The 144,179-nt window shown below is 43.5% G+C and overlaps 1 protein-coding gene across 2 annotated transcripts; it reads right to left on the reverse strand.

Moving 5' to 3' along the window:
* Window positions 1–21,297: 21,297 nt before the first annotated feature.
* Window positions 21,298–107,948, reverse strand: LOC148016528 (uncharacterized). Of its 2 annotated transcripts, none has more exons than XM_087663640.1 (6): window positions 107,573–107,948; window positions 61,527–61,572; window positions 61,276–61,436; window positions 22,679–22,853; window positions 22,443–22,575; window positions 21,298–22,365 (listed from the first exon to the last, which is right to left on the reverse strand). In XM_087663640.1, the coding sequence occupies exons 1-6, from the start codon at window positions 107,897–107,899 to the stop codon at window positions 22,176–22,178; spliced, it is 1,032 nt and encodes a 343-aa protein (XP_087519766.1). In that variant the 5' UTR covers window positions 107,900–107,948; the 3' UTR covers window positions 21,298–22,175. The 2 variants fall into 2 exon arrangements, with proteins under 2 accessions (XP_087519766.1, XP_087519765.1); XM_087663639.1 differs by having other exon boundaries at window positions 21,303–22,365; window positions 61,276–61,451.
* Window positions 107,949–144,179: the final 36,231 nt, after the last annotated feature.

Raw genomic sequence — 144,179 nt, forward strand, 5'->3', positions numbered from 1 at the left:
ATGCGTCGAGAACAGAAATCCAATCGTAGGACCTGTGATCGACCCCCCCCCCCCAGTGAATAGCAAGAAGCAGCGCAAACCGTAGAATCCGCTAGAACGGCCAAGACTGGAGCAACGAAGCGTATCAGGCCCGAGACGAGACAAGAGGACGTAAGCATATAGAGATTGATTGCCGCACTCACATTGAATTTCGCACTTGAAGTATACATAAGAAAGCTGAAAGCTTGATTGACCACAAGTGCACGAGAACCAACACACACACTGAGTGATCATAAATTGAGGACTGTATTCAATAAGTCAAGGAACTCACTCAGATAAAACCACTCAAGGAACCCACCAGCAAGAGAGAACCAAGACATAGACAACCCATCAAAGCGCAGAATAGGACCAAGCAAGGAGAGACAATGACGAGGATCTGTCAAGTCTATTCAACCTGACCAACAGCGTAGTGGAGCGCGAGAACTCGACCATGATGGAAGAGAGCTCAGACCATCGGTCTAATGAGGAGCTCGATTTGAACGTATTTCCAGATGCTATTCAGCAGCAGCTGGCGAGCAGTTACGACACGCTCGCCCGGTATGAGCACCGCGGCAGGACGGCGGACGCAATTATTGCAGATCTAGAGGAGGAGAGAAGGCTAGCCCGCAAGGCATTGCAGGGCATAGCCGAGTACAATAGGGATCAATAGGCTAGGAGCCAAAGGCAAAGCATGGAGCTACACAAGGTACAGCGAGTGCTGAACTTGGTTGGCCGAAACTGAATGGACCATGAGAGAGTACTAGAGGGAGACTTGACGTTGAGCGAGCTTCTCATGAAATGGCTGCTCGATAATACAGCAGTAGAGCAGAGTGCCACCACATTAGCAACGTCACTACTCGCAGGATTAGGGGCAAACCAAGGCTCAAAAAGCCAGGCCAAAATACCGATTGTTGCCAAGCAACTCGATAAGTACCAACCTCATGACAACCCATACAGCTTTGTTGAGCAGTTTGAGCAAGTCTGCGAAGCCAATGGCCTCAACGACCAAACTCAACGCTTGCAAGCATTCAGACTTTGCCTAGGCGACAAGGGTAGGACGTGGTATACGAGCCTAGAAGCTGCAGAGTGAGCCAACTTCAATGACCTCAAGGATCTCTTCGTCAAGAGATTCGCCGAGCTCGAATACTCCGATAACCTGCTAGTACGCTTGATAAACATCAAGCAGAAAGAAAAGGATGACATCCGTGACTACATGACCCATGTGAGGAGTCTCTTTAAGAGAATCCCTCTAGGCGAGCGACCGATTGACAGAGCAGTTTCGGCTGTATTCATCAGCGGAATCCGAGACGAGGAGTTATATAAGGCTTTGGCAGGCAATTCAAGCTTGCAGTGGGATGCAGTGGCTAGCAAAGCTCAGAGAGAACGTCAGCCTCTAGTGAGCGGTCAATCCCATCATCCCAAGATAAGGGGAAGGCCACCGAGACAAACCAGGGCTTGGCTGAGGTCAAAATGGAATTAGCCAAGTTGCAAGACATGTTGAGATGACCAACGCGCCCGCACGTCCAATTCGTGTACTGCGGCGGAAACCACTTGCCAGCCGATTGTCAAGACCCTAGGTCAAGACCTTCTGCTAACTGCGGTAGGTTCGGCCATGATGTCACGCATTGTAGATTACCAAGAAGACTTCCATACTCGCAACCCTACGGCCAGCCTTATCTAGTGAACAGGCCGCATTCATTCTTCGGAAGGGGAGCCCCATTGGCTCTTCCCGCGCCTAAAGATATGAAACCAGCCGTCCCTAGAATGGACATAAATCCTACAGGCATTCCTAGACTGCCTGGTCCTTACGTGACCCACCCACCGAGCGACGCTCTAATACACTACGTGGAGGAGCCGAATGATGAAGAGACCTACATATACCCTTACGTCTCGCACGACGACGAGGGCAACATGGTCCTCATGGATTATCGACATGTGCCAGTGATGGCATTAGGAAGGGAACGAGGTAGGGGCCTAGGAGGGCAGACGCAGGATCCAGTCACCTGTTGGACTTGCGGTCACCCTTGCCATGTCTCATCACGCTGCCCTGAAAGAGAGTAGCAAAACAGAGATAAGGCTGACCAAAAGTGTGCAGAGTGCGGAATCACCCATCTTTTTGTAGATTGCCCAAAGTGAAAGTCATCCTCTAGCTCAGCCAACTTGCCATCTGTCCCATTGGGGCTGTTTGATGTCGAAAACCTCGATGGGGAGGCCACACCTATTCCATTGCGGGTCATGACCCGAGCCCAAACGAAGCAGGCCAGCATCTCTCTGCCAGGACCTAACAACATTGATGCAGCCTCGATAGGGAAGAAAAGCCGCAGACGGAAGAAGAAGAGATCGGAAGCTAAAGTCGCACTAAAAACCGAGAGTGCTATGACTCTGCCTGCTGGAAAGAAGGTTTCAGACGCAGAGACAGAGACTTCAGTCCCTAAAACGGCCGAAAAGGAAAGCACTAAGGTAGGGGAATACCCGCATCCGAAGCGACAATTAGAGGCCATAGAAAAGGTGAAGGAATGGGTGAAGGAGGCTCAAGAGCATCTCAAAGATGCTGAGCCCATCATAGAGGACGAGATCGATGATCTCTCCAGTGTAAGCACGCCAATATCACCGCCTCAACCTAAGTCGATAGAAGCAACTACACCACAACCATTGCCGCTAAGACCAAGCCTTGACACGACAGAGCCTCAGATCAGCCGCGCCCATTGGCTCGAACAATCTAGGTTAGGGGAGGGAAGAGTATCCAACGATCTCCTGACCACGCTGGTGACTACCCCTGTAACACTTAGCCTGGGAGATCTGCTTAAGCAGCATCCTATCCTATGGCAAGATCTTAAGCAGTGGGTTGAAGGGTCACAAGAGCAGGTCACGGCAGACCCTCAAGACCATGATGCGAAAACGCAATTACCAAGTTTGACACTGCACTCCGTGCCTAAATCCTTACAAGTCAATGCCTTTTGGGAAGGCTCTGAGATGCACGCGGTCTTACCGGTCCTAGCCCTAGGTGTCACAACAAGAAAGGGAATCGTAGACACGTGAGCTAGGGTTAGTGTGCTTACCCATGCAGTGCTCCAGACTTGGGAAAACCCACCTGTCGAAACTGCTAGGTTTAATGTCACGTTAGCAAATGGTATGAGAGTGAAGCCATTCGGGGTACTTAAGAATTGGCCAGTGAGGATTGCAGGTGTCCAGTTCTCTGTTGACTTTATAGTCATGAAGGGAGTGGATTACGATATCCTATTAGGCCGACCCTGGATGCGCAACGCTAGAGTCATCGAAGATTGGCGTAACAGCTTGATCTTCCTTGGCAATAGAATGGATGCCGTAAGAATAGAGATGAACACTTGGAAGACCTCACCAGTCGACCTAGATGCCATCTCTGCTATGCTCAAGGGGAACACTCAGGCCAAGAAGCCCTATGGGCCCTTGACCAAGTATATCCCATGCCCAGAGGATGAGCGGGATTGGATGCACATTCTTGCTACAATCGACCTGCCATTCTCAGATCATGAGGTGAATGAGCAAGCCATCAAAACGATCGGCAAGTCTAATGAAGCACTCTTTGCACCTATCTGCATGATGGCAGGAAGCCTCCGTGGAAAGCCTAAGCCTGTCACATTCCACGTACCATCTAACAAAAGGGAACTCCAAGGGATACTAGAATACCTGATGGACCAGCTAGCTGGAAATCCAGCTGCAAATTTCAAACCACTCTAGGATCTCTTAGAGGAATCCAAGTGGCAATGAACTAGGGTGCACGATTTAAACCTCATGTATAACTAGGCCCTAGTCCCTGACCAATGGCACGAGACATACCAAACCCTAGAAGACGGCGAGCAGTCGGACGACAAAGATTCTAGCGATGAATACGAAGACTGCCAATCCTTCAGTGATGAGAGCGAGGGTGAAGTAGATACCATAGAATACGACACTGAAGGATGAGAAATTGAGCAGATACGAGCAGACGCTAAGCCGCAGAAAAGGCAGACCCTTAGAGTACAGCCAGGAGTCATGCGCATGGAATGTGATCGCGCTTGGTTGGAACGCATAGGAGCCATAGACCTTGAGCAAGCAGGCCTAGCCCAGCCAGGAACGACATCAATACTTACGACTAAATCACCATCTGAACTGCGGCCACCAGGGGAGACCACCTCTTCTAACGAAGATGGAGGGTTTGACTCTGAATCGGAAGTTAGTACGGATAGTGATCTAGAGATTCCTAGGCTGCCCACGACCAGGCGTACCAAGGGGAACCTACTCGTCCACCTGAGGCGCAAACGGTTAAGCCAGGAAAAGGCGCAACAACCCAGGGATACACGAACAGAAGAATAGTGAAAGCCGCAGGACCTCCCTAAACGCTTCACAAAATTCAAAAAAGGGGATAGAGTAGTAGTTCTGTTAGGTACCAAACGTCAAGGGCAGGCGAGCAAACCAATCGAGGGACCAGCCAAAGTCAAGAAGGTAGACTTGGCCCAGGAAGGGGGAAACACCCCGACCAGTGTTCATTGCCGACGAGACTTGACTGGTAAAGAAGAAACGAGTCTTGTCGCTCTCTTGCGAGAGTATATAGACGTGTTTGCCTGGTCCTTAGAAGAGCTACAGGGGGTAGATCTGAGTGCTGTGACTCACAACATATCCATGATGTCGAATGCAATGCCAATCAAGCAGCGACCGTACCCTATGAATCCAAAACACGCTCATGCTATCAAGGAGGAAATTGACAAGCTGATGAGAGCTGGATTCATTTACGAAATTGAGCACATAGATTGGGTATCACCCATAGTCATTGTGATGAAGAAGAACAGAAAAATCCGAGTGCATCAATTACAAGAAGGTGAACGCTGCTACGAAGAGAGACAACTATCCATTGCCGTACACCGAGCACATGTTCGAGAGGGTGCTAGGCAAGGAAGCCTACAGTTTTCTAGACAGCTTCTCAGGGTACAACCAGGTGCAAGTGCATCCTACGGACAGGCACAAGACCGCCTTTGCCACTGAGTGGGGCGTCTTTGCATACATAGTCATGCCCTTCAGGTTGACCAATGCCCCTGCCACTTTCTAATGTCTCATGTGCACCATCTTTAAGGACATGCTTCACAAGGAGTTAGAGGTTTTTATCGACGACCTGTGTGTCCATTCGACCTGGATCGAACACTTAGACAAACTCCGCGCAGTCTTTGAACGGTGTCACATATATCGCCTCTCCTTGAACCCCTTGAAGTGCCAGCTTTGGGTAAAGTACGGATGCATCTTAGGACACGTGGTGTCGAAGAACGGCATTGCCACTGACTTCTCGAAGGTCAGGGTTATTGTTGACCTTCCACCCCTAATTAATTACAAGGGAGTTCAATACTTCTTAGGCCATACAGGATACTATCGGCGGTTTGTACTAAACTATGTGCTGATCGCCAGACCATTGTACAAGCTGCTGATTGTCTTCGAGTGGACCAAGGCATGCCAATGAGCGTACGAAGAATTGAAAAAGGCTCTAACAACAGCACCAATTCTACGAGCCCCAGATTGGACCATTACCTTCCACGTGCACATCGATGCTTCTAAGTTTGCCGTGGGGGCAGTGTTGTGCCAACCTGGTGAGCACAACTTAGATTATCCAGTGAGCTTTGCTAGCAGACAACTCACTGAGACGGAGATGAACTACTCGACACAACAGAAAGAGAGGGATTGGTCATGGTGTTCGCTGTGAAGAAATTCTGGCATTATCTATTGGCCACATCCTTCATCTTTTTTGTGGACCATCCTGCCCTGCTCTATTTAGTAAACAAATCTTGTGCTACAGGGTGCATAGCGCGATGGCTCCTCCTGCTTCTAGAGTTCGACTTCTCCGTGGTAGTACGGAAGGGAAAGCAGCATTACATGGCTGATCACATGTCACGCATCCCCACGGGAGAAGCCACTGGACAGGGCATCGTTGATGAGTTACCCGACGCCACCTATTCCACCTATCCAGCGAGAGAGATTTATTTAAGGCTGATCTAATGCCATATTGGGTAGACGACATAGTCTAAAGTGCTCGAGCACGGACTACTTGAGCGACCAATAGAAAAAGGTCGACTTAGGTGCTTGATCCTGAAAATCCAGCCCTACCAGCTGATTGTAGGCCAACTCTATAGGCTGGGGCAAGACGGATTGCTGCGTAGATGCGTGTGTGAGCATGAGATGCACGATGTGCTCTCAGAGGCGCACAACGACATCGCGGGAGGACACTTTAGTGGAGACATGACAGCACGGAAGGTGCTGCAATCTCAACTATGGTGGCCCATACTTTTCCGCGATGCCAAGCGATTCGTCAAGCATTGTGATGAGTGCCAACAGACAAAAGTCCCGATTCATAAAGATCAAATGGAGTTGACCCCAATTATTGCTTGCCAACCCTTTGAAAAATGGGGAATCGACTTCATAGGGCCCATCAGTCCTACGGCGCAGTACTCACAAGCCAAGTACATTGTTGTGGCCATCGATTACCTCACAAAATGGGTAGAGGCAAGAGCCACACGAAAAAACAATGCGAGGACGACTGCTAAGTTCTTATGGGAGCAAGTGATCTCGCGCTTCGGCTGCCCCATCGAACTGGTTAGTGACCAAGGCACACACTTCGTCAACGAAGTGATAGCACATCTCCTATCCACCTTTCTCATTATCCATCGCAAATCCTCACCATACTACCCTCAGGAAAATGGCCAGGAAGAATCAACTAACAAGATTCTTATCAGTGTCCTGACTAAAGTAGTCTCAGCCTCACGCAGTGACTAGGACAACAAGCTGATGGCAACCTTGTGGGCCTACCGCACAGCTTATAAAACGGCTGTCGGCCAAACCCCTTTAGGCTGACCTATGGAACTGAGGCAATTCTACCCTTAGAATTCTTCGTTCCTAGCTTGAGAAGCACTTCAAGAATGATGGGAAGGGAAGGAGGCATGGACGCAACGCCTGGTTGAGCTTGAACACCTATCAGAGACTCGTCTTCTAGCCACCCACGCGCTTATCTATGAGAAAGCCCGACGCAAGAGTTGGTTTGACAAGCATGTGAAGCAGTGCGAGTTTGAACAGGGTGACTTAGTGCTCCTTTACTCAGTTAAGGGGCATAAGCAAAAAATGAAATTCAGAGGTCTCGGACCATTCAAGGTTCGTGCAATCAGCCGAACCGGCAACGTCGAGCTTGAGACACTAGACGGTGAGGGAATAGGCTTCTTCAATGGCAGTCGTGTCAAGAAGTACTACCCTCCCACACATCCCTTGCATGAGCCACCATTGTTAGAACCGCCGGTCAAAGTACGAGTAGCTACAGTCACTGAAATCAAAGAAGAGAATGAGGAAGCCGTAGAACCCGCTTACCTCCGTATCACGGTCACTGCCAAGCAAACATGCGCTTTCAACACCTTGATCAACGAGGGAGCAGATTTCAATGTCTTAGCCCACAGTCATTGGATCCAACTTGGCAAACCATTACTTCAACCCACAACTGCCAAACTAAACCCATATGGGGCCCACTCATACGCACTTCTCAGCAAGTGCAGAGTCGCCGTTTCTATCGAGTCTGAGTTTCTTCCAATGCTTTTTTACGTATTGCCAAATGCTACAGACGCAGGCACGGAGTCACTGCTAGGGCGAATCTTCAAAAAGCAGACTCACTGCAATGTCGATTATGAGTCGCAGTGCATCCACCTAACAATAGGCAACGTGCGCATTGTCACAGCCTTCAGCAAGGGCTGCGCGACACCATCACCGTCCACAAAACCACTGGTAGAAACATCCGTAGGCAAGACTAAGGAGGGGGGGTAGTGCGCAGCTGCCACTCCCCGACGTCCATAAACCGCAACCCGCAGCAGCCAAAGCTAAGGCCCAACAGCCTCGCTTCCAATGGATGCCTAAACAGTCGCAACAACCGCTTAGGAGTCGACGCTCCTATCCTCATAAGACCCAGAACTCTAAACCTAGGAGGCCAAGACGCAATCACAGGAAGCGCCGTGTGATTAAGTAAAGATGGGTCCCTAAAGCCCTCTTGCATGCGCAAGGCTACTATGAGGAAAATACCTGGCTGTGGATCCCTAAGGCCCCCATGGCCAGAGGCACTATTCTTTCTCCACCCTCAAGCTTGATCAGCCCATGTTCCATAACACCTCAAAACCATAAGCCGCAGTGCTCTCTAGAGCCCCAGCCATCCGACTCATCTACGCTTCGGCCTAAGAGAGTCGCACAGGCCTATCGGCCCAAGCAATAGCCACCATCATAGGAGGCATCATCCGACCAAGTCAATCCGGCTCCCCAAAGCAAACCTGAATGCAGTAGTTCATCTGTTGTGGCTGACCCTAATCCACCCATATTCCAAACAGCCCAACTGCAGGCTCAAGAAAACTCCCAGCCGCAACTCTGTATTGTCAAGGCCTCTAGTTCTAGCAAACCTCGACCACCCGGCCGTCGGTCTCACGCCCTCCTATGAACGAAAATCCTTTTTAGCGCTAGCTGTTGACCTCGCTGAGGACATCGGAGATGACGTGGTGGAATGCATTAAACGACTCGATGCCACCTTCATGTTGCTAGCCCTCAGCTATGACTGCTTGGACTTAGGTCTATTAGAAGAACCCTTTGTAATGGAAGTGCACAATATTCCTTGCTCTTGGGAGACTTTTGAGTTCGCATTTGCAAAAGCTTCTCGCTCTGCTGAGTCGCTCAACAGCGAGATCTCCAAAGAGCAAGTCATTAAACAACGTCTCATCACATCCTATGATCAGCGAACCACTTCTGCTATCACTGATCAGGAAATCACTGAGTTATCCAAGCTCGCTGATACTGACTCCTCGTTTTTGAAGCATTGGTACACTCTTAGGCTGCAATGGGAAGTTGAGGGGTGCCGCATAATGACCAACGCTGAGCAGCGCCGCGCAATCAAAACAGCAGAGTACGACCCCACCTATGTTGTGCCCACCTCGTATCGAATATTAACCACTCTTCGTGGCCGACCAATGGAAGAGCACATCAAGGGGCATCCCTACCTTCACCGCCTCTTAACAGAGGAAGAACTCCACATTGCAAGTCGAGTCGACTCTAGCGATCTTCTAACCAATGTTCTGACATACATCACGCACGTGGGCATCCGTCCATTCGAATTAGACTGTGAAGCTCAGCTAGAGTACAACCCCAACTTCTATGCTTGGCTCCTGCACAAATAGACCGAAACTCTTTATACAGTACACCCTTATCCTCTCAACCTCCAATCCTGGGACGGATTCTTCTCGTTCCAAAGGGGGAGGGGGTAAGGTGGAGTTTTTATAAAAAAAGTGAACCAAGTAGGAAATGTCAATAAAATTTAAAATGCAAGGGTAAAATGTAATGGTAAAAGTCTGAAAAGAAAAGTCAAGGCTATACTCAAAATATTTCAGATCAATAAAATCTGCTACGCTTTTCTTCTTCCAACAAGTTACTTGTAAAAAAGCACTAATGGTGGGAATGGCTGAATTTGCAGGCATCAATCATGGCAAACCAGGATAAGGCTGGCAAGCTCCCCTTCTCGGAGGAGGAGCAAGCGAACTACGGCCTCATGATGGAGACTAGAGCCTTTAACCAGTTGAAGTTCCGTCACATCTTCAACCTTGAAGACGTGGCCATCGAAGAGCCAGCAGTGCGCCAAATCATAGACTAGTGCCATCTGCAGAAATACCTAGATGCAGTGGACTAGAGGGTGGACTACACCCAGTGCGCCCACTTTTTGCGCACCTTTAACAGAAACAGAGGCACCATCACGGTGCGCGAGAATGAAGCCACCTGGAAAGTACAGATCGAGCTGACCCCAGAGTTGGTGGAAAGGGCACTGGGGCTACCAAATAAGGTGGAAAGAAAGCCGAAGAGGGACGTCTACGCCATGTTGGGAATGGACAAGATGAAGGTCCATACCAACGATGGGATTAGCTTGGCAGACATCCCAAACCCAGACATTGAGCTGCAAGCAAAAATGGTGCACGCTTTGTTCTCAAGCCAGAGGTACAACAGCATAATGAGCTAGATCAACGTGCCTCTGCTCGACAGCATTGCGACATAATCACTGGAGGAGGTAAACCTGAATGGGTTTGTGAGGAGAACCATAGAGGCTTCAGCTAAGACCCTAGCAATAGAAGAAAGAGCCGTTGGAGGAGAATCCCCATCATCCCGATCAACACACAAGGCATCATCCTCCAAAGCCTCAACCATAGGGTTTGGAGGTGTCCTTACTGCCATAATCCAAGAAGCACTAGCACAAGGACGGGAAGAAGAAGATAAGAAGGGAGGCGAAGAAGGAAGTGACGAGTCACCGTCACAATCCCCACCTCACACAAAAGAGCAGCGTAGGTCTTCAGATGAAACAGAGACTAACGAAGACGAAGAGGGAGAGTCCCAAGGCAGCCCACAAAGGCACGCAGAACAAAGAATGAAAGCCCTGCATGGAAAGAGGGAAGAGAAGTGCAAGAAAAAAGAAAAGGAAGATCTGGAGAGGGCTCGAAGGGAGTCGCTCGGGGATGAGGAGGAGAGAAAAAAGAAGACTGAAGAGGAGTTGAAAAGAAAGGAAGAGGAAGAAATAGCGCTGGCCACCCGTCGCTCCATTGAGGAGCAGCACAAAAGAGACGAGGAAGGCGCAAAGAGCCCGCACGGAACAGAAGCAACTGGTTCCAGCACCAGTGTGCCGGAAATCGTACCCCCGCCCCCAGCAGAAGGAAAAGGCAAAGAACCGATGACGCCAACTCCCCCTCTCTTCGTACCTTCTACGCCAGCCACTCTCATCATGACAACGCCCACTGCCACTGCCACCGCCACCCAAGGCTCCACTCCAAAAGTCGATGAGAGCAACATGGTCACTTGGCTGTAGTTTTTGGTGGAAAGGGAGTTGGCAAGAGAAGCGGGCGTGGCCACCCCGGCATCAGGAGTGAAGAGGGCAGCCACGGCTGATATGGAGCCAAGGCCAGAGCTTAAAAGACAGAAAATAGGAGCCGTTGTCACCACCGCCACCATGTCCCATCCCCCACCTCCAGCAGGCCAATACGATAAATACGTTAAGGAGCTGGTCTCGCAGCTAGAAAAGGCCAAGGAAGAAAAGAGAACAGCCATGGAGGAGCTGGCAACAGAAGGAGAATCACGAGCCACTCTCCAGCTGGAGAAAACAAAGCAGATAGCAGAATACCAAAGGGAGATTGCTGTGCTAAAGGAAGAAGCCAACAATAAAGATGCAGAAGAATCAAAAGCCCTGAAGGAACGTGATGCTGCTTGGGAAGGAAGAAGAAAAATCTTAATGGATCACCTCAACGGAGAGAGGGAGACCAATGCTCACCTGCGGCACAAGAATGACCAGCTCTCTGCAGTCAACCTTGAGGCACAAAACCAGCTTGAGAAGATCAGACATGAGGCTGCAGAACTGGACTAGCTAAGAGGAGAGCAGGTGCGAAGGATGCAGGTGAAGCTGGACCAGCTCAACCCACAGATCGCCAATGAACACCAGAAGCAGTCCCGCCTACACCGCGAGCTCGAGGATCAGCAGAGCAACAACTCATGGCTATGACCCTCCATCAGAGGGAGAGCCTGGAAGATATGGAAAAGAGAGCAAAAGAATGGGCTGACCACAACGAGAGGAGAGTACGAGACCTAGCACGCCGGCTGGCCAAAGCAAGAGATAGAGTGTTGGCTGAGAATCAGGCAGAGGCGGCCTAGCTCTCCATGATAGCCCAACAACACACCTTCCTCAACACGCTGCTCCACTCCACCAAACCGGAAGAAAATGAAGCCAATGATCAGCTACTACAGAAGAAGCTAGCCATCGCATGCAAAGCCCTAACAGCAAGCCTGCACGTACTGCTGCAGCTAGGAGGCCCGCCACAGAGCTTGGAGGAGCAAAGAAGATATCTTGCACAGGTAGGCCTGACGGTGCAGGAAATCGACGAACTCGGCTTCACAAAATAGAAGGCGCAAGAAGATGGGCAAGGAGAAGGGGGTGAACCAGAGTTTGATCTGGGACCTCAGGAGGAGCACTACGTCCCACCATCCCCTCCTCCACAACAAGATGAAGTGTAACCCCCTGACACATCTGCTGAGAGGAAAGCAACCCTAGCTAAGCGTCGGAGAGAAATTGTAGAGAAGGCAAGGAAAAAGCTGAATGTTAGACCTGTTCCAAGACAACCTGCCCCTCTACCACCACGCCCTGAGAATCTCCCCGCTGAATTCCATGCAGAGTTGATTATCTCGGAATAGCAGGAATGTGCCCGCGATCCCTTTGACTTGAGCTTTGAGCTTCCCGCTACACTAAGCAGAGTAATGCCCATTAAACTTGTAAACGACATAATCGCTATGGGTGCAAGGCTCAGGGACAAGTGGCTAGTGGAGCGAGAGGCCAACCCAACTGCTTGGGGAGCCGAGGACCGCGAATTTTGGCAAGATAAAGTCCTCCAGGTGCCTAGATCGGTGGAAGGCTATAATTGCCAACCCACCTGGAGAAGACACATTTTTTATGTCAACCTTGACGCTTGGATGGCGTTTTGTAACACCCTCCCTTCTGAGAGGAACGACCCCATTTTCATGCCGTATCCTCGAAGGGTAGGAGTGGATTTTAATCCGTCCATCCACGGCAGGTTTGACTTCCCCATCATCTATAACGCCAATAGCACCTCCTATAAGGATGCCCTTGTATTTACCCTCCCTGATTTGTACAGCTCTATAGATAGATTCCTTAGTGAGTTCACCTCCTGTCCTGACCCCGCCTTCATAACAACTTGTAATTACCTCAGACTAATTAGGGTCCTAGTCCACCAAGAGTCTGCCCCTCAAGAACGCCACCTCCCATCCCTTTTCTTCGACCCCAACACCATAGACAGCAGCACCATGACTCGTCTCATGATGCGCGCTACTCTTTTTTGCCATCCTTCTGTGTTGCACTGCTTGAGGATATAAGCGATAGAGCAAATTCACACAGTTCAACCACCCCTTCCTTTCCACCACCGCTCTCAAAACCCACCTCAATCTCAAGGGCTACTTGTTGAGTCGTAGATTCCTTAACAAGGCCCCCCGCCCTCCATAATCCCCTACCCGCCATCCGGATGACGAGGATTAAACTCCTGTCATTCCCTTGTATCACATGCATCTATGTATAAGCCTCTTTATATTATTTATTTTTTTTAAAGAAAGAAAAGAAAAAAGTCACAAGGCAACAACAAAAAAGGGTGAACTGGAAAGAAAAGATAACAGCACAGCATAGCAAGGCCAAGGGATGAATCTACTATCAAGCAAGGATAAGAGAGAGACCTTCGCACGATCCGCTTGCAACTCCGCCTCGTTGTACACCACAGTCACTGCACCTAGGGTTCTCCCTAGCCCCTTTCCCACTTCACGCTTAGGGCACATCAAGGGCAGGACTTTCAAGACCTGTCACCCTAAGACTCGCACCGCACCTCCAACAACACACGAACTGGGTCCTCAAGTGTGGACATTACCAAGGGCTTGCCCAAGGTTAAACCCATCTCCCAGTTCCACTCCCACGGGCACCACGCACTACACGGAGAGGCAGACACACCCCTTAGGGAGTGCACAACTTTTCTTGCAGGTTATGTTTGAGTTTCAAAAACTGGCTACTCAGCTGAGGAAGATCACCATTGGTATCCTTGAATGACCAAAATCTGTTCCATATGCCGGACATGACACCATTGCTACTGTTTCAGGAGCTTTTCTGCATTGGAGCACACGGACCAACGTGCTTCATGCCACCAACCATCTACCTGCTGATGGCTACCATGATTGAACTAAATCAAGTAAAAGGAGTACTCAGTAATCGACTTGCCATTGGCATAGATCTTGGAACCTCATCTTCCAAACGTGCATGCCCAACGCCTCAAGATCTACGAATCGCTTATTGATTCCACAAGCTTGAAGAATTTCAATGCAAGGTTGAAGATCTTCAATGCAGCACTGAAAACCTTCAACTCAAAGACAAACATCTTCAAATCAAAGACACAGATTTTCAATGTGAAGACAAACCATATCATTGTCAAGGCAGAATTCGGGGGGGGCTTCTCTAGGATAAATCTCTCCAATACCATCCTCCTAAGGGATTGCTTATTGCTTCAAGCGTTTCTGATGCTCAAGGGACGACCGGCTACATAATGGACGCCACAACTGTGTGAAAGATGTCGAGCATCTTCATGAAGCCTAAAGCACGTCGGATCTCTCCTGGTCATCGTCATTAAACCCCATCACCTCTCATTCACACAACCACCTTGTAAGCAATGTCATCCACCTACTAGTTCCGCCTAACAACAGACATAACTAGCCACTACTTCCCACCGCAATGCCATGGGACTGGCACTTGGCTAGGAGGGAGGTAATGTTACCATGTTTCCCGCAGCACAGAGAAGCGGAAAATGGAAAAAAGAAAATAGCAAAAAAGACGCAAGATAAAAGCAAAAAAAGGCGCCTTGACCGGTAACCAGACCCTGAAAAATTTAAATGTTCGGGCACGACCCTCAGAAATTCTCAGTGTCGCTCCGAGACAACAAAAAAGTAAAAGGCGCACCATTAAAATGTGGAAGCGCTCCCGAATCCTTGTAAAAGAGCGCCAGGCTCGCTCCTGTGCAAAGTGTACGAATTAGTTGGGAATAGGATAAATTAGAATGGTGGGAAATGGGAAAAAGGGCCTAGGCTACGGCTGGCCATGTAAAAAAGGGAAAAGGGGATGACCGCCCAAAAAGGATTTAGGGATTTGTATATAAAGTGAAAAGTGAATGAGAAGCTCATTCTTTTGGTGTGTGGCAAAAGAAGTCTTCTTCTTCCTCTCTTTTTCTCTCCTTCTTGCTTGTGTGTGCTCTTGAGAGAGGGAGTGTGAGAGTGTGAGGGAGTGAGTGTGTGGGAGTGAGGAATCAAGTGGGTGGAGGATGGAGCTTGGAGATGGAGGAGGATTGAGGATGCTTGAGCTAGCATCAAGAATCGTGGAGCTACCGGAGTGCAAGAGAGAGGAGGGTACTCGATCAAGCATCAAGGTAAGCTCACTACACTCGTAGGATCGACGGCTCGTCGGCTAGGTGAGAGATAGCCATTAGAGCTCGCTTGGAACGCTTGAAGTAATAAGCGGTCCGTGGGTCTTGGCGGTTGAGCGAAAGCTCCCACAGTGGACAGGGCCATCTTTGTATCAATTAGTTTTAAATTAAAGAAGTCTTTGTTCTTCTCATATTTGCTATCTATTCTCTACTCTGTGCTCACATTCTGTCCACTATGCCATGTAATTTCTACATGGTATTAGAGCCCAGGGGGCTTTAAGGAGTGAAGAGTCCGCAACATGCAAGGGCTTCAATAGCGAAGAGGAGAAATGTTGTATGTTGCATCAAGTAGCAGTGCTACCATATCAGGTAAAAGTTTAAAATCACAACTATCCTTGATTCTCATGAGCTTCTAGAGACAGTACTAGGGATTGATCCAAAACAACAACCCACCCCCGACCCATCAAATTTGAGTGTTATGATTCCTTCAAATGTAAATCTTCTATAATCTTGGAAATGAAGGAATGCAGATGCAATGTGTGCCTTAGTTATAAGCTATTCTGATAGTGGTTTGACCTTGATTCAATACACAACCAAAGCATCCGAGTCTTGGAACACACCAAGGAGTCAGTATGAAACATGAAATCAAACAAAGATTTAGAACTTTGAGAATTAACTAGAAACAGAGAAGTTTGCTAAAGGAGAGACAGTTCAAGGATTCATCACTCGGATCAAGAATCTACACGACTAAATGGCTGGCGCTAGGATACAAAAGTCTAGTGAGGAGCTAGCTCGAAAGCGTCTTCGAATTTTTCCACCAAAGTTTGATGGATTGGTAATTTTCCTAAACACTTAGGTGAGACCACAGGCTTTGACATTTGAGAAATTTTGTGCACTACTAATGGAGAAGGAGTTAAGGGTTAAAGCCCAAGAAAATAGCAACAATGGAGATGATGTATTTTCCGCCAATGCGAAAGGAAAAGGCGGTTCCTCTACCAACGGTGACAAAAAGAAAAAAGGCGGTAAGAAAAAGTTTCAAGGAGAGTACTTCTACTGCAAGAAGAAATGACATACAATTGTAGATTGTCGTGTCAAGAAGGAAGATGAAAAGAATAGCACCATAAAGACTAAAGGAACGAAGGTAACCAATACAACTGAAGCAAAGTTGGAGTTATTCATGGTGACCATTGAAAAAGTGTATTCGTTGGTACAAGAAATATCTAACATTGACTCATAGGTATTGGATAGTGGCGCCTCTCATTACATGACCAACAAGAAAGGTCTATATAATTCTATGAAGCCTCTATAAGAATCCATCACTATGATAGTTGGAAAAGATGTAAAATGCCCTAGTGAGAGCATATACTATTTTCTTTGCTACTGCAAATTGTGAACTCAAGAATCTTTCAAATGTGTTGTATATTCTAGATATTAAGAGAAAATCACTATCTGTTGCTTCTATAATTGATCTTGGTCATGAGTTGAGGCTCACTAAGACAAGTGTAGAAATTATCATCAATGCTGGCAAAGTTGTCAGCAAAGGAGAAAGGAGGAACAACCTGTATGAGTTAAGTGCTCTTGCAGCTAGTGTTGGTGTGGGCATAAGTAAACTTTGGCATGAAAGATTTGGTCACGTTGGCTTTGCAATATTGAAGAAGATACATAAGCAAGGTATGGTTGCTCACCTACCTGTAGTAACTGAAATGAAGGAACCATATGAAGCTTGTAATATGGATAAGCAATAGAGAAAGGCATCTCCACAAGAAAGTAAAAACAGAGCGAAGCCTCCTCTAAAATTGGTGCATGTTGACTTGTGCAATAAAATGCCTACAAAAGCTTTGGGAGAATCTTCTTATTTTATGTTGATTGTTGATGACCACAATAGGAAGATGTGGGCATACTTCCTTCATGATAAGGCTCAAGATTTTGGTAAGTTTAAAGAGTGGCTAAAACTTGTCGAGAATGAAACATGGCAAAGTGTGAACAAGCTTAGAAAAAATGGTGGTGGTGAGTTTGACTCAAAGGAGTTTGAAGACTTTTACAAGAGCCAAGGGATTAAGCATCAATTGACGATGTCTCATACACCTCAACAAAATGGCATAGTTGAACGCCGAAATCACACCATTGTGGAAGTGGCAAGGTGCATGCTTAAGGGCTAACCAATTTTAGGGAGAAGGTGTTAATATTGTAGTCTACATTCTCAAGCAAAATTACACAAAGGCTCTTAAGGTAAAAACTCCTCATGAGGCCTATTCTAGTAAGAAACCATCTATCTCACATTTTAGAACTTTTGGATGTTGACCAAGAGGCAAAGAAGATCATAGCGAGCCATGATGTGGTGTTCAAGGAGCAGCCATATACAGTGGATGAGAATATAGATTCTTCCACTTTATCATCCAGCGAAGTAGTCCACTATGAACCTATCCCAAGAGCTATCCCTACTCTTGAGAAGGAGAAAGCATTGTCTTCAAATAATGAGGACAAAGTTCACCAACTTGCAATTACATCATCGAAAAAGCCATTGTTATGATGGGCGAATCAGCTTTATGATCACATTAATCATATGTCTACCACAATTGAGGAAAAGGTATGGATCAAGGAGGTCATTGAGAATAGAGGAGCAAAGAAAGGCTTCTGCTCACATAGTCAATATGACTGAGATTATGAGAGAAGTAAAGGAGTGAGCAAACTCGGAAGAAGCACTCGTTGATTCATCATGGAGAGCACCCATGCAAGTTGAGTATGACAATATCATGAAGAATGACACTTGGAAGCTAGTGGATCAATCATAAAAGAGAAAGATTATTGGCACAAATTGGATCTAGAAGGTAAAATACAAGGCTAATAGTAGCTTAAAAAAGTACAAATCCAGATTTATTGCACATGGATTTTCACAAGTTGAAGGATTTGATTTTCAAGAATCATTTGCTCCAACTGCTACAATGACGACTATTCGCACATTACTTACAATGGCTGCTCATAAGAAGTGGCCACTTTACCAAATGGATGTCAAATTAACGTTCTTGAATAGTGATCTCAAGGAGGAGGTGTATGTGGCTCACCCACCAAGGTTTGAAGCCCCCCATTCTAAGAACAAAGTTTGTAAGCTAAAGAAGGCATTGCATGTGAAGTTATCCATTGAGGATATATCAACACTAGAGCAAACATTGGAAGGTACAAGAGGTTGCTTGGCAGCCTCATCTACATGTGTAACACCAGGTCAGATATCAATTTTGATGTTGGTGTTTGAAGCAAGTTCTAAAATAAACCAATTGGAAAATTGAGATGCAAGTGTTGTGATACTTGAAGGGAACTCTTGACTATGATATCACATGCAATTCTAGAAGTGCTCTTATAGGAAATTGTGACTCAAATTGGACAGCTGGCAGTGACTCTAGAAAATTAGTTTCTGAATATTGTTTCTCTTAGCAACTCAAGGCACAATGCATCAAGTTGTAGGATGTAGGAGTTATTAGGGACTTCTATTTTGGGATCGAGGGGCCTTTTCAAGAAACTATCATTTCTTATTATATAAAAATTCTTATACTTTTGCGCAATCAACTCAATGATGAAGTATAGCGCAAAAGCAACCCCTAGCTGGGGGATCTCAAGGGAGCCATCGTGATGGTAAAGGGAGTATTTCCTAGAATATTCCTTGGATGACTAGAAAATATTCATAATATGGCCAGACGTGCCGACCAAACTACCTTCCCGCACTACAAAAGGAAGACTCCTCTAAAGCCATTGTCAATCTATCTTTCACCTCATTAGAACTACCTTAAGCTCTTTGCATATCATCTATCTGGATCACCATCTAAGCTTCACAATGTAAATGCACATGTAGACAGAGCCATCTTTGTATCAATGCATTTGAAATTAAAGCAATCTCTATTCTTTTTACATTTGCTATGTGTTCTCTATTCCTACTCAAATTCTGCCCATCTGTCGTGTAATTTCTACAAGTATGCGATTGAGAACTAATTTAAATCCTTACAAGGCTTGTTTGGCCTTAAAATTTTCCTTAATGATGGAGAAAAAAATCAAGCTATTGAAGATCTTCCATGTATATCAAACTATGACAAAAGTTTTGGAGAGAGAGAGAGAGAGAGAGAGAGAGAGAGAGTGTGTGTGTGTGTGTGTGTGTGTGTGTGTGTGTGTGCGTGCGCGCGTGCATGTAGCTTCCTGTAAGATGGCTCAAAGGTGAATACAATAAAGACACACATCAAGAATTTAGTTACAACCCACTTTGCATTGCCATAAGCATAAAAATCAATACTAAATACTTTCACCATAAAATAGAAAACCAATTGCAAAAACCAATTGCAAAAGCCATTTATAATTGCTAGATATATCATGACCTGAAAGTAACTAAATGCTTAAGCTTTCTAAACTTGATGGCTTTGCCATCTCAATAGACTACCCATTTACTCTCTTCATTTGGTCATGTTTTCCTTCAACTCAATGTTTAGGATTTTTGAACTTCTCTATGATGGCTTTGCCACCTTGATAATTGTCCTCATCTAATCAGTCTCATCTTACTATCACTTGGCCATGCTTCCCTAAAGCAACTCAACATTTAGGCTTTCTAAACTTCTCTAACTTTTTCAACTCAATAATGTACCCATTTGCCATTTTTTCTAGATACTTTCATCTTGGCAAATTCACTTAGTTATGCTTTGGATTGTGCTCGTATGAGTTCATATTTGATCCACAATTTTGGATTCCTTAATACCTCAATTTTATCTTCCATGTTTTCGAACTCCAAAAAACATGAAAATATATACCAAAGAAAAAGTCACTAGACTGTTTTTGCACACCAATTTTAATGTCCAATCTTGACCATAATGCAAATACCATGTCATCTTACATATCATTGGATAGGCATTGTAGAAAATATAGTAGATATTGAATAACTCCTACAAAATATGACTTTTTTACAAGAGTTTTATTGTACGTCCATTTTTCATAAAACAACTTACCAAGCTTTTTTCTACACTATTTTCACTTATCACGTCCGCATGTGTGCATGTCTATGCATGTATTCAACTCTACAAAGTCTTGTGTCAAAACAAGAATTCAAATTAAAACAAAGCAACACAAGGATAGCTAGATTACCACACTTATATACCTCCTTCCAACAACTTATGTGACAACAAACTAAGAATTGACTATACAAATATTTTTCTAATTTACTTCTAAAACAATACTACTTAGTAGGCTAAGTTATTCAAAGAATCCAAAAAACCAACACAATAATAAAAACCCAACAATTGCATGTATGTCTTATGAGATTATGCTTCAAGCTAGCAGCTTTGTATTTGCAATGAAAATCTTGAATATGAGAAAGCTATAGCTTTGATCAATGTCAACAAATTTTAGAAGATTGTGTGGAAAATATTGTCTAATGAAGCAACTTTCAATTGTAATGAACACGAATATGCTTGTGTGTCTTATGCATGGAAATGTACATGAACTCCATTTAATACACAAAATGTTTTCATAGTTATCTCATTTAGAACTTAATCATGTACTATAGTAAAGAGTACTGTCATGTACCGAAATTGTAATGAACATGAATATGCTTGTGTCTTGTGCATGCAAATGTACGTGAATATGATTTAATTCACAAAACCTTTTCACACTTATCTCATTTAGAAGTTAATCATGTACTCTAATGAAGAGTATCATCATATACCTGAATCTTGAATCATCATTAGTATGCTCAATTTCAAGTTTTTCTACTCTCCAATCTCCGTATAGTCACAATTCTATGAGCCACTTGCATGGATTTTGGGCATTTATATTATATATAGATTTCACTACTAACTCAAGAATAATGGAGTTCTAAAAGTTAATTCAATGTGGTTAACGAAAGTACATCACTATAAATAATTTCATGCTGGAGTATACATATAAATTGCTTAACAATGACCCTCCTATCTACCTTCCACATAAGCATTGTGTATGAATAATGTTATATTACCAATCCCCCTTATTTAGAGGTACTAGTACTTTAAACCTTTGAAAGAGGATCAGACAATGTTTCAGAAAGGACAGGTTCACTTCGTCCTAGAGCCAACTCAAGTTTCAAATAAGCCTTTCAAAAAATTACATAAGGAAACAAATCTTCCCAAAAATACATAGTTTTACTTCTATTTTCTCAAAGCTATGAAGAAACACTGATTCAAATTTCAAGTCCTCTTCAATGTGCAACAAGAAAGACTTAAGTATGGTTCAACAAAGAATGTTTCCCAAACCCATAGAACCACCACCACTTGTACTGCACTCTCCATCCTAGTGTACTTCATTGTACTAACCCTCACCTTGTATACCCTCTAATGCACTATCCCTAGAGCATTAAGCATATGTGTATTGTGCACAACCTTATGCACTTTGCACACACTTGTGCACTACTCTATTAGCATATTTGATGCTTATGGAAACAAGGTCTAAGAGATGTGGATGGATGAGGTCGCAATCAAAGATGAAGTACACAAATGGATGGAATGTATCCCATAAGAAAAGAGAAGGGAAGGTGTGCAAGCTGAAAAGCTATAAATTCATGTACTTGCTTTAGTATTAATCAATATTCTTTTTTTAAAATCGTATATTGCTAATATTATAAATGGCTCTCTCTCATACCCTCCATAGTTTATTCATGTGGTATCATAGCCACAAGGTCCTATTGTACATCCTCACACCTTGTCCAATATCTTTATCTCTCTAATCCATAGTGCTAGCATATCTCAACTTCCACCATCTCCCTTCTTCCCAAAGTTCAAATAAAAACAACCGCCATTAAAGCTTCCTCTCCTTCAGAGTCCAGTATAGATTTTGGCCTCCTCATCATGAGACACACACACTCGCATCTCTGCATGTGGTATCATCGTATCCCCCTTCCCAAGCCTATCTATGCCGAGATGGTTTTCAAACCTATCAGCTCTCTGATGGGCGTCAAGCAATGGCATCAGATGCAAAGACTAACACGTGGCATCTCAAGTATTAGGTTTACTGCAGACCAAAATCCCATTTATGTTGCTGAGTTGCCAAATTTCAAAAGATTGTGTACAGAACCCACAGAATTATAAGGAAGAGGGTTTGCATTATAAGTCCCATGCTTATCACTCAGCTGACCTTGGAGAAGGGCTGTGACCTGTCCTATGCAACCTCGGCCAGATGTTTCTCTGATTGGTACAATGCTGCCAAGTCCAGCCTTTCAAAGGGAACCACAAAGTTCATTTGCCCCCATAAGAAGGCTATACTGCCACTCTGACTTACAAGAAAAAAACCAGGTAGCCATAAAGGATCCTCGAAATTATGGTTTGCAATACGCCCAAAGCCCTTATACCTGCCCCAACACAATATGACAGGTGATTAACTCAAATACACCATGATCACTATAAGAGCATCATCATCAAGACTTACAACTTCAGAATCCTGAACTCCCTATTTCTCAGTTGCAGATTCACTTCCTGTTGCAAAGAATGAGGAACCTCTATAGACTCGGAGGAAATATCTGCTTTAAAAGTGACTTCACCACAAGGAACATTTGGATCACCTGCACCACACCGAAAAATCAGACAATTGGCACATCACATTAACCAAACAAAGACAGCATCATGACCAAGGGTCTACTCGATAGCTTTCCTTAAGCTTCATACCTAATACCTTTGTCCCAATTATCTCTCCATCATTCTGAGTGACATTGACTATCTCAACACCATGGAGACCATAAAGCCCTTTCCACAGACCAAGCAGTTCCTTCCCTGGTTTTGGTCCTGTCACGCTAAGTCTGCTAAAGAAGAATCTCGAAACAGGACCATTCCTCATGCTGTTCTGCCAAATAGATGCTCTAAACAAACAAGTTTAGGAAATGCTCTCTTTTTCGTGAAAGGTAATGCGCTCTCTCTCTCTCTCTCTCTCTCTCTCTCTCTCTCTCTCTCTCTGTGGGATATGGTCCAGCAGCAACACGAAAGCAAAACATTAAAGGAGGAGCTGAAGGGAACAAGGAAGTAAGTTCAGGAATTGGAAGAGCACGTCAGCTAGATCAAGAAATGCGAAGACAAGACTACCAAGCAGGTACAACAATCTGAACCACAGAAAGTGATTCTAGAGAAGTCATAACACAGATTGAAGAACAATTTAAAACTTGGTTTGCCAAGGAAATTAGGGTAGGAGGCTTGGATGACAGTTGGGATAAGGTCAAAGTCTTAGAAGATGGAACACGAAAGCATACAAAGAAGTTGTTGAGCTAAACAATCATTAGCCTTCATTAAACAGCCCCAAAATTCAATTTAACTAATAAATTTGACCTTATTTAAAAAGAAGCGCCGTCCTAGAGAGTTTCAATGTTCCACATGCAAACCCTAATTTGGGAGGCCCCAAACTTTCTATAAATAGACAGGCTTGTTGAGATGTCGAGCTCTACATAAGCTACCATGCACTAGCTACCTTGATGATGTGGCACGATATTATTCATTGGCGTGTTAGGTGATTGACATAAGGATACGCAAGTGATTCTGCAGCTGGACTACCCCCACGTAGTCCATCCTTGGTTATGGCACATTTATTTGCCACCTCTTCTTTTCTAGTGGGTTCACACTTAGTGACCGCGTGTACATATGTTGTGGTACTTTCATATTAGTATTTTATCATGTTGTAGACTTAGTTCCTATGTGAAAAAGAAGAAAGAAGAAGATTTCAGCCCTATGTCTCTGTGTTCTCAAGTCTCAATTGCTATTTTGTGTGTGTGTGTGTGTGTGTGCGCGCGCGTGCATGCGCGCATGCTCTTGAGTGCTTCACCTCTCTCCCCCCTCGTTTGTTTTCATGATTGAAGACTGAGGTGATGGCATGAACATGGAAGCAACCAAGCGAGCAACCGGTAAGAAGCTCTTCCACCTTGCTCGATTTATCTTAGGTTACAGCTACAAAAGGTTTTTGAGGTTGGCAAGGTTGCAGTCTCCGATTGCAACGAAACTTGGTGAGTAGGAAGAACAGTGTATATACTACAAATTAGCCCTTATCTGCTGTGATTTTTGGCATCTGAGGTCGTTTTGGCCTCTGTTCTAGACCTACTATTGGTCTCGAAAATAGTGTTTCGGTATACTATAATTTCGCATATGTCCGCCATTTACAGATATATAGGTTATAAATTTTGAATCTGTGACATTTCAGGTGTTTCCTAGGTTGCAAACACAAAAGGCATTTGCATACAGATTGCAGATTGCAGTTATTGTTGTGCAATCGGTGAAAAAGACTATGTGTCTAGTTGTAGTGCACCTGATATCAGCTTACTTGTAGATTGCAGGTTTTTGCAAGGTTTTCTATTTTGTCAAAATGTCTAACAACTTCAGCCAGATTGTCAACAAGATGCTTGATAAGAACAATTATCCTACATGGAAGTTCAAGATGACAAATTTCTTGAAAGGCAAAGGTATTTGGAATTACATTGAAGGAGACATGATAGTAGCACTTGAAGTTCCTGTACGAAATGCTGCTACAGAATAGTTAAAGGCTAAGAAAGATTGAGAGAAAACACAAAGTAAAGTTATGCATTAGTTGTTTATCAATGTCACAAATAGCATGATGGGCTATTTGAAATAATCTAAAACCCCCGCTATTGCATGGAAGAATTTAGCAAGGCTGTTTGACGTAAATACAAAGGCCAAAAAGTTGCAACTCAAGTCAGAGTTGAATCAAATAAAAAGAAAAAACCTATCCATTAATAATTGTGCCTTGAAGATCAAGAGTATTATGAAAGCTCTTGGATCTATCAATGTGGTAGTTGATGATAATAATGTTGTGCGTGCATGTTCAGATGGACATGGAGATGAATACAAGAGCTTCAGGTCATCTATGAATACAATGAATGATATTCTTGACTTTGCACACTTAATTTCTATGTTAATACTTGAGGACAAGAACCTTGGCTTTGACTTCTCTTCTTCTCAAAGCAAAAACAAGTCTGAATAAATGTTTTACTCTACTAGCAAAGTTAGAGGTCATGGTAGAGACTAAGGTAGTAATCATGGTCAAGATTATGATGCATAGCAAAATAGAGGACAGTCTTGAGGAAGGGGGAGCCGAAGAGGACAAGTTGCAGATTCTAATAGGCAACAGAATTTGGGTGATAACAAAGAGTGGTGGCATTGTGGTTAGAAAGGCCACATTTCTAAAATTGCTTCAAAAAGAAGGCTGAAATTAGAAAAAGAAAAAGTTAATAAGATAACTATGCATTCAGGAGTAGAAACAATGATGATAGAAGTGAACGGTTGTTTGTTATGCAATACTTTATGAATACTATGAACATTGATGGTTTATCAAAGAATAATGTATGATATGTAGACTTAGGTGCCTCTAACCACATGACTTCTTGCAGAGAGTGGTTTAGAGAGAAGCACAATCCAAAGTCTTCGGGCTATGTGAAGACAGGGGATGACACACCTCACCCCATTACTCATGTTGAGAATGCTCATTTGAGTATGCAAGATGGTAAAACTAAGTACTCAGTTGATGTGCTGCATATACCAAATATTATAGAAAATTTGGGTTCTATTGGTCAGATGACAGAATAGGGATTGTAAGTTCAATTTACATCTGATGATTGTTATGTCGAAGATCCTAAAAATGATTGCAAGTTAATTGCAAAAGAGAAACGTGCTAGCAGATTGTTTACACTTGATGTAAGTGCAATGGATGTTACCATATTTACACAAGGTTCAGGTGTTAGGGCTAATATTGAAATTTGACATAAGAGAATTGGTCATGTGGATGTGTAGCGGCTAAAAGACGTGCAATTAAAACAAATTGTAGATGGCTTGCCTAAGTTTAGAGTTGATGGGATGCACAAAGTATCTGAAGCATGTCAATTTAAAAAGCAAGTAAGATATGCATTTTCACGTGAAAAGCACGTATGCAAGAAGCCACTTGAATTGATACATTGTAATGTGTGAGATCCTACAAAGATTGCAACTTTGAGTGGTTGCACGTATTATGTTTCTTTTATTGATGATCATACTCGCAAAGTATGGGTTTTCTTTATATGTGAGAAAAATGAGGTATTCACTCACTTTAAAAGATTTAAGGCTTTGGTTGAGAAGGAGACAGGGTTGAATATTAAATGCCTAAGATGTTATAAGTGGAGAAGGTAGAGGGAGAAATGGGGCTGGAAATGGACTTCTCAAGCCTCATACAGGGGCAAAAGGATATAAAAGAGCAATTTGAACAACTAAAGAACCTTGGAGAGGAGCTCACAGAGGAGGTGAAAAGGGTGAAGACACAGGCTCATGTGGAGTTCCATAATAAGGAGAGACAGCAAAAGGAATGGCTACTAAAAGAATTGCAAGAGGCTAGGCCATGGAAAGACGAGGAGTCACTAGAGACGGAAAACCAACTCCTTGGGACCCTCCACGAGTAGGAACGACTGAAAGAAGAGCTAAATCGTCACAAACAAGACCAGGAGAAGGTGTTGGTAATTTAGAGAGACAACAAAAGAAACAACTACTGAAGGAATTGCAAGAGGCTAGGGCATAGAAAGATGAGGAGTCGCTAGAGGCAGAAAACCAACTTCTTGGGACCCTCCACGAGCAAGAACGACTGAAAGAAGAGCTGAATTGTCACAAACATAACAAGGAGAAGATGTTGGCAATCTAGAGAGAACAAGAGGAAGTGGTGACAACTCTCTCCAATGAGTTTTCTGATTTTTGTAGAAAAATGATATACAAAGACAATATTCATGTAGATATACTCCGCAACAAAATGGAGTTGTTGAGTGGAAAAACAGACATATCGCAGAGCTGGCTCGTGCATTGATGCCAGAAAGAAACTTGCCTCATTACTATTGGGTTGAAGCAGTTGCTATTGCCACTTGGTTGAATCTGATGAGACATGTAGTTAGCTCTCAAGACCTATGGGATCTTGTGTTGGGATTGAAACCCCAACCCAATCCCGCACTTATTATGTACGAGGTTGTCCATTCATAGAAGGCTACGAATGCCTCCGCCATTGTCACGTTGATGCAAGATCTTCTCCTTGAGTTTCATTTGCAACTATAGCACTTTGACCTAGCATCCAAGCGATGGGCACACTTGACTGACTGCTATTAGGCTCGAGATAGGACCTGTCATATCACACTTACCATGAACTTCAAAACTTCAAAATCATTGAGTGCAATGACCTTAAGGTCAAGTTGGCTAAGTATCGACGACTTCTTGTCGAGTTCTTTACAACAAGGGCTCCTAAGTCCTATAATGATCAAGTCACGTTGTTCTGAATAAGCTGCCAAGGAGGCTACCATGCCTACCGTCTATGAAATTGAGTAACATATTAAGTTACACTTGGCTGTTCAATCAATTTCGTAGCCCTACATCATTAGAGGAGAGCCTCACTGCCACTTCTTAGAAGGTGCAACAACTTCAATTTAAAATAAAAATCAAGCTAGTGAGTCATAAGGAACCTCTCAGTTATCTCTTAAACCCAAGTGGCAAAATGTACCTAAAAAGAATAGGTATTGTCAACATTGTCAAAAGGCTAGCCATTTTGATTACGAGTGTCAATCAAGGGCAAGAGACATAGCCAAAATCAAAGGCTCAAACCCGTGCCCCTCAATTGAGAAACCCCCAGCAAGGAAGATAGGGTGGTGGCAACCAAAATTAGGGATAGTGACATGGTCACCCACACTGCCACCGGTTAGCTATCATAGTCTATTTCATTCTCAATGCTAGAGAACTTGTCTAACTAGTCTAGTAGGGCTCACCTCATCTCTTTATAGACATCCAAGGATTTGAGTCTCATTCATATATGCAAGTTATCTCTTGACAAGGTGACTACTAAGGCCCACTCTTCACAGCTGAGCACTTCTTTCCCTATTTGGATTGTGAACAAAGAAAGCTATATATCACATGACCCCCATCGAGGACATTTTTCTCACCCAAGCCCCTGTAGCCAAGGTGTATCCAGGTTGGGAATAACTCCTTGATCAAGATTCAGGCTCCACGTCATCACATCAATTTTGCTACTAACCAAGGTCCTAGACAATTTCTATCATGTTTCTTAGCTTGGGGCGAACTTATTATTTATTCAACAACTTTGGCGGTTGGGGCGAGAAGTCTTTTTTACAATGACCGCGGTCGAGATCCTTGACTCTCAGACTAGTTTAGTGATTGCTTGCAATGAGGCTTTCAGATTTGGCTACCAATCGAGATCCTACAAACAATAAGTCTCTTTGGTATTATCACTTGGGGCATCTCGAATACAAATCTCTTTATGAGCAATCTCACCTACAGATGGTTGAGGGCCTTCCACATCCGAAACTATCTAGAGATATCTCTACAGCCTATCAACTACCAAAATTGCATTGTGTTTCATTCCTTCAACAACAGCCTACACATAGAGCTAAAGCGCCGCTTAGATTGATCCATGTTGATTTTTAAAGAACGACATCCATTGCTGCTTTGAACGGCGTATTGTACTTTTTTTAATAGTGGATGAGTTCTCTAGGCATATGTGAGTGTATTTATTAAAGCATAAATCTAACACAGTCACCTACTTCTCTGCATGGATACGGGTATTGTTGGTGCATAATCAGACTCGTCATCATGTCGGTTGCATGAGGAGTGATAATGGTAGTGAGTTTATCTCCCACGAGTTCATCGAGTTTCTACATGAGTGTGGCATCTCTCATCAACTCACCTCCACTAACTCCCCTTCTCAAAATGGAGTCATAGAGTGTAGGAAGAAACTAAACAATCATAAACATGGCACACTCTATGTTGTTCGAAGCAAAGCTTTCTGAGAGCTTTTGGGTCAAGCCTGTTCGTAATTCCGTGTACATCCTCAACCAGTGTCCCATTGCAACAATCTCTAAAATGACTCCATATCAAGCATTCTTTAGCTCTCGGCCTATAGTTTCCCACTTTAGAGTCTTCGAGCGTTGTTCCTACATGCACATTTCTAATGATAGAATAGAAAGCTCTCTTCCCAAGCTGATCTCTTGATTTTTGTAGGATACTCCTTTGAGGCAAAAGCCTATCCTTTGTTCAATCCTCCAACAACCCAGGTGATCGTATGGAGAGATGTAGTGTTTTATGATAGGAACGTTGTGCCATCTGCTACACTAGACTCCCAACCAATTCTTTTTGACACACCATCGAAGATAGTACCTTCTGAGTCGGGTCTACTACCCGCTCTTGATCTTCCTGTAAATTCTTCAACTCCCAAGCCCCCTCTGCGAGACGCGTTACCTTACTCATTCAAAATAGCCTTCATTCTCGGATAGGGTGGTAAATATCCTAATTTAATACTAATTATAGCAAGTATAAAATTCACATAAACTGAAAATGCAAATATTACTACTTTAATCTTGGACATTGGACACCCTGTTGGTCCCTTAATTGGCACTCCTTGTGGTATTTCTTTATTTTATTGTGCAAATGGAAGAACTACTACTGAGATCCTCTGATCTCCTTCGCTAATCCAAGTGCCTCTTGCTATCAAAACTGACTAGCAAGCCTCCAAACCAATTTTCCCCTTTGTTCGCTTAGGGATTGGCCTTCACCATGCCCTTTGAAAGACAAATTCAGCCCCAAATTCCTCAATTACAATCGTTAAAATTCAAGTCCTAGGCCCTCAATTCTGAGCACCATTCTGAGGCGATTGTCAAAACCCTAATTTTTGCTGTAAATTAGGCTTTACAGTAGAGATTGAATGCAATCTCTTCCTCTCATGGTTCAAACTACTGAAAAATCCTAAGATAACTTGAGAGATGGCTAGGGGATGAGAGAGAATGCTCTAGAGAGAAATTTCAGAGTTTCATCGCAAGAAATGCTGAAAAGCTACTACAGCCGTGCTCAAACAGCCATGAAAGTTGCTATCTATAGCTTAGAACCACAAAAAGATTGTTGGCCCCCTCTTCTATGTTGTCATCTGTACCAAAAGAACCTTGGGCTGCTGTCACCTCTTCCCAAAGGACTCCAAACTCTTGATCCCTAGTGGCTACAAATCATATCAGTAGTCTCTCTTTGCTCTCTAACAACCTTCTCCTCTCTCACAATGGCTAGAATAGACTTCCACTAATCCTTAAAAACGTTTTTTCCACTTGCATGGGCAAGTTTTGCCAAGTGACAGCCTTCTAATTCCATTTTCTAGCATTATCTAACTTATTTAATTAATTTTTAGAATAATAATTCTGAAAATTAATTTAAAAATTATTCTAGTGCTCAAAATATTAATTTCACCAACCAACAATTAAATTGGCTAGGTGAGTTTATATTCCAAGTATCCTTGGAAAGTTATTGACCCTTAGACAAGCATTAATTAATTAACTAATGCTTAGTCTCTCATATCACCATTGACATTAGTAACCAATAAATTGGTCTAAGCCCACATCCAACACCAGGTACCACTTAGTACTTGCCATGCATAAATATTACAACTTTTGCCTTTGACACTCATTGCATCCTCGGGGTTCTTGGCCTGTTACCATGAAATAACTGCCATGTGCATCACATGTGATAAATAACCTTGCATATTTGATTAATAATTTAATTGAATGTTATTAGCAAGATTAAAGCATCTTAAAATTTCATGTCCCCGTTACAAACCTCCCCCTTGAAATCCCTACAATTGTCCTCGATTGTACTACATTGTGCCAAAGGAAAAGCATACTGCACTTGAAGTTCCGTAAGGTATCATAGTCACAACATTAGCTACTATTATCCAACCATGCCACATGCCCCAAACCTTGCTGAAAATTTCCAACCAGCATAAACATCAAATAATACTAAGAATTAGCCTAGAACTCTTACTAGAAATCCATTGGATGCATCCATAACTTATGTTTCTCAACTGTTCTAACTTCACAACAACAATAAAGCATATTCTCAACATAAACCATACCTGAAACTATCAATGGCATTTACTAACATGCTAGGCATCCCCTAAGGCTAGTTGTGAGTCCCTTTTCCAAGGGGGATTAGCTTGCCACCTCGAAGAGTTTGAATTGACTCCAATGGGGAGAGGTTGACCCCAATAGGGAGAGGTTATTCCATAGGGAGATCCTTGGATACGAAGAGTTAAGGGTGCCAAGGGGGCTTTGGCCAGTAAACTCTTAGACTCCTAGGAATTATCCAAACCCCTACGTAACTTAGGATGGACTTTTTGAGACCTCGATACTAGTTAGAGGCGAAAATATTGGCAAAATAAATGCCTCCGTAGTACTGTTCTTTCGTATGGGTGGAAGGTGAGCACTTATATGAGAATCTTGTTTCTCAAATATTTGTTTCATGGAACCAGTTGTAAACCATTGAAAACTGAGCATAAACTGATCATTTGCTGATTTGAGAACTAATCATAAACTACCGCAAATGTGACCCCAAACTGATCATAAACTCATTGCAAAAACTGATCAGTAATTGATACAAAAACTGATGCAAAACCAATCCCAAAAGTGACCATAAACGGTTCTCAAACTAATCAAAGACTGAGCTGAAACTCATCAAATTTTTTTTCTCAAAATTGAGGCAAAAACTCATGCCAAACTAATCATAAACTAATGCAAATGTATAGTTTCATTGCTCGGGTGAAACTCATACTCATCTCATACATCTCACAGTCACTGATACACTGAGTAGTTACCTCATGACAAACATACTATCAGCACACTACCTTGAATGCATGGTGAATAGATCCGAGATCCACTACATACGAGAGCTGTCCACAACTGGTGGAGTGGAAGTGCTATTCCCCCTTGAGGATTAGGCAATACTCCAGACCCCTGCTCTAGTAAACCTAGCTGAGCCTGAACAAAACTCGGTTCTAACTAAAAGGCATCTAGGTAAAGCTGCAACAACTCAAGATGGTCTGCCAAGTCATTCTCTTCCACCCACTTTGCATCTATTGGTGAAACAATGCTAAAGCTTCACCAAGAAGCATATGAAAACTTTACCTCTAACTTTGCTTGCCTTGAAGCATCCACTAGGTTGTCGCCTTTCTTCCCCTTAAGCATTGCCATGCTCTATATACTTTCACATTGTTGTGATTCCAACTTAACTAATATGCAACATTGCATCCAATTGACTAGCCCCTCACGTGTGCTTGACATGTTAGGAGCACTAGATGCATAAGAAAACATTTTCTTTTGCATGCTTTGGACCATTGCAATGTGACTATGCATGGGAATTTGTATACTACCAGCTATACCAAAATATATTTTCCCATACATTGCATTTTCCTCATGACCAACATTATACGAAGCATTTGCATAACTAGCATCAATACTACGAGTCCCAAACACAATGGGCTGCATATATGTGTTGCCAAACTTGCCACTTTGTGTCCTTTCACATTGTTGTGATTCCAACTTAACTAATATGCAACATTGCATCCAATTGACTAGCCCCTCACGTGTACTTGACATGTTAGGAGCACTAGATGCATAAGAAAACATTTTCTTTTGCATGCTTTGGATCATTGCAATGTGACTGTGCATGGGAATTTGTATACTACCAGCTATAACAAGATATATTTTCCCATACATTGCATTTTCCTCATGACCAACATTATACGAAGCATTTGCATAGCTAGCATCAATACTACGAGTCCCAAACACAATGGGCTGCATATATGTGTTGCCAAACTTGCCACTTTGTGTCCCAATATCATGTTAACATTGCTATACATGGGGTCATGTATATTACCAACCATACCTGGATACATTGGGCCTTGCACACTACGCATTAGTTGCTGCATACCATAAGGAGCTATACCATACATCTCCATATGAAGTCCCTAACCCACCATAGCATGGAAACTAGTGCCACCATCGAGGTAACCTGGCTGCCCCATAATTGCATGCATGCCCTCCTATCCAAAAAACATTGGATTGGCACTTCCAAGTTGGCCTTGCCTATGCATCAATTGCCCCACTAGCATCATTTGCTTGTGCTCAGTACCTATATTTGGAACATCACGCTACTGTACTGGCTCTTCCTTGGGTGCATCTTATTGTCTCGAAGCTCCTGAAGAAGAGCTCCTCTTCTTGCCTTTGCTCCCCTCCTTTAAGGGGTTTAAAAAGTGCATGAGTTGAGGATAACTTGCCAATTGCACAATCATTTTAGTTGCTGTCATCAGCTGATATTTAAAATGATAATCAAATTCTTCTTGCTCTTGCTGGTCATTAGATTATGAAGACCTAGAAGGACCCACGTTTTGATCTAAAACAACATTATCAGCTTATTGTCCATGTGTCGTATCTTGTCCAAGATCAGGCGTTGCATTTTGCCCAACACTGTGAATTTTCAGATTGAGAGACATCATCCCTACTTGATTCCATCTCACTATCTGAAAACATTCTTGCTGTAATGCTCAGCTGAATACAATTTGAGCACTAGAGCAAAGCTTCTGACCTTCACTCAAGTGCCTCAGGTCCACCAATTCAAGGGATTGAGTGGTATCCCAGCAACTGAACTATGAAACTAGCCTTCCTTCTCGGATAGGGTGGTAAATAACTTGATTTAACACTAATTACAGCAAGCATAAAATTCCCATAAACTGAAAATGCAAATATTTCCATTTTAATCTTGGACAGTGGACACCCTATTGGCACCCCTTGCGGTATTTCTTTATCTTATATTGCAAATGGAAGGACTACTAATGTAGCATCTATGCCTGGTAACCTTGTATCCGAAGCTCAGCACCGTCACATCATATGGCTCTACCCCCCTGCTCCGCCTAATCATGCCCGCCCCCCAGTTTGGATCACGCCTCTCGCTCCGCCTATTCGCATCCCCCCAAATCGCAGGCCGTTTTCTCCCCCCCATCTTTCCGCCCCGCCCGTTCGCGTTCCCCCCCCCCCTGCGGCGTGCTTTCCCCGTCCGCAACCTCGGACCCGTCTGCGGTGTATCAAAAACAACAATGTCCCCCCCCCCCCCCCCCCCCTGCCATTGATCCCCCCCACCCTCCAGTTGCTCCCTCTATCTACAGCAACTCCCCCCTCCCCCCCCTCAGGTAGCACTGCGATGTGATTGGTAGTTCTCTCAGAAGCGAGACGCAATGGAAACCTCTGGTCAGACGCCAGCGCACTCAACGAGTTCCCCCTACTCAAACACCTTGCGCGTAGTCCTCTCTGAGGAGCAACTCTTAGCCATCGGAGCTAATGGAAACAACGATTTATGGTCAGGTAGTAGGACATTTCCCAGCCAGGGCCCAGCTTTGGGACTAGCTTCACTCCATGCTGCGCATTGGCAGAGCGCAGATCGTGGAGACGGTCCTATTGGGCCAAGGGATCTTCATGGTCCGGCTCAACTCGGCGGACGCAGCTCGCGAGTTACTCGCCAGTTCACCATATGTATCCATGAAGGGGATCATATACATGGTCCCTTGGTACAGTGGCTTTACTGTGGAGGCATTTGCACTCCACAACAGGTTTCTTCGGCACCCGATCACCCTTCTTTTCCCCAGCCTGGCGATTGAGTATTGCCAGTTGGTGGAAGACTTTGGACGGCTCTTCGGCGCTGTCCTTTCCACGTCTTTCGCGGATGCAGTGACAGCAGCAGGAGTCCCGAAGGTACGGGTGCAGTGAAAGAGGTTAAGAATATCCCAAGTTCCTAGAGATTGAGGCAGGCTAGGACTCCTTTAGGCAGCAGGTCATTGTGACTGGGCAACCAGGGTAGTGTCTGCGCTGCCACGATTTTGGGCATCATGCAGTAGTTTATACGCGTTTCGGAGCCAAGGCGGCTCCGCCGACAGACTTGCAGGTGGACGCTGAAGGCTTCACACGGGTCCAGAGACGACAGAGAGGGAGATGGCAGGGGGTGGGGGCGCAGCCAGCTCATCAAACCCAGCCTCATCAGCAGGGTACAGGTGGGCGAGTGACGCCCCCTCAGCAGAGCACTCCACAACCCCCCCTGTCCGTCCCACCCGGCAGGACCACAGCTCCCCACATCCTCCACCCGTGCCACAGACTACCTCGCATGAGTTCCCACAATCCCCTCATCCACCCCCCCACCCCCCAACATCGCATGCCCTCCCACCATCCCCCCTACCGAGCACCCTCCCTAATCCGCACCCGGTTCAAGTGATCCTCCCTAGATCCACCCCCCCTCCTCCCACAGGAGGTGATGAGCCATACACACCTACCTCCTCCGTGCACCAGCAGTCTTTCCCCTCCCACACAACCACCAGCTCATCCGCCCCTGCCACCCACCACACATTCCCGAGACAGGCACAGTTGTTGCCACAGGAGTTCTTCCGCAGTGGCCCATGGTCCTACCTGAGAGTTGTGGAGCGCGGAGAGTTCCCACTACCTCTAGAGGTGGGGATCTTTGTGGTTCGTAAGTCAAGGAGGGGCAAGGTCCATCTACTAGCACCACCATATGGACCAAACTACGCCTTTTTTCTTCAGTCCTCTTACTCAAGGGAGTATACGACTACACAGATTGAGGAGTTGAAGAGTCAAGTGGCGGATCACATCTCCCAATGGATGGGAGATGAAGGATTAGCATTGTTTGCACAACAATGGCCTGGTTGCATGATGGACATTAACTGGTGGGCTGGTGCCGAGGTCCCACACTTGAGCATTATCTTTCGAGCGCCCCCCACAGTGGAGAGCTCCGAGGGACGTGATCGAGTGGCCCCCGGCACAGGCGGCTTGTTTCTACCAGTGTACAGAGTCGCAACTCTCAGCATGGTTGATAGATGCATTGATAGTACCACTTGGAGCATCTATCACCCCTATGGTCCGGCCAAGGGCCACCATGGGGGACTGGAGTTCACCCTCCAGACCGGTGGCAAAGCGCACTTGCATGCCTCGGCCCCCGGCACAGGCGGCCTGTTTCTACCAGTGTACAGAGTCGCGACTCTCAGCATGGATGATAGATGCATTGATAGTACCACTTGGAGCATCTATCACCCCTATGGTCCGACCAAGGGCCACCATGGGGGACTGGAGTTCACCCTCCAAACCGGTGGCAAAGCGCACTTGCATGCCTCACAGTTTCTCCTCCTCATCAGCAGCATCCACACCAAATAGATGCCTATTTGTCACAGGTTTCCCCATGAGCTTACGCCTTGCATCCTGGAATGTGGATAGTCTCCACTACAGTGGGGCACGTGGTTCCAGGAAGTTGATTGTTCGGCAAGAGTTGCAACCTGCCCTTGCCGGACGGATCGACATCTTGCTTCTGCAAGAGCACAAGCTCACCTCCACCCAGACGCACCGGGTTGGGAAGGTACTTTCGGGCAGCTCGCACACTTACTGGGAGCACGCCATAGGCGCCCACGGCAAGAGTGGAGGCGTATGCACCTCTATTGGCCCGAGTCTCACTGCTTGTGTACGAGACCAGGGGCCGATAGTGGCAAGAAGGGTTCTATGGATCACATTGGATATTGGGGACTCGTGCATTGCAGTCCTCAATGTCTATGCCCCTATGGAGGTTAGGCCACACAGCAGGTTCTGGGTGGAGATCGCAAATGGACTCCCAGAGGTGGACTCCTGGATCGTTGGAGGAGATTTCAACAACCTGGCGGCTTTGGAGGACTAGCAAGGCAAAGGCAAAAACTACCAGGGCATGGCTGAGGAGGAGCAGGAGCCATGGGAGGTCTTTTTGCTTGTAGTCGGAGAACGTGATGCTTGGAGAGACCCTGCCTTCCACAGGAGGGAGAGGTTGTTGGACTTCTATTGGGGATACAGGCGGCTAGGTGGAGTCCTACTGGAGCGGTTGGACAGGTTTTATGTGGGAGAGTGGGGAGGCTCTCGTGGAGGCCAGATTGAGCAATTGGCAGGCACCACATTGTCTGATCGTTGCCCGGTTCTCTTGACGCTTGACCCCCCAGCATCTGCCCTAGACACACGATCCTGTCGGATCCCTGACTCGATCTATAGGAGGGAGGAGGTGACGAGATAGACAGAGCAGATTTTGACCAGAGAGTGGGACAGGAGGGACCAGATATAGCAGAGGAGGTTGCAAAGGTTCTAGCCGAGTCGAACAGAATCTGGCAAGAGGCAACCATACAGACCAGGCAGCAGTGCTAGAAGGAGGAGAGAGCACTCCGACGGGACCTTGCAGCCACGCAGAGATTATTGCAAGAGGCACCAAGGGATCCCACCCTCCACACACGAGAGGTACACGCACGAGCAGCCATTGTTGGCCTAGAGGACAAGCGCTCGGAGTTCTCTTTCTGAACCTTAGCAGCCTTCTCGACGCGGAAGGGGGACACGATGTGCAGGGAGTTCTTTCAGGTGCACCAGCCCCGCACCACAGGAGAGCAGATACGCAACCTTCGGGATCAGTATGGGAGGACCCGCCAGACGAGGTGATGGAGATTGCCACCGACTATTACACGCGCCTTCAGCTTCAGCTAGAGAACAAAGATGTAGACAGCAGGTATGGGATGACATCCCGTACCTCGTCACAGAGATGGGATGGTCCCTCCTAGCCCCCTTCACAAAGAAGGAACTAGAGGAGGCTTTCCATACACAAGATGGGTAGAAATGCCCAGGGGAGGATGGCCTCTCTAAGGCCTTCTTCACTACCTACTGGGAAGTAGTGAAGGACCCCATATTGATGGCCTTCCAGGAGATTTTCACTTCAAGTGAAATGCCAAGGAGTCTCTCGACAGGCCTTATCAATCTTCTCCCCAAAGGAGGAGACCGGTTGGAGCTTTCCCAGTGGAGACTGATCACCTTATTGTCAATGGCCTATAAGGCACTCGCAAAGATGATTGGTAGGCGACTACGCCCCGTCCTTCCAGATATCATCCATGACACACAGACAGGCTTTGTCTACGATAGGAGCATCCTAGACAATGTATTTACTTTCTTTGAGGTGACAGAGTGGGCTCAGCACACTGGGTAGAAACTGGCTGTACTACTCTTGGATTTCGAGAAAGCTTATGACAAGGTGGACTGGGATTTCCTAGAGGGCACCATGGTGAGGTTGGAATTCCCCCAGGCTTGGATTCGTGGGGTCTCCGCCTTGTACAGATCGGCCACCAACAGGGTTCTCATAGGCAGAAGGCGAGAGAAGGAGTTTCGGCTGGAGAGATCGGTTCGACAGGGCTGCCCCTTGGCCCCATACCTGTTTCTACTCTTCGCAGAGGCGATGTCTCACTTCCTCAGGTCACGTGTGAGTGGATTACGCGGCCTTCGACTTCTAGTGAGAGAGGAGACTGAGTTGCTAGACTTAGAATATGCAGATGATACGGCCCTCTACATAGAGAACGATGAGTTGACGCTGGAGAGAGTGAGGCTGGCTATTGACGTGTTTTGCTTTGCAGCGGGAGCGAAAATCAACTGGCGAAAGTCGGTTGGTTTCCTCACAGACCTGGACTCCAGCACGGAGTGGAGCGTCCACCTGGCATTTAGATGGGTGAGCAGAGGGCAGACCGTCCGATACCTAGGGTTCCAGGTGGGACTCGACATCACTCCTGCCCAACAGTTTCTTCCTGTCCTTGATTCTATTCGAAGGAAACTGACCTACCCGAGCACGGTTCGCCTCTCACTAGCCGGACGAGCCCTCGTGGTTAACCAGGTCCTCCTAGAGACGGCCTAGAATATTGCCTCATGTGGTGCTTCTCCTCATCGCACGTAGTGCAGCTTCGCCACCTACTGCGGAATTTCCTTTGGTCAGGGTCTAATGATTCCAGGGATTCCAGGGTTAAGGTGGCGTGGGCAACTATCATACGACATAGGTCAGAGGGAGGGCTTGGGATCATAGACCCTGAGTATCAGAGTATGGCCCTCTTGGGCAAGCTAGTTGTCCACGGTCACACAGCAAGCAGGTAGAACTAGAAGGTCTTATTGCAGGAGGGCCTTCAGGACTGTAGACTGAGGCTTGGCGGTGAATGGAGACCGTTCCTGAGATGGATCTTCACGTCTGCCCAGATCACCCCTCCCAGATCACCTTTCCTTTGCAGCTTACTCCCTGTGTGACAGGGCCTCCATAAGGCCCTAATCCAGAGCCCCCTAGGCTACCAAGAGCAAATAGACCGTCAGCCGGTAATCTGGAACCCCTAGGTCAAAGATTGGGAAGGGGCACAGATAGCTAAATGCCCCCACGTCCAGTGGGCTGGGTGGGAGGCTGGCCCGGCTCGTACCATCAAAACATGGCGGGAGGTGTACACGAGGGGGGAAGAGGAGGTGTTGCAATGAGTATCAGGCTGCCAGAGAGGAGTGGAGTTGAGGAGAAGGGAGATAGATGGAGCAATACCTCCAGAGTGGCTTGCTTTCCCGATACGAGAGCCGATAGAGCACGAGGAGGTATGGATAGCTAGGTTTTCACCAGCAGGCATCCCCCTTCAGGTGACAGGTAGAGTGGGTGGCACCCCGTGGGGAACTTTCTTCGTCGTTCAGGAGGGGGGACGTCTAGCCCTTGACAAAGGGCAGCAAGATGAGGGGATTGCCGCCCTTTCGTGGAGGAGGATTCGGGTGGTGGGCCTTCAGGGGAAGACATGGCAACTAGACCCCTATGTTTTCTGGAAGGAGCTCAAGCAGTGGCGCCTTTGGATCTGCTAGGGCAAACCACTTGATGAGCTGGAGTGGGACCCAGGAGAGTGGCTATGGCCGGCCTCTGCGGTCGCCAACAAGCCACCCAGGTTCCTAGAGTACACTGCCATGATTGGCAGACATGTACTGATACAAGAGCATATGGACTAAGTGCCGTCACGTAACAGGCACTGGGCGGAGCACAACATCACGAAGCCCTTCCGACGGACCTTCTGGCGCCACCTATGGAATAGCTAGAGGCCGAGGAGAGTGTCGTATTTCTTATGGCTGGTGGCACATGGAGGCTTGGCAATGGGAAGTTGGCTTGCCTAGATATAGAAGGAGGGAGGTTGTAAGCGTTGCACACAGCAGCCTCTGGAAACCCCAAAGCACTGCCTTTGGTTATGTGAGGAGGCGCAGCTCGTGTGGAGAGGAGCATGCCCCATCCTTCGCCGTATAGCACCCAACCTTGGGTGTATCTCATGGGGAGCTTTCTGTTGGCAGGCAGTCAGCCAAGGCCGTCACCTTTTGTATGAGACTGGGATGTAGGACACGATATTCATTATCGAGACAGGGTCGTGCGTAGTGGTCGATTTGGAGGCTATACTCATCCGCAAGGTACTGGAGCCCACAACAGACCGCTCGCAGGTATGGAAGATCATAGGAAGTCTTACTGGATGGCATATCTGGAAGGCGCAGTGTCAGGCGGCTTTCGGCGGAGAGAGACTTTCAGCACATGCGACCTTAGCAGAGCTCTGGACCTCCATCATCCACTCCCTCCGCGGCCAATAAGATCAGGTGCAGGGCAAGTCTAGGGCTCATCAGGAGCTTCGAGGTCACTTCATGAATACTTGGGGCGGCCAGGGTATATTCATTGTGATGCAGGCAGGCGGCCCCAGTTGGCAATATATCCCCCCCCAATAGCTTCTTGCCCCTATCCCCCCCAGACCGCCTTGAGAGGCTTGTATACATAATGTATTGGTGACTTTGCATCAGCTCCAGCTAGTCTATTGAGTATGAGCACTCTGTTGTAATTAGTTTTTTTGAGTAATATAATTAACCACATTTTACTTGCAAAAAAATGAAAGGACTACTATTGAGATCCCCTGATCTCCTTCGCTAATCCAAGTGCCTCTTGCTATCAAAACTAACCACCAAGCCTCCAAACCAATTTACCCCTCGGTTTGCTTAGGGATTGGTCCTCACCATGCTCCTTGAAAGACAAATTCAGCCCCAAATTTGATATTGATTAGCTAGCCTTTTGAATCTCCCTAAATTCCTCAATTTTAACTATTGGAATTCAAGTCTTAGGCCCTTAATTTTAAGCACGCATCTCGAGGTGACTGTCAAAACCCTAATTTCTGCTGTAAATAAGGCTCTACAACCAAGATTGACTAAAATTTCTTTCTTTGATGGCTCAAATTGCTGTAAAATATTGAGATAACTTAGGAGATGGCTAGGGGATGAGAGAGAATGCTATATAGAGAGAGAAATTTGAGTTTCATTGCAAGACATGCTGAAAGGTACTATAACCGTGCTCAAATAGCCATGAAAGCTGTCATCTACAACTTAGAACCACCAGAAAGACTGTTGGCCCCCTTCTGTATACTGTCATCTGCACCAAAAGAACCTTGGGCTACTATCACCTCCTCCCAGAGGGTTCCAAACTGCTGTCACATGCTGTAGAGCTAATCCTTGGTGGATGCAAATCATATCAACCTCTCCTTGCTCTCTAATAGCCTCCTTCTCTCTCACAATGGCTGGAATAGACTTCTACTAGCCCCTAAAAACGTTTTTTCTATTAATTCTAAAAATAAATTTAACGATTGGCTCAAAAAATTAATTTCACATGTCAATTTATCTTTCAAGTATCCTTAAGTAATTATTGGCTCTTAGATGAGCCTAGTCTCTAATGCTATCATTGACATTAGCGGCCAACAAATTAATCTAGGCCTTTGAGACCAGTTGCATCCTCAGGATCCTTGGCCTATTACCATGAAATAACTGCCATGTGCATTACATGTGCTAAATAACCTTGCACATTTTATAATAATTTAATCAAATGTTATCAACAAGATTAAAGCATCTCAAAATTTCATGTCCCCATGACACTGGTATCAACCAACCATGCACAATTCAAGGATCCTTTCATCGGATTCCACTGCAAGGGCCCTCGAAGACCTGTCTGACTTAAAGTTAACATAAAGTTAACGGGAGAATTTTAAGCACCCCCAATGGCAAGAGGTCATGGAAAAGGAGCTAGAGAGTATTACCAGAATGAGACTTGGATCTTAGTGGATCATCCAAGTGATAAGAAAGTCATCGCAACCAAGTGGACTTTTGGGATGAAGCTAAATGCTAATGGGATTTTAGACAAGTACAAGGCTCGTCTTGTAGTACAAGGATTTCAACAAAAGCAAGGTCTTATTAAAAGATTTTTACTTCTGTTGCACAGTTAACATCGTTCTGTCTAGTAGTTACACCCACTCCTCACTACAGTTGGCATTTCTATCAGATAAATGTCAAAAGTGCCTTTTTGAACTATTGTCTAAAGGAAGTCTATGCAGAGCAACCACCTGGATTTCTTTTACTGACTAAAAAGATAAAAGTCTTTTGTTCGCAGAAAGCTCTTTATGGGCTGAAGCAAACACCCCGATCTTAGTTCCAATGGATTGATAAGCTCCTTCAGACTCATGAATACTATTCTCATGGCACTCTTCCAATATAAATGGAGCTTCGTCAGGCATCACACATCGACGATAGATATCATCAACACCCTGCCGATATAGTGTTCCTACGATCAAGGAAAATTTCAATGCTTGCTGTTTAATTTTCCTCTTCCCCAATTTTGATAAAGTAGCTCCAGTTCTCCCGTAGAAAGATAGTGCATTATAGCAACATACCAGGAGGGAATAGATGCCGTATCAATCTTGAACAAAATTTCCATATCACTTTACCCCTTATGACCCGAACTTACATGTTTGTATCACTTCAGAGGTGGTCAACTATATCTTGTTGTATATAGACGACTTACTTCTCATTAGCTCAGATTCTACTGCCATAGCAAAAATTAAGGCCCAATTGAGTAGCTAGTTTCACATTTGAGATTACTAACCTCAATCAATTGTAATTTTTGGGAATGGACGTTGCTCGTATGGGTCGTATTTCTGTATCCTAGTAAAAGTACACTCTTTAATTGGTGGGCCAATATTGCACTAGTTAGACACAACCTATGGCCATGTCTCTCCATCCTACTGTTCACTTATCTAAGGATACTCTCGGTCAGTCTTTCGATGAGCATCTATATGTCTATAGTAGAAAAGCTTCTTTGATTGATTCATATTTGCCCTGATTAGCATACTTAGTTAGTTTGCTTAGTCAGTACTTCAATGTACCTAGGATATCACATTGGACTACATGATAGCATGTTTTGAGATATCTTAGATGGACCTATTCTTATGGCTTGACATTTGGTCATGATTTATACTTGCAAGGATATAGAGATTTTGACCAAGGGCAAGTATCCAATGTTCACATGACGGCTATCTCTTTTTCTTGGACAGGAGATCCTGACTTCTGACGTTCCCACGGTGGCTATCTCTTTTCCTCAGGTACTGTTGGGTTTGACTCATGCCTAGCCTCACAGAGGAGTGCCAGTGATCCGCGGTAGGACACTAGGGCACTTCTTGTTCTCCTTATGAGAGGTTTTTCCACCAGTTACATTACCTTCTATTTTATGTGCTTGTGTTGCACAGTTTGGTCACTTATCATGTTTTACAACTTTCAAGTATCGACGCACATTAACAACCCTAAGGTTCAAGGGTTGTATTTTGTACTTTCATAACACTCTTGGTGATTGCATTGGGAGTCATATTGTGTTTTCACTCTCACTCACTCTCTACTATCAACTCTGTACTCTCAGTTGAGAGCTTCCGTCTCTATCCCTCACATTTAGTATCAAAGTTGTGGACACACAATCCATCTTAGCCTCACGGAGATCTCCGTCAACTCAAGCCACTAGCCATTGCTGCTCCCGCCATTAGTGCTAGCTTTGTTCGTTGGTTGCAGCACCAGTTGCCTGGTCCAATCCTCCACCACCAACCGCCTCATCCAATGCACCAACCCCACCAGTCTTCAGCAGCACCGTCTCCTAGACTACCATAAACGCTAGTTGCTGGCACCCCTAGTAGTTGCCAGCACCGCCTCCGCCTGCAGCAGCTCCTACCCTAGTCTACCAGCCGCTAGCTGCAACTCCCTTGCCTCCTGGCCCATTAGCCACTAGCGCAACAAACACCTACACCAGCTCCGCCTGCAAGCCCGCCACTTGCAACACCGCCATCTGTACGACCATCTTGTCTCCTCTAGCTGCTCGCCTTTGATAATCCCTCCGCCAGATCCTCTTCCATAGTTGTATTAGAGCTCCACCAGGCCTAAGGCAATCAACATTAGAGGTAAAGGAGACATTTATTCATTTTTTATCTAAAAATCTGAATCACAGCAAAGGGCTTTTGCCTGAGTAATCCATTTCTGTCTTGGACGTGTCTTGGACACACTTATTGCAGAAATTTCTTGGGAAGCGGGTCAGAAAATTTGGGCCTTTTGGATATTGAGCAGACATTGGCACATGTACTACAGCTTCAATCTGCAACAGACTAAATTGTGCATTTTGGACAGCAAAATTTTCGGGCTTTTGCATTGGTTGTGTTGCTGAGCACTGTTTGTGCATTGGACAACATGCAAGCTTGGTGCATGCTGTAATTTTTGGAAATTTCCAAATTTCCAGGTCGTTCCAGCTTTGGCTCTTGCTTTTGTGTTCTTTGGAATAGTGACATTTACCATGGCCAATCAGGGACAGAATGATGTATTCACATATGTATCCAAGGAAGATAGATCGGACGGCGATATTTATTCTCTGCAATCTTCTCATGATGAAGAATGTGCTGATTGCAAAAAATCTTTGGAACTATGTTAGTAGTGAGGAAGTCCGTCCTAGAGTTGTGGCTCCTGCAACACCTCCCACAAGAGGACGTGGTCAAAGGCCCGCTCCAACTCAGCCACTTTCCCAAAGATTAGCACGTTTTTTATTTTTGAGTAGAAGAGGCTGCTATAAAAATGGTGCAAATAGTTCAAACATATTCTCTTGCATCGCGTGATGAATATGGGCTGAAGATGAAGCACATAGGTACTATATAGTTTGCTCTAATCCTCAGTAGGTCACATGAAGAGTAAAATTCATGGGAAAGAGGTAGAAGAAGATATCTCCATGAAAGCTCTCACAGGGAAGCTTGGAAAGAGGAAAGAGAAGCCTATTTAAAAAAGTAATCATAGTTTAACTCTTCCAAATCCTGTTTAGACTCAAGTTAAGTTTAAGAACCTTCAAAATGGCCCCAAATTGACCAAGAGCCACTAAAATGACCTTGAACCCACCATTATTCCTTCAGACCTTCTTCAACATTCTCAAATTTAGTCTTGACTTGCTCAAAGAACCTTAACTAGTCACAGTTTTAACTGTGTCAAGTCCTCTGTGACTAATTCTTGTCCTCTAATTACCCTATGCCTAGTCTTGTAACTAGATCCACCATGAAAATGACCTGCCCATTGGATCAAAGATTTGCTCTGATACCAATGTAAAGAACCTAATTTTCATAGCAAATCATAAAATTGGAAATACAAGAAAATAGATTAAATTGCCAAGAAACCATAGCCAAGGTGGCTAGATTGAAATCAATTTACCATTAATAGCTATATTCTCTACCCCGGAACTTGAGACATGGGAGTTCAAGGATCAATATTCCTTCACTGCATAGAGTGTCTACTGTATTCAGATTCATTTAGTTTCTTATTCACTATGTTCATTGTCTTTGAGTTACCCTAACCCTAACTGTGTTTTTTAATCGATTTGTGCTATCATCATACAATTGTGTTTGAGTTGTTGCTCTTGCTTTTAGGCACAATATTTCAAATGAGAGTTGGTGGGTTGAGGCAAAGACATTGGTGAAAGGTCTCACTCCTATTTATATTGTATTGCACATCACTGATATGGAGACGAGTACTTTGGGCCTTCTATATGAGTATATGGATAAAATTGGTGAGGCCTTGCTTCACAATAGCTTTTGGCCCCAAGACAAGTTCGTTCTTGTTTAACTTTTACACATGTAATTATTGAGTATGAACAACTCCTTGATGATTGATCATTATTCTAGCTTCTAAGTTTTTAACTTATTTTACCTATAATCCAGCATCATTTGCTCTCAAGGGTTGATGAGATTCGTGCAATGTGGAATACACGATGGGATTGGTTCCATAAATCAATCCATGTTGTCGTACATATCTTGCATTCCCTTTGGTGCAGCAAGGAGCAATACACTAGCGAGGAGTTAGAGAAGGACTTCATGGAGTACATGAAGCACCTCATAGGCGATGATATAGATATGATGAGGAGAGTAGAGAATGATTTACTAGCATTCCGCAATCATTCTCTTCATTTTGGCCGACCCACAACTAGGCTTTGAGAGTCACAACGTCAACCTATTTCTTGGTGGGAGAAATACAGCAATTGTGCTACTACTTTGATATGTGATTGGTGACTTTTATATTTTGAATCTTGATAATCTAATGCATTATGCAACCTAGGTAATAGGTTCTGTAATGTATTGCCCACTTAAATGTTGATTTTACAGCTTATCTCTTCAATTTGAATAGAAACACATTGCCATTCGTGTCCTCTCGCAAGATTGTAGTTCAGGGCATATTGGGAGAAATTGGAGCACATGGGCACTCTTTCACACCAAAAAGAGAAACAAGCTCACAATTGCCCAGCTGGAGCATTTAGTGTTTTTCCATTGCAATCTCCAGCTTCTTGAGAGGACCGCTCCGTCCCCTGAGCCTTCACAAGTAAATTGGTAATGATTAGTATTATGTATAATTAACTTTTTAACCTTGACACTTGATATTGCTTGAAAGTTGGATTGTAAATTATGATATGTATGAACATTGAACATGTTGAATCTTCTCTCATATCTTTGTCTCGTTCACCTTCACAAGTGAATGTTGACAAGATTAATATAGAGAAGGTGCATGACATCCAGGAGATACCACAGGAGCAGCGGGATATCTACTCCAAGCTCTATGAGAAGCTATCAATACTAATGCATAAGACTCATGTACAGAGGAGAGCGAGGGTCACACGTAGTCGTGCATCACAAGCAAAGTCAGAGTCAAAGTTCGAGGCTGCAGTTGAGATTGCTTCATTAGCTTCTCGATCAGGGTCCTCGGAGTCAGAGAAGGAGATGGTGCACGAATTCTTGGAGTCCAAATGAGTCATGACTCATGATATAAAGAGTTAGTTTAGCATTGCAAACTGCAGTCACCAGTGTCAGCAGATATGTCAGCTCATGTGTGAGTTTGAGCTGCAAAGGCTTGGGCACATTATTTAGGTTATTTAGGCATTTTTTATTGTGTCATTTTATGGTCATATTTGGCATTTATTGCTGGCCGACCTAACATATTTTATGGCATTATTTGCGCCTATTTATTCTGGCCTCCTCCTCCACAATTGGTCAGTTCACCACTTGGAGTTCCCGTGGAGAGAGGAGCCAGTGCCAATGCCCACGCAGCCAATGACTCACTGTTGTATGCGACAGTCTCGTGTCTAATATATAGATTCCATTTTCCAAGCATACATCTAAGTTCTCATCTGTATTGTGTTCTTTCTTTCCCTTTCTCTTTTGTCTTGTGTTTCAACAGTTTATTACAGCTTATGTTTACGCTTCCATTGCCACACCACTTCTGACATGGTATTATTTCAGGATTTATGCTCCTGCTGTGTTTTCTTGCTGATTTCAGGACTGTTTTCACCCTTGCTGATTGCTGCTCCATACAGGCGACCTGTTTTACATGCGTTTTCTACAAATTTGCAATCACCTGCTATCTACAGCCCCTCTGCTGCCTGCGTTTTCAGTTTTCAGACTGCTGCACCAGTTTTCCAGCCTGTTTGTGGCAGTAATCTGTGTTTTGGTGTTGCTGACTCCTTGCTGTTTTGGGCAATTTTTGACTGATTTGTTGATTTTTTGCAGCAGACTTTGTCTTCTTTTGGTCAGATTTTGGGTTATACTGTATGTGAACTCTTGTTTTTTGCAATCTGTGCTCGTGTTTTGGCTGTGTTCCCTCTCCAAATACCTTCTTTTCCCTACTTCTCTTCTACATCCTCTACAGATGGCTCCTCCGTGCACATCCACTGATGACAACTCCATGGACCTAATTATTACACGTGGAGTGCGGTGATGAAGGCCTAGTTTATCCAGAAGCGGTTATGGTACGTGGTTGGCGGAGCTATGGCACATCCTCGTCAACGTTCTCCTATTCCATCTGATTTTGATGAAGATAACCATAAGGAGGCAGTGCTTAAATGGGATTCAGATGATACCTGTGCTTATTCGGCTTTACTTCGGTGTACCTCCTACAGGACAGCTTGAGACATATGGTCAAAGTTGCAATTGATGTACAAGGCTCCTTTAACCACGAGGGCCGTTACTCTCTATGGCCAGCTCCAGCCTGAAGTTTGAACCCAAAGATACAATCCAATCATTCCTACTTCGCGTTACCGAACTCCAGGACCAGCTTCACACTATGCAGTCTGCCCTATCAAAGGCACATCTTGTTGGTGCGGTACTCTACAAGCTTCCTCGGGAGTTTGATGGAGTGGCAAATGCTTTACGAGCACAGACATCTACAACTCCTGTCAATTTTCTTCATATGTCCTTGATGCTCCTTGAGCATGAGGCAACTTTGCGACTACAGGGGTAGCTTCCGTCACATTATGGAGGTTCAGGTGAGGCTTTTACAGCTTCAGAGAGGGATTCAAGTCGAAGGCCCAATGTTACCGCTATGTTTAGAAGGGCCATTTACGGAAGGACTGCAAAGAGTTAGCAGCTTCCGGGAAGAAAAAGGAGCAGAAGGCAAAGCGGGATGCGGACTCCTCCGACGAGTCACCATCTTCCTGAGATTCCGACTCAGATCCTCCAGCCAAGGCGAAGTCCAAGGCACAGAAGAGATCCTCTTCTTCAGATCGTGGGAAGGGCTTGGTGGCCCCTTCCTCAGCTGCTTTCTAGTGGTCGTGATGAGGTCATCCCTCACGACTCTCTAGTACCAGAGAGGGAGTGTGAGAGGGTGGTAAGATGGGGCAGCCATACCTCATCTATATTTCTATACAGATGCATAGGATCCAGAGAGGGATGTCCCTGACACATCGGACCAAAATCTGGCAGATACAAATCCTAGAGCTAGGATTGACATCCACGTTCATGATGGGCTGGTTCTTTGACAAAGAGCGGGTGGCTTTCGTCTGGAGCTCACACGAGAGGACACTTTGGCGGTTTTGGCCAAAGGAGGGGATCCATGGTCATTTATGCACTGCCGCATTGGTGATAGGATGGTCACGTGTGCTACATCAACAGCATTGTTGACAGACATTGAGAGCTAGTATGATCTTCTCTATTTTCCAGAGCTGGTACAATCGACATCGACATAGGTTCTCTCTGAGGCATCTTGGTGGTGACTTGATCACCCACTGCTTGGGTATCCATAGTTCTACTTGGTGGTTCTATGTTATATGGTTTATGATTCATTCTCATTGTGCCATTGTATTGTATCAAATCACCCATAATCTGAGAGAGAGTTTTAGCAGATATATGAGCTCATGTGTGAGTCTAAACTGCAGAGGCTTGGGCATATTATTTAAGTTATTTAGGTATTTTTTATTATGTCATTTTATGGTCATATTGGGCATTTATTGCTGGCTGACCAGCATTAAATGCTGACTGACCTGACATATTTTATGGCATTATTTGTGCCTATTTATTCCGGGCTCCTCCTCCACAGTTGGTCAGTTCACCACTTGGAGTTCCCATGAAAAGAGGAGCCGATGCAGGTGCCTACACAGTCATGACATGTGTAATGAATCATGATTTCAATCATATGATATGAAGACTCAAAGTTTTGTATGAAATTTGGGTATGTGTTGTTGTAGGCATTGATATACTTACATACCCACATAATACCGTATTTATTTTAGAATACAATCCAAAACATTGTTTCCTCGTTTCCAAAATTTGGCCAAAACTCCGAAACTCCAATTTTTCCCATTTCCGTTTCCCCCATTTCCGAAACTCGTCCGTATTATACTCCATACCCATCCCTTTCATTAATATTGGGAATCCTTCAATCATGGTCAAAGGAAAATATCGAGTTCTAAGATACTCAACCATGCAAGAAAAAATAGAAGTAATCATGCAAACTAACACGAGGATGTGAAATTTTATTGCTCCAAGTTTTACAGCAATCCAACCATTAGAGGTGGAGATTTTGGTGAATCTCTGGTATAGACCCTAATTTACACCAAAAATTGGGCTTGATAACCATCTCAAGGAGCATGCCCAAATTTGAAGGCTTCAAACTTGAATTTTCAAAGCTAAAATTAACGTATTTCAAGAAGATTCAAAAGGCCAACCAACCAACGTTGAATCTGGGGCTAATTTATTTCCCAGGTACCATGAATAAAGGCCAATCTCCTACCAAATCAAGAAGCAAAGTTAATTTGAAGGCTTGCTGGTCATTTATGATAACAAGAAGCACTTAGATTAGTGGAGGAGGTTGAAGAATCTCAATTGTACTCCATCCATCTACAATGCAAGTAAAGAAATGCCACAAGGGGCGCCAAGTTTTGGGGCCAACAAGCTGTCTAATGTCAAAGATTAAGTGGTAAGATTTGCATTTTCAATTTATGTGAATTTTATACTTGTTGTAATTAGTGTCAAATCAGGTTTGCACCACCCTATTCAAGGAGGAAAGCTGGTTTCGCAAGCTAGATCATTGTAAGGTACTAAGATATAAATGGCACATGAGCTCACACCCACCCAGTTCAAGAATGGAAAGCAAGAATTGGCAAAAGTTCACAAAGCCCGAAGATGGGGAAAAAGAACAGTCTACAGATGCGGTATAGCCATCATTGCGAATTTCCAAACAGCCAAGGCAAAAGGGAAGTGACCATGGAAAATTATTTAGGTGGACCTTTTGATATATTATACCCCTATCTTATAATGATAGGTTGACCTTTGAGCTTACTTTTATTTTTATTTTTATTTTGGGTTAATTATGCTTTTTTGGCACCCAAAGTGGAATGTATAAACAATGATTAATGTACCTACCTCTCTCTCTCTCTCTCTCTCTCTCTCTCTCTCTCTCTATTTCGTGAAGATAATTGAATTTAGTAAATATTTTACATCAGACCATCAGGTCAACTTTAGAAATATTAGAAAATAACTGACATGAAGAAAAGTCTACACAGACTATCACATTGAAAGTACAGTTGGTGTGGAGCGAACAGTGTCCAGCCACGGAGCAGCAATATCAGGAAGAACCGGATTGGTAGACACCATAGAGGTGATTTGCCACAACACTAAACCCCGGATTCGGGCAACGTGAACATGAATACTAGATACTGAATCAAAAATCAAGGCATTCCAAGTACGCCAAATATGCCACAAGGCTATCTGTCTAAGGAAATGGAAAAGGCAAGAATAATCTGAACCAAAGAGGCCATGGAGGTCATCTTTCCCAAAATCCACGAACGAGCTAAAATCCCGGTGTAGAGTCAACGAGGACCAGATACGGAAAATAAAACTCCAAATCTATCTTGTAACAGGGCTGGAGACAAAAAGATGAAGCAGTGTCTCATCATATGTAGTACAAAATATGCATCGCCCAACAAAGATCTTACAAGCTCGCAGCACATTCCCAATAAGAAGAGCCCCAATAAGTAGCCTCCATATAAACACTTTTCCCTGATACGAAACGCTAGATTCTAAGAGCTGGATGAATCTGTCCTGTCACTTCTTTTTGCTTTCCCAAATACGCCATACTTTATTTGCCTTATCCGTGACCCATCTCTTGGCCTCTACTATCTGATGATATATCTGATTGGCTGACGTTTTCTCGAAATCATCAGGAATCACAAAAGCTGTAATGTAGGCAAAGGATAGTAACTCGTAAGGCCGTCCTGTATGGCCATCCAAATAACATGATACCCTCTAGGCACCCGAAAGTGTTGTGGAATATGCCGAAAGAAAAAGACGGGCCTGTCCAGGAATGACTCCATCCTGGACTGGCTGCAACCCCAAACGAGCCATCCAGTTAAACTTGTCTCTCTGCAGATCTTTATCAAGCCAATCCAACAACCTAGAGGAGGCCAGTACCTTGCCTAGCAAGGAATTCTCCTCGTGAGAATGGGAGGGGCGCCAAACCGAAAAACGTAACATTGCTTGTAAAGATGCGATCATATGGGAAAGGAGAAAAGACTGGGAGACCTTAATAGATCTTGTGGAGTTAAGCATATGCCACCAAGAAGCATGAATAACCGTGCTACCATGAGAAATGCCAATCTTTTCTATAAAAAATTTTGCTATATCTGTCCAGGGATGAGTCTGTACACAAAGAGTCTACATAAGAGCTAACCTCAAAGTAGCCATATGAAAATTAACATCCAAGAGAGCTGCTCCCCCCATCCTTTTAGGAGTAGTCACGTGCTGCCATGAAGTCCACACCTAACCTAGGCGATTTCCTTTCTTCTTCCATAATATGAATCGGATAGGTTGAACCAAATCCAACAGGGACTTCTTAGTCCAAGGAAGCAATGGCAAGAAAAACGAAATCATATTGATCATAATGCATTGCGCAACTTTAAGTCTCACATCGAGAGGCCAGCCTTGTGACTTCTAGTACATAAACTAATCATGAATACGAGATGCTATCCAATCCAACAAGGCACGAGAAGCTACCTCCACCCCAATAGGATAACCCAAGTGTCTAGTTATATTCCGCTCAGGAATCACAATACCATTCCAACCCAAAGCCTGCAAATCATTTTCCGTACAAGAGAACAGAGTGGATTTTTAAGCATTAATATGAAGTCCCGATGCCATAGCAAAAAGTTTCCACACGACCATTGCTCGATTAACATTCGAACAATCAACCTTAAGAAACATAAAGGAATCATCTGCCAAAGATTGACCCACAAGTTGGGCCCCACTGGGAAGAGACAAACCAACTATCTCACTTTGATTGGCCAACTTATCCAACAAAGAAAGCATCGGGTAAGTAACTAATGCAAACAATGAAGGGCTAAGAGGGCAGCCTTGTCAGAGAGAGCAGGATAAGGTAATTTCATCAATGATCCCTCCATTGAGGGCAATACGGGCCACTGCCCCCTGACCAATAGTATCCACCAGAGAAACCGTATGTGACCCAAAACCCATGGCGAATATTAGCTACCTCAAAAAAGACTAGCTTACATGATCAAATGCCTTTTCAATATCAAGCTGAAGCATGACTACCTACTGGCTTGAAGCTTTTCCAAAGTCAATCCCCAGTTGAACATTCAAAATGTTATGCATTATATTCCGATCCTTAATGAAACCATATTGGTGTGGATGAACCAAATGCGGAAATACTTTCTGCAATTTGTTGGCAATGATTTTTGAAAAGATTTTGTATAAAGAGCCCATAACAGAAATGGGTCTCCATTGTTTCAAAGAAGTAGGAGAGGGAACCTTGGGCAATAACCGAATGACTGCAATCTTCTAGTCTGAAAGCATGACACTAGAATTCCAAACTTGCTGACACAGGCGACTCAACCGATCCTTAAGTTGCTCAACATTGGTTGAAAACAACTCATTAGAAAGCCCATCCCAACCAAGGCTTTTTCTTTTTGGCAAATGGGACAATACCTCTTCCACTTCATCCTTTGAAATATCCGCCTTTTGCACTGACTGCGGCTGCAATTTGTATCTCTGTAGTGATTGAAAACAGTGTGAAGACATTCGGGCTCATAAAAGATTATTGGGCTTGCAAAAGTTTAGTGAGGGGTTAGGAAAAATCTGGAAATTTGCACGAATCACAGAAATTGCTCTGATTTGACAGTACAAAGTACAAGCTGAGTGACTTTGCATATAGTGTGTGAGAGATGGATAATGTAGACAAATGCAAGCATCAAACCATGGAAAATGAATTTCTGGGAGACGAATCTGATCAAGAACTAACACAACCGTCCATGGAAGCAATGTTCAACACCCCTTCTAAGAACACACGGTACAAGATGTATGGCCGTAGGGTCCCATCTACCTAGCATTTGACATGCATGGAAAGACTTCACGAACCATGAATGAAAAGAAATACAAAGAAATTCATCTCATGATTCGCTTTGAACTACGAATTATGAGACAAGAATTGGAGAAAGAAATACGAGAGCAGGTCAAAGCCAAACTGATAGCAAATAAGAGAGCAGAAATGCAAGACATACAAATAAAGATTAAGAATGACTTACAGGCACAAATGCTATCAGAAATGCACACGTTGAAAACTAAAATGCTGAAAGTGGTAGATGCCTATAAATCTGAAATCTTAGAACTGGGGGAAGAATTAAATACATTTAAGAAAAAAGAAATGAGCGTGCAAGAAGAACTACAAAAAGAGAAAGAGGCTTTGAAGGCATGTGAAAGGGAGGTTCACTCATGGGCAGAAGTGGCAAAGACAACACAGAAGCAGATAGAAGAAGCCAGCCCATGGATTGACGTAGTAAAAAAGAATAAGGGAACATCAGTGAACAAGACTAAAGTAATGAATGCTACCTTGGAAAAAGAGGCTAAGAGACGGGCTAGGGTTTTACATGTACGGGTAGTAGGATGGGAGGAGAATAGCAGTCCACAGGAAGATGCTAAGACACTTGCTAACAAAATTGGGGCTTCAAACGTACCTATCATCAGTGCTTGGAGAGTGGGGAAAGAGGACTCCAAGGCTCTAATTCTTCGCTTTGGGAACATAGATAAAAAAAAGGCCTTCCTCTCCAAGAGGAGAGCCCTCAAGGGTGAAGATTTATTTGGATGAGGACCTTACCCCAGCACAAATACGCATCGCAAAGAACACATACCCAAGGTATTGAAGGCTCGCAAAGAGGGAAAGTGGGCTGTTTATAGGGATGGACGAGTCATCATCACTGACAAAAGGATCATCACTGACAGAGGGACTTAGTGACGGTATGAGGCCTATGAGACACTTCAGATGTCAATATGGAATTGTAATGGAGCCCTACCCTTGGATGCTGGTTACTTTGAAGATAGCTTCTGAAACATAGATATAGCAATGTACACAGAAACACACCAATGTAAAGGTAGCCGACTACCAAACGTGCGGGGATACAAGTGGGAAAGTGCATTTCGTCCAGCAGCTAGAAAACCAGGAAGCACTAGGGGTTCTGGAGGTGTGGCCATACTATACCGGGAAGACATCAAAGGGATAGTGCAAGTAATGAAAAGAGATGATGATGCATGATATTTATGGATTAGGATATATGCAGGAAGACCACGGGATATATTCATCGCAATATGCTATTTTCCTCTTGCAAATTCTACCTATGCCACACGAGATGGATCCCCCTTTGATGTACTTTATGAGGATATCATGAGATATGCTAGCATTGGGGACATATTATTAGTAGGAGATTTCAATGCACGCACTGGAGATAAACAGAGTGACTTTTATATGCATGATAATGCCATGTTCAAAGAGATCGACATAAATGAAATAGGCCTATGCAAGAGAGCCCAAGATAAAAAAGCGAGTACCTATGGGACACACCTATTGACTTTGGGAAGTACACATACACGAGCCATCTTTAATGGTCTACCACAATGGCCAAGATCTGACAATTTGACATGTTGGAATCACAAAGGAGGGGCAAGTACTATGGACTACTTGATATGCTCACCAACATTGATACCATACATCCAAAACTTTAAGATATCTAAGAGACCAATTGGCATAGCAACAGATCATGCTATTTTAACATTCATGCTCTCTTGTGTACATATGAAGCATGAAACACCATACCTCCCTAAACATCCCAAATACTACTTTACAGAAGACACCTCACACATCTACAGTGTTTCTCTGCAGAGCAGTTTACATGCATTGGACTTGAGTAGATCGTTGGAAGAATGTACAAGGGATTTAACGGAGGCCATACATGGATCAGTCATGTATGCATTCCCACACACCTTGCCCCGATGTAGACCCACACGATCTATTGCTCCCCAAAATAGTTGGTATGATGATGAGTGTAGAGTCGCCCGAGCTCGCTTACAAAGAGAAGTGGAGCTAGGCACTCACACACATCACCAAGCAAAGGCCTTCTTCAAACGCCTTGTGCGGAAGAAGAAACGAGACTACTTAGCGAAAGCAAAAGCAGAGATATATCAGCTATTTTTGGGACGGGATAGCAAGAGCGCATGGAAGATGTTTCATGAAAGACAACCCCCCATACAAATTACATCACTAGATGCTTGGCTTGACTATGAGAGACAGTTGTATGACCTACCAAGACAGTCACCTATGCAGCCCCCACAAGCTTGTAGACCAACACAGTGGTCCTTTTTTTTTTTGCAAGTAAAATGTGGCTGATTATATTACTCAGAAAAAATTGATTTTACAACGAAGTGCTCATGCTCATCAAACTAGTTGGAGCTGATGAAAGTCACAAGTACATCATGTATACAAGCCTCTCAAGGCGGTCTGAAGGGGATGGGGGCAAGAAGCCATGGAGGGCGGGTGTATCGCCATCTAGGGCTGCCTACCTCCTACATCACCAAAAATAGGTCCTGGCCGCCCCAGGTGCGCATGAAATGACATCGGAGCTCCTTACAAGCCTTGGACTCGCCCTGCACCTGATCCCATCGGCCGCGGAGGGAGTGGATGATGGAGGTCTAGAGCTCTGCTAAGGTCGCCTGTTTCGAAAATCTCTCTCCGCCGAAAGCCTCCTGACATCGCACCTTCCAAATATGCCAACCAATAAGGCTCCCTATGATCTCCCATACCTCAGAGTGGTCTGTTGTGGGCTCCAGAACCTGGCGGATGGGTAGAGCCTCTAAATCGACCACTGCCCATGACCCTACCTCGATAATGAATATCGTGTCTTGCATCCCGGCCTCATACAGAAGGTGATGGCCCTGGCTAACCGCCTACCAGCAGAAAGCTCCCCATGAGATACATCCAAGGCTAGGTGCTATACAACGAAGGATGCGGCATGCTCCTTTCCACACAAGCTGCGCTGCCTCACATGCCCAAATGCAGTGCACACAGTGGTCTTTCTTCACATGGAAAATGGTTAGGGATGGAATTTATATTACAAACTAGGAGGGCACAGGATGAGGATGGACTAGTAGCAGAACATTTCTCACATGCTTGTGACATATTAGCACCCATATTAGCACATTAGCACCCATATTAGCACATATGTTCAATAGAGCAATATGTGAAGGTTTCCCTATGAGTTGATCAGACAACACTATCATTCCACTATTTAAAAGTGGTGATCCCTTGATTCCTAGCAACTACACGACTATCATGATCGTTCATACTTTGGCCAAGATATATGGATCTATATTGGAGCATGAACTCGGTGAGTGGGCTGAAATGCAAGGCAAGAGAGCACAAGGACAAGCAGGTTTTAGATGAGGATATACCACGCTCGACCATATTCTCACACTTAGAACCATTATTGAGGAGGGTCAAGAGCCCAAGACAAGAGGATCTATTGTTGCTTTGTAGACTTTCGCAAAGCTTTTGATACAGTGCCTCGTACACGCATCATGCAGAGATTGCAGGACATTGGAGTACTAGAGATGCTATACGATGGGGTGTCTATGCATTATATGAGGCAGTGATAGGTCGTGTACGGGCACCTGGGGGGACTATCAGAGAGGATTGACAGTACCATAGGAGTGAAACAAGGATGTCCACTTTCACCCACATTGTTTGGTCTATACATAGATGAAGTGTCTGATTACATAGACCGAGGAGGAGCTGGAGCCAGCCTGGCAAGGGTGTTGATACCAATATTATTGTATGCAGATGATATTGTTCTCATTTCAGATTCACCAGAGAGATTGCAGTGCCATCTAGATGCTTTGCACATCTTCTGTAGAAATAAAGACCTCACAATGAACCTTGGGAAGACCAAAACCATGGTTTTCAATACTTTAGCAGCATGGGTGACTAGATCTATGTACTAGTTCACATTTGGGGGAGACATACTCGAGCATGTGAGGGAATATGTCTATTTGGGAGTCACCTTCTTCGGCCCACGTTTTTCGTTGAGAGAGGCATCAAAGACACGTCTAGCACATGGATATTCAGCACTAGGGGCACTCGAGAGTCAATGTGCTCACATACAATTCCAGGAGCCCCGCACCAAACTCTGGTTGTTTGACGCCCTAGTCACACCTACATTACTATATGGAGCAGAGGTATGGGTTGCAGCTTGTACCACAGGCATCTTAGCCCACTCACTGATCAGATTGGAGTAGAGAGAGATTACTATGATGGTTGGGATAGCATGGGAAGGCCATTGATCATGATGATAGCATGCATGATTAGAAGTAAGCCCTCCACCCCACATCCCATTGTCAGAGCAGAGCTAGGGGCAACACCTATAGCTATGAAGGCACTCTTCAAGGCAATGACCTTTTGGCATAGACTATGGGAACTTCCACGCCATAGATACTCTAGATTGGCACTAACCTCATCTAGACAACTAGCAGCGGGAGGTGAGAAGAACTATTGGTTTTCGTAGATGGCTATTTGGATGAGCCTACATGGTTTGGATATTGACTGTCTTCCACCTCTGGATTATAGCCTTGACTGCCCTACACTTTCTCTCAATCAATCAGAGTTGAACCAAGTGATCAGAGTTGATATCTTGAGGATTGAAACAACAAGGACATGGATCCATCCACCACTCCCTCTAGGATCGAGGATGGAGTTCTCTTGTGTCTCTCTGATGATGGTTTCACTATTTGACCAGCATATATGGACACCCATCTCTCCCATAGTATACAGGTTGCTATTGGACAGATTCGCACCTCCTCACATAGGCTTCAGACAGAGACATGCAAATGGACAAATACCCTATCAAAGGATAGGACTTGCCAGCTTTGTGGTCGAGAGCTTGAGATGGACAAGCACTACATATGCAAATGCACAGTATACTATGACATACAAGGACGGTACCACTGCCTCTTCCGTGATGGATTTGAACCCCCTCGTCGCGTCATGGAGTGCGAGGACGAGAGATGCCTAGGTCTTTTCCTCTTGGAGATCGAGAGGTGCCGGAACTGCACTACTGCGAGACAGCAGGTCAGCTCACCCAGAGGGACACACACAGAGAGCAGTGACAGACTTCTTCTACAGAGCTGACCCTACTGACACTACCAGCCTAGGAAAGACAGAGCCACCCCGCCAGACACCTTACATGCCACACCGTGGAATCACATTGGATAGAGCCATTTACCTTCGTCGAGCACAATGACCCCGTCTAAGGACCATGTCCGAGGAGCCACGGATTAGAGCCATTATCACGAGACACCGAAGACTCACCACCACGCATATCAATGAAGCAGCTAGGGACTGCATCATAGCTGAGATCATGTGCAGATCTTGAGATCACAGCTACAGCCCATAGCCTCCACCACACTTTTCTACATGGTTCTATCAGATTTGGTTGTCCTTTCCTTTCCGTTTCTTTTCTATCGATGGAACAACACTACACATGGTTCAACCCTAGTATAGTCCCATCATATAGTTATTTTCAATATTGTTTCATAGGCCACCCACTTATTTGTAATGTTATCTTTACCTTACTGATGAGATGGCATTAGACATGGATGTACTCTGGATTTTGTCTCATAGGCCACATTGGCCTTATGTAGACGTTAATATCTCTCTCTCTCTCTCTCTCTCTCTCTCTCTCTCTCTCTCTCTCTCTCTCTCAAAGTATTTGAGACATTTCATTGCATTGGGGACTGAATACAAGTTGATTATCTTTAATGAGATGTCACAGTGGTGAAGTTCTAGAGGGCTCACATGTTGGAACCCAAAGGGAGGATCAAGTACAATAGACTATTTAATGGGATCACTCTCTTTGTTGTTAGATATCGTTGACATTACACTCTCATGCAGGCCTATTGGTTTAGCAACGAATCATGCACATTTGAGTTTTACAATGATAGGTGGTTGCACCAAGAGCTCACTTGCCACTCCAATTTCTAGATACTCTGGATACCAATTTCTGCAAGAGACAACTCATGTATATAGAACTGCAATATATGATGGATTGTTTACTATGGACCCATATTGCTCTTTGGATGAGATCATGGCAAGGTTGGGAGAACTTTTGCATGCATCAGCAACACATGGCTTCGCTCATACTATGGCTTTTGCCACCCTGCTACATATCACTACTCCATAATACAGTTGGTATCATTATCAATGTCATGGAATACGAACAAAGTTGCAGTGTGAGATGCTTCATGAGATATTACACAAGGCAAGCTCAATTGATCTTTCAATGCCTAGTGAGAAGAAAGAAATGAGCTTATTTGGCCAAACTGGAGGCAGAGAAATACCACCTGTTTTTGGGGTGCAACAGCAAGAGGGCATGAGAGATGTTTCAAGAAAGACAATCAACTACCCCAATCATAGCATTTACTATTGTTGCACACATAATTGAAGCATCCTCAACAATTAATCTCTGAAATCAGCACATTGCTGGTTGTTGCTTTGTTTGGATAATACTTTGTTTCAGAAATCATTATTTTCAGCATATAGCCGGCCACAACAATGCCCAAGGAGTCACAATGTTTCTTGGCTTACACAGCCCGAATAGGCCAACATGTTCTAATGTAGGAGGAGATGGATTGAGCATCCTAGTGCAGCACACACTGGGTGGGGCACGGCATCAGTGATGCTTTTCGCCGAACCTTCTAGCGGCACCTATGGTAGAGTTGGTGGCTGAGGAGAGTATCCCACTTCATTTGGCTTCTTGTGGATGGAGGCTTGCCAGTCAAGCCTTAATGCAGTAAGATGGAGTTTGCAAGTGCTACCCACAATAGTGCTTGGAGACGCCAAAGCATTGTCTTTGGTCTTGCAAGGCAGCCCAACTGGTGTGGAGAGGAGTTTGCCATTTTCTTTGTGGAGTAGCACCTAGCCCAGGCTGTATATCTGGGAGAGCCTTCTGCTAGCAATCAATTAGCTAAGGCTGCCATCTGTTATACTAGCCAAAGATAAATGATATGAACTTCATCATCAAGGTTGATTCCTATGTTGTGGTTGGCCTCGATGCATTGCCTAGCCGCCAAGTACTAGAGCCCCACGGTGTCATGATCAGAGTTCTAGGAGATCACCAGGAGCCTCACAAGGTGGCACATCTGGACGGCTCACTGCTAGTTGATTTTTGGTGGTGAATCTCTCAATATACACGACATTGGCAGAGCTCTAGGTGTTCATCATCCACTCACACTACGACACTTAGAACCAGTTGCAAGGCAAGTCTCTAGTCCACCAGGAACTCCATCAGCAATTCATACTCACTTGGGGTGGCCATGGCCTGTTCTTCAAGATGCAAGTGAACAGTCCAAAGTGGCAATACATTCCCCCTCCATGGCTTCTTTCCCCCATTCCCCCCTAGACCACCTTGAGAGGCTTGTACACTTGATTGTTTTGTGATTTTGAGCTAGCTCCAGCTAGTCTGTTGAGCACATGTACTTATTTGTAAGATTCTTCTATGTAATATAATTAGCAACGCTTTTCACCGCCCCCCCCCCCCCCCCAAAAGGAAAAAAAAAAAAAAAAAAAAAAACTTCACAAGATACTATTACTGTTGAAGAGAAGCCATACCTTCAGCAGGAATGTGGGCTCCGTTTTTGATATCCACACAAGCTCTGCAGGAAACTTAGCAACTGAATCACTGTTTTCCAGATCTCTGTCAACAAGATCAACCTTGAATGAACCATCTGGAAATCCAACTACCTCAAACTGCTGCTTTAACCTCAGCTCCTCTGATTGAAAAAAGCCTGTCAGACAAAAAATCAGAACAAACTTCATGTAATAAGCATAGCAAGTGTCATTCAACAGCAATTAGAAACTACCTGATGGAGGAGTGACAATTTTGCATCCAATCAAAGAAACGTCTACCTGCAATAGGACCCTGATTTGAGAATAATTTAAGAAACGCAATACATAATCTTAAGTTCATGAAAAGCTACAAGCATAATAATGAATAGGAAACTTTATAAAAAATACAGCCTAGACCAAACCAGATGTGTGGGTTCCAAAATACTAAAGCAAGCATGTAAAAAAACAATATTGATACCTTTATGTAGTAAACCACCTAGGACAACAATTGACCACCCTATGGCAATGTGGAAGTAGCACACGCAAGTTGGCCATCTCATTGGCTACCCATTAATGCCTTTTGTCCCTTGGTATGGACATCCCATACCAACTCTCTCTCTCATTAACTCCACACTTGGGCCAACAGTGATATCAAAGCCACAACCTAGGTTTGTCAACACCTGCCCTTGCAACCATTGCCATTGAGTTTAATACTCAGCCAGCTGCCATCGTGAGCCCTTGCCCCTGTGCTGGCTCACACCTCCTATGGTGGTAATATGTTAGGCACCATCTTCATAACTACTATTGCTTCATCATGCCAAGAGGCTCACAACCACTGCCTATGTTAGGTGCTGCAGCAACCAGCAACTCCGCCATCATTCCAGCCAGTAACACCACCCCAATTGCTGCTCTTCAGCTGCTCAAGCCACATGTGCCACCCTCCCAATTGAGTTCTGCAGCACTGCTGCCTCTAGTTCAACTGCTGCCTCTAGTTCTCCATCCATTCAACATCTGTTTCCAGCCTCCACCATGCAATCCACACCTTCCACTACTGTGTTTGCTGCATCACCTACAACTGCCAACCTTTTTTTTTATCTGCTGCTGCTGTATGTACTGCCATGTCATCAAATCTGTGTTTATGCTACCGTCAGCCTGCCACATCAGCACCAGCCTGCTGTATTTGCAGTTTTCTCTCTCCTCTGCTTGTCCTACACTAATCCAGCAGCACCCTTGATGCATTCGCTGCTGTCAAACATCTTGGAGGATGCTTTGCTACGTTCCCAGATCCATCAGGGTGTCCAAGCATCTATCCAGTGTATACAAGATGATTCCTGTTTTGAGTCCTATAAGCAAGAGAAGTATGCTGAAATTTATTACAACAGTAAACCTCTGCTATAAACAGCATGTGTACCCTGTTCTTCACTGTTTAGAACAAGCCGTATTGATTCATAAGCCCTAAAGAGGATAGATTTTTGTTTTGGAACACAAAGAAAGGTGATGAGTACAAAAGATTAACTCAAACACTTGTAAGTTCTCTCCCTTCTTTTCCTTCTCAAGGTCATTTTGAAGTATGTGTACCATTATCATCTTCATTCAATGCATTTACTGGACAAAAAGGAACCAAAATCATTTACAGCTACATCAACCAATCCATTTAATCTCCTACTCATCCCACCCTCCACTTCCGCTGCGCCTTCCTTTCCATCTCCATTAACTGCACCTCATATGTCATCACACATTACACTATGGGGTCCTTCACCCTAGCACAAAGTTTAGGACCTCATCTTTTCCTCCACTAGGTCGGGTCCCCATGATTGAGGCTCATCCTTCCTTCCCTACACTCTCAAGATTTTCACGGCCCGAGAATACCACCCAACCATTACCGAGTGTAGATCAATTGGCTCCACAATTTGCCTCCATGGCATTACCTAGTGGGACTTCTAGTCATTTTGTTGTGCCCCAGTCAACGTTTCAACAAGACTCATGTGTCCCCGTGCCTCTATCTACACTGGTACCCTATGGAAACATTTGTGTTCAAGTGCCTCCACATCAATCAGCACCCATTGGACACTTTCAACCTATTTCTGCCTATCCACCTTCTTGTCTTCCTCCTACTCATCCCCCTCTACCACCTCCTTTCTATCCACCTCATCCATCTTATCCCACCTATTAGACACCTCAAGGTTCTTCCATCCAAACATGCCTTTACTAACAAGACTTCTTTTAACGGGTCAAATTTCACAACTTGGTTCAACCTAATGAGAAATGTCCATGACTCCCAAAACTTATGGGATACTGTGCAAGGATTGGAATCCCAACCTAATCCCACACTTGTTCCATACAAGGTCGTCCGCTCATGGAAGGGTAGGAATGCCTCCACTGTTGACAAGATAATGTAGGGTTTCTTGTCTGAGTTTCATTCTCAACCTCAACATTTTGATTTAGTGTTCGAGAGTTGGGCATACTTGATGGGCCACTATGTAGATCGAGATAGGACCCGCTACATAAATCTAAACCATGAGCTTCAAAATATTTAAATCACTAACCGGGATGACTTGAAAGTCAAGTTGGCTGAGTATTAACACTTTCTCCCCAAATTCTCTACCACGGGGGCCCTTGAGACCTTGAACGATCAAGTCACATTGTTCCTTAACAAGCTGCCCACGGAAATACTTCCATTTTGTGCAACAAGTGATCTCACAGCCCATCATGCCCACATTCTATGAATTTGAGTTCAGTTGTTCAATCAGTTTCATAGTATTGACCTCTAAAGAGGGGGCTCTCTTGCTTCTTCTCAAAAGGGGTAGCAAGAGAAGGGCAAACAAAACCAAAACTCAAATCAAAATTAAAAGCAAAATCAAATTCAAAATCAAGCCACTAAGACACAAGGAAACACCCAATCTTCTCTTAAACCCAAGCGGCAAAATATACCTAAAAAGAATAGGTATTGTCAGCATTGTCAAAAGGCTTGTCACTTTGATGAAGAGTGTTGATCAAAGGCAAGAGGCACAACACCAAAATCCAAGAATCAAGGCCCCGTCCCCTAGTCAAACAACCCCGAGCAAGGGGGCCCGTGTGGTGGAAACCCTCAGTAGGGGCAGTGGCAAGGCCAAACCCACATTGCCATTGATTAGGAATCACAGTCTATATCATTCTCCACGCCAAAGGGCATGTCAGATTGGTCTGCAAAAATCCATATTGTCTCTGTAGAGACATTTAACAATGCGAGTGTCATCCACGTCTGCCAATTGCCTCCCAATGAGGTGAGTGTAGAGCCCCACTCATCACAGTCGAGTACCTCAGCTACTCCTTGGATTATGGACAGTGGAGCTACTTGTCATATGATCCCCATCTCGGATATTTTCATCTCCCAAGCCCCTACAACCAAGATAGTCTATGTCAAGAACTCCTCCTTGATCAAGATCGAAGCTCACAGTTGCGTTAATTTTGCCACTAACTAGGGCCCGAATCTCGCTACACTAAATGATATATACTATGTCCCCCGGCTTGGGGTAAACTTGTTATCTATTTAGCAACTTTGCTAGTTAGGCTGAGCAATCTTCTTCACAGGGACCACAATTGAGGTCCTTGACTCTCAGACTGGTTTAGTCATTGTTCGCGGTGAGGCACACCCTAATGGCTTATACCATATGACAGTTTCTTTTCGAGCCGACAGCCGAGGGCTCTAAGTTCCATCGCTTCTAGGCTTTAGCCAATTCACAGGAGCCTACAAACACTGAGCCTCTTTGGCATTTTTTCTTAGGACATCTTGGATACAACTCTCTTTACTAGTTGCCGCAAGGGCCTTCCATACCTTAAGCTATCTCAAGATATTTGTAAAGCATATCAACTCGAGAAACAACATCGACCCCATTCCCTCAACAATCCACACATAGAGTTGAGATGCCTCTTAGATTGATTCATATAGATCTTTATGGACCAACATCCACTAGCACCTTGGACAACACATTGTAGTTCTTTTTTATAGTGGATAAGCATTCTAGGTATAGTGGCTGTACTTTCTCGAGTATAAGTCCCACGTGTGTACTTTCTCAAGCACAAGATAGACACTTTTACCTATTTCTTTGCCTGGGTACTACTAGTTCATAACCACACTGGTCATCGTATAGAATGCATGAGGAGTGATAGTGGTGGCGAGTTTATCTCCCATGCATTTTTCGAGTTTCTATAGAAACATGGCATCTCTCATCAACTTACCTCTACCAACTTCCCCTCTCAAAATTGAGTCGTAGAGCATAGGAATTGGACCCTCAAGAATATGGCACAATCTATGATATTCACAATAGAGCTTCCCGAACACCTTTGGGTTAAAGTTGTTAACACTTCCATATACATCTTCAACCAATGCCCGGTTGCGGCTGTCCCTCAAAGGGCTCCATATTGAAAACAGACAAGACGGGAGAGAGGTATAGAAACCAAGAGCACATACACAAAAGCAATGGAGAATTGAACACACACAGAGAGAGAGGGATGAAATCTTCTTCCTTCTTCTTCCACATCTCTCATCCATATTCATGCACCATATAATCTTGAGCACATAAAAGTGCTTTCACATATACATACCTACAAACACCGAAGCTTACAATGTCAACATTCCCTCTTAAGCGAGGTGTTGTCTTCACATCTTTACTCACCCAATGTAGCATTATAACCCACAATTGCTGCCTCCTAACACTCCCCCTCAATGCTATATTGAAGAGCTAACATATGATCAATCATCTAGTCACCATATGCATGTTCATGTGCATGTACCAAAGTTTGTTCGAGCACCACTTGCTTGGGTGAACCTACCCCATCCTTTTTTAACAATCACAACTATTTGCGAGAGGTATGACAAACCACATCTGTATCCAACATGTGCACACCTCACACACCACGCATTTATAAAATCCTTTTGAGATCTCAATCTCAACCAGAGAATCCAACACAAGCCAATTCTTGTGCAATATATCTCGAATGCATGTTGAGATTTACATGCAAATAAATAACCACTTTTGAGCTCTATACGGCTCAAGTAGGAGTGCCCTCATGCGATATGGGTGAAGTACAAATATCTCTTTTGAGCACTTAGGATCGGATATTCTTTAACACATAAATATTATTTGACATCTTGGTTTAGTGAGGGTAGCATTAATAGTTTCAAAAAGCCTTATAGATACTTTTTTTTTTTTAATGAAAGATTAGAATGGTGAGATAAGGTTGCCAATGGCTACACGTCTCTTCTTATATGTTTCCTATTTTGAACTTCTCCTTTGTCCCACTTTTCCTTTTTTTTTTGCACACTTAATCATTCTTTTCTTATCTATCATTGCATAAACTGGTTGCATATATAAGGAAGGAGATATTCCATCAATGATCCCTCACACTTTCCATGTGTGTCCCCATGAGACACCATACAACCCATAATTTACATATGTGCCCTAGAGAGATGCACAGTCCAAAGTCTCCAAGCTATGTGGAGATAGGGGATGATACAACTCACATCATTACTCATATTGGAAATATTTCTTTGAGTATGCAGGATGGTAAAACTAAGTATTTGGTTGACGGGATCTGGTGTGATCGACGATCAGCCGCCGTTCTTCGTTGGGTGTGCCGTCGTTTTGCAGAGACCATCGCTAGGAGCCCATCATCGATTAAGCAAATGCTATCCAAGCACCAACCTGTGCCACCCCGCCTAGACCCAACACTGCTAGCATAGCCAGCGTCGTTGCCAGCTTGTCACCGCTGCCTCCAGCTCTTCCTCCACCAGTAGGCTCGCCTTGGTTGTCCTCTACTCCGCCACCCTAACATTGCCTCGCCAGCAACCACACATGCCACCACCTCCGCTAGGTCCGAGAACCCTACCTCGACAACCCTGTCGTCCCCCCTTTTCGCCTTGCTGGCTGAGTGCCACTACCGCCAACTTCCTGTTCATGCTGCCACCTAACCTTCCGCCTCCTATCACAGTCGCCTCCTCTATCCCACCACTGTCATCTCTCTGGCTCACAGCAATCGCCCTGCCTACCACACCTAAACTTGCTTTGGCCGCACTCTCTCCTCACTTCGCAGCCATGGACACTTCCTCAGCCACACCCTTGCAGCCTTCATAAGATTCCTTGCACAAGTAACATCCAACTCCCCTTCCCTCGCACAACCCCAAGCAGACCAGCGGCTATACCCTGCGCCAACAGATCAAGAAGCACCTGCACCACCGACACATGGATCTAGCGTATCACCCGAGATTGCAGCCGCTCCTCCACCATCCCCAAGGGATTCCAGTGGAGCCCCCCGCATACACTTGGCCGATGCCTTCCCAACCACCGATCCAATTTGCTCTAGACACAGAGCTAGCACTCAGGGAGAGAGTGATAGCCCTAGAAGCATCATCCTTGGCCTGCAAAATGGTTGAAGATCGTCCGGCTATCCACAGTCTTAAGGACTCCATCCAGTCTGCTCTTACCGGCATCCCAGCCAAGATCACACAAGTGGTGTCCCTCGGAAAGGGATGCTTCAGACTCTAGTTTAGCTCACCTGAGCAGATGGAGGCAGCGCTTGCTACCAGCCCACTTGATGTCAGGACCTCAGCAACATACTTTGACAAATGGATCGAGGGCCAAGACTTCATTTCTTTGAGATGGCATTGCCATCACCATCTCTTTTCCTGGCCTCGTTGAGTATTTTACGCCATGCCTTTCTGAGATTGGCAACGCATTCGGTGAGGCAAATGCACAGAAATCATTAGGGGAGGAGAGTAGGCTGCTTGGGAGGAGTTCCTATTAGAACCCATGATTCACAGCAGAGTTTGGCAAGACCACATGCTCACTTCAGTTCTCCAGGAGAGGCAAGGCGATAGGAGCCACGACTTTCCACAGGATTGATTGGTTTTATGTGGATGCTCGGGCCTGCGATAGAGGTGGCCTCACAGGCATCATACCTAGCACGACCCTCTCGGACCACTCACCGACCCACATACTTCTTCTTGAGACACTAGGGGGACCCCATTCTAGTGTCAGGATTCTAAAGCACTTGTTTTATGAGGATGATCTTAGAGAAAGAGTCACACAGTGTTGGAGATATAGACCCTTCTCAGCTGGACGGGCAGCTAGTGACTTGGATGAGAGCCTACTGGAGATTAGTTCCTTCTTCAGAGAGGAGGCCACAAGGAGGAGACAGAGCCTTCTGGAGAAGGAAAGAGCTGCTAGGGCATCATTGGTTGCCTTACAGAGGGAGGAGGAGAGACGGCCAACATGCAGATGGATAGTTGAGAGGATGCATACTGCCAGGGCACAGATTGACTCCATGAAGGAAGCTAGATCAGAGTACATATTTCATGCAAGAGAGTCTTTTTGGACTCAGTCTGGGGACAAGGTCAACATGGATTTTTTCCACACCACAAGGCCTAAACACTCTAAACAGGGTGTTTCGAGACTCAAGAGAGCTGATGGATCCATTGCACAGGGCCCTCTAGAGGCGAGACAAGTGACCACACAATACTATACATCCCTTCTAGAATCCACTACTAGACCCCCTAGATATGAGAGAGATAGAGAAGCAGTTTGGCAAAGCACACAGAGGGTGGTTACAAACAGGATGATCAGAAATCTGATGGCCCATTTTACAAAGGAGGAGTTGGAGGAGGCACTTCGGCCACTACACTCAAGTAAGTATCCAAGGGAAGATGGACTAGATAAATCCTTCTTTGTGAGCTACTAGGATCTTATCAAAAAAGGCCTTCACTCAGCCTTTCAAGAGATTATGGCATCAGGAACAATGTCAGAGAGGCTATCTGAGGGGCTGATTCATCTTATCCTGAAAGGAAGTGGAGATAGATTGGAGATCACACAGTGGAGACCGATCACCTTGCTTGGAACTGCCTATATATCCTCGCAAAGGTGATTAGTCTCAGGCTGGCACCATTGATGTCAAATATTATACACCCCACTCAGATAGGATTCGTTTGAGAGCGCAGCATCTTAGACAACATCTTCACCTTCTGGGAGACCACAACTTTGGCTAGATCCAGGAAGCAAGACCTTATTTTTCTCCTTCTTGACTTTGAGAAGGCATATGATCGCGTGGATTGGGAGTTCCAGGAGGGCACAATGCTGAGGATGGGCTTTCCAGAGCAGTGGGTCAAGGGTGTAGCGGTTCTCTATTCTTCAACACATAGCCAGGTCATGACTGGAGGGGCAAGAGGAGATAGATTCAACATCTATAGATCAAATAGACAAGGATGCCCACTTGCTCCGTTCTTGTTTCTATTTGTAGCAGAGGCCATGAGCTCCTTCTTGAGAGACAAACCTACGGGTATCAGAGGCATCAGGCTACCCATCCTTGAATTTGAGGAGCTTCTTCATGTGGAGTTTACTAACGATACAGCAGTTTACTTGGATGGGAAGGAGGGCAACTTTAGAGCCTTTGTAACAGCCATGGAGACATTTTGCAAAGCATCAAGAGCACTAGTTAATTGGCACAAATCCTTTGGATTTTGGATATGCAACACTAGACAGCCAGAGTGGCGACCACATGAGGATTTCATATGGATTCCCCACGGAACCACTGTGAGATATCTCGGATGCCTTGTGGGGATTGACATTACCTCAGAGCAGCAACTGGCACCCCTCCTTTTGAGCATCAAATAGAAGCTTTTGTATTGGAGCTCGACGAGACTCTTGTTGGCAGGAAGAGTAGTGGTTGCCAACCAAGTTCTTCTTGCGACCATGTGGTACATCACTTCTTGTTGGGCATTCTCTAGGTCATGTATTGGCCAGGTGAAATGTCTCATCAGGAACTTCATTTGGTCAGGAGGAGATGGGAGTCTAGCCAGAGCAAAGGTGGCTTGGGATGTCATCATATAGCCTAGATCCAGAGGAGGATTGGGGATCATAGACCAAGATAGTTAGAGCAAAGCCTTATTGGTCAAGCTCATTGTTAGGGGTTTACTTCCAGGTGAGGAGCCCTGGAAGAAACTTCTGATAGGGAGGATAGAGGACTTGGCACCTATACATAGAGGACCATGGCAGCCCAGCATTCACTGGATATTTTAGGAGATCAGCACCAAAGATTTAGGGAGGAGCTTCGAGGTCAGATTTGCAACTGCCATTATTAGAGCTTTGAGATATGTATCTCCACGACTCCACCAGCTCCCCCGGCCCCCCCCCCCCCCCCCAACTACTTTGAAGAGAAGAGGAGATAGCCTCTTCTTTTTAATCATTATTTGAGATCAGAGTCAAGCCGCACCATTGGGCAGCGGACACACTTATCATGGGGGAGATTCTCTTTACAGGTCGCTACATCAATGCGGGAGTGGTTTGCATTTCAGGAGTTACCACACGGGACCTAAAGGCAGAGATTACATGGTCTTAGGGGAGCCAGGGCTATGATTGAGGCCGTGATGAAAGGGGTTCCACCAAATTGGCAAACTGAAACAGCTTCCTCTCAGACTTGGATTGGTCTTTTCTCTAGAGGGGATATCCTTCTAGCAGTCATTGCATCTAGCAAAGACAAGACATTCACTTTCACAGTTGAGGAGGATGGCCACCTCCAGCGAGAGGACCTTGACCTTACAGCACTTAGTGGCTGCTTCAGGCAGAGAATCAGAGTAGTGGCACACTTTCAAAGAAAATGACACATAGACCCAGACCCAACCACTTGTCATATAAATGGATGGAGATATTGGGCATATCATAGGAGGCCTCTACAGAGACTTCAATGGGATCCAAGAGAGTGGGTATGGATGGATCCCTTCCTTGATAGGCCATCCGACATCCCCTTCTTCTGCTACACTACTAGATTGGGACGGAGGATATAGATGAGCAAGATTAGAGCATAGCCTGCAGCCACCCCTCATTGGCATAGAGAGGGAGTCTCAAATGAGTTTCTATATGACTTTTGGAGGCGGCCACATGACAGCTTCAGGCCCAGGAAGATATCTCTCTTTCTATGGCTTCTAGCCCACAGGAGTTTAGCAGTTGGCACTTGGCTTGGATATGACAGGGACCTAGTGGCTTGCGTGCGATGTGGTGTGCCAGAGGAGACACAGAGACATTGCCTATGGGATTTTCCTAGAGCCCAAGAGATTTGGAGGAGAGCTCTTAGGATAGTATTCCGTGGTAGAGCAGAGTCCATGGTGGCGACATGGAGGGCTGCAGCTTGGGTCATAGACAGAGGTCCAGCTTGCGGCTATGAGGACACTCAAGGGAGCATTTCTCTTCTCATCATTGGACAGCATCTGAGCAAGATCCCTACCCCAGACTATTCACAGACACAGTGGACTCAGGGACATTGTCACATATGGGAGCTGATTTTCAGCATTATAGCTTGGTACATATGGACTCCGAGATGTAGCCAGGTCATTGATCTTCAAGATATACCCACTGGGGAGTCTCTATCGAGGCTTTGGACAGAGATAGTCCATACTCTCCATTGGAGATGGGAGAGGTTGCAGGGCAACTCTGAGAGGATGAGGAAGAAAAGAGAGGCTTTCCTGAGGATTTGGGATTCAGACACCTTCTTTCACACTACTCCTCAGATGGTCTGGCACTTTAGCCCACCAGATTGGTTGTTTACACAACCATTGTATCTTTGATGTACTTAGTTACTCTTCACAGAGTTTTTTAATTTGTATTTACCTTAGGGGAACTTTCTCCGAGGTGTAATTAATAGAATTCTCTTTTCTTGGAAAAAATACTAGTGTATTTGGTTGATGTGCTATATGTACCAAATATCACAAAAAACATGGTTTTTATTGGTCAAATGGTAGAACAGGGATCGTAGGTTTGATTCACATCTAATGGTTGTTATGTAGAATATGTCAAAAATGATTGCATGTTGATTGCAAAAGGAAAACCTACTAGCAAATTGTTTACTCCTGATGTAAGTTTGTCTGAAATGGATGCTACCATGTTATGGCTGATATTGAAATTTGGCAAAAGAGAATTGGTCATGTGAATGTGAAGTGGCTAAAAGACATATAGTCAAAACAAATTGTGGATGGCTTGCCCAAGTTTAGGGTTGATGGGATGCATAAAGTATGTGAAGCATATCAATTTGGAAAGCAAACTAGACATGTGTTTCCACATAAAAAACACATATGCAAGAAGCCACTTGAATTGGTACATTCTAATGTGTGGGGTTCTACAAAGGCTGAAACTTTGAGTGGCTACAAGTATTATATTTTCTTCATTGATGATCGTACTCGCATAGTATGGGTTCACTTTATATGTGAGAAAAAGACTTTGAGTGGCTACAAGTATTATATTTTCTTCATTGATGATCGTACTCGCATAGTATGGGTTTACTTTATATGTGAGAAAAAGGAGGTATTTACTCACTTTAAAAGCTTTAAGGCTTTGGTAGAGAAGGAGATAGGGTTGCTTATTCAGTGCCTAAGATCGGATGGAGGGGAAGAATATCTCTCCAGTGAGTTTTTTAATTTTTTGCATAAATATGATATACAGAGGCAATATACATGTAGATATACTCCGTAGCAAAATGGAGTTCTTGAGCGAAAAAATAGGCATATTGCAGAGGTGGCTTGTGCATTGATGTTAGAAAGAAACTTGCCTCATTACTAATGGGATCAAGCAGTTGCTACTACTGTATACATTATAAACATGGCACCCACTGCTGTTGTACATGGTAGGACACCCTAAGAGAAATTTACAAATAGAAAGCCAAATCTATCCCATCTAAAAGTATTTGGATGTATTGCTTATGTGCATATTCTTCATAAGTTGCATAATAAATTGGATCCCAACGCAAAAAAATGTGTATTTATTGAATATTCTCTTGAGCAAAAGGGATGTAGATGTTATAACATTGTTACACGTGAGCTAAGAGTTAGCAAAAATGTTGTTTTTTATGAAATGAGTAGCTGGTATAATAATGTGCAAAATGCACTTAGGACTAATGGGTATGAGAGTGTGATTGTACAAAAAACAAGTCAACAATCACAGGCATTGAGTAAACCACAAGAGTCTCCTAGTCATTGTTCGGTTGATAAACCTTACTGTGGTAGATTGAGGTCACATACTACTCCAACAAGTACATCATAGATGTCAAGAAAAGGTAAAGAGAAAGTTAGGGACTCCCCTACTATGACAAATATGTCATCAAGTTTCTCTCATATTGATGTTGATTCAAATGACTCTGATACCATGACAACACACAAGAGGTGAGAGAGGTGAAGAAACTTGATGACTGATATATCATCAAGTTTCTCTCATATTGGTGTTGATTTACATGGCTCTGATACCATGAAAACAAACAAGAGGGGAGAGAGGTAAAGAAACCAAGAGCATGTCAAAAGATGACGTACCAACAAGACAGTAGGGTTTGCGGGGAGGAACACGGAGTGAACTCGGAAAACATGGAGAAGAGAAGAGAAGAGAAGAGAGAAGAAACTCTAATGAATGGAATGATGAAGTTCTGAATCATGGAGTGAATGTGATACAAGGGAACAAGGATTCCGTAGCACAAGGAAGATGATGAAGTCAGCCAAAACAACGAACCACAATGTCCTCCTAAAGGGGTGTGGGGGTAGTGGAGAGACTGGAGAGAAGAGACGACGGACTGAATGAATCAACCGTGAGAAATAAATGAGAGGGTGGCCTATAAATAGGCACAGTCAGTCTAGGATGGCGCCCCTTTTTGGGGTTGCAAACCCTAAACGCAAAACGCAGAAATGCAAAATGCAAACTGCGGGTGAAGGGAAGGCTGGGGTTTCTCAACACCCCCTCTCAGGCCCAAAAAGGGGAACAAGAGAAGAGTGAGGTGGAGATGCAATGCTACATGCTCAAGAATGCTCATGCAACAGGTGCCACTTGGACAGTGTCCCTCATGGGAAAATTGTTCACTTGCCCAAGTGCCCTAGTACAAAGATGATGAAAACATGCAATGCATAGGAAGAACGTCGGACTTTGTGTGGTGCCGAGAACCATAAGGATATGCCCAAACTTGATCTTGGGAGGTCGCTCCATGCTGACCAAGTGACCAAGGCAAGAAGAGAAGAGGAGGAAGAAGATGTAGAGGACCCCTAAGATCCAAGATTTTCACCAAAAAGGGAACTTGCAGTAAATAACAATAGACAAAGTGAATTGAGAACCCGAAACTCAACCTCGAGAGAGAAGCCACTAGCTCCGCGCATCCATACTGGAAGGAATACGAAAGCCTCGTCACCAAGTCGAGGCTGAACCTCTAAGGTCCCGATCTAGGTGATACCTAAAGATCCTAGGTATCAGTAGAAGAGGTGACTAGTTGAAGAGAGCCACCCCAAGAAAGTAGAGGATGGGTGAAGAACTTCATGTGAAGTAGGTTCCCTCTCTGAGATGGGAGGTGGAGGAGCCCCCGCTGAAGTCGAAGAAGAAGTAGATGCCCCCTCTGAGGGCAAAGAAATAACATCCCTCTCTGAATCCCCCTATGAAGTAGATAGGATATCCAAAAACTCATGGATCACGAACTCCGAAATGTCTGATGATGAAGTGCCGCCAATCGTGCCGAAGAAGATATCTGGGGTGCCGAAGAGCTCCCAGAGGTAGCCTCTCGAACCTAAGTAGTCGAGGGTGGGAAAGGGTGGAACTCATAATGAGCAAGAGGTGGGCAATAGTCATTGTCTCTCAGTGGAGCGGGCTGGGTAGTCGAAGAAGAGCAAGGAGTCAAGCAGCCACTATCTGTTGAAGGAGCAGACTAACAAGGAGACGGTATCAAACAATCAATGTCTCTCGATGGAGCAGACTATAGATCTGTAGGTCGTAGAAGCCCCTGTACCTGAAAATAAGTGGGAAAAGACTGCCGCTAGCGTTGTGACGATCTCTAAGAGGTCGTAGAGCCAATCAATCCTCCATGTACTCGAAAGGACTTAGTGCGTATCGGATGCGTCTTATTGCCTCGAGCATAGTACTCTGATAGCCGATGCAGAACCTTCTCTGTGGCCCAAAAAGGAGAGGTGGCACAAGGAGTGCCTAGTGGAAGACGCATATACTCCAAGGGGGTGGGGAGCAAAGGTCGAAGTCGACAAGCATCGATGGTGTGTCTGGTGATACCACAGTAGGAGCACCTAGTAGTCTAGTCATCTATTGATAAAGAAGCCATGGATACCAGTGTGCCTAGCTAAAGAAGGAAGAGGTCAACCACGAACCATAAACTACAATGTCGGCCTCAAGGGTTGGGAGGGCAGTGGAAGAACTCGAAGTGAGCTGCCAATGGGAGGAGGATGCGACCAACAGTAAGAGGTTACAACCAGTAGAAAAACGCAAGTGAGGAGAGAGAATGACTAAAAACGTAGACTGCAGGAGAGAGAAATACTAAAAACGCAAGAAATAACAGCAACAACAATCAATATGCTGAAATCAGCTCCGAACAGTGTGTGATAGGTTGGAAACAGGCGCCAGACTGTAGATGACAGTAAGGAACGGCTGAGACTGCGATGTTCTCTACGAAAGGGGTGTGGGCACAAAGCTGAAAACACCTAAAATCTCCAAAAACGAGATTTTCATGCAGCGGAAGAAGAAGAGAAGTGGATGCCGAACCCGCCACCGGTCTTTGCCTTCACTAGAGTGGAGAATCTTTGCCGCTATTTGGGTAGATCCAGCTTTGATACCATGTCAAAAGATGACATACTAGCGAGACAGTAGGATTTGCAAGAAGGAACACAGAGTGAACTTAGTAAACATGGAGAAGAGAAGAGAAGAGAGAAGAAACTCTAATGAATGGAATGATGAAGTTTTGAATCATGGAGTAAATGTGATACAAGGGAACAAGGGTGCCGTAGCACAAGGAAGATGATGAAGATAGCCACGAACCACGAACCACAATGTCCTCCCAAAGGGGTGTGAGGGTAGTGGAGAGGATGGAGAGAAGAGGTGATGGACTGAATGAATCATCCGTGAGGAATGAATGAGGGAGTGGCCTATAAATAGGTACACTCAGTCTAGGATGGCGTCCCTTTTTGGGGCTGGAAACCCTAAACGCAAAAGGCAAAAACGCAAACTGCGGGTGAAGGGTGAAGGGTTTCTCAACAGAGAACACACAAGAGCAATGGAGACTTGAGTACACAGAGAGATAGGGCTAAAATCTTCTTCTTCCTTCTTATCCATATTCATGCACCATACAATCTAAGCACATAAAAGTGCTTTCACATATAGCCTGCAAACACCAAAGCTTACAATGTCAACACATATGAGGCATTTTCTAGCTCTCAGTCTATTTTTCCACTTTCAAGAGTTGTGAGTACATGCACACCCCTGATGATAAGATAGGCAAGCTCACTACCTTAGTTGATCTCTTGATTTTTGTAGGTTACTTCTTCGAAGCAAAAGCCTGTCATTTGTTTGATCCTCGGAAAAACAAGGTGATGCGGGGTATAGTGTTTTATAAGAGAGACATTGTGCAATCTTCTATACTAGACTCTATACCGGTTCCTGAGATTATTCCATCGGAGATAGTGCCTTCTGAGCAAAATCTACTACCTGCTCTCAACCTTTTTACAAATTCTTCAGCTCCCGTTGCCTTGCTAGTACTAGCAAACCATGCAGGATTCGGAGATCCTTCCATTAGATTCCACCCTGAAGGGCCCTGAAAGATTTATCTAGCTTACACCTTAGGCTTCATTTGCATCATTGTTTACAACTGATTACATAGCATATTTTAAGATTAATAGTTGGCACGATGCTCTTCAGTATCCCCTCATGGCGAGAGGCCATGGAGAAGGAGCTAGAGAGTATTGACCGAAATGAGGCTTGGACATTGGTGGATCGTCCAAGTTACAAGGATGAAGTGGATCTTTAGGACCAAGCGAAAAGCCCCTCACCACGGTTAGCCAATCTATCAGATGAACGTGCAAGGATTTCGACAGAAGCAAGGCACTCACTATGAAGAGACCTTTGCTTCTATTGCATGGTTGATATCATTCCGTTTGTTGGTTGCGCTAGCCCCTCACCACGGTTAGCCAATCTATCACATGGACGTCAAAAGTGCATTTCTAAACGGTTATTTGGAGAAAGAAGTCTACGTAAAGCAACTACCTAGGTTTTCTTCTACTGACTAGCACGATAGGGTCTTTCGTTTGCAAAAAGCTCTTAATGAGCTAAAGCAAGCGTTGTGGTCTTGATTCCAAATGATAGATAAGTTTCTTCAAACTCATAAATATCATTCTATCCATTATAACACAAACTTATATGTTCGTATCACTTCAGAGGGGGATAGCTATATCTTGCTATATGTATATGATTTACTCATCACTAGCTTAGATTCTACTACCATCACATAAATTAAGACCAAGCTTTGTATTACTTTTGAGATGACTGACCTTGGTTTGTTTTTACTTTTCCGGGATGGGGATAGTTCAATCTAGGGGATGTATTTCTCTCGTAGTAGAAGTATGTTGTTTAGTTGGTGGAACAATATTGCCAAGACTAAACATGGCCTGTGGCCACACATCTCAATCCCACTATCCACTTAACTAAGGATACCCTGGGTCACAGCCCTTCGACAAGCACAACTATAGATATCTAGTAGGGAAAGTGCTTTGGTTAATTAATATCAGGCCAAATTTAGCATATTCAATTAGTTTGCTCACACAGTATTTCATTGCACCTAGGATGGCACAGTAGATTGCATATTTTCGTGTTTTGAGATATTTGAGGTTTACCTATTCTTATGGCTTGTCTTATGGTTTTAATTTATATTTGCAAGAGTATATAGATTCTAATTAGGTAGGAGATCCTAACACCTAACATTCCCATGGCAGCTACCTCTTTACCTTAAACATGGCTCCCATCTCTTGGGCCAGCCCCATAAGCAAAAGACAGTGGCAATTTCCACGATCGAGGCTGAGTATAGGGCTCCCTTTGATGGTACTACAGAGGCCATCTACCTAAGGAGCTAAGTGGCAATGCTTTAGTTCCAATGTGTTGCACCGATTGTCCTCTACTACGACAACTAGTGTGCAATTACACCACTAAATAACCCCATTATCACACATCAAACACGGCATATTCAAGTTCATTTCCACTTTACGAGAGAGCAAGTTAAGCTAGGCACCATATTCTTAGAGTTTGTGCCTTCATCACACCATTTTACAAACATATTGACCAAGGCGGTCAATTGGCCGATGCTCCAATATTTACTACCTAGGATGATCGGCTTGGATGCTTCCTCCTCTACTTCAAATTGACAGAGAGAGGGTACTTCCCTCTAGCTTTTCTTTTCGGTTTAAGACGGGATAACTTTCTTCTCTTATTGGTGACAAGGTGCTGCTTACAGATTTTATTTCAAACATAATGTATATTGTACTTTGTATCTTCATTCACATCATCAAGATGACTGATTGTAAATGGACACCTGGGCAAGTGAACAATTCCCTTGCGAGAACACTATCCAAGTGGCATTGGTGCATCATATTTTGCATTAGCATGATTACACTTACATCGTCTCTTGCATAACTCCAATGCTTTGGTATTATATTCTTGTAAACATGCATCTATGTACATTTATCCCCTTTCAGGATTTGGAATGGTCAACTCTGGATCCACCATATTCATGGCCTTGCAGTAATCTCCAAGGCAATATCCCTTGCTTGTTTAGCTTGTCCAGCTTACTATCCACATATCTTTTTTGCCTCTCCACATACCTATCATATTTGCTTTACCACACTTAGCATATTTCCTTCGTCATCAATACCCAGTAGTAGTTAAAATAGGTTTGTTTGTTTTATAAAGGTCTTGGGGCTGACCATCCCTCTTTCCCCTTGAGGCATTGTTACTCAATCAACCGAAAACTTATTGAAAACCCTCACTTAATAATAAATCTTTTGGAAAACAAAACAAAGCCCTAAACAAAAAAGAGTCAATTGTGTTTCCATCTGCCTTTGTAAGACTTAGTAGGCCACTGGGCAGCCAACAAGCACCCTTTGTCCAATGCTCAGTCCTTTCTAGGATAAACACTTGGGCTCCCTTGGTAAAATAACCATCGCCTCTATAGTTTTGGTAGGTCACTAGGTAGCCAACATACCCTTTGCTCGATGCCCTAGCTACTTTGGGGTGGGATGCCTTAGGGGAAAGAAAAGAAAAAGGGCTTTGATTTGTTTTCCATTCCTTTTACCATTAGCTTTAATTAAACAGCCCCAAAACTGAAGTTAATTAATGAATTTTTACCATTCTTTTAAGCCGGGAGTAATTCAAGAGAGTTTTAGTATCTCACATGTAAACCCTAATTTGAGAGGCTCCAAACTTTCTACAAATAGACGGCATGCCATCACATTCAGTCAATCTCATTTTTGCAAGTTTCAAGCTCTCTAGCTTCACTACCCACACCCCATTCATAGAGGGCATCTCAACCAAGGCTGCCTGACATTGTCTCCATCCACCCAGCACCTGCTGCTACTGTACAAACTGCCACATCATCAAATCTGTGCTTTTGCTACCGTCAGCCTACCACATCATCACCAATCTACTCATTTGCAATCCTCTCTCTATGCTACATGTCCAACATTGATCCGGCATTACCCTTGCTCCATTTGTTGCTGTCAGACACATAGTTGATAAAAAAAACATCTCATACTTCCATATGTGTACAGGTATGAAAGTATGATTGAAGTATGATTCAGACCCCTAGGCTGAATCATACATTGCCCTAATTGTATTTTTAAAAGCCTAGAAAAATATAAGAATGATAAGTTGAACCTTAATATGAATTATAGACATTTCAAAAAAGCTTACACTTTGAGAAACAAGCATAAAAGACATTGAAATTTCAGAAGGGTACTATGAATTTTGAGATTATAATCAGCACAAAACGATCACAAAATGTCATGACTCATTGACTCATAAATTATAGTCAGCCTACTAAGATCACAAAATGTCTTGACTCATAATACATCCTAGTACTGTAGACTCTATAGAGGCTAGTCAAGAGACTGAAGACACAAGGGTCAAGACTCTAAATTGAAGACTTGCTTTGGCATGTGCTACTCAAGTTGACTCATGAGTCATTTTCATCTCCAACATCTTGATCCTCATCCTCCTCACCCTCACCCTCATCCTCATAGAGCCCATGACTATGATGGTAGGGTTATGTGGTGGGTTTACTCTATCTTTCCTGCATTATACATTGTTTTCCTTGACACTCTTCTTGGAAAAACCTTATTCCATACTTTCATAGTATTGATTTTCTCAATAATAATTGATGCAATGCTTCCACCCCTTTCATGTATACACAATGTTATACAATGCTATTAAAAGTGATTATTCATGTTGCATCAGTAGCAACATTATATTCTTCCTTTTGTCATTCAAGAGCATCCTCCATGCACTAACATTGATGACAAGTTCAAAGGCCCTAACTATTTGACTTCTGGTGCTATCATGAAAACTTGGTTTATATAGAAGAAATCGTGATGTCTTCCTTCATGATCAGCTCCTTGTCCTCAAGCAACTTCTAGTGCTATCATGAAAACTTGGTTTATATAGAAGAAATCATGATGTCTTGCTTCAGGATCAGCTCCTTGTCCTCAAGCAACATCTCCTCTATCACTTGGTTGGAACAAAGACAACTTCAAGGAAGCAGTCCTTGATTGGGGTATAAATGATGCAAAAATATATTTAGTACTTCTTTGATGCATCTCGAAGGAACCATTGCTAGCAATCGTCTCCTACGAGACAACTTCTCAAGTGTGAATGAAACTCCAACTCAACTATGAGACTCCATTGACTGTACATGTTGTTACACTCTATGGTCAACTTTGTAAAAACATGAATCTAGAACATGGCTTGAGGCGGAAGCTATGGAGGTTGGAAGAGAAAGAGTGAGTTCATGAAGACACTGACATGACTGATTGTTACACAAGTGAATTAGGTTCCAAGATGGAAGCTTGGACTCATAAACACAATCTTGTGTATAGACTGACAATGACACAGAGACTTTATTGACGGACAAAAATACTATGACATTGCATTAGAAAAGAGAGCAAGTACAATGCTTTATAGGAAACTGAATGGTAGCATTTCTCCTACTATGCATATGGGATTCTAGTCTTGAGCCCACACTGCTCCATACAAAGAGGCTAAGTAGGTTTGATTGCAAAAATCTCAACACCCCTCCTCAATCACAACCAGAAGTACAAAGCGTATAGAGGCTTTAGTGAAAGCAACACCTGCAAAGTGTGGCACACCATAAACATGGCAAACACCAGAGGCTGTCGTAGAAAAGACTAAGTGTGGATACCATAAACATGATGGACATCCAGAGGCTGTAACAAGGGCCTTACAAAGTGTACAGATGCTGTTGTACAAGGTTACATGAGGAGTTTACAAACTTATGTCAAAAGCATTAGGGCTGAAAGTGCAGACCAGTCGCCTATTATCTAGTTAACGGCGAGGAAGACCAGTGGCTCTAATGTGCAAAATAGATGTTGATAGCATCATTTAAGGGTATCAAAAGCAACCCAGAAATGCAGGAAATCGAGTTTCTCGACAACAAACTATTCAACCTACAGATCAAAATTGGTCAGGATAGCATCTTGAAGATCCTTTTGTAGGTCAAGAGCGGTTTAAATTTTAGGATAGGTTAGGAAGTGAGCAATATAAAGTGGTTCAGGACCATGGAATCAATCATCTTGAATTTGAGCAGTAAGCGATGTTGAGAAACCCTTCACCCGCACTTTGCGTTTTTGCCTTTCTGTGTTTTGCGTTTAGGGTTTGCAGCCCCACTCTCATTCATTCCTTACTGCTGATTCATTCAATCCGTCACCTTTTCTCTCTAGCCTCTCCACTACCCTCACACCCCTTCAAGAGAATATTACGGTTCGTGGTTCGTGGTTATCTTCATCATCTTCCTTGTGCTACGGCACCCTTGTTCCCTTGTATCACATTCATTCCATTCATCAGAGTTTCTTCTCTCTTCTATTCTCTTCTCAATGTTTGCCTGAGTTCACTCCAAGTTCCTCCCCGCAAACCCTACTATCTCACTAGTACATTGTCTTTTGACATGGTATCAGAGCTAGATCTGCTCAAACAGTGGCAAAGATCCTCCACTCTAGTGAAGATAAAGACCAGTGGCAGGTTCGGCATCCACTTCTCTTCTTTTTCCGCTGCATCAACACTCTAACCGGCAGCTGCTCCCTCCTGCGTTTGCTGTTTTCTAGCCTGCATTCAGGGCTGTTGCTGCCACCTCCGCCTCCCCTTTGCTGTGTTTTATTGCCACGTCCTACTATTGCGTTTTACTGTAGCGTTCTACTATTGCGTTTTACTACCGCATTTTACTATGGCGTTTTACTGCAGCGTTCTACTACTGCATTTTACTGCCGTGTTTTACTACGACGTTCTACTGCTAGCGGCTCCTCTCTACTGTTGGCGGCTATTCTCTACAACCTCGCGGCTGTTCTCTACAACCTGGCGGCTCAGCCAAACTGCTAGCAACTCATCCCTGACTACTGGTGGCTCCTCCTGGTCTGCTACAAGCTGCATTTGCAGCTGGTAGCACCCTCCTGCCAACTGACAGCTCACTTCCAACCCTTCCACTGCCCTCCCAACCCTTGAGGCAGACATTGCCGTTCATGGTTCGTGGCTGGCCTTTTCCTTCTTCTGCAAGGCACACTAGTATCCATGGATTCTTCCCCAACAGATAACCAATCTACTGGATGTTCCTACTACAGCAAGAACGGTCATTCCACCAAAGATTGTCGACTTCGACCTTTGCTCCCCACCCCCCCAGAGTATATGCGTCTCCCACCTAGCACTTCCTGTGCCACCTCTCTTTTCTGGGCCACAGAGATTGTTCTGTATCGGCTATCAAAGTATTATGCTCAAGGCAATAAGCCGCAACCAACACGCACTAAGTTCTTTCGAGCACACGGAGGCTCTAAGACCTTACGAGGCGATAAGCCCTCCTGGAGACCACCCCACTACACGGAGGTTTCCTCCACCCACTTCCGAGTATAGCGGCTTCCACGGTCCACATCTCCTCCACAGTCCACTCTCCTGAGAGCCCACCACTGTTCCCCACCCTTGGCTCATCCTGAGCCTCCTTCTTCCCCACCCTCTTCCACTCAGGTTCGAGAGGCCACTTCTGGGTGCTTTCCGGCTTCTTCTTCCGAGCCTCAGATACCTTCTTCGGCACGACTGGCGGCACTTCCTTCGTCATCACATGCTTCGCAGTCCATGAGCCATGAGTGGTTCAATTCTCTCTCTCTCAAACTAGGATTCAAAGGGGGATTTTCTTACTTCGCCCTCGGGGGGGTCTTCCAGTTCTTCAGCTTCAAAGGGGGCTCCTACTTCTTCTCCTTCCGATTCAAAGAGAGACCCTATGTGTCATGAAGTTCTTCACACACCATTACCTTTCACTTTCAAGATGTGGCTCTCCTTTGAGCAGTTATTTCCTCTACTCATATCTAGGATCTAGAGAATCTACCTAGATCGGGGCCCTTGGATCTTCAGCAGCGACTTGATGGCTAGGGCTTCGTATTCCTTCCAGCATGGAGCCACAGAGCTAGTGGCTTCTCTCTCAAGGTTGAGTTTCAGGTTCTACAGCTCATCCAATCTCCTGATTATCTTCAAAGGTCTCCTTTCAGGTGGTTTTCTCAGATTATAGGGTGGATCTTCTTCGTCCCTTGGTCAACATGGAGCCACCTCCCGAGATCGAGTATGGGCATATCCTTATGGTTCTCACCACCACACAAAGTCCGACATTCCTCCTATGCATTGCATCTTTTCATCATCTCATCATCTTTGTACTAGGGCGCTTGGTCAAGTGAACAATTTCTCCAGGAGGGACACTATCCAAGTGGCATCTCTGTTGCATGAGCATTCTTCAGCATGTAGCATTCCCTCTCCACCTCACTCTTCTCTTGTTCCCCTTTCTGGGCCTGAGAGAGGGTATTGAGAAACCCTCCACCCGCAATTTGCGTTTTTGCCTTTCTACGTTTTGTATTTAGGGTTTGCAGCTCCAAAAAGGGGTGCCATCCTAGACTATCTCTACCTATTTATAGGCCACTCTCTCATTCATTCCTTACCTGATTCATTCAATCCATCACCTCTTCTCTCCAACCTCTCCACTACCCTCACACCCCTTCAGGAGGATATTGCGGTTTGTGGTTCGTTGCTGTCTTCATCATCTTCCTTGTGCTACAGCACCCTTACTCCCTTGTATCACATTCATTCCATTCATCAGAGTTTCTTCTCTCTTCTCAATGTTTGCCTGAGTTCACTCCATATTCCTCCCCACAAATCTTACTGTCTTGCTGGTATATCGTCTTTTGACAAGGGAAACCTGAAAATCAAGAAATTGAGGAGGACCAGTGTATGGACAATTCAAATGTGCAAGATAAGGAATGACAAAAGGTTATTATTTAAGTTGAGCAAAGATATAAGCATACTATGAGGTCTACAAGAGTGGTGGAGGATAGTACGGGAAATCAACTTGAATGATGAAGGAGAGGCTAAATCCATCAAAGTAAGCATGTATATTGAGGAGGCATTCAAGATAGATCTCATAAGGCTATGTAAGGAGTTTTAGGATACATTTGCATAGAATTACTAACATGAAAGGCTTTGACTCCATGGCTTGTCAGCACAAAACTAATTTGAAGAAGAATGCCAAACCGATCATACAAAAGCAAAAGCTGAATGCAACAATAATTTTTTATATGTTCTCGATCCCATTCACGGATTCTCTTTTTTATGATATTATGAAACATGAGATATCAAGGTTCTATCAAATTTTAATAACTCGGGATTTTAGGTTTGCTAATAGTGTCAAAATTACAGGATGGATTGCAGAAACCTGAATTCCTGCAACCCGAATTTCTAAAACAACAACTTGATTTCTTGCAACAGCAATGGGAAGTGTTGCAATATTTAAAAATGCAAGATATGCAACAAGAAGTACTACAGCAAACTCAAAAACAATAATTACAGCAACAACCTGAAGATCAAAAGTTTCAGTGTTTCACAAACCTGAAATAGACATGAAAGTCAATAGATTCAGGTTTTATCAATTTGGATCGATACCAAGTAATACTTTGTAGATGCCATGATGCAGATTGAAGTCATGGAAGATTATGATGCAGACGCTGAAATGAAGGTTGCCTCTTCAATGGAAATTACACAAAGACTAACAAGAAATGCTAAACAACAAGAAATGTTGAGAACCATATGCCACTTCTTAATTCAAGATGTCTTACAACCAAGAATTACAAGAGATGTTGAAGCCATGGTAGCTTGAGAATCAATTGATGACGACTGCTGTAAGGAACTATAAACACCCCGAACAACGTAGTATGCTTAACAATTATGATATTCGCTTGTTTTCGAGATTTAATATAAAAGAGAATGAACACTTAAAGCTGAAAATGAAAATTACTCACAAAATTACAGCCATGAAAATGTAAAAGTAATGGAGACAAGATTGAGGGTTGAAGATGGCCAACCCCCCCCGAAGGAATGTATTTCTGCTCAACCCAAGTCCCTTAGGGAAAAGCTCAGTTACAATCAACCTGAGAGTGAGGAGAAGTAATTCTCACTCTCTCAAGATCATGCAAAGATGTACAAACACACATGCATTATCTATTATGCAATGATAAGAACTGATTTCTTTACAGTATGAGAGAAGAAAGAGGGGAAAACAGGCTTTCTCCATCGTTGATCAGCAGTACATGGATAGGGCTTACTTCTTGTTGCTAAAATGGAAGAAAGAGCTCGAGAAGGAGGTGCTGTAATGAATTTACAGGCTTGCTATCCTGTAAAACAGCAGTGATAGAAGAGGGAATATGGAGGAATTTGATAATGGAGAAGTGGGGGATGATGATGGGGATGGATGGGGCCAGTTTCTGGCTATTTGTGGGTGCTGTACATGAGTTTACAGCAAAGAAAAATGATGCTGAATGAAGAAAAACGAGCTCTTATTTATAGGGGAGGGAAGAGCTAGCACAAAAGGGGAAAGTGGAGTAGCACAAGACAAGTGTCCAGCCACATGTCATGAGATGTGACAAGTGGTGGGACACTTGGAAACTTGTGTGACAAGTGTCTTGACACTTGTCTCTTCTCTATGGCCTTCCTTTTTGGGCTGAATACTGTCAAGAATAGAAACAACCAAATTTAGTAAGCATAGTCAGAGTACAAAATTTACTATTTTTAGAATGACATTCCTATTTTTTAGGACTAGCATTTTTAGGCTAATTCGAGGCTCCTAAAATTTAGGGACCTCCTAAAATTTAGGGACCCCCCAATATGGGTGTCATATGAAAGCTTTTTCCGTGTACATCACAAAAACGGTATCAGAATCTTCATGTGACTTTCCTATGTAAAGAAATGTGCATTTCAAGCTTTCAGCCCACACATGCACTTTGTACAAGCATTTCATGATCATGCCATCTTGTTGATTGTAACTGTCTGTTCTGGCGGATCTAGCCCACACTTCAAGGCATCAATCCTTTCTGTGTGCGAGTCTAACCCTGATATGCGCGAGTTCTGGTCACAGGCACCCAATCGGGCCATATAGGTGGAAGTGTGATCTATCTTTTCTCTAACCCACCGCGTGGGTCCACCATAACCTGTGACCACTCACCAGTGGCCAACTCCAATGCACTTTTCTTTATATCTAATAATTAGTGCAAAGGAAACAAATTTAATAAATCATTATATAGATAAATTAATGAAAAAGTATATAAATTCTGTTTCTATAGAGTTGTGACAGCCCTCTGGCTTTTATTCAGCTGTCCTCAGCTGAAAAGCTTCTCGATATGGCTGAAGAATGTCTGGGTAATCCTTCATGAATTTTTCATCTACCCACTGTGCATCTGTTGTGGGTAGATTCTTGAATTTTAGTAAGAATTTTCGTGTCAGAAGGCCACTTCTCGTGGTTCGATCCTTGTGAAATAAAATCTGTTCAGGTTCCAAGAGTTGCTGTGTTTCTTCAACATCTGGGGGATCTTCAGTAATGGGTTCCTTTGGTTCTGGTCCTATGTAAGGTTTTAGCAAACTTACATGAAAAGCATTGTGTATTTTCCAATGAGCAGAAAGCTCAAGTCGATAAGAAACTTCATTTATTTTCTCAATCACTTTGAAGGGTCCAAAGTATCTATTGGAGAGCTTTGGAAAAGATGAGTTTTGACCGGAACCTTGTTTGAGCCTGCTTTTATCAAACTTTAGCAAGACATATTGACCTTTTTCAAAAGCCAAAGGTCTTCTTCGTTTATCTGTTTGCTTCTTTTGTCGCTCTTGGGCAACTTTGATAGTGGCTTGAACTTGATCCATTGCTGTTTTTAAATCTGAAGCAAACTCATCAGCAGCAAAAATCTTATCTTTAGTGCGAATAATTGGAGGAGGAATCACTTTACCCTGTACTATTTCATTTGGAGCTTTCCCTAGGGATGAGTGCACTGTATTGTTGTAAGCAAACTCCAATAATGGAAGATATTTCTCCCATTGTGACTTATGTTCACTAACATAAGCTTTCAACATATCCAAAAGAGTGAGATTCATCACCTCTGTTTGGCCGTCAGTTTGAGGATGAAAAGCTGAGGAGAACTTTAAAGTGGTTCCCAAATTCTCAAATAAAGCATGCCAAAAGTTACTTGTGAATTTGGAGTCTCTATCTGAAATGATCTCAGAAGGCATACCATGTAATCTGAAGATATGTTGAATGAAAAGTCTTGCAGCTTGTGCGGATTTCAATGTTTTATGACATGGAATAAAATGTGATTGCTTGTTGAATCGATCAATTATGACCCAAATCATATCATGACCTTGAGGTGTTCTTGGAATACCTGAGATGAAATCCATTGTGATAGATTCCCATGGATCTTTGGGTACTGGAAGAGGTTGCAACAATCCTGGAGTCTTCTGCCTATCATACTTGGATTTTTGGCATACTAGACAAGCCTCAATGAAGTTATGTGTATCTCTTCGTAATGTTGGCCAATAAAAGTAGTGCTCAATTGCACTTAGAGTGGTTGCCCTCCCTCTATGCCCTGCATAAGGGGGTTCATGACTTTCTTTAAGCACCTTTTGTCGAACAGGAAGAGTGACACAAAGGCGATTGTTCATGAGAAGGTAACCGTCTTTGATGGAATAATCTGGATGAGAACCTGCTTGCTGTAAATTTGACCAAATTGCTGCAAAATCAGTATCTTCATCATAAGTATTCTTCATCGTTTGAAAGTCTTCATGATGAGCCACTGTAATAGTTGCAATGCGAGACACTCTAGAAAGTGCATCAACAACTACATTTTGTTTCCCTAGAGTGTACATAATTTGAAAATGAAACATAGACAAGAAATTTTCCCATCTTGCATGTTTCTCCTGCAAATGCTTTTGAGTCTTGAAATACTTCAAGCTCTGATGATCAGTTTTAATAAGGAATTCATTGCCTAAAAGATAATGTTTCCATATCTTCAAAGCATGAACCATTGCTAAGAGCTCCTTTTCATAAATGTCATACCTTTTCTCCACATCATTTAAACGGCGGCTTTCAAAAGCTACAGCATGGCCTTCTTGATTTAGCACTGCACCAATACAATCACCGCAAGCATCTGCTTCCACCACAAATGGTTTTACTAAATCTGGAATGATAAGAACAGGTCCAGAAGTAAGAGCTGTTTTCAGCCTTGTGAAGGCTGCCTTCTCTTTTTCCTTCCATTGGAAAGAGGTCTTCTTCTTTGTAAGGTCATGAAGTGGAGAAGCCATATGTGCAAAATGCTTGATGAAGCGGCGGTAATAAAAGCATAAGCCAAGAAACGATCGCACCTCATGTACATCATGAAGATGAGGCCATTCTTGGATTATCCTGATCTTTTCAAGATCCATCTGAATCCCTTCAGAAGAGATGACATGTCCAAGGTAATTTATTTTATGCATGAAAAATTCACACTTTTTACCATTTACCAAAAGTTGATTTTATTGAAGTAATTGTAGAACAATCTCCAAGTGCTAATGATGCTCCTCTTCATTCTTGCTAAAGACAAGAATATCATCAAAGAAAGTACCGACATATTGTCGATGCTCTCTAAAGATGCGCTCCATCATTCGATTAAAGGTGGCTGGTGCATTGGTTAATCCGAAAGGAACCACCAAGAATTCATAAAGACCGTATGAAGTGCGGAAAGCAGTTTTGTGTACATCTTGTGGTATTACCCTAATTTGATGATAACCACTCTTTAGATCAATGCGGCTGAAAACCTTTGAGCCTCCTAGACGATCCAAAATGTCGTCAATTCTGGGAATAGGAAACCAATTCTTCACAGTGATTTTGTTGAGGGCTCGATAATCAATGCACATCCTAAATGTGCCATCTTTCTTTTGAACAAGAAGAACCGGTGAACAAAATGGTGAGCTACTTGGCCTAATTAGCCCACGGTTGAGTAGGTCTTCGACTTGCTTTCTGATTTCTTCTTGTTGAGGACGGCTCACACGGTATGGTGCTATATTAGGAGGAGAACTGCCCGGAATAATATCAATATGATGGTCTTCTGGCCTTTCTGGGGGAAGCTAATAAGAAAGATCTTCCGAAAAACAATCTTTATACTTTTTCAAGAGCTGAAGTCGCTCTTGGTTTTCAGCATTCATATTATCTTTTACATCAGTGACATAAAGCAAACAACATTGAACACAATCCTTAATTGCTCTAGAGACTTGCATATGGCTTACCATAGGTATGGTGTCTCCAGAAACTCCAGCTTGGATCTCGTACTTCTTGCCTTTGTTGGTGAGTTCTACCTTCTTTTTTTTAAAGAAAATGGTTGAATCTACTCTATGATTCCAGGGCATGCCAAGAATCACATCGCAACCATCAAGGTCTCCGATACAGAAGGTATCTTCGTCATTGTAGCCTTGAATTTGAAACTTGAGCTTGCCAATGTAGGGCAAGCACTCAATGCAAGGGCTGAAAACAAACAAACTTATAATTGTAAGCACTACCAGTGTTGGGGTGAGGACCGAGCCAAAGCTCTGATACCACTGTAAACGCCCCAAACAACGTAGTATCCTTAACAATTATGATATTCGCTTATTTTCAAGATTTAATATAAAAGAGAATGAACACTTAAAGCTGAAAATGAAAATTACTCACAAAATTACAGCCATGAAAATGTAAAAGTAATGAAGACAAGATTGAGGATTAAAGATGGGCAATCCCCCCCCCGAAGGAATGTATTTTTGCTCAACCCAAGTCCCTTAGGGAAGAGCTCAGTTACAATCAACCTGAGAGTGAGGAGAAGTAATTCTCACTCTCACAAGATCATGCAAAGATGTACAAACACACATGCATTATCTATTATGCAATGATAAGAACTGATTTCTTTACAGTATGAGAGAAGAAAGAGGGGAAAACAGGCTTTCTCCATCGTTGATCAGCAGTACATGGATAGGGCTTACTTCTTGTTGCTAAAATGGAAGAAAGAGCTCGAGAAGGAGGTGCTGAAATAAATTTACAGGCTTGCTATCCTGTAAAATAGCAGTGATAGAAGAGGGAATATGGAGGAATTTGATAATGGAGAAGTGGGGGATGATGATGGGGATGGATGGGGCCAGTTTCTGGCTATTTGTGGGTGTTGTACATGAGTTTACAGCAAAGAAAAATGATGCTGAATGAAGAAAAACGAGCTCTTATTTATAGGGGAGGGAAGAGCTAGCACAAAAGGGGAAAGTGGAGTAGCACAAGACAAGTGTCCAGCCACATGTCATGAGATGTGACAAGTGGTGGGACACTTGGAAACTTGTGTGACAAGTGTCTTGACACTTGTCTCTTCTCTATGGCCTTCCTTTTTGGGCTGAATACTGTCAAGAATAGAAACAACCAAATTTAGTAAGCATAGTCAGAGTACAGAATTTACTATTTTTAAAATGACATTCCTATTTTTTAGGACTAGCATTTTTAGGCTAATTCGAGGCTCCTAAAATTTAGGGACCTCCTAAAATTTAGGGACCCCCCAATATGGGTGTCATATGAAAGCTTTTTCCGTGTACATCACAAAAACGGTATCAGAATCTTCATGTGACTTTCCTATGTAAAGAAATGTGCATTTCAAGCTTTCAGCCCATACATGCACTTTGTACAAGCATTTCATGATCATGCCATCTTGTTGATTGTAACTGTCTGTTCTGGCGGATCTAGCCCACACTTCAAGGCATCAATCCTTTCTGTGTGCGAGTCTAACCCTGATATGCGCGAGTTCTGGTCACAGGCGCCCAATCGGGCCATATAGGTGGAAGTGTGATCTATCTTTTCTCTAACCCACTGCGTGGGTCCACCATAACCTGTGACCACTCACCAGTGGCCAGCTCCAATGCACTTTTCTTTATATCTAATAATTAGTGCAAAGGAAACAAATTTAATAAATCATTATATAGACAAATTAATGAAAAAGGATACAAATTCTGTTTCTATAGAGTTGTAACAAGAACTCACACCTTACAATGGTGGGAAAGGAATTACCTTCAAGCTCCAAGAAATGGAGATGTGAAAATGATTAGTAAAAGATGATTTACATTGGCACCCTGTTGTCTTTTATACTCTAGTTTAAAATAGGCTAATTAGCTAACTAAGGTAGCATGAAAATTTGCTTTATTACAATCCACCCCTGCCCAAAAGTTTTGTCCTCAAAACTTTGATGACTGCAAGGACAAGTGGATGGTAAATGTGAAGAAATGAGAGACCAATGCTAAATATCCTTGTTGAAGTTGTCCATTGAAAAAGATAATCTTCCATTGAAAAGAATCTCCAAAATAAGCTCAAAACAGTGGAAATCTGAAATGCTGTCCTGAACAGGGTAGTGATAGTAAATGACCCATAACTTTGGAAAGAAATGTCGGAATGACGCATATGAGATATAGAAATGAAGTATACTTCATAAGGTATCCATCCATATCATCAAAATCCAATTTTAATGTCGATAGGTCAATTATTTTCATGACAGAAAATTATAACAGCAAGTTGTCTACTATGCAATGAACTAATTATCTTCTTGAAGAAGCCATGGAAACTGATCTAAATATGAAGCATGTTGCCAAGATGATTATTCCATAGCTAATCCCTTCCACTTGATAGGATATTCCAAAACAATATGGTTCCTTAGAACCTTCTCTCTCTTGCCAATAATCCTTTCGGCCTCATAGATGATTAAGCCATCTTCATCAAGAGGAGGTAGTTCTTCAAGAACTTGTATGTCAAGGCCAATGTATTTCTTGAGTTGAGATACATGAAAAACATTGTGAATACGTGTGGCTGAAGGCAAATCAAGTTGGTAAGCAAAATCTCCAACTTTCCTTGTGATTTGATATGGACCATAATAGCGATGAGCAAGCTTATTATGTCCACCCTTGAGAGAAGTATATTGAGACTTAGGTACTTCCAAAAATACCCATTCTCCTTCTTCAAAATCCATATGCCTTCTTTTATCATCTGCATATAATTTCATTGTCTCGTGCCTTCCTGATGTTTTCTTTGCACTGCTTCATTAAGGCTTCCATCTTTTCCAACTCTTCTCAAGCAAGAGAATTCACTTCGTCATGAAACAATGCTGAAGGTACTTGGACTTTATATCCATACAATGCCTCAAATGGTGACATACCAATACTCATGTAATGAGTATTATTGTAACAAAACTCCGCAAGATGAATCCAATGATCCCATGCATTCTGTGTATCATGGAAAAAGTGTTTGAGGTAGATTTCTAACCATTTATTGACCCTTTCAGTTAGGCCATTTGTTTGTGGATGATAAGCACTACTTGGAGTTAGTTTGGTACCCACGGAAGTAAAAAGGCCTTCCAAAAATTCCCCATGAACTTGGCATCCCTATCAGAAACAATCTTCATAGGTAATCCATGAAGTCTGAAAATTTCTTCCGTGAGCTGATCTGCCACCTATTTGGCTGAATATTGGACTTTGGTAGGTAAGAAGTGGGCTGATTTTGTAAGACGATCAACCACAACAAAAATGCTATTCCAGCCTTGCTTAGTGGTAGGAAGTCCTGTAATAAAATCCATGTTGATATCAGTCCATTTACCATGTGGGATAGGCAAAGGCTGAAGTAGACCACTAGGCAAGAAATTTGAATCTTTATTCTCCTGGCATGGTAAGCACCGCATCACATACTACTTGACATCTTTCTAAAGTCCCTTCCAATAGAAACATTTATGGATCTTATCAAAGGTTTTGAACAATCCAATAAGTCCTACCAAAGGAGAATAATGCATCTCCTGTAAAATTCGAGACCTAAATGATGATTGAGGGGTCAAGTATACTCTCCTTTTAAACCAAAAGAGTCCATTTCACCATTTGAAATTGGAAATTTTAGATCCATCATCTTGCTGTAGTTTCTTCATAATATTGGCAGTGTGCTCATCTAAAAGATATTCTTCTTGAATGTCCTGGATCCAATCCTTATGTAAGGTAGAGATGGTAGAAACAGAACATGCCCACATCCTGGATAAGGCATCTGCCACTACATTATCCTTGCCTGCCATATAAGAAATCTCAAAATCATATTCTTGAAGTGTAGCTAACCATCGTCTTGTTTAGGAGAGAGATGTGGCTAAGAGAGGAAATACTTCAGCACACGATGGTCGCTCTTCACCTTAAAATGGCTGCCATAAATATAGTGGTACCACTTCTTTATTGCATGAAGAATAGCTAACATTTCCTACTCATAGACATGGAGTTCTCTTTCTTTATCATCCAACTTCCTGCTTTCATAAGCAATATCACCATGGTCTTGGCATAAAACAACCCCAATACCTCTACCACTAGCATCAGCAAATATAGTGAACTCCTTGGAAAAGTCTGGGCACAATAAGATAGGTGCTGAGATGAGAAGACTTTTCAGCTCATTGAAACTCATAGTGGCTGTAGCATCCCAAAAGAAAGCTTCATTTTTCAATCTGTCAATGAGAGGAGCTGCTACATGGGCATAATTCTTGATGAATCTCCTATAGAAAGAAGATAATCCAAGAAATCCTCGCAATGAAGTAGAATTCTGTGGTATGGGCCAATCCTTGATACATTGGACCTTCTTTGGATCAACCGTAAGTCCTTTCTCATCAACCATAACCCAAGTATTCTACCTCATCAACCATAAAAGTACACTTGCTTTCCTTTGCAAAAAGCTCGTGTATTCTCAAGGTAAAAAGGACTTCTCTGACATACTTCAGATGTTCCTCTCTACTCTTGCTATAGATGAGAATATCATCAAAGAATACCAAGACTAATTTATACAAGAATAGCTACAAAATCTTGTTCATAAGAGCCTCGAAAGTTGCAAGTGCATTTGAAAGTCCAAACGGCATAGCTAGGAAGTGATAGAGACCTCTTTCTATCCTAAAAGTTGTCTTGTACTCATCCCTTGCTATCATCCCGATTTGGTGATAACCTGACCTTAAGTCAATCTTAGTGAAAACTCTTGCATCCTTGAGTTCATCCAACAAATCATCAATGCGGGGAATTGGGTACCTGTTCTTTATGGTGCTCTTGTTTTAAGTCTCTATAGTCAATATATATCCTAAATGATCCATCTTTCTTCTTAACAAGTAGTACGGGAGAAGCAAAACGTGACTGACTAGGCCGAATAAACCCCATTTCCAGCAAGTCTTTAACCTATTTCTCTACTTCTTCTCTCTCATACTTGGATAACCTGTAAAGAGGTTTGTTGATGGGTCTAGTGTTAAGCATTAAATCAATAGGATGATCCACTTCTTGCTAAAGAGGCAATGATGTAGGTGGCTGGAATATGTCCTTAACCTCTTCCAAAAGTTTACATAGCCACGAATCTTGCTCCTTAGGTGAAGGAGATTGCTGATTTTCATCTGCCTTTGATAGAAGAAGTGTGAAAATGCAAGACATAGCATTGATTTCCTTCTTCATCTTTGTCTTGCTGATTATTTCCACTTGCTTTCTCTGTATGCCATTAAGTTTTACTTGTTGCCCATTCCAAGTAAACTCCATGAACATCTGATTTAGATCCAAAGAAAATATTCCAAGCTATTTAAGCCAATCACAGCCAATGATGATGTCAATAGTGTCAGAGTGCAGCGATACGGAAGCGTAGGACAAAGATTGAGAGAGAGTGAACACACACAGAGAGAGAGAGAGAGAGAGAGAGGAGATAGTGTAAATGCAGAAAATCTGCGGTGTAGTATGCTGTATAAGAGTGCAGAAATACATGGGGGCAATGGAAATAAATGCGTGTGTCTCCGACTTGATGACCTTGATCTCCATCAGCCGGAGCACAGTCTATCTCAGCCAACAGATCTCGAGATCAGAATCTGAATCACTGAATAATGACAAATGAAGTGTGCACCAGGGGCTGGCTATTTATAGCCCGGAAAAAGAGCAATCACAGCAGTAGGTCGGCTGCATTAAATGCAGCCAACTGCACCTAAAATAATGTAGAATCTGTCCGACTACCCATAAAAGTGGTGCATGTACCTGCTGTGCCACGTGGCACCTATACGCTGCCTGCTAGCTGACTGTCCAGGAAATGACTGTCTAACACCCCCTCTCAAATCCTAGACGAGTCAAAAGACTGAGGGATCTAGAATGCTGCCGAAGAAGAGCCTGGGGAAGCACCTTCGCAAACAAATCTGTAAGATTATCCTCCGTCTTGCAGTACTCCACATCAATAGTCCCATCCAGAAGCTTCTCCCGAATGAAGTGATACTGGATCTCAATGTGCTTCGTCCGGGCATGGAATACAAGATTCCGTACCAAGGCAATGCAACTCTCATTGTCGCATCGTAGAGAAGTAGGACGACTCTCGGGGCAGCCAAGCTCCTCCAACAATCTCCAAAGCCAGACAACCTCACATGTGGTGGAAGACGCAACCCGATATTCCGCCTCAGTAGAAGAAAGGACTATCGTGGGCTGCTTCTTTCTACTCCAAGAGATAACACCTATACCCAAGGTAAAACAGTAGCCTATAGTAGACCGACGGTGGTCCACATCGCCAACCAAATCCGAGTCACTCCAACCTACAAGAACCAAATCTGAAGCATCTGTACCTGTGGGATAAGAAATCCTTAAGTCAAAGGTCCCCCTCAAATACCAAAGAATCCTCAGGGCAGCCTACCAATGCACCTGTTGGGGTTCAATCATGAACCCTGCCAAAAGACCCACAACAAAACAAAGATCAACATGAAAGTTGAGAAGCCAAATCAAGGATCCAATCAACTGACGGTAGCGGGAAGCATCCATCACGGGAGAATCTGAGTGTGAAGTGGCCTTCCAATTCGGATCCATAGTAGTAATGGGCCGACAAGTTTCCATCTCAAAAGTCACCAAGAGCTCTTGAATGTACCTCTGTTGAGAGATGAAAATCCCCCTCTGAGACTAATAAATCTCGTGACCCAAGAAGAAATGAAGAAGCCCCAAATCCGTCATCTCGAATACCTGATGTAAAGTTGTCTTGGTCTCTCAAACCTTCTGTGCATGATCCCCTGTCAAAATCAAATCATCAACATACAACACAAACAACACACGACCAACCTTGGAAGTGTGCACATAAAGCTACGGACCAGCCTTGGAGCACCGATATCCCAACTTCGACTAAAGAAACGAGTCAATCTTCTCGTTCCATGCACGCAAAGCTTGTTTGAGGCCATACAAGCTCTTCTTCAACATGTAAACTTTCCCATCCGAGGATCCAAAGCCAGGAGGCTGCTCAACATAGATCTCCTCCTGCAAGTCACCATTCAGAAAGGCCAACTTCACATCCAACTGAGAGGCAAGCCATCGCCTATCGCCAGCCAAGGCAAGAACAACTCGAATAGTCGCCATAAGAGCAGTGGGGGCAAAAGTATATATGGAAATCAATGTCTGGGCGCTGAGCAAAACCTTTAGCAACAAGGCGAGCCTTGTGCTTGTCCAAAGAACCATCGCTAAGGTACTTGGACTTGAAGACCCACTTGACACCAATCACCTTCTTGTGAGAGAGACAAGGCACAAGAGACCAAGTGTCATTCCTCTCAATAGCCTCCAACTCGACGTCCATGGCCTTCCGCCAATGATCAAACTGCAAAGCCTCCTTCACTAAAGTGGGCTCACGATCTTGCATAACACGGGTCAACAAACAATAGTTGGAGCAAACAAGCTCCGAAGAATGTGCCTGGTTTCTCTGTGACCTCCGTCCTCAAGGACCCCCTCGATCCCTGAATCTCGGAGTGTGTCACAGGTCCAACAAGGAGGCCGATGGAAAAGAAAACTCTGAATCAAAAGAAGAATCTCCATCAAGAGACTCTAGCTCCAAAGGAACTGTCTCGAGAGCCCAACTCTCCCCTGGATCTCCAAAGACGCGGTGCTCCTCACCCCCCTCGGTGGCCGGAACTTCCATGAACTGCACATCTCGGCTCGTGTAGACATCCCGCTTGACGGGATCAAACAAACGATAACCTTGGGATTGGGAGCTATAGCCAACAAAAACCTGTCGTCGGGAAGCCGCCTCAAACTTATCACGCTGCATCTTCGGAATGTGCACATAAGCGTCACACCCAAAGATCCTGAAATAAGAGACATCAGGCTTAGTCCCGAAGTAAGCCTCAAAAGGTGTCATCCTGTCAATGGCCGAAGTGGGAGATCGATTGAGGATATGAACTGCGATAGCCACTGCCTTGGCCCACAGAAACTGAGATGTCTGTCGGTGCTCCATCATGGTGCGCGCCATCTCGATCACACTTTGGTTCTTCCGCTCCAAAATGCCATTCTCTTGGGGAGTGTTGGTGTTAGCAAACTCCTGGTGAATGCCCCTATCTGCACAAAAACGAGTAAACTCATTAGACATAAATTCACCTCCCTTGTCTGAACACAAGGTCTTTAGTCGCCGGCTAGAATGGTCCTCTTCAAAGAGAAGCCAATCCTTGAAGTGAGAAAAAGCCTCCGACTTCAAAGTCAAGAAATAGGCCCAAGTTATCCTGCTGTAGTCATCTACAATCAATATGAAGTACAAGCTCCCCTTCAAGAACTCAGTCCTCATCGGACCACAAAGATCCATAGATACAAGCTCCATGGGTGAAGTAGACCGCCTAGAAGCTTTGTTGGGAATCACATCCCGATGCAGTTTCCCACAAATGCAGGAGACACATGGCTGATGGCTCACCACTATGTCCGGCAATCCTCGGACAAACAATCCTCGCGACGCCTTCCTAGGGTACTCGTAGTTTAGGTGGCCAAACCGAGCATGCCATAGCTCGGACTCTGTTTGAGAAGTAAAAAGAAGAGAAGTAAGAGCTGAAGAAGACTTCAATTTGTAGACGCCATTCTCCTCATACCCTGCAAAGAGAACCTTTCTCGATCCACGATCAAGAACTTGAACAGTATCACTGTCAAACTCCACCAAGAAACCAAGAGCACAAATCTTATGGACCGAAAGTAAATAATATCCCAAACCTGGCACATGCAACACCTCAGAAGTGTGGATATCACCACGTCCATCTGGAATAAGTTGCATCTCACCCCGCGCAACAATAGACACGGAAGAGCTGTCTCCAATGAGAATCTGCCCATGCAAAGGTCGCAGATGGGCAACACCAACTGGAAAAGGAGTCATGTGCCGGGAGGCACAACTGTCCACGATCCACTCACAAGCCTAGGAAGCTGTCATCGCAGCATCAGATGCCTTCAGTGTAGAGTCCTCAATGGTTGCTAAGTGTAGAAAAGCAGCTGATGAGGATGCAACCACTGCTCCACAATCCTTTGTGTCCTTCTTGGTGTCCTTCTTGTCTTTGTCGGGGCAATCCTTCTTCCAATGATCGGTCTTACCACAAATATAGTAAGTCAATTCCTTCTCCTTGTCCTTCTTGGATTTGTTGTCCTCCTCCTTCTTTTGGTTCTTCCCCTTCTTCTGAGAGGCTTGACAAACCAAACCCTCCGATTTGGAAGCATTCTCTCCCTTCAACAGTTCCCCCTGGTCCAAGACCATAGGAACAGACTCTTCCCACCGAAGAGTAGACTCCCGCTCTGATGCAATAAGAGTGGAATAAAAAGTACCGAATCGTGGCGGCAACTGGGATAGTAAAGTGATCGCCATGTCTTCGGAGGAAATAGGCTTCCCACATTTTGAACATGCATCTGAACATGCCAAAGCTTGTTGATGTGTTCCCGAAGTGAAGAAGACTTATTCGCGAACAAGGTCCGTATCTGCACCTCCAAAGAAACCCTCTTCATCAGGGTCATCCGGTTGTACATCTGATCGAGCTCCAGTCATATCTCTCGACCCACTGTAAAGTGCTCGATGTGAGCTATCACAGCTGTAGTACAAGACAGAAACAGAAAATATCGAATTCTGGCATTCAGTTTGTCCCAATGAGACTGAGCCTTCGTCAACTCTGCACGAGCATTGAAAGAGAGTTTGGACTCATCTCTCACCAAGGGCCTGTTAATCTCCTCCATCACCAATTCCGCCAAATCATAAGACTCCAAAATGGCCAACATCATCACCTACAAGATGCGGTAATTGTCACCATCAAGCTTTTGATCCAATGGAAGAGCTAGTAGGACAGGCACCTTCCTGTCCATTATCGCTTGGAACTCCAAATCAGTCTCTGTAGACATGTTAACCTGCAATACCTACACAAACGCAAAATCAGCCCCCTCTGACTATGTAAACACAACCTTCTAGGGCTGGTTCATCCGTTGCCCAAACCTTCTTCACCTGCCGGAGGTGATGAAAAAGTCAAATCTGCAATGGAAGGCCTCAAATGAAGCCTTCCTCCCCTTCGAACAGCAATAACCTGCAGCAAATTCACCGATTAGACTCCTTTCCCGCACGCCCACGCTCGCTTCAGCCTTGATCCGATGCGCAGCCCTCCCGCTCGCCCTCGAAACCTGGAAACGCAGCCTTGTGTTGCGCTGAAATCTCCTCTTCAGATAGATTCAGCCCTTGATACCATGTCAGAGTGCAACGATGTGGAAGTATAGGACAAAGACTGAGAGAGAGTGAACACAAACACAGAGAGAGAGAAAGAAAGAGAAAAGGAGAGTGTAAACACAGAAAATCTGCAGTGTAGTATGCTGTATAAGAGTGCAAAAATACACGAGGGCAGAGGAAATATCTGTGTGTGTCTCCGACTTGATGACCTTGATCTCTGTCAGCCCGAGCACAGTCTGTCTCAGCCAACAGATCTCGAGATTAGAATCTTAATCACTGAATAATGACAAACGAAGTGTGCACTAGGGGCTGGCTATTTATAGCCAAGAAAAAGAGCAATCACAGCAACAGGTCAGCTGCCGACTGCACCTAAAATAATGCAAAATCTGTCCGACTACCCATAAAAGTGGCGCATGTACTTGTTGTGCCACGTGGCTTCTATACGCTGCCTGCTGTCCGACTGCTGTACGACTGTCCAGGAAATGACTATCTAACAAATAGGACCCATATCTAGAACAATCAAGTCCATCATAATAGAATAGTGCAAGACTGTGATAATTCAATAGGAGTCTGTCGGCATATCTCTTTGCTGAACTCTTGAGCACCACTAGCCACTTGTATCTTCAGTGGAGGCATCTATTTCTTGAGGTAGTAACTTCAGCTCATACAATGATTTGGCATTGATGTAATAGGTACTTCTTCAACATGGGAAGGTGGATTGCTTTGCAATTTGCTACCCAAGTTGCTGAATAATGTAACCAGCTATTCAAATTTGGCATCCAACCTATAGTTTTGCTGCTCCATATGTGTAATCATCTTGCCAAACTTATCATCCATTGAATGGGTAAGTTGGATTAGACCTTCATTCATATTACCAATTTGCTTTGACAGCTACTGGAAATCATTGGAGTCATGAGAAACATTTATTTCAGTTCTAGGATCATTGTCATGAGGAACCCTTGGCCATTGGATCTTTTCATTAGTTGTACTATTGCCCATAAATTCATGTCCCTGATTTGTGGCCCCTATGGTAGGATTTACTTCAGCATTGTAATCTTCTAAGCCCTCATTAATGTGCTCCAATACCTGCTCCTTCTTCTTATTCCTTGCCATCATGGAAACTGTAGTAACTCAAGATTTTCTGTCAAAGAATGGTCAATAACTAGAGCTATACTCCTCCAATCTAAGTGCTTGATAGCTCCAAACGAAGCCAATAACATGTAGATATATCAGATTTACTGAGGTTACAAGTTTGGAAGAGGTATATGGTTGCTTCAGATCAAAACAGTGTACCCTGTCAACCTGTCCAGGTACTATCTATAGTGACCACCTATCACTTAATGACCATAAATTCTAAACTGTTGGTCCAAATGGGATGCTTTATAGCTAGGATCGAAGCTAGCTTCGTCCTCTACGCATAGAGTATAAGAACCAATTTTTCAAAATAAAATATTCCACTCCTATAACTGATTCTTTATGACTGTCCAAGATGAGACAGCAACCTGTAAACTCATTGTTTCAACCCTGTTTCAACCCATTTGGTAATAGATCATTGAGAATCCCCTGTGGGCACTAAGTACAACCTGTAGGCTCTGTCACCAAACTGTGATCACCTGTAAAGTACCTGTAGACCTGTATCCCTATTCAAAACTGTCACCTATTGCCCTATTTTACCCTGTTTGGTACCAAAAGTCTTCAAGTCTTTGTCCACTCTTTCCCAAGTGGTCTTCCGTGGTCCACCACCTGTGGTGAGGGATAAAACGGCGGACAGGCACCTAAATGGGCTCTAAAACTCCGGAAGGCGTACAAAGTTCATTCCGGACCAGGTTGTGCACCCCTACGAAGTCATAAATAGCAAGGGAGAGTCACCTCACTATCATCTTGCTATCTCGTCTAGCTTCGATTTTTTTCCTCAGTCGGAATATACATGGTAGAGCTAGTGTTTTAAAAACCACGGCATGATATGCATTGCTAAATCAAGATTTTGACATTTCCATGATATGCAGGAACTGGAAGGTAAAATGTATGCAAATGAGAATGAGAAAGGTTTACCTATAGTAACCAGTGACTCGCTGATTTACTATGCTCACCTTTTACAAATTTCTTGGGTATTCTCAATAGATTAAATCAACAAAAGACACCAAAGTTAGGGGTTAAGCAATCCATTAGCAAAATTGAAAGGAAATTGTATGGTTAATGCCATGGACTAATCAATCAAACAATGCAAAGAGTAATGATAGACCTCAATTTCAACGGGCTGATTCGTCAATCAATTCATGTTTGGGATTCAAGATTCAATGCCTCAATACTTGAGTATTATGGTTCATTCAATCAATGCTGAGATTGAAGCTCAATGCAAGAGTACTCAACTTAACCTCTCCTTTAGCAATAGAAAATGCAACAACAATTGGATGAGGAATTGGAGAGTTAAAGAAGAGTAATAGAAGTATCTCTTTCAAACATTGAAGAAGAAGATGTTGCTTGAGTCAAGCTTCAGCCATAAAGGTTGATAGACCGTCTTCTTGAATCCAACAAATGATCAAGAGAAGAACAAACTTCATAATCCCACACATTAGCTCCAAATATGATCCAAGAATGATGTCAAGATCAAGTCTTCAACTCTAGTGAGTAGTATAGATAAAAATCCCTTGAATTTAAAGCCTCTTTGATGGAGATTTCAAATAAGTTCTTCAATCCCCATCATACTTGTAGTTCAAGAGAAGATTGGCCTTCAATCTTAAATGCATTGCTTGGATTCTTCAAGATCTTGAATACTTGAAGTAGAAGAGAGATCCCTGGAATGATTTAGAGCAAAAACCCCATGAAATGGAAGAGAATAATCCAAGAATTTGATGGCTAAAGCTTGCTGCCCTGTTTTGACTCCATAGCCAACTATCCTTGAAGCTTCAAGTCCAAGAATGGTTCAAGAAATTTCAATGCTGTCATAAAGTCTAACATAGCCATGGTTTGGGAGATCAAGAACGATCATGAGAGTGAGAAGTATCCCTGTGTGCTTGCTGTGAAGCTTGAGGAGTCCATGTAAAAGCTTGCTTAAGCCATAGCCAAGGCTTATATGGCCTGATTTTTTTGTCTTCATAAGGGAGTGTGTTTTCAATGCAAACAGCGCAAAAACATACTCCCGATTTTTTTGTCTTCATAAGGGAGTGTGTTTTCAATGCAAACAGCGCAAAAACATACTCCCCTACTTCAAAATGAGAAGTAATCAAAGCAAGCTTAAGACTACTCTATGGAGAGTTTATACCTCAAAGATTTCAACCATGGAAGTTATTTGAACCATTGAGAGGCCTGGAAGAAAGGAGAAACCAAGATCCACCACGAAAGCTTGAGGAAAGCTTGAGAGAAAGAGGAAAGGGAAGTTTGCTCCAAAAAGTAACCAAGGTTTAACTCCTATAATTCCTGTTTAGATTCCAGATAGGGTCAGGAACCTTCAAAATGGGCCTCCATTTGATCACAACCTACTATTTTGGCCAAGAACCTCCATCTTCCTTAAGACCTCCTTCAAGAAACCTCCAAAATTAATCCCGACTTGTTGCAAAGAATCCTAACTAGTCACGGTTTGAACTATACCAAACCCTATGACCAAATCTTGGTACTCCAGTTATCTACCTGCTACCTGTCCCTGTAACTAAATTCTCCATGAAAGTGACTCTTCCCATGGATCAAAGCCCATGCTCTAATATCAATGAAATGAAGGTTGCCTCTTCAATGGAAATTACACAAAGACTAACAAGAAATGCTAAGAACCATAGCTTGCCACTTCTTAATTCAAGATGTCTCACAACCAAGAATTACAAGAGATGTTGAAACCATGGTAGCTTGAGAATCAATTGATAACGGCTGCTGCAAGGAACTCACCCCTTACAATGGTGGGGAAGGAATTACCTTCAAGCTCCAAGAAGTGGAGATATGAAAATGATTAGTAAAAGATGATTTACATTGGCATCCTCTTGCCTTTTATACTCCTGTTTAAAATAGACTAATTGCCTAACTAAGGTAGCATGAAAATTGCTTTATTACAAATGCAAATGCAATTCTCTATTGTTTTCTTTTGCAGGTTTCCTTAGATTTTCTTGCATTTTTCTTTGGTGATGCTATTTCTTGTTCGAGATTCAAGTTGCGTGGTACATTGCCATAAATTGCTTATGCTGCAGATACTAGAGTATCATCGACATATTTCTTGATCCATGCAACTACTCTTTGTCATTGTAGTGGTGATCTACTTATTCAATCATGGTTCTATATCTTCATTTTCTATAATATTCTATGGATGTCATTATATTTAATGGGTTCCCAGCCATGGCATGTTGCTTTGAAATGGTTTCATAGTATTTCACTTTGGATGAAGGAATATGTAGGTTCAAGTCATGGCTACTATGTAGCCATCCACCATGCTATGCCAAGTATTGAGACTCAAAGTACACTCTTAACCTTAGTATGCATGTAGGTGCCTTATTTACTATGTATAAAACAGCCCATGAATGCCATGTGAAGGTTAGATATCCTGGTTTTAACTCCTTGTGTGCATCTTTTCGGAATCTATCTTTGATGTATAGTTGAAGTCCTTCAAGATGGCGCCCTATGAGGATTGTAGACGTCATAACCTCAATGTCTATCTCTGTCTCCTGAAAATCTGATATCGTTTACTATGTTTTCCTTGTTCAAGAAATATGTGATCAGTAATATTCAAGACAATGGTTGTTCTTGGCTGCCTATGATGAGGATTGTAGAGGTCGTAACCTCAATGTCTATCTCTATCTTCTAAAAATCTGATATCATTTACTATGGTTTCCTCATTCAAGAATATGTGATCAATAATATTCACAATAGTGGTTGTTCTTAGCTGCCCATGATGCAACTTGAAATCTTGTACCATTTTCCTAAAAATTGGATGATGTTTTCAATCATTTTCTCATTCAAGAAGAATGTAGACATCAATATTTTCAGGACAGCATTTTTTTTCTATTGTCTGCGATGTAACTTAAATTTTTGTACTATTTTCCTAAAGAATATTTGTTGTTTTCTATCATTTTCTGATTCAAGAACCTATGGGCTGAATTATGAGTATTCATGGCAAATTTCTATGTTGCTTGTTATTCTTATTTTGATGTGGTAGAGTAGGTCAATACAATTAGCTTGGAATTAATACCAGAGGTGTTAGAAGCCCGCATTTACAACTCCATGTTGCTACCCTGATCAACCAAGCCATTCCATACACGAACAATCACCAAATATGCAGCCAAGTGGTTGCATTTGCAGCTGCCTACCACCCACTAGCATCATCACACTCTTCAAGAGCAATCGCCATTGCATGCAGGTTTGCATTTTCAGCCTAATCTAAATTTTTAGGCTGCTGCCTTCCCATTGTCCCCTTTGTGCAAGCCACCCTACTACTGCTGCCTTTGATCAGCCTGATCTGAGCAAGCGCATCACCTTGATCTGCATTTGCGGCTGCTGATCACATACAAAGATTGTCTATTGCAATCCAAGATCCATTCTCTAACCCGATTCTTCAAAGACACGAGAGTTCAAGGTTTTGTATTCACTCTGCATAATGTGTTCACTGCATTGAGTATTGTATTGTTCATTATTCATTCTTCTTTCATCTTCATTGTCTCTGAGTTACTCTTAACCTCTAAATTCTATTATTATCACTATGTGCTTTGTAGTACATTTGTGTTTATCTTGTGTATTCAAGTATTTCCTTATAAGGACCCCTTCGGGAATTAGGCCGAAGGCAAGAAACCCACAGTCATGATGTTTATCCCTTGAAGTTGATTATGAGAGCATCAGGATTCAACTATTTCTACTCTTCGTGGTCAAGAATGGATATTATCGACATCAACATCTGTCTTTCCAAAGCACCTTGGTGGTGGCTTGATCACCCACTGCTTGGGTATTGGTGAGGCTTCCTAGGAGCTTGTTATTCCCCATCATTGTATGTTTCATTGTAACTTGTTGACCATGATTTAAGAGAGGTGTTAGCTTTCAACATTTTCATGGGTCTTATTGGCTTGTATTGGCATTTATGGCAAATAAAACAGAGATTTATCTATCTCGGTAAGTATATTTTATGGTTGATTGCTACACTATTTTAAAAAATACAAAGTAATAGCAAAGGAACGGAGGAGATTGTCATATGCCAAGGAACTAAATCATCTCTAACCAAGACATCAGCATGCTGTAGAAGGTCAAGCTGCCACTGGAGAAGTCCCTTAAGCTTCGCAGCATGACATTGAATACCTGAGGCGGCATAAAAAGTGAATGCATTGCGAGTAACCCAAATATGTCAGCAACCCCAAATTTGAAAAAGTGAAACATGACCTTCATATGAGGTTGTGGTAGGCCATGGTATTTAGCTTTACCAAAGACCCAATCAAGAGGATGCATCCTTGGCCCCACCACCACAAGCCAAATGTCTTAGAGAAGGCTCCAAATCTTTTGAGCAAAAGGGAAAGATATAAATCTACGTCAGAAAGACTCGACCGTAGTGGTACATAAGAAACAATTCCCATTAGAAATACCTCTATGGCAAAGAGCCAACGCAAGGGGGAGAGCCCTCACCAACATTCTCTAGAAGAATACCTAGCATTTGACTGGTGTCTTATTGATCCATACCTCCATAGTTGTCAATTTCCACCAAGCTTTAGATTTGTGCAATCTCAACAGATTATTGGCCTAGGTAGTCAACCATGCATGGTCTCTGATCACAAAAATGATAAATTTAATTAACCAAAGAGGACTGAAGGGTCAAACGCCCTGCAAGATCCCAGTCCTGCCAAGGGCTCTCAGCATCCAGGATAACAAAGGGTTGTCGGTCCTGCAAGAGATCGGAAACTCAACCCCAAAGATCACTATGGCCATATGGAACCCAATAGACTCTTCTAATGGTGCCAAAGGACGTCAAGGTGCCTTCGGGCAAGAGGGTGACATCAGCAACCAAGGTCTATCCCAGTCGAGGCATGCAATTAAACTTAAGTCCCACCTCAGATTTGCCTTCCCAAGAAAGAATAGGAGACAGCGCTAGAATTTCCATAGGCAATCTCTCTCTCTCTCTCTCTCTCTCTCTCTCTCTCTCTCTCATGGGCCACCTTGGTCCACTTCATCACTTATGACACTACTAGCTAGGTTTTTTATTATCAGCATTTAGATTTTCTTTTCCTTTACTGTTTATTTCCAAATGAGTTGTATCATTTCACAGGCAATTGTAACTCATGGTCTCAGAGGTATTTTTTGGCATCTCTCTCTCTCTCTCTCTCTCTCTCTCTCTCTCTCTGTGTCTGTGTCTGTGTCTGTGTCTGTGTCTGTGTCTGTGTCTGTGTCTGTGCGCCCACGCGGCAGAGGAGGGATGCGTACCCATGTAATGTAATGTAATGTCTGTGTCTGTGTCTGTGTCTGTGTCTGTGCGCCCACGCGGCAGAGGAGGGATGCGTACCCATGTAATGTAAGTCAAGCTGCCTCTGGGCTCATACCCCAGTTGGGTCCAGGGCCCGAGAAGCTCATCGAAGGAGCACAGAAGGCGGAAAAGGGCCTGCGCAGAATCCAATCTAGCCCTCCAATGGCCGACGAGGGGCAAATGCTGCGCCCAGGTTTTGCCGCAGAGGGCCATCCACAGACTGTCGGATCGGGCCACGTCCCGGAAGGCGCGACACGTCGCGCCGAAGCTGAGGACGTCGCGCGGGCCCAACAAGGACAGCACGCCCAGCAGCAGCATGTCCGCGGGCAGACCCGACAGGAGGCTTCCCTCCCCTGCTGCTGCCATTCCTATCACCTACTCTTCTGTCTCGCTGCTGCCCAAAATGCTTTAGAATCTTATAATGTTAAGTAGAAATAAGCTCTGCAAGACAGTCAACCATAAGCTCCCCAAGAGAGCATGTGACTACATGCCTAGATTTCTTAGTGTTTCGTACATGCACTGGCGTTCGCAATACCTAAAGGCACTTCACGTCTTAAGACACACATATATAAAAACATTAATGATGAGAGAGTAAATGCATGAGTCACAAAGCAAAACTTAATAAGCAAACATAATAATAATATCAAACTATTAAGTTATTCTAAATGTGTATTGAGGTATAGAGACAGAGAGAGAGAGAGAGAGAGTACTCTATTGTGTGAGATGGAGGAGCAGAAAAGAAATGGGAAGCCTTGAGTAGATAGACACTGAGAGAGAGAGAGAGAGAGATGGAGGACCAAAAAAGAAATAGGAAGCTAAGCATTTACATAACCCTAAAGAATATGGGGAAGAAAAACCACTTCCATTATAAAGCCTCCTCTAGAGAGAGAGAGATAGAGATAAAAACAAAGAGAGAAACCCACCCTCAACCATCTCTCCTCACCCCTTCTCTTTTTTCCTATAGGCTTGATGACCCTCTCCTTGATTCAACAGTCACCAAGCCAAAGCTTCAAATACTAAATGGTAAAGATGAATCGTGATCTATAGCATAACTATTACAAGATGCGGATCTAGAGCATGACACAAGCTATGGTGGATGAAAGATGAAGACCAAAGTCATAATGACACGGATAAGTAGAGACAAAATGTTACACAAGTAAATTAGGTTCCAAGATGGAAGCTTGGACTAATAAACACAATCTTATGTAGGATCGACAATGACAAGACACTTAACTGAAAGTACAAAGCATCATGACATTGCTGCCTCGAAGCAGCAAGCGAAGTTGCTCAACAATCCATTTCTCATATTTCTCTCTCCCTCTCTCTCCCCTAAATTCCCTATGTCTAATCTCTCTCTCTCTCTCTCTCTCTCTCTCTCTCTCTCTCTCTCTCTCTCTTTGCCTTCTATTTTAGTTTATTTTTTCTTTTCTCTTGGTTCTCTCTCTCTCTTTCCTTTTATTCTCTTCCCTCTCTCCTCTCTTTTCCTTCTCTCTCCCTCTCCTCTTTTTTCCTTTTTTCCTTCCTCTTCTCTCTCTCTCTTCATTCTCTTTTTAAAATTTTTATTTTCTCTCTCCCTCTCTTCTTTTCTTCTCTTTGCGCTTTTCTTCTCTCTCTCTCTCTCTCTCTCTCTCTCTCTCTCTCTTTCCTTCTCTCTTTCTTCTCTATTTTTTATTCTCTTTCTCTTTTTAAATTTTATCTTTTCTCTCTATAATTCCCTCTACACGTTCTCTCTCTCTTCTTCTTCTTCTTTCACTTTCTTTCCCCCCCTCATCAGTCTCTCTTAAAGTATGTAAATTTTATCTTTTCCCTATATATAATTCTCTCTTTATGTTTATATTCTCTCTCTTCTTCTCCTCTCTCTCTCTCTCTTTCTCTCCGCCCCCTTTTTTTCTTCTCCCCTTTCTCCTAATTTTCTTTTTTTTTCTCCCTTTTAAATTTTATCTTTTTCTTCTCTCCTTCTCTCTCTTTTAAAGTTTATCTTCTCTCTCTCTCTCTCTTCCCCCCTCTTCCTTCTCTTTCCCTTCCTCTCTCTCTCAAAAAATATTTAAATTTTAAAAAGAATTTTCTCTTTTCTCTTTTTCCCATCTCTCTTCCTCTTTCTTCTTATTCTTCTTCTCTCTCTCTCCCCTCTCCTCTCCTTTCTTTCTCTCTCCTCTTTTTTCTTTTTTTCTTTTCTCTTTCTTTTAAATTTTATATTTACTCTCTATAATTCTCTCTGTGTTGAAATTCTCTCTCTTCTTCTTCTTATCTTCTCTCTCTCATTTTCTTCTCTCTGTCTATGTCCCCCCTCTCTCCTCTCTTTTCCTTCTCTCTCTCTCTCTCTCTCTCTTTTAAATTTTGTATTTCCTCTCTCTATAATTCTCATTCTCTCTGTTCCCCCTCCCTCTCCTCTTCTTTCTTTTTTGCTCTTTGTATGTATGTATGTATGTATGTATATATATATATATATAAATATATCTCTCTCCTTATTTTAATTAAAAAGAAATTTTCTCTTTTTTCTTTTCTCTTTCTTTCAAATTTTATCTTTCCTTTCTCTATAATTCTTCTTATTTTCTCTCTCTCATTTTCTTCTCTCTGTCTCTCTCCCTCTCTCTCCTCTCTTTTCTTTTTTTCTTTTCTTCTCTCTCTCTCTCTCTTAAATTTTATATTTTCTCTCTCTATAATTCTCTTTTTTTCTTTTAACTTTTATCTTTCCTCTCTCTATAATTCTCTCACTATGTTCAAATTCTTTCTCTTCTTCTTATTTTCTCTCTCTCATTTTCTTCTCTCTGTCTCTCTCCCCCTCTCTCCTCCCTTTTCCTTTTTTCTTTTCCTCTCTCTCTCTCTTAAATTTTATATTTTCTCTCTCTATAATTCTCTTTCTCTCTGTTCCCCCTCTCTCTCCCTCCCTCCCTCTCCTTTTCTTTTTTTTGCTCTCTCTCTCTCTCTCTCTCTCTCTCTCTCTCTCTCTCTCTCTCTCTCTCTCTCTCTCCTTATTTTAATTAAACAAAACATTTACATTAAAAAGTTTAATCTATAAGAGAGAGAGAGAGAGAGAGAGAGAGAAACCTAGGCCCTACGCATGAGAGAGAGAGAGGGGAGGGGGAGAAGAAAAACGTTTAATTAAAAAAGACTATTCTCTTTCCTCTTTCTCCCCCTTCTCTCTCCGTCTTCTTCTTTTTATCCTTCTTCTCTCTCTCTCTCTCTCTCTCTCTCTCTCTCTCTCTCTCTCTCTCAAAGTGTATGAAAAACTATGTTCGAAAAACTTTAAATTAAAAAAAGTTTTTAAAATGTCTACTTAAAGAAAAGTTTAAATTAAAAAGTTTAATCTAACAGAGAGAGAGAGAGAGAGAGAACTTAGCCCCTACACATGAGAGAGAAAAGGGGGAGGGGGGAAGAATTTAATTAAAAAGGGGCTGGGGAAAAGAAAGAGAGAGATTATAAGTAAGAGAGAGGGGAATGGGTTTTAATTAAAAAAACGGGGGGGGAGGGGGGGGAGAAGGCTTTAATGTAAAAAGGGAAGGGGAAGAGAAAATGAGATATTGCAAGTGAGAAAGAGAGGAGGGGAGGGGGTTTTGATTGAAAAAGGGAGGTTTGGAAAAAGGGGTAGGTTCGGGAAGCCCTCTGAAGGTTCGGGGCTTTTCAAACCTATAGCTAAAATAATATAGTAGTAAGATTTGCAAAGATTTCACCTTATTCAAGTTAGGTTTATCCAAAGAGCTAATGTTAATTCATCACTAGCCAATGAGAATCTCAAAACTTTTGACAAAAAGATGCCTTCCAAAGTCAATATTGCTCTTAAAAATAATTGAGTACATATCAAAATCATGTTGATAGTGGATGAGTCTTCTCCTCCCATTGCTTTGCCAACCCTTTGCAATATTGGGCCCATGCTCTATACCCGGTTTTGCTTGCACATCATACTCTAATCTTGATTATGTGTCATTTAATTTAACACTGTAAGATATAAATCCAAGTGTTTGGAAGAACTTGAATAACCTACAATAGGAATAGAAGAAAGGGAAGTAGAAAAACTAAGGCTAGTAAACTTTGAAACGAGGATTATGAAACATAGAGGTGGGTAGTATCTATTAACTTGAAGCCTCGTGCCAAGTTTTACACTTCTAAAGAGATTTGTGGCCTCATTCTAATTCATTAAATTATAGAATAGCATGAAATAATTTAAATCCCTACAACTCCAATCATGGACACATGATACCATTAATTGTTATGCATAATCACAAAGGCATCCATTGCTTTTGCACAAAGTATGGAGATAACATTGGTGGCATATATCAACCCTAACATAAATCCCTCGAGGTCAAAGCATGGACATGAAACAAGATTAAGAACTTGATGTATACTTGTGCAATCATTTGCCAATGTTATTTCAAATCATATGCTAATTTTGAGAGAGGCTATGTGTATTTTGTGTGTGAGCGTGTGCGCACATCGAATACAAATTCACTAACCATAGCCTCGATTGGTTTTCCCAAAAAAGAGACTTCGTTAAGGAAAAACCTGAGCATCCATATATTGATTGAAACAGGGGCATGGAGAGAAGGGATGTGTGTATGTGTGTGTGTGTGTGTGTGTGTGTGTGTGTGTGTGTGTGTGTGTGTGTGTGTGTGTGTGTGTGTGTGTGTGTGTGTGTGTGTGTGTGTGTGTGTGTGTGTGTGTGTGTGTGTGTGTGTGTGTGTGTGTGTGTGTGTGTGTGTGTGTGTGTGAGAGAGAGAGAGAGAGAGAGAGAAGTTTTTGTGTAGATAACAAGCAAGCAACGACAAAGATCCATGTGGGCACCTTGCAGAAGCACACGTGTAAAGAAAAGGCTCACACATATGATCCAATATGATGGACACTTAGGTCTCAAATGCACTACAATAATGCAGTGGGAAACTATGGTGATTGGTAGAGTAAACAATGGCACAGGCCATGGCCATAACAACCATGAAAACGAATATTGGTGCAGGGCCAAGGCTAGTAGGGTGGTCAGGCCCGCTACCTCGAAGGAGATGGCCAATGTGTCTGCCCACACCAGACACCTCAAGTTTAGTCGTCCCACACAAGCTTACACATGCAAACTCACCCCAAGCACAACTCCTTCCAGTACATCGTCGCCACCATCCTCAATTGCATCTTTAATCCCAATATCCACATTCTTACAACCCTAAGTGGGGCCCATGGGGTAGGTATAATGGAGTAGCTATAGTAAGCAAGTATAGTGTTTTATTCTACAAGTTCTCACCTCGTCCTCAACAACATGCACCCTCCTAGCCATGGACAATCTTGCCTACAACCACTTCTCCTTCTGAATAGCTCCTGGCTAGTTCTATAGGATAGTGATGAGGCTAAACAATCTAAAGGTTACACATGGGTAGACCTCCTACAATGCTCCCCCTGTGTTGCCATGTTTTAATGCTGAAGAACATCATCAAAACAAGTTGTATCTCACCCTCACCACCACCATCTAACATCTCATATGGCTCCACTATGTTTGCATGAGATAAGCATGGGTGAAGTCCAAATAGCTAGAACTACACTAGGATGGATGTCGCTAGATTCTTTCTCCATGTGGTAGTCCCATGTGTTACACTTGCCATCAATTAAGACTAGTGATTGGCCCTCACGTATCTAGATGGCCACATATATAGGCATGTTCAACACCACATTCACCAAGGAGGGTGCGAATAGACCTAAGATGAGGCCTAACATGTGCATAGACCATGTCACCTCGCACCCCTTTAGAGTCTTTGTCAATATCTCTTGTGTTACATTATTACAAACATTGCTAAAGGGTCGAGTTTATCCCTCATTTCAATACCATAAATATTGTTGCACATTTGACTCTTCACAATCTTGTAGACTTCCACAACCTCCTAGGGGCACCCTTTTACTACACAAGATCCAATAGGCTTGCACCCACAGTTTCACATACCCTTGTGATCAACACCACTTTGTGGGAGCTTTTGCTAATTGATGAGGATACAGTTAGTATTAATGATTATATTGATTGTGATGCATCACTAACTACATTTGAAATATTAGTTGACAAATTTGTATCAATATAGTGATATATAAGTACATGATCAATTAGATATGGTTTATGTCAAGAGAATGACTAAAAAATTTAATAATGGTAGCTACAAAATGGAAGACGTGAATATATAGAGACAAGTAGCTACGTGAATTGGATTTCATGTAGTACATGTTTATGTTACCCTCTAAAGCGAGCTCATTTACAATCCATACTTTAAAGATTGCATCAATTTGAATTCCTTATTGGCTTAAGTGCTCTTGCTTGACTTGAAACATGCATTGTCATGCAAGTGGCTGTATAAGTTGAAGAGGAGCCCTGGTCGTCCTAAGCTAGCATATAGGGCCAAACTGATCGATAAGGGGTTTAAGTAAGAGAAGGGAGTTGACTTTGATAAGATACTCTCTCATGTGGTCAAGATGACTACCCTCCTCTCGGTATTGGCCTTGGTTGCACATATGGATCTGGACTTGTACTAGATGGATATGAAAACAACTTTTCTTCATGAGGACTTGCATGAAGACATTTAAATGCAATAGCTTAAGGGCTTTAAGAAAAAGGGAAAGGAACACCTATGGAGTTAACCAAGCACCTAGGAATGGTATCATAAGTTTGATACCTTTATGAATTTATAGGGTTACTCCCATAGAAATATATATTCGTACCTTTACACGAAGAAGGCCCATGATGGTAGCCTTATCATTTTGGTGCTATATGTTGATGATATGCCAATTGTTGGGAGTGCCTCTAATGAGCTAGATGCTTTGAAGACTCGGTGTAAGAAGAGCTTTGAGATGAATGACATGTGATATACCTCTCACATACTTGATATGTGCTTTACGTATAATCACTCTAAAGGACTTCACTTCCGGTGTCACAAAAGGAGTATATTCATAAAGTCCTTGAGCAATTCTATATGCAGGGTGGTAAGCCTAGTAGCTACCCATTGCCTTCTCATATAAAGGTCAGTAAGGTAGATTGTTTTGAGTAGGTGATAAGAAGGCCCAGATGGCCAAGATCCCATATCCATCTATGGTGGGCATCTTCATGTATACCATGATAGCCACTTGACCTAACATAGCATTTGCAGTGGAAGTCATGGCTCATTATATGGTGATACCTAATAGGTGATATTGGACTATTGTAAAGGGTATCATGAGATACCTTAAGGGCACTATAGATATATGTATTTGATATGGTGCCTAGGATACTGGAGTCGTAGGGTATATAGACTCTAACTATACAAGATATCTAGATAGTAGGAAGTCCACATCTGGCTATACCCTCATCTTAACTAGAGGCGTTATTTCTTAGATATCAAGGGTTAGAAAATGCATGCCCTTGTCTACTACCAAGGTTGAGTACATTTCAACCACCATTGAGGCTTGCAAGGAGACCCTATATAGGCCATCTAGTTGCCAACCTTTGTATGACTATGACTCCTACATTACATTCAAAATCTATGATGAGTGCCATTCAATTGGTAGGTAATTCAATCTTTCATGCAAAGACCAAGTACATTGAGTTCCATTTTATCACTTCATTAGAGAGGTGATTGAGAACAAGCAAATAGAGCTTGTCAAGAACTTGACTAAGAGAATGCTATAGATTTGCTCACTAAAAGTCTCCCAATGGAATGTTATACCTTTCTTAGGAAGATGATTGGTGTACGATGAGATGATGTCTTTTCCTCATCCTATTGTACTTCTATGTAAGTACCCCTTGTATATGTACACATTGTACAATCATACATAAGTGAAGATAACAAAGTATAAGGGCACTGTTCATTTTTTACCCACAGAATTCTCTTGTGTTCTTCTCTCTTGTTAACCCCAACACGAAGAAAGCAAAAGGAAGTGGAAAAGACGAAGGTAGCCCGGACCGAAGAAAGAAAAGGAGAAAAGGCCAAAAGCGCAAGGGCAACCTTGAAAGTCCAAGGCAAAGGAAAAATGGGAAAGGCGCATTTTAAAATAAAAAGGCGCACCCTGAAATCTTGTAAAAGAGCGCCGGGCTCTCACCCGTGCAATTTGTAAATGTAGATGGGCGGTGGAAAGGAAGCTAGGAAGATAGAAGGACAATGGGAAAAAGGGCCTAGGCTATGGCCGGCCATGTAAAAAGGGGAAAAAGGGGATGACCGCCCAAAAGGGATTTAGGGTTTTGTATATAAAGTTGAAAAGTGAATGAGAAGCTCATTCTTGTGTGTGGCCAAAAGTAGCTCTCCTCTTCTTCTTCTTCTTCTTGTTCTTGCTTGCTTGAGCTTGTGCTTGAGAGAGGGAGTGTGAGAGTGTGAGGGAGTGAGTGTGTGAGGGTGAGGGACCGAGGAGGAGAAGCTCTCCATCGTCTCCTCTCTTCTTCTCTTCTCTTCTCTTCTCTTGTCTTGCTTGCGGCAATGGAGCTTGGAGCGTGGAGCTTGAGGATGGAGCTTGCTTGAAGCTTGCACTTGGATCGTGGAGCTACCGGAGTGCGCGGGAGAGAAGGTAACTCGAACGGCATCAAGGTAAGCTCACTACACCCGTAGATATGGATGGCGCGTCGGCTATGTGAGAGGTAGCCATTAGTGCTCGGCTTGGAACGCTTGAATCAATAAGCGGTCCGTGGGTCTTGGGGGTTGAGTGAAAGCTCCCACATTTTGGTTCCGTTGCCGAGACCAACGGATTCAAGCCTTGAGCGCTTGCGCGCTTCGAATCGAGCATCAAAGTAAGGGGTTTCCCCCGAACCGGTGCTTGAGGTAGATGGGTAGGAAGCGAGGGGGTTGAAGATGGTATTCGATCTCCTTGGCAAGTAGGTTTTTTGCTTTCTTGAGATGTATGTTGTGGAATGAAGTAGCGTAGGTATTTACTTTCTGATTTGGATGCATTTAGGATAGGAAAAAACAAAGAAAAAGAAACAAACAGTAGGGTTCTCTGTTGCTGTATAACAGGCTAAAACAGGGAAATAGGGGCACAGATCCTTGGAGAGCCGTTCGATTCGAGCACCACAGTGGTTCCAGGCATGTCTGACATTCCCTTGTAGTGTCTTGCACCTATCTGGAAGGTGCTGGACGATTTGGTGTAGTAGACGTCAGTCTAGAGGCATCGCGTGCAACTCACGGGCCGTCGTCCGCGTAGTCGGACCAGGCCGTTCGATTCCCAGAATCGGACCACCTGAGTTCGGGATTCGGACTGTCCGATTCCCAGAATCGGACCAGCCCGATCGGACCTGCCACGTGGCACTCGGACCACTCGGACTCGAACCACTCGGACTCAGACGCTCGGACTCGGACACTCGGACGAGTCCATAATCGGACCTCTCAAAATCGGACCAGCTCAGAATCGGACAGCCAGAATCGGACCACCCTGTCCGATCCAATTCCCAGAATCGGACCAGATAGAATCGGACCACCCTGTCCGATCCGATTCCCAGAATCGGACCACCTTTTTGATCCGATTCCCAGAATCGGACGTGACCAAAATCGGACCACTGGGCCGATCGGACCAAACCCAAAATCGGACGTCCGATTATCAGAATCGGACGTCCGATTCTGATAATCGGACTCCTGAAAATCGGACATCTGAGAATCGGACAGAAAACGGTCAAAATCGGACATGTGTCTAGAACACACATTTTGATACATCTAAACCCCGAGATTGACCCCTAAGGCTACGTAGAGCTGAAGGCACATCACAGATCCATAACCGGGCTAAAATTTAGAGCACGTAGTTCAAAATTTGGCTATAAACGATCCTCCAAATTGCATATGGCATCTACCGTAACGGCCCTGCGGGCCGGGGGGGACTGCCCCCCGAACCCCCGCAGAGGGGGCTCTGCCCCCTCCGCACCTCCCCCAAGTAGGTTGGAGAGAAAACGCGCGCCGTGACAGGTCTTCCAAATTGGACCCTAGCGTAGCAATGGCTCTACCTGAACATGGAGTCCCACTTGCAATAGAGCAACCAAAAGCCCGTACCCGAATAGAGACAAACAGAGACCCTATAACATCAATGGGCCAATCTAGCCATCAAGGGCAAAAAGGCCACGCCACGAGAACACAAAGACATTGTGTTCATACCATGTCTAGTCAGAGCGAAATGCAACATCAGCAAGCTACAAATGCCAAGATGACTAGACATGACACTCTTGACGAGAGATATACCTTGAGCAACACTGCACAGACAACCCAAGACAGCACTGGAGAATCCACATCTGGTCGTGTAGTCGAGAGCTCAAGGGCATCTGTCAGAAGGCTTAAATTTACAAGCCAAGACCCGGAAGATGAAGACATAGTACCACCTGCTTATCTTAGGGTCAAACTCACCGCAGAAAGAGAGCATAGTGTTGATGCTCTCATTGATGAAGGAGCAGATTTCAATATCTTGACTTATGAAGCATGGACTCTACTAGGTCAACCAGAGCTCAAACCGACTGATGCAACTCTTAACCCTTACAGGGAACACCCACAAGCACTTCTAGGGAAGTGCAGAATCCTTGTAACTATTGAAACAGAAAGCTTGCCAGTCCTGTTCTATGTTCCTCCAAATAGCGAGAATTGTGGAAAGGAAATCTTCCTAGGAAGGCCCTTCAAAAAGGCAACGAAGTGTGAAGCCGACTATATAGCACAGAGGATACACCTAACACTACCAGGTTTGAGGATAATCACAATGTTTAGCAAAGGTGACCTCACCAAACCTCGAAGGAAGGGGAAGGAGCATTCTGACATACCAAGCAAGCCTAGTAATGAGAGCAAGGAGTTGTTGAAAGAGTTGATACAAGCGCAGGTTGAACGGAGAGAACCAGTGAGTGAGGCCGTACTTGAGACAAAAAGGTTAGGAGACAAGGCCAAGGAAAGGGTTTGGACTCAAAAATATCGTAGAAGACCACGAAAGAAGCCCAAGCCTTATAGGCGAAGGCATCGATGGAGAGCTAGCACAATGCCACGATGGATATCCAAGGCATTGCTTCGTGCTCAAGGGTATTATGCAGGCAATCATTGGATTTGGGTACCCAAACTCCTTGCTAAGCCACCTTTATCAGAAGCCCAAATTATGTCCAAAGCAAAGGGGCGTAGGAGGAAAACTAAACGAAAGGCCAAGTCTCGAACCAAAAATATTGGAGTGAGCGAGCCCCTCACTTTTGAAATCAAGAAACCAAACATGGCCTATCAAAAAGTAGATCCCCAGCCTGGCATACTTAGCAAGCAGATATCAGAGGTAACTGTCAAGCGTGCACAAGGCCCACTAGTGCCCAAGGAGCCTTTGACTTCCGAAGAGGATAATGGGCACCACCGGCACAACATTGCTCATGATAAGGTTGATCACTCAACAAAGCTAATGACAGAATCGTCTAACAATCACGAGCAAATTCTCCAGTCAGTGCCAAGCCCACGTAGGAGTCCCAGATCTCCTACATCCTCTTCATCTAAATTGACACGTGAAGCGCGGCAGCATCAGCCTCGTGTCACTGCTCAACCTACACAAGTGAAGGTGCAAAGGGCAACAAAAGGCACGACCACTTTTGATCTGCCTAGGGACTTGACACTGCAGTCTACCAATGGTAGCCAATCCATTGAACTAGCCACCACTACTTCCAATCAGGGATCACAGCAGTCACAGCCCTTGGCCGTGACAATGCCCCTTGCGGAACGTGTCCTTAGTGGTTTACCTAAGAAGCAGGTGTCGCAACCAACTTCATTAACAACTCCAGCACTCTCAAAGCGCCTAAAGCCTAGACTGGAGGAGTTAAACACAAGGGAGTTGGCTGAAGAGCTAGACACTCTGAAAAGGGAGGCAGTTGTGCCCTCACAACCGGGCAAGGCTATTCAGCAACCCATGGCTATGTCCCATAAGGACACACTAGAGAAGGGAAATGCTGAAGCCCGACCAAGCACATCAACGGTCGATATAGCCCAGGGTCCTGAGTTGCTGAAAGAGGCACCTTCATTAACCAAGAAAAAGAGGAGAAAGCAGAGAAAACAACAACAGATGCAGGTGGTTGTGGACCCCAAGAACATTGAGACGAAGAGCACCGGAGAGCCGATGAATAAAGCATCGAGTCCACCCACCAATGAACCCATTAATGCCTCTCCTAATAGCGGTGAACCCTCAGACACATCCGTGTGCTTTGAAAAACCAAAGCAACCGTTGCCATCAACAGTTGCTTACAACACTCTATCCACTGACAATAGAACTCACATTGATCAATCAAGAGTGGATACAACACTGTCACAACAGGGTGACCAATCTGTACCAGTCACATCTGAGGAGAACCATGACAAAATAGCAGCAAAACCTCAGGAGAACCGTGAGAACCCTAAGAGCATAAGAAAACCTAGCGTTGACCAATCTTGCTCGTCTAGGCCTGAGCCCCCAGCCATGCTAAAGCCTAAGGAAGCTCTTAGAACTGTGCATGAGATAGCAACCGAGCAAGCCCTCGTTGAACATAGAAGTGTCGCAGAATGCTTAACTGAGTTGGAGGCTAAGCTCAAAGTGGTCGCGCATGTCTACATCCTTGCGGACATGGGCACGATCCCCAAGGAGCAGCTTGGAGATTACTTGACCTTTCCTCTATCGTGGGAAGAACAAGAACATCTTAACGGGCACTACGACAGGCTCCTGCATGAACATATGCGACTCATCTCTGACGAGGAAGCCGACGAACTGCGCTTAACGGTCACGTTCAATGAAGTGCTCTGCCGACCGAATCTCGTGGACATAGAGCAACTAAAGCGACTAACAAAGGGCCGAAGTCAATTTGAACAACGTTGGTGTGAGAACCGTGTTGCAATGGCCGAACTAGGGGCTCAGATCATGACAGTCTCTGAGGAGCGATTGGCCAAATGGCGGTCTCAAAGAGACCCAACCTATGTGGCACCAACTTCCCTACGAGTGCTAACTGCCATTCGGGGTATGGACTTAGCTGGAACTAGCCAAGAGAATGCTCTGTTTGATAAGGTTCTCACTGAGGAGGAGTTACATATAGCGAGTAGACTCGGACAAGGTTCCATGCTACTCGATGTGGCAAAATATCTATCGGTATTGAGTAAGCTGCCACGAATACTAGATGCATGTGCCACGCTCCAGTACAATCCTGAGTTCTACAATTGGTTTCTATCCTCGTGAGGTGACATGGATTCGTATGTGTATAGATGTATATATAAACAATGATTTTTGTGTTACCATGTATAGATACTATCAACACACACAAGCAATGATAGTCAAGCGTAGGGAGAAGAGTTGGGTTTGACAGGCTAAGCTCCTCAGGTCCCCCTCTCATCACGCTTTAAAAAGCTGTGTGACCATCCCCACCTCCAAGTGAAGGGCATGCAACCCACATTACCGCCATAGAAAGCCTTGACCAACAACCCTGATGGTGTAGACAGGGTATAGTCCCTTTCTATACACCTTCTTCCCTTTCCGGTCTATCCTTTCGAGGAGGGGCCCTGCTTAAATCCATGACTGCCAGCTGAGGTAACTCGGCATGAACCAAGATCTGCTAATGGCAGGAGGCTAAATATACATCACGGGGGCCATCCCCCTACAACAAGCATTGCATGCCCTACCCCTCCCCTCCTCGTCCTATGCGCTTGATAATCTGCTCTATAATCCCTTGCATATGAATGGTCTTATCATGTAACAAATCCTAATTCTTGATTCGCATCTTACAGGTCCCCTTGCGAGGAAAGCATGGAGAACCAAGGGCAGCTAGCTTGCAAGGACGCTCTCCGCATCCGACGGGAACATGCAGCATACGCCCCTCCGCCAGTGCACTATGTGCCCACTCTTAAAAGGTATGCCAAGAAATGCGGCCCCAAGCGACACCGCCCCGGACGAAGGCCGAAGAATCTGCGGGCCAGGGGAGCGGATGCTCAGGGAGGCGTACAAAATGTGGCAATGCCAGTTGCACAGACCCCCAACGCACGCACGGGCACCAGGTGCTCACGAAGTGACAAGGCAGCCAGGGATAGGGCAGAATTTAATGAATTGTTTAAAGACATTCTAGAAACGGTAGCGGCCCGGGACTACGCCATTTATGTCCCGGTCGACATGTTCCCTGCCCAGCCTCACAGGAGCCCCGCACTAGCACCGCCCCGGTCACCTAGCCAACCGGACTCACCCCGCCTGGTACCTATCGACTAAGCCCCTATGATGTACAAGTAGCTTGGCAAGTCATCATGCCATAACTTTTTGTTTTTGATGAGTAAAGGGGCAAGATCCCCACTTGTACACACTTCCTTCACCTACCATTAATGTATGCGACCTTAACAAGTAATGGGATAGGCATCATAGCATTCAGAAAAATTATGTCTTAACATGATTGCATTGGTCCGATGTACTTAACGCAAGCAAGCATATACTCTCACAAAGTGACAAGTGGATGCAGAATGACACAGGTCAAGGGCTAGAAGTGTTTAATATCCAAGTCACCACAAGACCACCAACCCCACAAAGAACCATTATGGAGGAAGTGACAGGATACCAAAAAACAAAAGCCATGATGGAAACGCCACTGGATGGGAACCCAAGGACACCTTTGCAGAAAAAGCACATATTGCAATTGAGCATGGCCAAGGCATAATCATCGATTACCTCCTCCTTCTTGGCCAACTCTATCTTCAGGCAGGAGCCACACTCTCAACAAGGGCGAACGTCTCTTCATCATCCAAGATTCAATTCGCAAGATGCTCTACCCTTGTCCATGCACAGCTCACTCCAAGTGCTACCTCAATTGTTCGATGTCTCACATGTTACAAAGAGGTTTGCAAAATCTCAAGTGTATCTCTTCATCTCAACAACAGTTCCTCTAGCATCAAGGCTGGTGACACAATCATCTTTGTAATATCCATTCTTCATAGCCTTTGGATCCCAACATTTCTCAAATCCAAATGAAAGGCTAACAGCCTCAATGTATGGCATTGATTGTATTCATTTTTTCCACCAAAAAAATGAAAGGTGAGAAGGATCGAAGCTTGCACGCGAGCTATGGCGGGAGAGCAAGAGCAAGAAAGAGAGAGACAAGAAATGGGAACTCCAACAGTCACAATGTGTGACCGGGCCTTCCTTTATTCAAACTGTCACTAAAAGAATAAAGAATAAAGTGACGTGACGGGCGCCCGCCACCTGTAGTGTGCAGTGGCGGGTACTGTCAGTGTAGTAATACACGGGGCGGCACGGCGGAGGCGCCTTTACCCCCAACAACCTCCCACTTAAAGGCGAATCTGCCTTAGTGAGAGAGAAAAGAAAAAAGAAAAGACAGTACAAATGTACATAGGTACAAGGGATGAGGAAAGGTGACATCTCATCCAACGCCCATCAACCTCCTGAGGAAGGCAAAACGCTCAGTAGTGAGGCTCTTCGTGAGTAGATCTGCAGGATTCTCATCAGTGGAGATCTTGACAAGGTCAACAGACTTGTCCTCCACGACACCACGTATGAAGTGATACCTCACCTCAATGTGTTTCGTCTTCGCATGGAAGACCGGATTCTTAGCCAACTGAATGGCACTCATAGAATCCGAATGCAGTGTAGGTGTAGCATCAATCCCAAGGTCAGCAACTAGACGGCCTAACCATATGGCCTCATTGCAAGCCTCAGTGGCTGCAACATACTCGGCCTCAGTGGTAGACAAAGCCGTACACTTCTGAACCCTGGACATCCAAGAGACAGCCCCTCCAGCATAGATGAATACATAGCCAGAAGTGGACTTCCTACTATCTGCATGTCCTGCATAATCGGAGTCAGTGTACCCCACGACCCCTGTATCCTGGCTGCCATAGCAAATACACATATCTGCTGTGCCCTTCAGGTACCTCATGATACCCTTCACGGCATCCCAATGTCTGCTGCCAGGTGTAGCCATATAGCGTGCCACAACACCAACTGCATGTGCAATATCTGGACGAGTAGCTATCATGGCATACATCAAACTGCCCACGGATGATGCATAAGGGATCTTGGCCATCTCGGCCCTCTGCTCATCTGTCTGCGGACAATCGGCCTGTGATACCTTCACATAAGAAGGTAATGGACAGCCAATAGGCTTTACGTCCTGCATGCGGAAGCGCTCAAGGACTTTATGAATGTACTCCCGCTGTGACAGATACAAAAGTCCCTGATGCCTATCACGCTTAATGCGCATCCCAAGTATATGTGAGGCCTGTCCCAAATCCTTCATCTCAAAGCTCTTCTTCAGCTGAGATTTAAGAGCATCTAGCTCATCATGAGCTTTCCCTGCTATCATCATATCATCAACATAGAGTACCAAGATAAGCAAACTGCCATCACGGGCTTTCTTCGTGTAAAGACACGGATCCATAGCACTCCTGCTGTAGCCCTGTGACTGCATAAAGGCATCAAACTTATGATACCATTCCCTAGGTGCCTGCTTCAAGCCATACAAGCTCTTCTTCAACTTGCACACTAGGTGCTCCATGCCAGGTTCTGCAAAGCCCTTAGGCTGATCCATATAGATCTCATCATGCAAGTCCCCATGTAGAAAAGCCGTCTTGACATCCATCTGATATAGATCTAAGTCAAGCTGTGCAACCAAAGCCAAGACTAAGCGCAGGGTGGTCATCTTAACCACAGGAGAGAAGACCTCATCAAAGTCCACACCATGTTCCTGCTTAAAACCCTTTGCTACCAATCTAGCCTTGTATGCCGGCTTGGGGTGTCCAGGGGTACTTTTCAGCTTGTACACCCACTTGCATGGCAAAGCCTTCTTGCCCTTAGGCAAGGCAACCAAATCCCAAGTCTCATTCTTATGCAGGGAGTCTATCTCAGACTGCATAGCCCTCTCCCAGGAGTGACTGTCACCCCTGCACATAGCCTCATCATAAGTGAAAGGCTCTCCTGCATCTGTAACCAAAACATAATGCATAGAGGGCTGAAATCTGTCAGGTGGACGTCTGTCTCTAGCAGACCGTCTCACCGCAGGCTCTGCTGCCTGTCTAACTGCCTGTCCAACACCCTGGCCCTGTGGAGGAACTCCTGTAGGATGTACTACTGGCTCTGCTGGAGCTCTAGGCTCCTCCTGAAAGATCACTCTGCGGATCTCAACCACCTTCTCAGGCTGCCTGTGCATCTTGTCTTCATGGAAGACGACATCATGGCTGCGTACTATTTTCCGCGCCTGCGGATCCCATAGGCGATAGCCCATCTCTCCTGACTCACCATAGCCAAGGAATATGCATTTAATGCTCTTTGGATCCAATTTACTCCTCTTGTCCTTGGGCACATGGCAGAATGCCTCACATCCAAAGACACGGAGATGCGCATAAGAGGGTGGCTTACCAGCCCAAACTTCCTCTGCAACCTGGAAATCCAATCCACTAGAAGGCGATCGGTTTATGACATGCACTGCCGTACTAACTGCCTCAGCCCAAAAGCTCCGTGGTAGGCCTGTATGGCTAAGCATAGAGCGGACACGCTCCTGAATAGTCCTGTTCATGCGCTCAGCCAAACCATTCTGGGCGGGGGTGTAAGGGGCGGTCAACTGACGCTTAATACCCCTCTCATCACAAAACTGCTCAAAAGCACGTGAGACATATTCTCCCCCATTGTCAGTCCTAAGGCATTTCAGCCTATACCCAGTCTGGTTCTCAACAAGAGCAAGCCAACGCTGAAAGACTGCCAAGACATCGGACTTTTGCTTTATGGGATAAGCCCACACTTTCCTAGAAAAATCATCAATGAAGGTAACAAAGTACTTCGCGCCACCCATAGACATACACGGCATGGGCCCACAAACATCTGAATGCACCAAAGCCAAGGGCTCACTCATGCATAGCCTACCCGATTTCTTATGCGTAGACCTATTCTGCTTACCATAAAGACAATGATCACACGAGTCAAAACGTGCATAGTCCAAAGGCGGAAGATACTGCAAACCAGATAACATTTTCATTCCCTTCAAAGACATATGCCCCAAACGGGCATGCCAAAGTGATACATGTGGGATAGAGCCCACTACCAAAACATGGTCTACGGAAGACCCAGATACAACAAGAGGATAGAGGTTGCCAGCCTTGGCGCCTCTAGCAAGCACAAGTTTGCCTTTGGTAATCTTCCAGGCAGAATCCCCAAAACAGACATGAAACCCTGCATCATCCAACTGTCCTGCAGACATAAGACTGCGCGTAAGCGCAGGTACATGACGTACATCCCTAAGCAAAAATGAACTGCCAGTGGAAAACTGCAACTGAATATCACCACAGCCCACAATATCAAGAGACCTGTCATCTCCAAGTCTGACTGATCCAGATACAGTACGATAAGAGTGAAACCACTCACGGTAAGGCGTCACATGGAAGGACGCACCTGAATCCAATAACCAGCACTGTGCATACATACTAGGTGTCTCAATCAAGTGTGAAGCATCAGAAGAACTAGCTGCAAGTATAAACTCATCACCACCATCGGACTCCTCAGTCTGCATGACATTAATTTCCTCAATCTTGACGCTGGACTTCGCAGGTACTATGCTGCGATCAGAGGACTTCTCCTGCACTTTATCTTTCCCCTTATCCTTGCGCTTCTCATTGCGCAACTCATGACACTGTGGTCTAATATGGCCCTTTTTCCCACAATGATGACAAGTGACATTTGCATTGCGCCCACGCGACTTACTACGCGACTTGCCACGAGATTTAGACCGACCCTTCTGCGAGTCACGGCCTCGGCCATTACCACGGTCATACCTGTCATTCCTGCCTCTAACTGTCAAAGCATGACTACCACGAGAGGCATCCAAGTTTTTGCGATTCACCTCTTCCTGAAGAAGAGCACTCTCAACATCTGCCAATTTTAGAGTAGCACTAGAGGCACAAAGAGCAGTACGGAAAACATCCCATGACTCATTCAGAGTCCCAAGCAAGAAAAGAGGAGTTACTTCCTCTCCAAAGGTGATATCCTGCGAAGTCAGGTTCTTCAGTATAGCATGGAACTGGCTCAAGTGAGCAGACATAGTCGGATTATCCTTCATGCGCAGATCCATAAGCTGCTTCAACCAGTACATCTGGCTCGCCGGACTTTTCTTATCATAAAGATTCTTGATCTTATTCCATAGATCCCATGCACTCTGTGCTTCCTCAAAGACATTATAATGTACCTGTTCAGTGAGAGACAATACAATCGTGGACTTGCATAGCTCATCAAGTTCAAGCCAGTCGTCATTGTCCATAGTTTCAGGCTGCTCTCCACTCAACCGAAGTGGCTTAATCTGAGATTTCTGCACCAAGACCTGCCAAATTTGACTCTTCCAGTAAGAGTAGTTGGTACCATCCAACTTTGTAATGTTAAAGATGGCACTATCATGCGAAGATGACGCCATTATGCAGGCTGGAAATGCCCAAACAGTCCAAAACTGCTTGCTGTTTTACTGCAGAAATTGCCCAAAAATGACCAAAACGGGGTCCAAAGGGCGAGCAAAGTGTGCCAAAAGTTGCTGCCCACTTAGTACTAGGTGCAGTACACCAAATCGGGATATTTCAGCATGAAAAGTACACCTTAGTCCACCAATAACTGCTTGCTGTAATAAATTGCAGGTATACAGTCTAGAGAGCAAACTGTCCCAAAATAGGATCCAATGTCAAGCAAACAATGCTAGGTCCAAAGCCGGCATGAAACAGACATAAGCAAGGCCAATGACAGTGAAAAGAACATGAGCTCAACACCAAGCATGTCAAAATAACATCTGCCAGTGAAAGGCACACCCCTAGACACTCTAGGCAAAGTGTTCCTGTAACTGCCAAAACCTGACACAAATAGGTATCTGCTCAAAGAGAAAGATCCAAATATGAGACTCAGCTCATAAGCATCCTGTGAACCAAGAGTACATCAATGCATATCCATAAAGATCGGAGTATGATCCCAAAGTCTCAATGGGTATGTAGCTGCTCAAGACATAAACTGCTCCAAATACATGTAAGTGCTCCAATAGCATGCAACTGTCAAAGGTCAAGAAAGCATGTAAAATGCTCCCACTGGCACAAAAGGCGTACAAAGCGAGCTCAGAAGCTCAAACAACCCAAGAGAAAGCACCAGTGATAAGTGACCCTGTCAATGCATCAAGCGCATCCAAGAGAGCATGACATACATGAAGCACCGGTCGTATTAACCATGAAGCAATATATAAGCCCAAATAAGCTCTCAGTCAACTCAATGACATCCAAATAGCAACCAAGATCAGTGATCAAGTAAGTCGGGAATGCTCAAATACATCCAAATCCAAGCTCCAAATGTCGGTATGGCATACACGAACCAAATAGCATATGTCACGAACCAAAGCATGTAATGCAAAAGCCTAACTGTCAAGCAGAGACATGAGGCATAGGCGGTCCACGAGCATGCCAAGTCGGTCCAAATGCCAGTGAAGACGGAGCTAATGCGAAGCTCAAAAGCATCCCATAATCTCATACATATGCTCCAAGCCGTCCCCAAATGTCAAAGACATCATGCCAAAGCTCAAAGCATACATCCGGTATCGGTAGGTAAGTGCCAAAGCATGTAAAGTACCTTCAGCCCACTGTTATTCCAGCATGTATTTACTATTCTAAACAGTAGATTTCAGCCCCGAATTCAAGCCAAAATCATGGTCAAACCAAATGCATACATCCCCAATACATCCGGGTAGGAAGTAGACCGCATACGGGCATCAAACACGGTAACCGGAGTAGAGTATAAGCATTAAATGCCAATGCCAAGTGTGGCTGCCCTGTTTCCAGCACTGTATAATAGTAAATAACAGTCCCAAATCAGCCAATATTTCAAGCCAAAATCATGGCATAATCATGTGCATACATTCCCAAGGCACTAGGCATCATGTAGACCGCATACGGGCATCAAATAGCACAACCGGAATGGAGTATAAGCAACAAATGCTAATGCCAATGGTGCTGCCCTGTTTTCAGCCTGTTATGACAGTTTATAGCAGTCCCAAATCTGAAGAAATCAGCCCCGAATGATCAAGACCAATGCCCAAAGCTTGAATGACATCAAACATGAAGTCTATAGCCCTCTTGATCAAGGTAGAGAGCAAGAAGCAATGGCCAAGTGTGGAGCTGAAGTAGATGAGTGCTCACAGCCTGGAAAAAAATGATGCAATCTGCCCTGTTGGTGCTGAACTTGCTGCTGCTCCACATGGGCTGAAAAGGGGGTAATGGGGGGCTCAATGATGGCCCAAGGTAGGCACATACCAAGCCATGAAGGCCCAATGCAAAGGGGAGGGAAGATATGAGCTATGGAGCTCAAGAAGAGTGGCTGCCCTTTGTTCCTGCCCTGTTTCAATCTGAGAATACACTCAAATGCCTGCAAATGCTGAAGCAATACCTCAAGAGCAAGGCCCTGATGAAGCTCAAGAAGGCCAGGATGGAGCTCGGGAAGCCAGGGAGAGTCGGGAGCTCAAGAGGTCGGCTATGGCTGCCGGGATGGAGACCCAATGCGTGAAGCGAGTCAATGCGAAGGTCGAGAAGCACCGAGTCGAGCTCGAGCAAGAGAATGCCAAGCTCTGATACCAGTTGAAAGGTGAGAAGGATCGAAGCTTGCACGCGAGCTATGGCGGGAGAGCAAGAGCAAGAAAGAGAGAGACAAGAAATGGGAACTCCAACAGTCACAATGTGTGACCGGGCCTTCCTTTATTCAAACTGTCACTAAAAGAATAAAGAATAAAGTGACGTGACGGGCGCCCGCCACCTGCAGTGTGCAGTGGTGGGTACTGTCAGTGTAGTAATACACGGGGCGGCACGGCGGAGGCGCCTTTACCCCCAACAAAAAAAAGGAAAAAGAAAAAGGAAAAAAAAAAAGAGAAAGAAGAAGAAAGAAAGAAAGAAAGAAAAAGAAAAAGAAAAAAAAAAGCACACACAATCACAGCACCGCACCTAGGGGTCCTCAAATTAGATACGTCCAGTGACCTTGGTTGGCTGGCTCCGTCCCTAATCCCCTAGCCCTTTGTACATCCCCCACAATTGTTCAGGGCACATCAAGGGCAGGACATACCTCGGGAGCTCGCCTCGCCTATGGTTAGACTTGTCACCCTGAACCACTTGCACAATTCTCTCGCACTCATCTCAATGCCATTACAATCAATAGTGGTAAGCAAGGCATGAAAGACACTGGACAAGTACAACATACTTTTCTACGAGTAGCCACTAGCTACCAAAAGCTAAGACATCAAGGAGCTCAATTATGCTACATGGTCTTGACAAGACCATAATGATGTCTCAAGCAATATTCGAGTGTACTTTTCCCATCTTCATCGACAAATTTTTCCATCAACTTAGCCCCTTGCTACACTGACCCATTGCTATACAAGGAACCAGGTCAACAGTCTTCTAACTAAGTATAACCTAAATACTCACGAGCACTCACATACTATTTGCACCAAAGCATATACACGGTTTGGGTCCTCAAGTGCAGGACAATACTCCAAGATTACTTAGAGTTCGACCTGTCTCCCAAACTAATCAAAATATGTCTTGTGCACGATAAGAAGACTAGCACTACCCCTTAGGAAGAGACCACAGGAGAGGTTTTCAATTGCAGGTGTTGAAGACTCCAACGCAAGTGTCGTTCGCTCTTACCATCCGACAAGCCCGCAAAGAATCGTCATGTGCAGACTCCCCAACCAACCAACACTTGTGCTGGCCATCAAAGCAATCCCCAACACAGCATAGCCCTACCACCAACTCCAACAACCTTCCACCAGCCAACTTGGCAACCAACAGGCCCCCAGGACCTTCTCCCACACCACCACCAACACTCCTCCACGGAAACCACCGGCGTCCTTGTCACCCACGTCTTCGGTGCATGCTACAGCCTGCTACCTACGACGGTGAGTGCCATGGGACTGGCACTCGTCTAGGAGGGGGTAATGTTAACCCCAACATGAAGAAAGCAAAAGGAAGTGGAAAAGACGAAGGTAGCCCGACCGAAGAAAGAAAAGGAGAAAAGGCCAAAAGCGCAAGGGCAACCTTGAAAGTCCAAGGCAAAGGAAAAATGGGAAAGGCGCATTTTAAAATAAAAAGGCGCACCCTGAAATCTTGTAAAAGAGCGCCGGGCTCTCACCCATGCAATTTGTAAATGTAGATGGGCGGTGGAAAGGAAGCTAGGAAGATAGAAGGACAATGGGAAAAAGGGCCTAGGCTATGGCCGGCCATGTAAAAAGGGGAAAAAGGGGATGACCGCCCAAAATGGATTTAGGGTTTTGTATATAAAGTTGAAAAGTGAATGAGAAGCTCATTCTTGTGTGTGGCCAAAAGTAGCTCTCCTCTTCTTCTTCTTCTTCTTGTTCTTGCTTGCTTGAGCTTGTGCTTGAGAGAGGGAGTGTGAGAGTGTGAGGGAGTGAGTGTGTGAGGGTGAGGGACCGAGGAGGAGAAGCTCTCCATCGTCTCCTCTCTTCTTCTCTTCTCTTCTCTTCTCTTGTCTTGCTCGCGGCAATGGAGCTTGGAGCGTGGAGCTTAAGGATGGAGCTTGCTTGAAGCTTGCACTTGGATCGTGGAGCTACCGGAGTGCGCCGGAGAGGAGGTAACTCGAACGGCATCAAGGTAAGCTCACTACACCCGTAGATATGGATGGCGCGTCGGCTATGTGAGAGGTAGCCATTAGTGCTCGGCTTGGAACGCTTGAATCAATAAGCGGTCCGTGGGTCTTGGCGGTTGAGTGAAAGCTCCCACATCTCTCTCAACCCTTGTTTGCACTCCATAGCTTCTACCTCTCATCCCGCCATTACTTACCTCTCATTAGCTAGCCTTATTAGCTCCTCCTTAGCACCAAAGCTAGTTATGTGGAGAGCCAAGATCAATCCCTTAGGCATACCACAATACCCATACTTCAATTCTCATTCACCATTTTTTGAGTGATGCGATAGTCCCTTGTGACAAGGCCATGAGGACCTAGGCAAGTCATAAAAATTTAAAGTGAGAATAGTCACAAGTATCAACCTAGATGATAGGGAGGAATTGGTTGCATCACGCATCTACCTCTGGATTAAACTCATAGCCGCTAAGAAAGCCCTACTTGATGCCCTATTATCTTCAGTAACTTGTTCTATCACTTTTGGGATCAACATTTGGAGGATATAAAAGAGTTATAGTGGACTGAAGAGCCAACATGAAAATGAGATATTACTTTGCATGACTAATGTTTATATAGATTTGCACAAAAAGGGGGGTCATCCACACCATCTCCAAATCTCATATGCGAAGCAAGAATGTTGGGGCAAGTTGACCATGTATCAATATTCAAGAAGTTGAGTGAGGACACAAAGGCATGGGTGCAAGCCCACAAGAAGCCATCACCCATTCCTACATGGCATCAATCAGCATTGATTACTCTTACTCATGTCATGTGGAAGGTATTCCCTGTCAAGGTTAGTATAAAATCCAATTTCTACTACATGTTACATCCATGTTAGTACTATTAATATAACAACTATGACATAGCTGTATGGCCAAATGAGCAACAGCAAGTGCAACTCTCAACTCAAAATTTGGATCCAAGTGGATCAAACTATACTATAGCATCCATGAGAAGCTAGTAAAGAAAACTCGAAGTATTTTAGAATTTCTAATTCAAGCCTTGGAGAAAAATGATACTAGGGAGTTTCTAATCAATAATTGTCAATCACGAATATATATAGTAGAGTGATTCAAGATAAATATACTTTTTCCCATTTAAGAATTGTCACATGCTTGGAGTGGGGCTTGAAGATTGAAGGTTCCCTAAACGAGGAGACAATATATATCTTGGCATCATCAAAGTTGAATGAGGCTAATTGAGTCAAAATACTAAAGGTCATGGAGAGTTATGATGATAAGAAAAATCAAGCATTGATTGATATACTTGAATGCATATTCCTTTCTAAAATTTGGATTTGATCCATTGAATTAGAAGCCAAATACATAACTTTTTTTAGTGTAAACCATGCATATATAGATGTAAATGTACCATTTAGAAAATGGATCAAACTGGAGACATTTTGGACTATTTTAAAAGAATGTGAAAATAGAACGTGTTGAGTTGGGATGACTACAATATTCATGTTGATAGGGATGTGTTCTTCCAATTCACATAGGAGATAAAGTGAAAGTACAAAGAGACCATGTTTGGGAATGCTTTCAATGATTTCAAAGTAGAGAATGGCATTGAGTCTCAAAAGATGTGCAAGTTAGCAGCATGGAAGTACAAAATGACATAATTTTGCAAAGCAAAATTTTGGTACTCTCTCTTGTTTTTGTTAAAAGTGGTCATATAACAAGTTCATGGGTGTTCACAACCTAATTTATGGGCACTCTCTTTATTCTTTATTTGGTAATTTGTTAGCCTATTTTGTGGTAGGACAACTCCTTTATTTTTGTCTATAAAAGGAGGGAGTGTGGGCTACAGTCCATTATCACATTTGTACTTGTAGATTCTTAGTGTGGAGAGATGGAGCTTGTGGAGTGTGTGAGCTAGCACTCAACCATTGTACTCTTGTCATAGTGGATTTTTATTCCCAGTTACATCTTGCGCATTGTCTCTTTCATCGATCTTGTGCCTTTCATTATTACGCTACATGTTTTGCTCTTTTAACATGATATTTTGGTTTGAGCTAAAAGTATACGCAAGCTACTCACACTCTGTTTGCTACTCTCTCCTAACCGAGTGTTCCTATGCTCACCAGTGCTTCCCAAAGAAGGTATTGGATTGCTCTAGGAGGACTCTCTACTTCTATCACGATGTGGCCTAGTTGCAGTCATGCATATGAAGGCGAACAGATGGAATGGTCTGATACAGTGTCACATTTGAAGAGAAGAAAGACACGAAAGATATGTTGCTACTTTGCGTGGTGGATCTCATGGTCATGTTTGGTAGAGCATGAGACCATGTACATGTCTACATACTCTTGGTTCACTTGGGGCCTACCAAAGACTTGAGTGGATGGTTCTTCTCCGCTCTAGTAATACTACACACTTGCACATGCTCCTAGCCAGAAGGGGCAAGTGTGTGGGTGGTGAGAGGGCATGTTGATGCTCTTTCATGCTGGTTGGGACAAGTGACATGATGTGTTCATGTGGTCTCGCATGAGGGGACCCAAAGGGCATGTTGATGCTCTAGTGGAGGAATCTTGGTGTTATGGCAAGCTATTCATGGAGCTTGTGTGGCTACACGAGGTGTAGGTAGCTAGCTCAACTACTTTGCTTTTAGAGAGGGCTTATGGCATTTGGACTTATTCTTCAGGGTGCTTTCTTAGTGAGGCGTATCCAGTAGAGTGCACACTATTGGAGTATCTAGGGTGCATCCTCGATGCTCTTCTTCATTGCTTATTCACCCCTGTTTTGAGAGAGGGTGTTAAAAGTGGTCATATCACAGGTTCACAGGTGCCCATAGCCTAATTTATGGGCACTCACTTTATTCTTTATTTGGTAATTGGTTAGCCTATTCTATGGTAGGACAACTCCTTTTTTTGTCTATAAAAGGAGGGAGTGGCTACAGTCCATTATCATACTTGTAGATTCTTGGTGTGGAGAGATGGAGCTTGTGGAGTGTTTGAGCTAGTGCTCAACCATTGTACTCTTGTCATAGTGGATTCCTATTCTCGATTACATCTTGCACATTGTCTCTTTCATCAAATTTGTGTCTTTCATTATTCCGTTACATGTTTTGTTCTTCTAACAATTTTTGTAATTTTGGTACATAACAAGATCATGCAATCATGCATGGCAGATTTATGTACAGATAGGTGGAAGGGGGTGCTGCACAATTTTCCAAGGGAATGCAAGGTCTAGAAAGACTTATAAGAAGTAATACATAAATGAAGATTACTAGATTAAGTAGTAGTGGGATGAGGAGGTGCATAAGAGATGCCATACCTTCCTCGACTATCTTTGAACAAAAATATCAATCAAATGAGAAGGCATTGCATCCAAAATATGTTAAGAGAAGACAAGTGCAAGAGACATAACTATAAAAATCCATAGTAAGAATTTATACTTGGATTTCACATGTATCCTTTAGGGTATGTGGCACTTGTATGTCACGTTTCTAACAAAATTATGATTGGTCATAGCAAACTAAAGCCAACAGTGTAATTATTTGAAAAAGGGATAGAGAAAATCAAGCAAACACCCAGGAGCAATCAAGAAAGGGAGTGGTTCATCCGCCTCTATAGTGACAATGTTATGCTAAAGAACATAGGACTCTTAAATTTCATTGATTGAGCATGTTGTGAAGGATGGGCACCAATAAATTGACATTGGACAAAGATGTTGAACCTTGTGGGTGATACAAGTGGTCCACAATGAGATGGCTAAATGTATTATTGGAGGTAGAGAGGTATGTGGTATCAATTTGCAATAGTCATACCAATTGCATGCAATGATATAAAATGTAGTCACTCTCATTTTCTACTAGACTTATGAACTTTAATTTTTATATTTGAAGTAAACTTATATGTGATGAAAATACTAGCAAGCATGTGCACATATGACAACTATGGAGGAATCATCCCTCCAAAATCCATGATAGATGATATAATAATGGATGACCAGGTGCAAGGTTTAATGAGAACTTAGTATGAGATCGTCTATTTTTAAATCAATAGAGAGTGATTTTGAATCTTTAATGTATTGTTAGTACCTTAGTATCAATATTGCATATTGCAGGTGGCATGCAATGTGGCATGGCTTTTTGGCAAACAATCTTGGATATATATGCAAGAGAAGGGAACATAATCTTGGATTCCAATGTGGGTTGTGGTGACCTTGCATCAATAGGTGTTGATGTTTCAAAGACAAGTCATATACTTGTACTGCTCCACTGAAAAGGGGAGATTTTTAAGAGCAAATGTGACATAAGCGACTAAAGCTCTATAATGAGAAAAGCTAACTGCACTCCCTTTTTTTTCATAGCAACACATATGTATTCTCACATTTTTTTAATATTCATTTGTAGCTTGCCCCAACAACAAGGAAGCTTATTGTGTCCAATGTAAATGGAGTGCTTCTACATAGATGACTCAAGGAAAAAGCATCATTACCAAACAAATCCTTGGAGATAAGTAGATATTGGATCATTCTCGGGTGGCCATGCCTCGCAAAGTTTTTAGCAAACATATAAGTGTTGTTTGATATTATCATATGGAGCTTGATAAAGGAGGAGAACTTGAGTGAGCAAGTCATAAAAGTGATTGTATAAAGAAAACTACACCAACACCACTATTTGTCTTGTAGTATAGTCAAGGAAAGTGCAAGAACAATTCTTTAAGTTTAGTCTTCAAAAAAGACTCAAGATAAGCCACACTTCTTAAAATATTTCAATGATATTGAGTGGCCACACTTTAGTTCTACAATGACACTATTTGTGGATGTTAGCATAAAAAGGCTCATGCTAAGACACACTTCCTAAAATATTTCAATGATATTTAGTCCTACAATGACACTATTTGTGGATTTTAGCATAGAAATTATGTAAAATAACCCACCTACCCCCTTTATGTAACTACCTCCATTTGAGAAAATTTGTATGGATACTATCCTCTTGGAATATACGCTTCTCTATTTGATTGAGTTAGTAAGTTTTCATTGGGGGGGGGGGGGATCCAACACTGTTAGAGAATACCCATTTTAGCCTCCACCAATGGAGTTGGATTAAAATTTGATATTTGCAATAGATTTGTTCATTTTCTATACGCATTACATTTTTTTAACTTAATAAAATATCACATATTCTATTTATCCTTGTATAATATAATTAAGAAATGCAATGTGAAATACTTTTGTATTTAGAAAGATACATACAATATTTGACTGTTAAAGTTTGGAGTGCGATAGTGTATATTCTTGGGAGGAATATCTAACACATATAATGAAGCAACGTGAAGCTATATTTTAAGTGGTTTTGAAGAAAATGAAAGGGTGGTGGTAGTGGTGGATTCTCAACCTAACACACACACACACACACACACACACACACACACACACACACACACACACACACACACACACACACACACACACACACACACACACACACACACACACACACACACACACACACACACACACACACACACGTGTACGTCATTTTATATCGTTTTTTAACTTCTGCCCTTTTAAGAAGTAAGAATGAGAACAATTCTAATATATTTTCATATTGAAAAGTCATGAGGGCATTAAAGAGTTGTATATTAATGATTTGGTCCATTTTTAGAAAAAATAATTGTATTTTTTAAGTTATGAGGATTTTGAGAAAAAGTGACCTTATCTTACAGTTTGGGAATAAAATAATAGGTGAAATCTATTGAAAATACAAATACGAGATTTGCTTGATTGTAGAAGATCTCTTATTATAATATTATTTTGGAATCTCTTTTTAGAGAGAGAGAGGTGAGAGAAAATCCTTAAGGGGCAAAAAAGAGAGTCCATATTTCTCCTAATGTGGTTTTGTTTCTCAGAGGTTTCTCTTTTACATCTAGTTAGAGTTACAATTTGCTGGTCATCAAGAATATGATCTTGATTTGCCACATAAGCTTTCAGAAGACTAACATGAAATACATTGTGGACTTTCACATGATTAGGAAGTTGCAATTTGTAGGCATTAGCTCTTAGGCATTTGAGAACCTTGTATGGTCCACAATACCTTGGACTCAACTTTTGAACTTTCCTAATGATAGAGAACTCTTATTTGGGCATACACGGATGAATACCATTCTCCCTCTTGGAAGATATGCTCTTGCCGTTCTAGATCAACATAAACTTTCTAGCGGTCTTTGGCAGCTTGGATGTCTTGTCTAATAGTTTTGACTTGATCATCCATGTCTTCTAGCATTTTCTTAGAAGCCTCAATCTTTAGGGTTGGATTAGAGAAATTCAATGGCGCAAACAATCTTGCCCATACAATGCTTGAAGTGGAGTCATTTGAATACTCTGGTGATATGATGCATTGTAGGAAAATTCTACTAAGGGCAAATACTGTATCCATCTTATCGGTTCTCTGGAATAGTAAGCTCTCAGTATATCTTCAATAAACTTGATTAACCCACTCTATTTGATCATCAGTTTGGGGATGGTAAGCTGTGCTAAAGCAAAGTTGGGTTCCAATTGCTTCAAATAGGCTTCTCCAGAAATGTGATGTAAACAGAGAGCCGTGGTCACTAACGATGTATTTAGGCAATCCATAAAGCCTAAAGATTTCTTTCACAAACAGTCATGCAAAATCTGAAGCTTTGTAGTTGGTCTTGACTGGGATAAGATGAGTGACCTTTGTCAGCATATCCACAATCACCATGATTGAATTATACCCTCCTTGAATAGAAGGTAAGCCAACTACGAAATCCATATTGGATGAACTCCCATTTCATCTGTGGAATGTCAAGAGTGCCTGGCATTTTGACACGATCAGCTTTCACCTACCAGCAACTTAGGCATTTAGTAACATATCTGAGTACATCATGCGTTAGTCTTTCCTAGTAGTAACTTTTCCTGATCGCATTAGGAGTTTTTGCATAACCAAGGTGTCTTGAGAACGGGGAGTTCCTGGGCCTCCCATAATATCTTCTTTTTGATTCCAGGAGGCATATTACACGGTGGATTCCATGCCACAGTGGATTCCGTGAGGTTTTACGGTGGATTCCGTAAACTTTTATTACTGGGGCTCATACACAAAGTTGATTCTTTGTGCGAGAAGTTGATGGGGATGCCTATCCTTTTCGGGCGTTTTGTTTATTTAGTGTGTATATGGGTGATTCCATAGCGGGTGATTTCGCAAAATACATATTTAAATTAATAAACATTTATGAGTTTAAAGTGCGTACTCGTGATAAATTAAGGTTAGGATTGATTTCTAACCAATTGATTTATTTTTGTAGCTAAAGACTACTAGATATTCACTTTTGTCGGTTTAATTGTATTATTTTACTAACGATTGTGAATGCTTCAGTTGATGTGTAGAGATAGCAGCGGTGGCAGTGGAAAGCATTGGAGGATAGCGTGTATTCCAGTTATCGTCAATATTTTGATGGGCACATACCTTAGGCATGGCGCCTATATTTTGTCGCGCTTATTTATCAAGGCGTTTGATATTTATTTATTATTTTTGTATGCGCATGGGTGCACGATTTAGATATTTGTATTTGGACATTGTATTGGGTATGCCTGACTTCTTGGGGGTCCATTAGCTTTATTTCTATTTTGCACAAAAGCAAACTCAAAAGCCAAAAGCGTGCTATTTTGTAATTTGGGCTATTATTTGAGCTTGAAGATAATTAATACATAAAATACATGCTTTGTGGAGTGCTCACACAAGGCATGGGGGAGATTGCACCCAATTGGTCTCTTGTTCATGTTGTGCATGCTTTCTACATTGATTTGTGTGCAAAAAGTAGAGTTCTTTTGTTCTTGGGGACCTTCTGACGCTCACTAGGCGCGCTTACAGCATCCAATCTGTGCACCAGTGGTATCAGAGCGAAGCTGAGATCGAGAGGTTCCAATTGCTTACCATCTTGCGCAAAGGCGGAGCTCCTAGAACGAATGAGCTCTACAGTCAGTTTCATCGCGAACGGTCGATACGGGTAAATTCCTGGCGGTCAAGAATCTTTGTCTGCAGCCTCTGATCGTGAAGGATCGGCCTGAGGAGGCAGAGGACCACGTCAACATCTCCTTCTTCAAGTCGTTTTGTAACAGAGAACAGTAAGCTTCCATATCCAAAAAAGTTTAAAAGCTTTAAGTCAAAGCTTAAACTTAAAGCTTAGTAAGCTTAAAACCCCACAATTCAACGAATTGGCGGCAGCGGTATCCTGGCATCACTTTTTCAGCACTTGACTGAGGGGAATATAGAGCCTTGTCTTGAAATAGACAAGTCCATCATCTTGAGTGAAATTTTGGTATTTGACTCTAAGTTTAGGATCAGTGTCCTTAACTAGGATTTCTCTAAGCATTAGTTGATACTTAGGATCCTTGTCTACCTCTTTTTTGGCTAGCTCAATGACTGGATTGCTAGGCATTGATATCATGATAGCTAAAGTCTCTCCTTTAGATGGCTCTTTCATGATAAGTGCATTCAGAAAAGATTTACAACTTAATGCAATAACAATCACATTCTCTTTTCTAGGTCTGAACTTTGTTTCAAAATCAAATTCTTTTAAGACTTCAATCCATTGATGTTGCCTCATGTTGAGGTCTGATTGAGTAAAGATCCATTTGAGACTTTTGTGATAAGTGATGACCAAAGTAAAATTGCTTCCAAGCAAATAGTGTCACCACAATTTGAGAGCATGGATCACAACTAACAGCTCGAGATCATGGGTGGTGTAATTCCTCTTATGAATTTTCAATTTCCTTGAGGAATAGGCTATCGGATGACCTTGTTGTATAAGCACACAACCTAGTGCAAGAACTTGCATCTGTTACGACCTCAAACTCTTGGTAGCTTTAAAATGGATGCTATTACCAAGCTTTTCTTGAGCTACTCAAAATTGTCTTGCTCGATGGGCATCCACACAATAGCAGTTTACTTTTTCAGTAAATTAGTGAGAGGTGCATCTATTAGGGCGTAATTTTTTATGAAAATTCTATACCATCTAGTTAGCCCTAAAAAACTTCTCACTTCCTTAATTGTCATTAGAGGTTGCCACTCTTGAACATCTCTAACTTTGCCTGGGTCTACAGAGATTTCTTCAAAAGATACTATGAATCCGAGATATTCCATTTGCCTTTTGAAAAAGGCACACTTCTTTTTCTTCGCATAGAGCTTGTGCATCCTCATTGTGTCCAGCAACACAATTTGCAATTGCAGCTCATGGTCTTCATCTCTCTTGGAGTATTTTAGGATGCCATCAAAGAAGACTAGGATAGACTCATCAAGATAAGGTCAAAAAATGTCCTTCATTAATCTGTTAAATGTAGCAGGGGCATTAGTTAGACCGAAAGACATTCCAAGAAATTCAAAATGACCATATCTGGTATTGAAGGCAGTTTTGGGGATATCTTCTTCCTTGATCCTTATTTGGTAATAACCAGATTGGAGATCAATCTTAGAAAAGATTTTCGCCCCTTGCAGACTGATCAAGTAGCTCGTCTATTCTTGGGATCAGATACTTATTCTTGATTGTTACCTAGTTTAGACCTTGGTAATCAATGCAAAGGCAGAGAGTTCTGTCCTTTTTCTTTTGAAACAATACTGGGGATCCCCATGGGGAATTGCTGGGTTTGATGTATCCTTTATCTACTAACTGCTTGAGTTGCTCATTCAACTCAATTGCTTCAGGGATAGATATTTTATATGGACTCAGCGAGATTGGATTGGATCTTGGTTCAAGTCTGATCTCGTGATCGACTTCTCTTCGAGGTGGTAATTAAGTTAGCTCTTTTGGGAAGATGTCATTATATTCCTTCAGCCAATATGGCTCTCCCTCGTCTTGATTATTCTGCTCAACTTTATTTAATTTTATGAGATACACAGGTAATCCTTTTCTTAACCCTTTTATTATGCAAGATGATTTGGTAAGTTGAACCTTGGGTTTTCCTTTCTCACCTTGGGTCATCACTTTTCCCTCCAGGTTTTGAAAAGTCACATGGCCTTTTCTGCACTCAATATGTGTGTCATTGGGGATTAGCCAATCCATACTTAATATACATTTGTAGGCCCCTAAATTCATGATCCTAAATCCCATTTTAGTGAGATTGCTTCCCGAGCTAAATGTCACTTTTCAAGTTTGCTGAGTAGACATGATTTCTTTTTCATTTGCAAGTTCCACAAGCAACCTAGATGTAAGTATTGTGTCTATACCTAATTTCTTAGCACACTTTGGTGACATGAACGAGTGTGTGCTTCCACAGTCAATCAAAATTTTAAAGGACTTATCCTAATATTATGTTGGTGTTTGAATCACTTAAATTGGCGATTTGGGTCTTTCTTATGGAGGGTAGTGTGAACTGATACCCTCTCCATATGAGCTTCCATAGTTGGGTTTCCCTCTTCTTCAAGGTCTTTAAGAATTACAACATATGCTTTTCCTTGTTCAATAGAAGCTTGGTTCTGACCTTTGTATTGTCCTTGGTGAGGAATTTGGCCAAGCTTTGGACATTGTCTTTTAAAGTGGCCTGGATCATTATAGTGGAAATACCTAGGTACTCCTGAATTACTTCCCGTAGGTATGAAGTTCCCAAGACTACATTTGTTTTGGTCCTCTTTCCTTGACCAAGCAAATGCTGACCTTGGGCTCGCTTAACATAGCCCTATGAAGTCCCTTTGTTTTTGATTCCAGAGCCTATTATTGCTTGGCTTTGATTGAATCTCTTGAACAAGAGGCCCTGTGCCAATCCAAGCATCTTGTAGATCAGTTGGGCACATAGATTCAAGGCGTATGTTTAGAGGAGCATTCCAATCCATGATAAAACTTAGACACCTATTGAGAAATAGTCATGGAAGGCACATATTTAAGCAATAAGATAAACTTTGAGTTATATGCCTCTAGGCTCATTCCCAGAGCTGTCTTAAGTTAAAGAGCTCATTCATTTTTAGCATGCAATAAGTTGGTGGAAAATATTGACCATGCATAGCTTCTTTCAGCTTTTCCCAGGTAATAGCTGTCTCAGCAAGTCCTTGGTCTTTACACCACTGTTTCCACCACACAAGCATACCTCACCAATCAATTTCAACTTGGTGATCATAGCTTGATTAGCAGGGGTAGTTCTCACGGCAGTAAAGTGGTCCTCGATGGTCTCAATGCAAATCTCTGCCTTGACTTCAACGTCTTTGCCCTTGTCATCGAATTATGGTGGCTTAACTTGCTTAAGGAGATACTTCTTCTCCTGAATTTCAGTCAGACTAGCGATAGCTATATTACCTTAGGTTATCATAAGTTTCAAGATTTAGTTTAGCGCTCAAACTTTCAGCTTCATTTTCACATTAACATATCTTACTAGTTTTGTAAAACAATAATGGACAGATCTGGAAAACCATGGATACGGTAATCTCGATACTTGTGAGTCCTTGGATTATAATCCTGTTGACTGGGATTACCTTTAGTACCTTGTCATAGACATAACGGTTTGGACATATTTGTCGACCGCTAGTAATCATAAGTGGATTTCTTCTGGACAGACAAAAGATAAAGGCCTCAACTAGTTTTAAATTTTCCATCCATTCAAGGCATTTCAAATTAGTCCGCATGTTGAAGAATTGATCCGGCCTCAATGTAACAATAACACTCACCATCTTCTTTCACGATTCATAGGGGATGGATCATATAGGTGATCGAGTATCCTCATCATTTCTCTTCTCCACTCGTCATCCATGAAGTTCAATGCAGATGTGTACATTGCTTGAAAACCAAGTAACTAGTTCCATGCTTCATTATTCTGCCAAAGTTTATCTCTTACCAATTAGGAGGCTAATTATTACTTAGAACAATTGGTCTTAAAAACCATAGATATTTTTAATTTCAATTATGCTATAATACCACGTGTCACATGCCTGCCTAAGAATTCCATGGTAGAATGTTTTAGTGGTCCATCGGGGAACTATCCTAGATGGCTTTGCCCGGCACTCGCGAGAATGCACGGGGTCTATTGTCTAGGTTTCCCAAAGCCCACCCCATAACGGAAGATACATACCGGCCATCCCCACGAGGATCAACCTACAAGCTCAGGGTCCTAAACAATTGATGTCTTGATACATCGGCTAACTCCATCGGAGGTGTCCCACAATGGTTTCTTGTCTGATTGGAGCAATTGTAGTTACCCTTGGCTCATGGAGTGCAACACTTTTTTTCAGTAAATTGGTTAGGATGGTTCAGGGAACCTTAATGGAGTTCTAGCACAGTCCCCCCACCTTTCCCTTAAGATAATTACTGATCAAGGTTTTAAGACCTGACCCTAGGTAAGTCAATGCTCGGCTCTACCTAATTTTTCCTAATGAATGTTTTGTTCAATCTCTTGAGAGAAGCTCCTAGCTTATCAGGACCACCCATCCGTAGGACGGATCCATCAGGGATCTCTCCCACCTGCTTCCCACAAATGGTTTTCTTTAGTTCTCTAATTACCTGTCACATTAAGTTATTGCATATAAAAGCATCTTCATTAATTAATCCCGTTATCACAGGTTCCTTCGCATAATTTTACGGCACAACACAAAGACATAGAAAACAGTCTTTTGGCAAAACATATTTATTTATTATTTCACAAAGTTATTTACAATGATTTTCCCCTTCTACCTACACAGAAGATAAGCCTTTGTTCACCGAAAAATCTCTTCTGTCTGCGTAGAAGAAAAGAAGCCCTCCAAGATTTCTATCCCTTCACTAGTATCAGGGACTCCGGGATCCCATCCTGACTTGTGTGGGGGTCAAGCAGTTCCTAGGAGTGATCCAGAGATTTACGGTCAGAGCCTCCTGCCACTGTCACCTCCTCTTGCCTAACAAATTCGTCACCAAGTGACCTCTCGCCGTTGAGGCAATCCAAAGCTCATCGCGGCAGTACAAAACAATCCCCCTTGGAGCAGGATTTTGCATCTAGCTATGGGGGAGGCATAGCACAAACTTTCCTCTTATTATCCAAAAACTTTTGCATCAAGTATAGTCAATGGCCATAGCTGAAAACAATGATGCATTTTGTATGTTGGTTATTGAGGACAAGTTGGATGGAACCGAATATCCACTATGGGCATATATGATGTGTCATGCATTAGTTGC

The sequence above is a fragment of the Lygodium microphyllum genome, chromosome 23 (assembly GCF_053477565.2).
Source record: "Lygodium microphyllum isolate KBCC chromosome 23, Lygodium_microphyllum_v1.1.10, whole genome shotgun sequence".
In the NCBI taxonomy this organism is placed as follows: domain Eukaryota; kingdom Viridiplantae; phylum Streptophyta; class Polypodiopsida; order Schizaeales; family Lygodiaceae; genus Lygodium; species Lygodium microphyllum.

What these genes read in the sequence shown, in the direction of transcription:
- LOC148016528 (XM_087663639.1), bottom strand. Translation starts at nt 107,899, where the DNA reads ATGGCAGCAGCAGGGGAGGGAAGCCTCCTGTCGGGTCTGCCCGCGGAC. An exon ending in AGCCCACATTCCTGCTGAAG is followed by an intron (nt 22,854 to 61,275) that starts GTATGGCTTCTC and finishes TCTATTTGGCAG; the next exon opens with AACAGCATGAGGAATGGTCC. An exon ending in GAGTTCAGGATTCTGAAGTT is followed by an intron (nt 22,366 to 22,442) that starts GTAAGTCTTGAT and finishes GTGTTGGGGCAG; the next exon opens with GTATAAGGGCTTTGGGCGTA.